Here is a 121,896-nt window from a genome sequence, read left to right as displayed (position 1 = left end):
CATCTTATGGTGGGTAGACCGCCAGGCTCCTCTATCCAAGTTTACCAACAGCAATAATTTTCTCTCCCTTCCATGAGAGAGGAGAGTCTTTGCTATATCCCCATAGTTCAGAAAGTGGCTGGCACAGGTGGGCACTCAATAAATCCTTGGTGAATAAATAAGAAGCTATTAAGAGGATTGAATCAAGACATGTGATGTGTCTATAAAATTACCTGGAAAAAGTTTGAGACCTTAAGAATAATTTATCTGACAATATTGGAATTATACATATATCAAAGTTGTATTAGAAAAAAAGCTCCATTTTCTTAAAGGTAAGTGAACATTTTGATAGTTCGTACAATTAAGTTACCTTTGAAATGCATAAAGATCTTTAAACTGTGTTTGTTTTGGCTGTGCTGGGTCTGCCTTGCTGCGTGGGGACTACTCTCTGCTGCTGTGTGTGGGCTCCCCGTTGTGGTGGCTTTTCTTGCTGCGAAGCACAGGCTCTGGGGCACGTGGGCTTCGGCACTTGGCAGCATGCGGGCCCCGTACCTGTTCCATGCAGACCTAGGGCGTGCGGCTTCGGCACTTGGCAGCATGCGGGCCCAGTACCTGTCCTATGCAGACCTAGGGCGTGCGGCTTCGGCACTTGCAGCATGCGGGCCCAGTGCCTGTCCTATGCAGACCCTAGGGCACGTGGGCTTCGGCACTTGCAGCATGTGGGCCCAGTGCCTGTCCTATGCAGACCCTAGGGCACGTGGGCTTCGGCACTTGGCAGCATGTGGGCCCCGTACCTGTCCTATGCAGACCCTAGGGCACGTGGGCTTCGGCACTTGGCAGCATGCGGGCCCCGTACCTGTCCTATGCAGACCTAGGGCGTGCGGCTTCGGCACTTGCAGCATGCGGGCCCAGTGCCTGTCCTATGCAGACCTAGGGTGTGCGGCTTCGGCACTTGCAGCATTCAGGCCCAGCACTGGTTCTGTGCTGGCTCTGGGGTGTGCGGGCTTCAGTAGCTGTGGTGTTCCGGCTGAGTTGCTCCGTAGCATGTGGTATCTCTCCGAACCAGCCATCGAACCCGCGTCTCCTGAATTGGCAAGCGGATTCCCATCCACTGTATCCCTTGAGAAGTCCTAAACTGATCATTTTCAAAAATAAAGACCAAAAACCAACTTGTCTTATTTTTATCCCCTTCAAGAGAAAAATAACATTCAAATTGCTTTAGAAAAACTATACTTATGTAGACTAATCTTCAAAGACTTTGGTATTTTAATGAAAAAAGTTATATAGCACTAAGTTTTGAAATGGTTAAAATGAGCTCCCTAAACATTTAAATAGATGCCAAAGTGCATATTGAAGCATTAAATTATTTATTTCAAAATGTAACTGTTAGATTTGCATTGAGTGAGAAAAGCATAGCATCTATTGAACTTAGCTAGTCATTCAACAAACATCTTTGAGGTGCCCATTACTATGTACCATGTCCTGGCATTTTGTAAGGTTGAATAATGTGTAAGTCTATTAGGGACACAGAAACATCACAATGTAGCACAATAGGTTTTATAGGAAGAGTCCTTAGAATATTTGCAGACAGGTCTTCGGAGAATTGGAGTTCAAATAAAGTTTACATTTGGCTTGGATCTATACCAGCCAGACAGCAGGCATGGGGGAAGGATGTAAAGACATCACAGGTACAGACCAGCAAGTGCATAGGCACCAAATCCTGGAAGCACAGAGCGAGTACAGACAGTGCTGTGTGCTGGAGTATCTTCTGCTTTCAAAGGTACAAGTTGCACATTTGGTTGAGGTTGTAGGATCTGGGGGCCTTCCTGGTGGCTCAGCTGGTAAAGAATCTGCCTGCAATGCAGGAGACCCGGGTTCAATGACTCGAGTTCACATTTGATTCTGCCACGTACGAGCTGAGCAAACCACAAAGTCTAATTCTCAGTTCTTTCCCCTGTAAGATGGAGATAATAATAATACCAAGCTTGCAGGGTTAGTTAGAAGATTTAAGAGCAGATATAGAACCTAATTCACCTAGAGTAAGACTCAGTAAATGTTAGTCATCATTATATTGGTATATAGATAAATGTCAGTGACTTCTTATTAAAGTAATACCAAGTGATGATTTGCTTAAAGATTGCTGAGAATTATTTATATCGTGGCTTTTGTTTTAGCTTAAAAAGCAGAGTAAGTTCTATGCTAGTGCTAATAATGAGCCACCTTTTCCATATAGAGTCCAAGGGTATCACAGTATCACTTCTTCCTGAACAACAAGAAAAAAAACTGTAAACATGTTACCTCAGATAATATCCATGTTACAAAAAGATTTCTACCCCAGAATCAGTGGTTTATGCAACTGCAAGTAATAGAACTCTATAGCTTTAAAATTCTAAAAGAACATCTTTTGTTGTTCGGTTGCTAAATCCCATCTGACTTCCTGTGACTCCATGGACTGCAGCACACTAGGCTTCCCTGTCCTTCAGTCTCCTGGAGCTTGTTCAAACTCATGTCCATCGAGTCAGTGATGCCATCCAACCATCTCATCCTCTGCCGTCCCCTTCTCCTCCTGCCCTCACTCTTTCCCAGCATCAGGGTCTTTTCCAATGAGTCAGCTCTTTGCATCAGGTGGCCAAAACATTGGAGTTTCAGCTTCAGCATCAGTCCTTCCAATGAATATTCAGGACTGATTTCCTTTAGGATGGACTGGTTGGATCTCCTTGCAGCCCAAGGGGCTCTCAAGAGTCTTCTCCATACCACAGTTCGAAGGCATCAATTCTTTGGCGCTCAGCCTTCTTTATGGCCCGACTCTCACATCTGTACATGACCACTGGAAAACCATAGCATTAACTAAATGGACCTTTGTTGGCAAAGTGGTGTCTCTGCTTTACTATATGCTATGTAGGTTTGTCATAGCTTTTCTTTCAGGGAGCAAGCATCTTTTAATTTCATGGCTATCTATTATATGGTGAATAGCCATAAAGTATAACACGTCTATGAATTCATGCATGTGCGTGTGGATTTACAAGTATTTTAAAATGATGTGCACGACTGTCCCTTGAAAGTGTAAATTGTATTTATGTGTCTATTTCTTTAGGTCTGTGTTTTGCTTGACTTTCTGGGACAGCCAGGTAGAGATGTTCTGCTGATAACCGGAGACAGCTACATGTCAGAAACCATAGAAAGAGATCAAGGAAAGATAAAATTTGAGACTCATCTCATCATATATCTGCTCACTGAAGGCAGTGGATGAGATATCCCATGGACAGTTTGTGGAATGAGAGGAGGAGAGCCAAAGAAAGACCCCTGCAGGCCCCCAATATCCAGGGGCAGGGAATTAAAAGATGAAAGAGGAAACACATCACGGAGAAACAGAGACGCAAGAAAGCAGATGTTGATTAAAACAATATCTCACTTTACACTTTGCTTTTGTTTGGGGTTACGTTTAAATGGCCTGAGTGATTTCAATTTAACATTTAAGAACATTTAATCTTTCACATTTAAAGTTACACTGACTTCGGTATCTGATTAAACTGAATTAACCTAAAGAGATATCCAGTTGCTAGAGAGCAAAAAATAAGGATCCCTGAACTGAGATCTAGCTCTTATTGTGAAATTGACCTTTCAAAAGAGATTAAGTTTTTTCTCCAGATTTATGTCCAGGAATGGGGTCGCAGGATCATATGGGAGCTCTATTTTTAGTTTTTAAAGGAACCTCCACCTGGGTTCTATCCCCGGGTTGGGAAGATCCCCTGGAGAAGGGAAAGGATACCCACTCCAGTATTCTGGTCTGGAGAACTCCATGGACTATACAGTCCATGGGGTTGCAAAGAGTCGGACACGACTGAGTGACTTTCACTTTTACACTGTTCTCCATAATGACTGTGTCAATTTACATTCCTGCCAACAGAATAGGAGGGGAGTCCCTTCTTCCACACCCTTTCCAGCATTTGTTGTGGATTTTTGATGTCTAAAATAGTCAGTCAAAATGACTGGTGTGAGGTGATATCTCATTGTGGTTTTGACTTGCAGTTGTCTAATAATTAGCAATGTTGAACATCTTTTCATGTGCCTCTTGGCCATCGGTATGGTTTTCTTGGAGAAATGTCTATTTAGGTCCTCTGGCCATTTTTTGATTGGGTTGTTTTGTTTTGATGATACTAAGCTGCACGAGCTATTTGTTAATTTTGGAGACCAATCCCTTGTCAGTGAAATTATTTGCAAATATTTTCTCCCATTCTGTGGGTTGTCTTTTCATTTTGTTTACGGTTTCTTTGCTGTGCAAAAGCTTTTGAGTTTAATTAGGTTCCATTTGTTTTTATTTCCCCTTCTCTGGGAGCCTGATGGAAAAAGATATTGCTGTGATTTATGTCAGAGAGAGTTCTGCCAAAGTTCCCCTCTGAGAATTTTATAGTGTCCAGCCTCACATTTAGGTCTCTTTAACCTGTTTGAGTTTATTTTTGTGTGGTCCAAAAGGATACATGTACCTCAATGTTCAGTGCAGCACTTATTACAATAGCCAAGACATGGAAGCAACCCAAACGTCCATAGACAGAGGAATGGATAAAGGAGATGTGGTACATACATACAATGGAATATTACCCAGCCATTAAAAAGAATGAAATAATGCCATTTACATCAATATGGATGGACCTAAAATGAGAGTAAGAGGATGAGATGGTTGGATGGCATCATTGACTCAACAGACATGAGTTTGAGCAAACTCCAGCAGATAGTGAAGGACAAGGAAGTCTGGTGTGCTGCAGTCCATGGGGTTGCAAACAGTCTGATGTGACTGAGTAATTGAACAACAACTGAAATCTGAATAAATTGTGGAATTAATAGTAATATTACAATGTAGGTTCCTTCTTTGTGTCACATGAGCCATCGATTCAGTTTAGTTGCTCAATTGTGACTGACTCTTTGTGACCCCATGGACTGCAGCATGCCAGGCTTCCCTGTCCTTCAGTCTCCTGGAGCTTTCTCAAACTCATGTCCACTGAGTCAGTGATGCCATCCAACCATCTCATCCTCTGTCGTCCCCTTTTCCTCCTGCCCTCAATCTTTCCCAGCATCAGGGTCTTTTCCAATGAGTCAGTTCTTCAAATCAGGTGGCCAAAGTATTGGAGTTTCAGCTTCAGCGTCAGTCCTTCCAATGAATATTCAGAACTGATTTCTTTTAGGATTGACTGGTTTGATCTTGCAATCCAAGGGATCTAGTTTCCCCACCAGCTATTGAACCAGGGTGCCCTGCATTAGGAGTACAGAGTCTTAGCCACTGGACTGCCAAGGAAGTTCCCATATGAGGCGTAGTAATGTCGTTAACAGCAGGGGAAACTGAGTGAAGAGGATACAGGAACTCTCTGTATTACCTTTGTAACTTTTCCCTGAATCTGAATATATCCTAAGGAAAGACTGAAGGCGGGAAGAGAAGGAGATGACACCATGAGATGGTTGGATGGCATCATTGACTCAAAGGACATGAGTTTGAGTAAACTCCGGGAGTTGGTGATGGACAGGAAGGCCTGGTGTGCAGCAGTCCATGGGGTTGCAAAGAATCAGACACGACTGAGTGACTGAACTGAACTGAGTGTTTAGAAAATCTGTCTAATATGGAACAGGGGTTGAGAATCAGTTATATAGATAACACTTACATTGCACCAGAAAAAAAAAAAAAGTGCCCCGTGAAATATTGAGTCCAACTGCCAATTCCAGCATGCACAGTCCTAAAAACCTGAACCCTAGAAGCAACGGGCTGCTGCTTTGGAACAGGTTACATTTCTAGAGGCACTTCCAGGGGAACAAAAATGGACTAATTGCAATAAACATAACTGGAATAATCACAGTTCTGATAATTGCCTCTAGGATACAGAAATTCAAGAAAGACTGTTTAGTAAAGGAGAAAAAAACTACTCACAACCCATTTCTGAGTTTAGAAAGGTATCATTTTGATATATATGAAAGGTATATATATCTGGATTCAGTTTAATGTCATTGTGGTACCCTCGTGATATGAGAAAACTATGATTTATCTTTGCTAAAAGCTGCTGTCAGTTTGCTTTTGATCTCTAAAGGAGATTTAGACCTGATCAGAAAGTTCTTCAATATTGAGTTACCATTTCTTCTTCTGCCTCACCCACTGTGGCAGGAAGAAGGCAAGGAAAAAACATCCCCTGGCCCTCCATAATGAAGTTAACCTGAGTTTAGTTTGGTCCCACGTCTTTTGCTAATCATTAAACATATTTATCATCTGTGTAAATCTCTAGAGGCAAGTTAGAAGTGTATAATGAAATCACTGTGCACAAGTAAACATTTGACAAAAAAGTGCTTGGAGATGGCGTTTCTAAAACCTCCTTTAAAAATTTTTTTTGCATAATTATTTTGTTTAGTAAAAATATCCCTGATTTATAAATCCAGAAGCCCAAGGCATGGTCAAATTAACAAATGGTATTAGCAGTTTGTGATGATCCAGATAACAATCCAGCTCCTTAACTCCATGTGACACCACGTTAATAATTCCTCTGAGCCCATTTCAGTTTCTCATCTGTAAAATGAACGATTTGAGAATACACTGAGAATAATTTGATAATACATTGAGAAAACGCAATTCTCAATGTACGTTTTCATTGGGACACAGAGACTCGGCGAGAAGGACTTAGAGAAACAGACTGGAGTGTTTGCGGATTTAGGGCTTGGAGTTCTGGTGGGCGGGATGGTGCTGAAGAAAGGTCCCCTGTGTTTCTGAAGTCGGAGGGGTAAGGGACAGGGGTATAGGAATGTCTGAAGTGGAAGAGCAGGACGGCTACAGCTGGAGGATCAAGCTCCCGGGACTTTTCTGGCCTGGGCGGAGGACGCGCGTTCAGTTGCTAGGCAGCAGGGGGTCCTCAGGGAGGGTGGAGGACCCCAGTAGAGGTGTCTCAGTCAGTGCCTGCCCGTTTGGGCGCGGTACCGGCCTCGAAACTAACGAAGTAGCTCGCCTTTTCAAAGGTGCAAAGTTTCTGGAGCCAAGGCTCGGCGAGACCCAGAGCCGAGCTCCGCCCGCGGCGCGTATCCCTGTCCCCGTCCTCGGGCGCGAGGCGGGGCGCCGCTCGGGCGAGGCCCCCGCCGCCGAGCGTTGCTGGGCGGGACCGGACGCCGCCGCCCGCGCCCCCAGCCCCCCTGTCCCGCCCCCGCGCCCGCCGGCCCGAGCCCTGCGCCCCCCGGCTGCTAACCCCGTGCCCCGCACCCGCCCTGGCCCCTGGCTCCGGCCCCGCGCCCCAGCCCGCGGGCGCGCCGGGCTCGGACATGGAGCCGCTGTTCCTGGCCTGGAGCTACTTCAGGCGCAGGAGGTTCCAGCTCTGCGCCGACCTGTGCACGCAGATACTGGAGAAGTCCCCTTGTGACCAGGTACCGGCCGGACCCCGCCGGGCCTGCGGGTCTTGGCAAGAGGGCCCCGCCGGGCCCCGCCCCCCCCCCCCCCCCCCCCCGGAGGGGGCTGCAGGGAGGAGGGCGCAGGGCGAGGGTGACCCTGTGGTCAGCACGGACGCGTGGAGCCCAGACCCTCTGGCACCGCGGCCGCTGGGTCCTGACTGTGTGGTCACCGCCCCCTCCGCTAACTTCAGCCGCTGGAAGATGCTGAAAGACAGCAGCTAGGAGACCACCCTCAGGTGTCGCGGAAAAGATGATGAACTCTGTTAGGTCCTGTATTCTTGCGTATCAGTTCAGTCCAGTCGCTCAGTCGTGTCCGACTCTTTGCGACCCCATGGACTGCAGCACGGCAGGCCTCCCTGTCCATCACTAACTCCGGGAGTTTACCCAAACTCATGTCCATCGAGTCGGTGATGCGTATATTCTTGCGTAGAGGTGGGCTCTTAAGCTCGCTGCCTGTTACCTTATTAATTTCCAAAACATTTGTGTATAAACTTAAAGACCTGTAACTTCCCATCCCCCCACCCCCCATTGAAATAGCTGCCCCCCCCCCCTTTTTTTTCTTTTCTTTTGGATCAAACGTATAATCCTTCCAGTTCATTTTAAGACGGTTGTCCAAAAGTGGGGAGCTTTGGATTCTGGGCCTTGAGTGGAGCTTGAGGCAAACAATTCAAGTTAGAGGAATGAGAACCTAGGAAGGGAAAGATACATTTATTATTAGGAGGGAGGGGTGAGAAAAATAATCCCCCTAAAAGAAGGAAATGATGGCATTGATTGTAGTAGTTTACTAAAGCTCTCTTAAATAGCGTACAGTGTTAAATAAGTGAGTGAAAACGGTTATACGCTTCTTGTGAGAGGGGCACCACCGCGGTGCCTAGGTAGTTCTGGAGGAGACAAAAAACAGAGAAAGGTGCCTCTAGTAAATGCAAAATGTACTCCTGGAGTTCGAGTTCCCCAGCTTTCCCTCTGGTGGTGTTGCCTTGGGGACGTTAGAGAAAAAGGAAAACTGATGAGAGTTACATTCAGGGAGGTGTGGCAGTTGTTCCTCCGCTCTGCCTTAGCTCCCAGGAAGTGGATAGAGGATAGAGAGCCTGTCAGGGAGAATAGTGTGGCCTTCAGATAGATCGCACATCTCCCTTAGAACAGTCTGCGTTAGTGGGAATGCTGAACTAGGTTCTGTTTGGGTTAGTTCCTGTTGGTTAATTAGACTCTTAATTCCATAGGCAAGCATTTTTCCAAGTGTGTTTCTTAGCACAGTCGTCCCACAAATGCTGCTTAAAAAAAAAGAGAAAGATTTCACCCTCAGATTTGTTTGGGAACCATGACAAAATATGGACCCCTTTATGTTTGTACAACCAGAGTTTGTTACACACCAGTGATGTGCCAGACATTGTTTTTCCGTTGAGTCAGGGTAGTTTCCATTCCACAGAACAACAGTCCCTGGAGGAAGAAAATTTCCTCATTAAATGTGTTTGGGAAATGTATTCCCTACTTAGACATTCATACTAAAGGCTCTGAGAATTTCTGCAGAAAAAAACTTAACTTTGCCTGATTTTGATGAATACAATAGTTACGAAACTTTAATTGACCACCGATTCCTTTCGTGGCTTTGGGGAGGGTCAGATCACCCTAGAGAGATGTCACATTGGGAAATGTATTGTAGGCAAAGCAGCAGTGTTTTCTATTAATAGTTAAGACATTGTAATCTTTATAAAAACCATTTTTGTGTTAGTTTCAGGTGTTACAGCGAAGTGATTCAGTTATACACATATATATATTTTTCAGCTTCTTTCCTATTATATAGGTTGTTACAAGATATTGAATATAGTTCCCTGTGCTATATAGAAGGTCTCTGTTGGTTATTTATATATAGCAGTGGTATATGTTACTCCCCAAGTCCTAGCTTATCCATCCCCCAGCACACTTTCCCCTTTGGTAAACCACAGTTTGTTTTCTGTGTCTGTCGTCTTAATGACAGTCTCGGTGACATTCGTTATTGCAGTGCACGTTTAGTTTGTGCTGGGCCCTGTGATTAGGTCTTCACAGTGTTCAGTGACCTTTTTATAGAGTGCTTACTACTTGCCGGGGATAAATTCTATAAATTATGTGTATTTCTTTGCTGAGAATAGCCTTGCAAAATAGGTAACAAATCGCTAACATTTATTGAGTGTTTACTCTGTCAGGCTTGATTCAGAGGGTTTTCTGTTATCTCATTTAATCCTCAGCTAGTTTAGGAAATTGGCGCTGTTTCCACCACTTGCAGGTTGAGCCCAGTGAAGCACCAGGTGAAACAATTGTCCAAGGTTACAGAGCCGGTAAGCCCGCTCCCTTTGTCTATACGATGTGGCTTCTTGGGCGCCTGTGGAGCCTCATTTTTCAAAAATCTGTCTCCAAACTTTTCCTAGTACATTTTCTCATCTACTGTTCCTTTTTCAAGATTTCGGCTAGATGGTAAGGAAATGACATACCTGTGTGCTTGGGTTAAAGGCTCTGAGAAGTCTGGAAGGAAGGTAAGCTGCCCAGTTTTGAGTAAGGCAGCATTTGAAAACTTACTTGACTGTCACCTGGTTTATAGTTTGGGGGATAGGGACAAATTCTTCCCAGGGAGGAGGTGTCACTTCGGGAATGCATAGGCAAAATATTGGCGTGGCTGCTACTGGTTAAGACTGGGCTGTAGAGGAGACTGCGCCTCCTTTCCTTGTACCTGGGGAGAACAGGATGAGCAAATTAAGAACTTCATTTAAAATCTCCTGAATTAAGAGCTAAACCAGGTAATAACTTGAATCTCTTTACTTGGTCTCTTACGTGGGTCCCTTTAGGCCTTGCTGGCCCTCTTGGAAAATATAAGACTCGTTACGAGGAATGTTTCCTGGTTCTAATTTTGATAATGGCAATGAAGAACAGAAGACACAGCCTCATCCTGGGACATATGGTGGTGTCGTCGGTTAACCGTCTGACGTGGTTTACATCATTATGGCAGGAGGTCTTGTTACTTCTTGCCACTGTTCTGTTTGTTGTAGATTTGAAATAATGCTTTGAAATGTGATGTAAGTGGAAGCGTTAGTCACTCAGTCGTGTCCGACTCTTTGGGACCCATGGCCTGTAGCCCCCCAGTCTCCTCTCCCATGGGATTTCCCAGGCAAGAATACTGGAGTGGGTTGCCATGCCCTTCTCCAGGGGATCATCCCAACAAACCAGATCTCCTGCATTGCTGGCAGATTGTTTACCATCTGAGCCACCGAGAGAGCTTGGTGATACTTAATTTTAATATCCTAGAAATGTTTTTTTTTTTTTTAATGTGATTCTTTGCTCCTGTTTTTTTTTTTTTTTTTTTGTTATGAGCAGGGGTTGATATGTTCAGCTCCTATGAGTGTCAGAGGTGGCCTGGGAGAATCAGTACCAGATTTAGAAGAAATTGAGGACAAGCTTTTCCTCTCGAATCCTTTGGTTATTGCCGAGGTGGTTTATTTATTTATTTATATTTATTTATGTTGTCAGAACGGTGAGCAGCTCTTTGCCGGGCACAGAAGCTTTAAGATGGTGTTACCTTCCCAAACCGGCCTTCGGGTGCCCGGCTTGGGCTCCCTCCTGCTGGTTACCCTCTGACCCAGCCTTTCAATGCTGCGCTTTTTCTCTGCGTGCTTTCCTTAGCCCCAATTTGCGCATGTTGTATCCAGTTGTCATTTCTTTTTGGAAATATCTTCCAGTATGATTTTCCCCACGCTTAAAGAAATCGTGCTTTTTCCCCTTAATTAATTAAAAAGAATTTAAATGTTTATGTCAGAGTGCTGATGGAATTAATGAAGAGCTACTGGAAGCTTAAGGAGGTTTGCCTAGGATTAAAAGCCCCCAAATTCTTTCTTCCTCTTTGCATATGAGTCCAGGATGGCAGGTCTGTGTGGAATGGCAAGGAATCTGGCACCCGGGTGCCCTCATTACGTATTAACACTTGCTGAATGAGTGCAGCGGTCATATTCATACGTGCACTTGGAGGGTGTTACTGATGTGTGCCAGCTTCCGCTGTTTACCAAGATCAGCCTCGTTGCCTGATGGCCTCTGCCTCTCCCTGCCCCCCATCTTAATTCTCAGCACCATAGGTTCTTTATTATTTTTTTTCTTAATACTTATTTTTACTTATTTAATTATTTGGCTGCACCGAGTCTCAGTTGAGGCATGTGGGATCCAGTTCCCCGACCAGGGATCGAACTGAGGCCCCCTCCATCGGGAGCTTGGAGCCTTAGCCACTGGACCACCAGGGAAGTCCCACTGTAGTTTCTTAAATGGATTCACCTTTTCAAATAAATGTGATCGCATTAGGGACATCATTACTTCATTTCTTGTTTCAAGGATGAATTGTTTTTTTTAAACCAGTTGAGCAGTTTCTTCCTGGATCCTTCCAGGAGAGTATTTCTGATAGTACTTATCATCACTGGTATTTCTTAGGACGCTCTTGTTGTTCCACTGGAGGAAGTTCAGAGACTGGCAGTCAGAGAGAGCCAACAGAAATATATGATCAGAACAGAAGCATATGTCCTCAGCCCGCAGTTAGCTGGTTTATCTTCACATGTCCCTTTAGCCTCACAAGTTTTTTTTTGTTTGTTTGTTTTTTGAGGCTTCTATCTTTTAGAGTATTTTTCCTCTGCAGCTCCTTGAAGTACTATTTCTATGCCACCCGTCTGATTTTAGTACAAACGAGTGACTCTGAAGCAGTGCCTGGACCCATGGAAGAGAAAGGAAATTACAATATTTCTCCTGAGTGCCAAATGGATTCATTTTTGCTCTTGCTTTTTTTTCTTCTCCCAGAACAAAAATAGCTTTTGTTTTTTATGTTAATTTTCACTTTTTAGCTTTACTTACTTTTCTCCCAGATGAGGAAAACCTCTCTAAAGTGATTTGCTCTTTGTTAATCTTTTTATAAGCTGGTCCAGGGAGCTTCACGAAGATAACATTTCAGTTGTGATACATTATTAAGCTTTGGAGATGAAGCCCACCTTTAAGACTATTTCTTCTACTTTTCGTTCTCCTTTAAGAGATAACATTTTGGTGTCATATCAAAAATAATGAGTACTTTATACTTTTTATTAGGGCTTTCCACTTTATACTTTTTATTAGGGCTTTCCAGGGACTCATTGGTAAAGATTCCACCTGCCGATGCAGGAGACGTGGGTTCCATCCCTGCTTCAGGAAGGTCCCCTGGAGGAGGAAATGGCAACACACTCCAGTATCCTTGCCTGGGAAATCCCATGGACAGAGGAGCCTGGAGGGCTACAGTCCATGGGGTCACAATGAGTTGGACATAGCTGAGCGGCTGAGTACGCACACTTGGATGTGTGGATTTTATTTAGTTTTGATTCTTGCCAATGTCAGAGTAGTCAGGTTGGCTGAAGAGGTATGACCAGTTAAGAATAAAGAAGGATAACCGATGAATTCATCAGAGTTTTCCCATTTGACAAAAGACAGTAAGAACAATCAGTTCATAGAGAAGTGTTGTCTTTTTTCAGAGTTTTCTCTGTTTTCTCTAGGATATTTTAGTATCCTAGCTGGGAAGGTGGTTAAAAGTTATAAGATACAGAAAAGAGAAATGCAAAACGGCCTTCCATGCAGCAATATGACCTAGAGGGAATGCTTGCTTTTACAGTTCATGTCGGTCATCCTGATTAGTTGCTTAATCTGATTACTGTTCTTTGTGTTCCATATGTCAGATTCATGGCTTTAAAAAAAAGCAGCCCTGATTTTAGCTCCAGTGTGATTCAACAGTTCATGAAACATAGAGGTTTTTCAGGTAGTGTTTTTTTTTTTTTTTAAAAAGATAATATACTTTTCTTAATGAGGTAGATTTCCCATAAATTTTTAAAGCATTAGAATCAGTGATTCTGGGAGTGGGAGGGTTAGCTGTGTATCAGAATGGGGGTAATTCACATTTTCTTCCCCCACCACCAATCTCTACTCATAACGAGAGATGTTGCAGCAGAGAGTTATGACTGTAAATGGTCTGAACGTGGAGAAAAGGCCGAAAGCCGCTGGCTTAGATGAACGGTAGGGAAGCAGGGGTCCCCAGTGAGACGTATGTTAGTAGTTGGTTGAGACAAGGATCTGGTGCTCCAAGCCAAGTAAACATCTTTCTCTGTGATTACCTAATTTATTTCCTCACTGGGGCCATGGAGACTTACAGCCAGACAGTCTTTTGATTCTAGACACTGCAAGGCAGTTCACTTTGGTGAATTTTACAGATTACATTCCCACTTGGCTCCTTGGTCACTAAATCTCGCTAAACCTTCTGAAATCCGTTCATTTCTCTCTTACATTCTTTCCCTTCCTTTTATTGCTACATTCTGAATGGTGACCCCATAGTTCCTGAGCAGAGCTGGTTAGACTCATTAGCCAGAGTAAGTATTGATGGCAATTAGGAAGCCACATTCAGAATTAGCTGGAGATTTTAATTCCCTAAAGTAATAGCAACAGCCTAGGGAAAGCTGTGCCCTTGGGAGGAAGGCAGGAAGCCTGCTGCTGTGAACTGAGGTTTATGCCCAGGAGTTTGTGCTGGTTCTAGGCAGGGCCCCTCTGTTCTCTGTCTTCTTACTCACTCACTTTGAAGGAGATTCAAGGGGAGGTTTAATTTGATGTGCCATGAACTGGGAGTCGGTTCTGAGTTCTGAAGAAGGAAGTAATAGAGAGCTGGGTGCATTCCTGCTCATTAGATACATGTTTTTATAAAGAAATTCTGTGTGGCTGATACTTGTTGAAAGTGCTACCACCTTATACCTCATGAACTAAGATAGTATATGTAAAAGAACTCTGAAAACTATGAAATGGTCTTTAAGATGCCAGGTTTTATTTTTAAAGCTCTCCTATAAAGTGGGCACTAGGGCTCTTGAGTTGAGAGGGGGACAGGGTCATGGAGGTTGCCTGGCTTGTTCAAGGTCATGCAGCTGAGCGGCTCCCTGGGGATCAAGCCCGGGTCTTCTGACGCTACTGCTGCAGCTTTCTACTCATCTGCACTGATGCTCCTGGAAATCATCTGTTAGACCAAGTGAGCCTAACGTGTGGTTCCTTATGTGGGTGGGTTAATTTAAATCATAAAACTATAATTGAGAGAGACCCAAAGGTCAAGGTCTCAGTGATTTAAAAAGAGTTTTGCCCTATCTCTAAATTAAAGTATCCTGACTCTTTTCCTGCATTGTTCTGCCATTCCTGATGGATCTCCAGACCAGCCTTGGTCTTCCACACCCTACAGTAGTCTGCTTTCCAGCCTTGCTATGATCTCAATACAAAGCTAAGTGCATGCTCTTGACTGAGAGTGTCTAGGCTCAAATATTGCCTGTACACTTTGACCTCTGAGTTTTCTCATCCATCAAATGGCCGTGTTAATATGCCTGTCTCAAAGGACTGTTGGGTGGGCTAAGTTCATCAACGCGTGTGAGTGAGCTCTTATTGTCTCCATATAGCTGGAGATAGGGAGAAGGAAATGGCAACCCACTCCAGTACTCTTGCCTAGAGACTTCCGTGGACAGAGGAGCCTGGTGGGCTGCAGTCCATGGGGTCGCAAAGAGTTGGACGCGACTGAGCGACTTCACTTTCACTGTTCACTTTCATGCATTGGAGAAGGAAATGGCAACCCACTCCAGTGTTCTTGCCTGGAGAATCCCAGGGATGGGGGAGCCTGGTGGGCTGCTGCCTGTGGGGTCTCACGGAGTCGGACACGACTGAAGCGACTTAGCAGCAGCAGCAGCAGCAGCTAGAGATATTTGCAGGGAGGATTCTGCCATTTGTATTTTTCTTAAAGGATTGTTGGTAATCTGGAAAACATCTGTAAGGAAAGTGTTGAGTGAAATGGTGATAAAATGATGAATATAGTTCATAGATCATTGGCGCTCAGTAAACTTGCAGAATCATCTCTCTCTCCTCTGATCTCCTTGTCTGCTTTTCTCTCATCCCTCTAAGTCATCAATAATTGGTTCAGGCTTTAGTATAGCATTTAACACATTTGTACTGTAATCTATTTAATTATGTGCCTTCCCCCATAGGAAGTTTTCTGTGCCTGTCCAGGGAAGCCAGGAGAATGTGGTGGAGTTAACGCTTTCTCTGCCTCCCTTGTGGTTAAACCTCGCCTCCATCTTCAGCCACATCACCTGGATCAGCTCTGTGCCTTTCCAACTTCTAGGCCTCTGAGTTTCTTCTCCTTTTGTGTTGTTTCCCTAGTGCCCCTTACTCGCATAGGAAATCGTCCTTGTGATCCCCAGAGACAGAGAGAGCGTGGAGGCCTTCATCAGCGAGCAGAGCGCTCAGGCTGGGCTGCTGGCGTCTGTTTGGGCCACTGGAGGAGTCTTCGTGCCCTTGGCCGAATAGCAGGCATCCCGCATCAACTTACTCTCCGTGGCCCTTTTTCCTTTGACTTTTCTTTTCCTGGTCAGACGTTGTCTGCAATCACCTCTAGTGAACATTTTTACCCCCTTCTATATGGAACTTATCTCGTGCGTCTCCTTCACTTTACCTTTCAATCCTGCCTTGTTATATCCAGCTCATTTTTTATCTCCCAGGCGGACTGGCAAGAATGAGCTCTGGCTTCTTTGTGAGACCTTGAGCAAATTACACGACATCTCTGAATTTGTTTCCTTATCTGTAAAATGGATAATGACGCTTACCTGCCTCCCTGAGATGGTTGTTGTGGGACTCAAATGAGATAATGGGTCATTTAGACATGTACACCAATAAATAAAAGGAAGAATAGAGGGGTTATTTCTTCTGTCATCTCATTGCCTGTATTGGTATCTTTCTCTAAATATGACTGTGAGATCTAGGAAATTTGTTCTTTCTCCAGCTCTTTCTTATGCACACTGGCCTTCAGTTCATCGCTCAGTCGTGTCTGACTCTTTGCGACCCCGTGGACTGCAGCACGCCAGGCTTCCCTGTCCTTCACTGTCTCCCGGTGTCTGCTCAAACTCATGTCCATCGAGTCGGTGATGCCATCCAACCACCTCATTCTCTGTCGTCCCCTCGCCTCCTGCCTTCAGTCTTCCGCAGCGTCAGGGTCTTTTCCAGTGAGTCAGTTCTTCGCATCAGGTGGCCAAAGTGTTGGAGTGTGAAACAGCATGAAAGGCACTGGCACTGAAAAACTGCAGTTGCTGTGTCTTAGTTGCTGTTTTGTGTTTGGCTCAGCTCATTGCCAGTGTCAGTCGCTCAGTCGTGCCCGACTCTGCGACCCCATGGACTGTAGCCCACCAGGCTCCTCTGTCCTTGGAATTCTCCAGGCAAGAATACTGGAGTCGGTTGTCATTTCCTTCTCCAGGGGATCTTCCCTACCCAGGGATCGAACCCAGGTCTCCTTCGTTGCAAGTAGACTCTTTACCGTCTGAACCACCAGGGCCGCACTGGACTCTCCCTTTCTGGCCTAGCTTAGCCTTGTCCTCTCACGTTGCTATGGCGTGTCATGCTAAAGAAATTGCTTATCCTTGCCTGGTGACCAGATGGTTTACACACTGCTTCCACACATATTCTTAAACAAATATTTTAGGGTATTCTTTTTGGATTTTAGAACTGTAGAAAGCAAGGATCTTTTTTTTTTTTTCTTTCTTTCCTTTTTCTGTTTCTTAGTAACTTTCCTAGTAAAGCATGCTGCAGATTGAGTGTTCAGAGGTTGCTGACTATAAACATGTGAGTGTAGATCTTTTATAAATAAATTGGTTATGAATCTTTTTTTTTTTTTTTAAACCAGTGGACTTCTATTTAATTTGGGATACAAAAAAACCCGTTTTTCAGCACCCGGCACCAATATGTATTACATAGTCTATTTACAAACATTTCTCAGAGGACATTACAGTCAGAATTAATTTCTTACCTTCAGCCACTAATCCCATTATGTTTATGCAGAGCAGAAGGGTTTATAGTGTGTGGATTTTCCTCCTCCCCAGGTGATTAAAGTCTGAATGTTTTAACCACCATGAACTTATTTTTGAATATAAAATATTTCCTTGGTTTAGTTGTAAAATTATTTTGAATTCCTGAGATACTGTGACTTCATTAAATACATTGATATCTTCTCTGTGCTCTAAGTGAGGTTAGAGTAATTAGAATTTTCTAATAATAGAAAATTTAGCACCCTTCCCTGGATATTAGTTTTACAGAACTCCTGAGTGCACTTTGGGGGCAAGATTAGAGTTAATGTTTGGGTTTTTATTGAATGATTTTTAGTCTACCTACAAATACTCGGTTAATCATTAAAGCTTTTTATTTTAGAAACTGTATTATCCTAAAGATGTTTACTACCTTCTTAATGCTTTCCAGGAACCAGATCCTGCATTGCCAGTGTCTCAGGTAAAGGTTTAGCTGCAATCTTTAGTTTAGAGACTAGTTTAGTTACTACTACTTAGTTGTTGCTATAGATTAGTATGTTTGCTGTGTATCTACTGTGCTGTTATAAAATTAGCTGAATCTACCAGGCATTCTGTACCTATGTACGTAAATATAAACTATTATATTTCCAATACTTTGAGTCTACAGGTGTAACACTAGGGCACTCTACTCATGAAGACTTGGAGCTTAAATAGAAATGACCAGTACTGACCCAGAGGATGAGATACAAAAGAGGAGGCAAGGGGATCCGGGGGCTTAGAAAGGGAGCCAGAACATCCGCAGAGCCAGGAGTGTCCGGAAAGACTGTGATGGATGGGATGGTCGGTCCTGAGCAAGGAGAAAGGTCTTGTCTTTAGAGAGAGGTGCCTGCCACCATGAGGAGGAAAGGAAGATGTGGCCAGACAGCCACATCTCCCGAATCAGCTTTGTTAGAAATGGAGAGGCAGCCAGAAAGAGCTGCCGACTGGGTGAGACGGTGGATGAATCAGAAGGGAACCCAGGAGGAGGAGGTCTGGGTCGGGGGGCTCCTGACCAGTGAAGTTTTTAGCCCAGGAGGGTTTCTAGTAAGTCTGGGAAGAAGGAGAGGGGATGAGAGAGCTGTAAATCAGAGAACTTAAATCTTACCAGGTGTTTGCCCTGCCAAGCGAGAGAAAACTGTCTTTTAGGTAAATAAACAGTTTGAATCTCATGGGGTTCAAATGTGTAGTCATCAGACCTTTTAGAAGAAAGCGGTATACAAAATACTCTGAAGGAGGCCTGTGTGGTATCAAACAAAGATGCTGAATAGGTTAAAATGTACTACTCTCTTCTTTAAAAGGGTGACATTTGTCGTTAGAATATTCATTGTAGTTCCTGTATTGATAGATGTGCAGAACTATTTTTTTTTGCATGATATATGTACAAGTCATAAGGAGGACCTGAAGTATAAGCAGAGTAAGTAACATGCCTTTTGTTTTCAGTAATTTTGCAAGATTTTGATTAAAATTAAGATTGAATTAAAACATCAACCACTTGCATTGTTGGTCTGGTTTTAAAACTACATGGGATTTGAAAGTTTCAAAACCAGCGCAAGGACTTCGTGAAGGACCTGCATTTGGTATCTGCTGTCCTGCTACTGCTGACTTAACTGGACTGTGATCTAGAAGAATCGGAAGGGAGCAGGGCTGACTGGATCCTTCTGAGCTCACTGTTTCCATCTTGTGCCTTTGTGCTGTCTCGGGTTTTTAACCACTTCAAAGTCAATGAGGCTTTACAATAACAACTCAACATCTTGTGCCTGAGTTTTCATTCTCATGGAGTAGGCAGAGTGTCAGATGTTACTGATTCTCATGATGTCTAAGTGAGGTTAGACCATTCTTTTGGTGGCTTTATTCTAAGAATAACTTAGGAGAATTGTTTCTTGCCAGCCTTAGGCCTTACATGGCTTTGCGTTCTGTGTTAAGAGGAACAGAACAATTTAAACATGTTTTACTCAGTAGAGTTTTAACCTTTTCATTTGTCTATTTTTATCACTAAAATTGGGTTAACCTCCCAGAAGGTAGTACAAGTAAGTCAATATTTCCCTGATGTTAGCAGGCAGATATATGCCTCTAATGTCCTATAGAGTAACGCAGTAGGTGAATGAGTTGAAATTATGTTTCACAGATAAAAAAGGAAATAATTGATGTGATAATGACTCATTTATCAAGGAGAATCTCTGTTTTTCTATGAAAAAACTCCTAAGCATCTATTATTTTTTATCAATTTCACAGTACTTCCAGTTCATTGGTATTCAAATTTATTTGGATAAACCACACGACCCTGTCATTTATTAACAAGTTAAGTGTATCTGATAGAAACAATTTGCAATTTTATTTAGATTCTAGCGGCAGTGTAGAATTACCAGTTTGCTTTGTTATGCATTTTATTTCACCAGTTAGTTTTGAACTTAAAAATTTAAATAGGCAGAAGAATTTAGGGTTGTAAAACGTACGTGGCTTTCCTCCAAAATAAGATGTTTTCATTAAAATTCCAAGAATTGTTCCTGTTGCCCAGAGCAGTTCCTTGAATACAATCTGATGTTTAATCAAGCAGTGATATATATCATTTTCAAGGGCATTTTTTGTTGGGATAGAAGGAAAGTTAGGAATATTAATATTGTCAAATACTGATAAAATTTAAAATTAAATAATGGTGTAGATTTTATTGCAGATATTTAAATATCAGGAATTCACATGATTATCTCTACTTCTTAAGAGTGAGATTTTAGAAATTGGAACAAATATACTTTTTTGACAAAAGGAATTCTTATGGAATAAAATTTTAAGAAATAAATCTTCCTATTTGGCTTCTGAAGCATATATTCATTTGGTGAGGGAACAGTGGATTTACTTTCCTATCCTGATATAAAAAAAGCTGCCCTTCGTTAACATTTGAGACTTTACTAGGAGGCTGGAAGTCAAGAAGCCTGATGGATTGGACTCTGAGGTGACAGTATGGGTATGAAAATGGTCTTACAAAGTATGTGCACTGATAATGAATTAATATCCAAGTGTCTAAATGAAACCATACTAATAAAAACGTGACTTCTAGAGAGCTCATTTAACGAGGGCTCCCAATCATATGCAAGTCCCCTACACGCGAGCCTCCAGCTTCTGCACCCGCAGAGATGCCGTCGGGCGTGCGCGTGTCGGGTGGCGTCCGCGTGAGGGACGCCGCGCCGCCCCGGCTCCCGCCGCCGACGGCCTTCAGCCCCGCCGTCTCCCACCTGTCTGCCTCCTCCGGGCGGTGACTCTGCTGGCGTGTCCACTGGATGCCAGCCCCTGAGTGCCAGCTGCTGTCCTACCGCCCTTTTCAAGGTCCTGAGAAGGCGATGGCACCCACTCCAGTGCTCTTGTCTGGAGAATCCCAGGGACGGAGGAGCCTGGTGGGCTGCGGTCCATGGGGTCGCGAAGAGTCAGACACGACTGAGTGACTTCACTCTCACTTTCCACTTTCATGCACTGGAGAAGGAAACGGCAACCCACTCCAGTGTTCTTGCCTGGAGAATCCCAGGGACGGGGGAGCCTGGTGGGCTGCCGTCTCTGGGGTCGCACAGAGTCGGAGACGGCTGAAGCGACTTAGCAGCAGCAGCACTGTAAGATTAAAACCGTTTTGTTGTGTGTGTGTGTGTGTGTGTGTGTTTACGTGTTTGTGTGAAAAGCATCACAAACCGACGTCACAGTACAGTACTCTGTAGCCGGTTGTGTCACCTGGGTCCCTAGGCTAACTTTGTTGGACGTAGGAACAAGTTGGACCTCTGTGCTCTTGAGACTGAACTCGTTCGTGTGCAGGGGACTTCTTGTCCTGAAAGTTTACTAGCTCCTCCTCCTCAGGGGGGAAGGCCACATCCCTCTCTGGGGCAGACAGGGTCCCGCGTTTGCCCCCGACTTTTCCTCCAGCTTCTTCCCAAGCCCCTTCTCCTCAGCCAAGCCCCGCCCTTTAGTTTCTCCAAATCGGCTCCGAAGCGGGGCTGCCTCCTCCTACTCGCGTCATCTGGCAATCGCTCTCCCGTCTTGGCCGCAGGCGGAACTCTTCTTCTTCACCTTTCCCTCCACCCCAAGGCATCCGGTCCCATCACTTCATGGCAAATAGATGGGGAAACAGTGGAAACAGTGACAGACTATTTTTTAGGCTCCAAAATCTCTGCAGATGGTGATTGCAGCCATGAAATTAAAAGTCACTTGCTCCTTGGAAGAAAAGCTATGACCAACCTAGACAGCTTATTAAAAAGCAGAGACATTACTTTGGCAACAAAGGTCCATCTAGTCAAAGCTATGGTTTTTCCAGTAGTCATGTATGGATGTGAGAGTTAGACTATAAAGAAAGCTGAGCACTAAAGAATTAATGCTTTTGAACTGTGGTGTTGGAGAAGACTCTTGAGAGTCCCTTGGACTGCAAGGAGACCCAACCAGTCCATCCTAAAGCAGATCACTCCTGAGTATTCATTGGAAGGACTGATGCTGAAGCTGAAACTCCAATATTTTGGCCACCTGATGTGAAGAATTGACTCACTGGAAAAGACCCTGATGTTGGGGAAGATTGAAGGCAGGAGGAGAAGGGGACAACAGAGGATGAGATGGTTGGATGGCATCACCGACTCAATGGACCTGAGTTTGAGTAAACTCCGGGAGCTGGTGATGGACAGGGAGGCCTGACATGCTTCAGTCCATGGGGTCGCAAAGAGTAGGACATGACTGAGCGACTGAACTGAACTGACAAGGCAGTTGGCTGCCTTTCTCTGCCATGTTCCGGATTTTTGTTTTTATTCTTTCCCTGTAACACTGAAATTCTTACGAGCTAGATCCTGGGCTGTGGCTTACGCAGCCCTGTTCTCAGGACCTGGGATGCAGTGTGTGCCCCCTGGGAATGTGAGGAGGAAGCAGTGAGGCCCGTGTCTCACTTTCCTGTGTGAACAGAAAGTGCCGCAGTCCTTCCTGTCCGCCAGGGTGTGCTGAGCAAAGAATACCCTTTTGAAAAATGAAAGCCTTCTGATACTTGCAGGGCAGCATAAACTGTGAAGACTTAGAGATAAATCAGGATTACTTACATTCATCCTCAAAGTTAAACTATAAGTCCAAGCCATTGACAACTTCTGTGACCCCTGAGGACTGTTGTATAGATCTGGCAGCTTTCCTAATCTTTTTTGTGAGTGAAAATCTCAGAAGGTTTCTACATGTTGGTGGCTCTCACAGTTAGATGCAGTTCTACCTGAAGTTGACTTTTTTGTTTTTTAACAAACAAATCAGTTCTTTGGGCCCATATTCTGCCCATTCAATTGTGCTGAATTTACACATAACATTTGAAATATTTTATTCTAAGTTTTCTGATAAGAATCCAGTAAACTTCAGCCAGAAAAGTACAAGCCCCAAATCCAGTAATCTAGTCAAGTGTAATTTCACTCGAGGACCCTAAATATGTTGTGAAGTCATCCTTCTTTGTTCCCATTGAAACGAAAGCCTGAGGACTTTCTTTTATTCTTTTCTTTAATAATTTTTTAAAAACAGACATTCCAGTTACTTCAGCCCACAAGAGGAGCTCTCCTTTCTAATTCTGGTCAAGCTGTTGTCCTTGTCGCTCATTCGTCATGTGTCATGCACTCCTTGGCCCTGCCGTTTAATCCAGCAGGTGATGACGTTCAGGGAAATTAGGATCCACATTTTCTTCTCAGAACCTGTCGTGCGATGCTATGTAACGAGGTGCTCCGTCAGCACACGCTGATGACTGAGCACATCTCGAGACCTTGATGAGGGCCCTTTGGACCTCTGTCACCTCCGTCGGTTCCTCTCTCTGTCCCTTTGTCCGCCTGCAGCTTGCTTCACAGCCCAGCTCCTAGGGCGATGAGGCCTAACCACTGTCCTTGCTGCTTGCTCCTCTCCACTTCAGAGTCGGTCGGGTACTGCAGCTTCAAGGGTGCCCTCCTCCCACAGCTGCCACAGGGCACCAACCTCTCCTGCTCTCTGCTTCTACTGAGGCAGAAAGGCAGACTTTTCTGTTGAAGCAGTTTTAAATGTTTAATAAATGTTTGGGCCTCCCTGGTGGCTCAGACGGTGAAGAATCTACTCGCAATGCAGGAGACCCGGGCTTGATCCCTGGGTCGGGAAGATCCCCTGGAGGAGGGCATGGCAGCTCACTCCAGTGTTCTTGCCTGGAGAATCCCATGAACAGAGGAGCCTGGTGGGCTACAGTCCATGCGGGTCCCAAAGAGCTGGACACGACTGAGCGACTTTCACTTTTCTATTGAGGCAGAAAGGTAGACTTTTCTGTTCAAGCAGTTTTAAATTTTTAATAAGGTATTCAGTTGTGCACAGCTTTACATCTGATTTCTCAAGGTAAAGCAAAGCTGGTAAGATACTTTCTAGACTCTTTAATTATCTTTTCCATTTTTTTTTCTTCCACTTTTCTACCAGGGTTTCTACTGACTAGATCATAAAACACCTGAGATTGTGTTGATTAGTTACTAAAAAGTGGCAAAAATTGATCTTAGTTCGAGTCAACAGTTTTGAAATACCTATTGTGTACAAAAACCATAGGTGTTATGGAAAATTCAAAGTGAACAAGGTAAAAAAGCTTGTGTTCTGGGGGATGGGAGGGAATTACAGTGTTTGTCAAATATGGTACATACATAATAATACAGGTATGAAGAGACTGCTTTATGAGAAAGATAAGAGGGAAGTAGGTTTAGAGTTCAACCATCAGGAAAGTTTTCATGAAGGACTTGGCTCTGAAGGAGGAAGACAGAACACTGTGGTTGCAGCTTTATTCCTTTGTTTTCAAATTACTAGTAAAATTTTCTATAAAGATCTTCTTTCACGTATAAAAAGATGTGTCAGAAGAGTGCTAGGTAATGACCACACTGTTGTTTGCTAGGTGATTGATACATAGAGGTTGTTTCTTGGTTAATAATGACACTGTCTTCTTGCATTAGTTTCTAGACATAGCCCTTTAAATCAGTATTACGCATTGTGTGGTAAATATGCTTGATAAAAATTAGATAATAATAAAGGATGGTTAGCTTCTGCAGGCTTTGCACTACTTCCAGTGCGAGTTAAGACATGCTTTATCTTATCCATGCTTTTTAGGCGGCCTGGATTTTGAAAGCGCGCGCGCTGACTGAAATGGTGTACGTAGATGAAATTGACGTAGATCAGAACGGAATCGCAGAAATGATGCTGGATGAGAATGCTATTGCTCAAGTTCCCCGTAAGTATTGATTATTTTCAGTTAAGTAAATGAAATGCCATTAGGAGGCGGAATATGCTCTCTATATACTTCTTTTTTTGTTGTAATAAAAATAAGACATTATATACATGAAAGATGTCTATATGTGAAAAAATATTACGTCAAGTAAATGGCCTCTATTCTGCCTAAATAGTACAAAAACACAATTCAATTATATTATCTCAAAGTATGAGATTGATGTGTAACTATTTTTCAATAGAAATTATATTACAAGTTTTAAAATGTTTCATAAAAATGCATTCAGTCTGATCTGGTACAACAAAAGATTGTTTATCCAAGAGTCTGTAAACACAGGGAGCATCCGAACAACAGAAATGTTCTAAAAGGGTTTTTGAAAAACTGACCATTTGAAAGCATCACTCCCTTGAAGTAACTGAAGATGCTTTGCTGTGATGCGTGATGTGAGGTGGGGGAGCGAGTGCTTGGCTTGGCAGAGAATGCCCATCACGACGGTCACAGCGGCCCAGTCCCGGCTTGCAGCTGTGCTGCTGTGAATGGCGCTGGATGATTACCATGACATGCGGTGGTCTTGCTGGTAATTTCTTAGTTGCGACAGTGGTCAGTCATTTATATGTGTTTGGAAGGTAATAGCTGTTTTAAAGTGTCTCTTTTCTCTGTCATTTGGTCTTTTGGAGTTAAAATATCTAAACTCTAGATATTGGGGGTAAATGATCTTTTCTTGGGAGAAGAAGTTTGTATGAAAAATAAACTATGAGTATGCTGCTGCTAAGTCGCTTCAGTCGTGTCCGGCTCCGCGCGACCCTGTGGACTGCAGCCCGCTAGGCTTCTCTATCCACGGGTTTCTCCAGGCAAGAATACTGGAGTGGGTTGCTGTTTCCTTCTCCAGGGGATCTTCCTAACCCAGGGATCGAAGCTGGGTCTCTTACGTCTTACCTGCATTGGCAGGTGGGATCTTTACCACGAGCACTGCCTGGGAGTATAGAACTCTCGTTTTGATGAGTCAGAGCTTTGGAGCCTGTCTTGTTTTGAGTGTGAATGCTGGCAAGTTGACCTGTTTACCTAAGTCTCTAAGCCTTGGCTAAATGGGTTAGTACTACCTACCTTATAGAATTAGTGTGAAGATTAAATGTGATAACAAAAGTAACATTGGTACTCAATAAATACTAATCAAACACATGTTACTAGGTGCAGTTCTTGTTATTAAGGTCTTTTTCATCAGGCCAGCACACTTGTGAAAATTGCGTTAGTGGACAGTTTTTACAGATTAATAAATAATATATGAATTGAACTTGTCATCTGATCTCCTAGGTCCTGGAACATCTCTGAAACTCCCTGGAACTAATCAGACAGGAGGGCCTAGCCCCACGGTCAGGTATGTTCACTACACTCCTGTTTCATCCCGCTAAATACCGACCAGACTGTATGAGAACCTTCCTTTCTCGATCTTCGTGGTATTTTAACGATTTACGATCCTCACAGGCCGATCACTCAGGCTGGAAGACCCATTACAGGTTGTCTGAGGTCCGGCACGCAGAGCGGAAGGCCAGGCACTTTGGAGCAGGCCATCAGGATGCCGAGGACCGCCTACACTGCCCGCCCCATTGCCAGCTCATCTGGGAGGTTTGTCAGGCTGGGAACGGTAAGTTCTGGTGGCTGCACCTTAGCCTTGGATGACCAAAGTAATTTATGTAATGTGACATCATTATTCTCCACTCTTTTTATAGTAGGGAATTATATGGAAGATTTTTGAAGGTGATTCTTTTTTACCTGTGTTGGCTTTATAATTTTATGCACGTTAAATTCAATTTTTGTTTCAAGAGAAAGTTTCAGTTTTTCTTGTTCTGTTACTTCTCCCCACAGGCTTCCATGCTTACAAGTCCTGATGGACCTTTTATAAATTTATCTAGACTGAATTTAACAAAATATGCCCAGAAACCTAAATTGGCAAAGGTATGTTCTTAAAGTTATTTTATGTTATGAAGTGATGCTCAAAGTGAAAGTGAAAGTCGCTTCACTCAGTTGTGTCCGACTCTTTGCGACCCCATGGACTATACAGTCCATGGAGTTTTCCAGGCCAGAATACTGGAGTGGGTAACCCTTCCCTTCTCCAGGGGATCTTCCCAACCCAGAGTTTGAGCCCAAGTCCCCTGCATTGCAGGCGGATTCTTTACCAGCAGAGCCACAAGGGAAGCCCAAGAGTGGGTATAGCCTATTCCTTCTCCAGCGGATCTTCCTGGCCCAGGAATCGAACCAGGGTCTCCTGCATTGCACGTGGATTCTTTACCAACTGAGCTATGAGGGACTTATAATAGCATTGCAGGAAATGGATAAAAATTTGTGAAGAAAAAAGACTTTACCTTGATTGAAATGGAAATGTTTAATTAATAAACTCAATCAGAAATAAAGCATATATACTATCATAATAAGAAGTTTGTTTTCTCCTAATAAAGAATAGCAATTCATAACAAAGAAAGCAGATACACAGCACTGTCTTTGGGTAATGACGTTTAGGGGGTCATCTGTGTGTGTGTGTATTTTTCTTTTTTAGCTTGGACTATTCTCAGAAAAATAATTTTCTATCCTCATAGGAATTTAGAACTATCAAAAAGAAGATAGAAAAATGTTTTCTTTCTAATTAGTAATTAATCCAGTATCTCAATGAAGATTACTTAAGCCAGACAATGGCAAGCCAACTACATTAGTAATTCTAACTATTAAATTCTTTTCTAAATTAAAGAGAAAGAAGGATAGAGAGAGAGAAGGGAGAGGGGGAGGAATAGGAAGAAGGATGTTCATGACCTTTCCAGTAGAAAAAAATTTGAAGGTGAGCATAGAATAATTCAGAGCCAGGAGCAGTTAGCTTCCAGAAACTGGTATAAGCCTAGCTCAGGTTTTTAGCTGTAATCTCCGTGAATTCTGTGCATGAGTGCTGATTTCACTCCTATTATCAGTTCTTCTGGCGTTTAACATATTTACTAAATGTTAAACATTTTAGGGACTTTCCTTGTGGCTCAGCCGGTAAAGAATCCGCCTGCAAAGCAGGAGACCTGGGTTTGATCCCTGGGTTGGGAAGATCCCCTGGAGAAGGGAAAGGCTCCCCACTCCAGTATTCTGGCCTAGAGAATCCCATGGACTGTATAGTCCATGGAGTCAAAAACAGTCGGACACGACTGAGCGACAAACATTCTAGGGAAGGCGAAAAAGAACTCTAGCCATACAGATTGAAACTTAAGTCAGAAAAAGGAATGCTAGCTGGTAAAAAGGAAATCAGACTGTCACAATGCCAATGATACTTTTCTTCGTTCCTTATTTGATAGTGGTCTAAACAACTTGATTTAGCAGAGTCATAAAGTTTTACTTATTTCTCTTACCTTTATGAGGAATATCTGATTGCTTATCTTTTCAGGCCATTTATTAGAGGTGACTCATTGGCTACTTGATACCATTGCTGTTTACTAACCAGGGATTGTAGTCAGTGGAGGCATTTCCCCTCAGTTAAGTTAGGATACTTCCAGGACAGACCTGGTTTATGTTATGAAATTCAAACCAAACTAGATTTTGCACTTATTTAATGTGTTGTGGAAATAATGCCAAGTTTCTCTATCTTTGGTCTCCAGCTTGCCTTGACTTAACTTATCAGGACACGAGCTGTACTCATAACTTTTTAAAAAATGACTGAACAAATGGAGAATTAGGAATAGATTTTTCAAAGAGGGCCTTATCTTGATTTATTTTTTCTTGTTTTTGGTTACTTCTAAGTCATCTCTGTTAATAACCTTGATATATTCCAGGGGTAGAAGTGTACACTTTGCAAGTATAAAATAATGGTATTTATGGATAAGTATAGTATCACCAAGAGGTAGTCCGGTAGATGCTTATTTATCCAGATGAATTGGGGGCAATATTAGAATAATGGTTCTCAGCCTTGCTGCACATAGAGACATCTGCATGTTAGGAAAAACATCTTACTTTGCAGTTAAACTCCACTTTGTTTCAGAAAGAGCTTCCAGATTTTCCCATGTCTGAGGTGTCATTATTAACATCACAATCACTGTATAATACCTGCAGTTTTATGACAGTCCTAAGATTGGTCTTTTCATTTGTCTCTTTCTGATAAAATAGAATGTGTAATATGAAAAAAACTGTTGAGCTTTCCAGTTCGTATTCTTGAACTTTCCAGTTCATATTTTTAAAAACAGGCATCAGTTATAAGTAGCCTTGTTTTTAAATGAGTGATTGTAACAAATGTATGGATATACCCTTTACTTATAAATTCCAGGCACTTTAGAAGACTTTGTTATTTTGGTTCAATCCAGCTGCTATCGAAATAGCCTTTGGGTTTTGCTATAACAATACAGGACCTTCGTTAAAATAAAATATAATGTATTTTTTGTATTTTTTCTTCACAGGCTCTGTTTGAGTATATCTTTCATCATGAAAATGATGTTAAGACTGTAAGTTTTGAATTTGTACTATTTTTTAAATGTAATTTTTCTGATTTGGGGGATTTAGATTTGGAAATGTCCTATTTATTACCTTATTTTTTTTAAAATTTATTACCTTATAAACAGCTGGAATTATTAAAGATTGAAGAATTACTCATACTTTCAAATCCACTGTTAGTTTTAGTAGGAAAATTTGTATAACTATGGAAGTAGTATGGAGAAGGAGATGGCAACCCATTCCAGTACTCTTGCCTGGAGAATCCCATGGACCAGAGCAGCCTGGTGGGCTACAGTCCACGGGGTCGCAAAGAGTCAGACATGACTGAGCGACCCACACACACACAGAAGTAGTAAGACTTGTGCCTGATCCGTAGGGTCACAGATCTCCATTAAAGGGCAAGGTGTGGGTAACTGGGAATGCTGCATGATATGTTTTCATTAAACTTTATTTTTTATACTAATAGCATGGTGGGTCAATTTTCTTCTTTGGTTTATATAGTGATTATAGGTTTACTGACACCTGTATTGGACTTCCCTGGTGGCGTAGTGGTAAAGAATCTGCCCATTAATGCTGTATTTCTTTTTTTTTTGGTAATGTTCCTATCTCTCCCCTTCAACATTTTGTGATAGAAAATTTCAAACATGTGCAGGTAGACTATATAACGAGAGTGTAATGAACCTGCGTCAATCATCACCCAAATTCAGCAGTAATCAATAATCAAGCATTTTGGTAGCCTTTTAACAGAGAATTTTAAGGTTATATGCATATGACTTCTCCATTTGTGGTAATTTTCACATGCTAGTATGCAAATGAGCAGTACCTTCACAAATTTTGTCAGATCAAATGTAGTTAATTCTACAGTGTCTAATGACAGTATTTTCTGTCATTCTTTTATTCACAGAAACAGCTTTATACCTATGTATTAAGTATGCAGGGAGACAAAAGCATTTTTCTCAGTTGTGTTTTCTATGTGTCAACCATTATGCTATTTAAAAATACATTTTTTCCTGCCTCTGTAAGCCATGTAATCTAGCTGAGGAAATAAAATTGACATGATGAAACAGTTAGAAAGGTAATTGCCAGGTTGTGATGTTATTACCAGATATCAAGGGGAAAAATCAGGGGATGATATTAGTAAAAATCCAGTAAGATTTTTTTGGAAAGGGAGGGAGAAAATGTAAAAGAAGGGTAAAAACATGACGAGAGTATGGAATGAGAAAGAAATAAGCCACATCCTCAATAGTGGGAGCGTTCTGAGGCATTGTCAGAAAGAAGTGACAGAATGTGATGCTGGATTTGGTGTGGTGGACAAAGGAGAGCGCTGGGTCACAACTGCCTCCTGAAGATGCTGTGAGCGATTGTTTTACTGACAGACATGGGGTTCTTAGGGAAGGAGGTTAGACTGTAAAGAGCTGAATAACTCACCGGAAGGCATCTTCAGTCTGAACTTGTGAAAGCCGATCCAGGTGGAGATGCCACTGCACGTATCAGAAGCTGTGCCCCTAAAATGTAGGTGAGAGCCCGGGCCAGATGCGCTGAGTATGGTAGTTAATCCTAAGAAAGTGGTGGTGGATGTGGTCACATAGAGAAAAGAGAAACTAAGGTTGGAGCGACTGAGAAACCAGGCACATTGCTGTGGATAAAAGTAAGTACGGTCCACGCCATTTTCCCTTCATATAAAGCTGGTCAGAGCATTATAGGGTGATATATGAAACCATATAGTTATATTGTCATTAAAAAGAAACATTCAGATACCATCCCCTTTTAGAAATGAGTAAATGTTTAATTACTAGATGATAGATTTCTTGACTTGTTGAAGATTGATTCATTTATTGCAGAGATGTTTATTCTTTCTTCCTACACATTCTGACCCGCTGCAGTGTGCCAGGTACGGTCCCAGGCCCTGAAACTACAGGGTGAAGCAAACAGACAAAATCTCTGCTCTTTTGGAGAGTACGTTCTGGTTGGGCAAGGAATGGAGACAGTTAGCAAATTTAAAAAAATATATAAAATGTCATGGGATAAGTAGTATAAAAATAAAGCAGGGAAACCAGGGAAGGGAATAGATAATGGCAGGGAGGATGATACTATTTTAGATGAGGTAGAAGGTGGTTGCTTTCCTGGTGGTTCAGATGGTAAAGAATCTGCCTGCAATGCAGGAGACCCGGGTTCGATCCCTGGGTTGGGAAGATCCCCTGGAGAAGGAAATGGCAGTCCACTCCAGTATTCTTGCCTGGAGAATCCCATGGGCGGAGGAGCCTGGTGGGCTACACTTCTTCGGGTCGCAAGGAGTCGGACACGACTGAGTGACTTTACTTGCACTTAGAAGGCTGTTGGTAAAGTTCACTCCAAAAAGACATTTAAACAGAGGCCTGAAGGAAGGAAGATGAACCAGATGGTTCGGTGGAGGAAGGGCATGTGAGTCGGAAAGACTGACTGCAGAGGCCTGGGTGTTATCATTCTTGGATTGTTTAAGGAACGACGAGGAGGCCGGTGTGGCTGGAGTGAAGTCTGAGAATGGGGAGAGTTGTAGGCGATGGGTTCAGAAAGCTGATAGATCAAACACCGACTAAGGGTCATGGTGATGATGTTCTTATTAATAGCTTCATCTTGAAGATGTTCTACATCTTGGCATTCACATAATGTTAGTGAGGAATAGGAACTACATTGAAAAAGAGAATTTGTTTTATGGAAAACTATTTCTGCTTTTGGGTTCTTAATAACGCTCTTCCTTTGTGGGGCAGTGTTGGCAATGTCGACAAAACTGAGGTGGCATGTGGATTGGTGATTCTGGGGTCTTTATTTCCACATGCTCTTTAATTTCATAATGCTGACGTTGTCACAGCTCTCACAATAGCGAATGAAAGACTTTTTTTAAACTTTGGTACTTGGGAGCACTGTTTCCAACTATTACTTAGGAGAGTCCCTGGAACACCTAGCTGGATGTATTCACAAGCGTTTTGTTGTAGAGATCTGCCAAGGCTCCCTGTTCCTAGGGACTTTTATAAACTTATGCCTTTTATTTATAACCTTGTAGGTCTTTATTAATAGCTAGATATTAGATTGATTAGATTATTCAAAGATCCTGAAATAGAAGTATATAGTCATTTATTTTAAAAAGCTGGCAAAGACTTTAAAGAAATATAGCTCTTCTATCACCTCCTTAAAATTAAAAAATGTTAATAGCTTTTAATTATGCATCTTATTACTATGACAGTTTTGTTTGATTCCTGAGCTATTTTCAGCATAAATCAGAGGTAAAGAATAAAATTAATGCTTGAGGGTCTCAACAGCACGTCACCATTCGAGAACAACAAAGATGTGTAAGAAGTGGGTGCCTGTTCTCAGGGAACGTAGGGTCCATTTGAAATCATAATGGTGGTTTTGTGTAGTGTAGCCTCAGTCATCAAATGAAGAGTGATCATTAATATGTAATTTTTACCATTTTTATTCTATGTCTGTAATTCATAATAATTTCCCTGATTGGCTTAGACAAATATGTGGGCATGTGAGTCCTATATGGGAACTATATCTGAAAGCAAAATCAGCAGCCTGTAGTCAGCACTAAATCTAATCTTGGAAAATTAGAATATGTAAAAAAACTCAGAATGACATATTTTTATGAAAAATAGAATGTTATATTAAATCTGAAAGTGAATCTGATTTGTTTGCTGTAACAGGTCTAAAAGATTAAGTTAAAATGAATATTATTCAGATATTTACAATGCACTCCTGAACTGAGCTGATTGAAATATGGTTTTCTGGTATTTCTAGAGATAATGATAATTGAAATAATGCCTTTTTCTCCCCTCATTTTTCACTTCCACTTTTATCTCTAGCTTCTTTTTAATTTCCATAGCTTTCAAGTAGAGATGTTGGTTTTTCAAGTCCATTAGAACCTCAGCATGTGACACCATTCCTTTATAAATAGTTTTCATATTTAGAAGTCTCCCCTGGAGTGAGGGAAGATGGGGAACACAAGGAAAGTTATTAATTTTGCAGCCGAAGCTTCAAGGAACTCTTTTGACGTTCATTTCAGATAAGAGTTAATATGAAGAAATGAACAATAATATGGGATACATTCTGAGATTATGGGCTTCCCTGGTAGCTCAGATGGTAAAGTATCTGCCTGCCATGTGGGAAACCTGGGTTCAGTCCCTGAGTTGGGATGATCCCCTGGAGAAGGGAACAGCTACCCACTCCAGTATTCTGGCCTGGAGAATTCCATGGACAGAGGAGCCTGGCAGGCTATAGTCCATGGTGTCACACAGAGTCGGATATGACTGAGGGACTTTCATTTCACTTCTGAGATTATAGAACTGAAAATCTAAGAGTTACTTTAACTGAGCTATTGGATATTGTGAAGATGTTAACACTGACTAAAGAATAAAAGGTTTTCAACCTTAATAGAAAGGATAGTAAGTATTATATAAAAAATCAGAATTCTTTTTAAACTAATTACCAAATCTTTACATGAGCTTCAGATTCCTGTGAACTTTACATTTGTATAAAGATTGATTTGCTTCCTCTTTGTCCAAATGGTTTCTGCTTTTTGGGTATAGAATCCTAATTCTTAATTAGGTATTTTTGTCTGATCTTGAATAATCACGAGAAGGGACAAACTAGAAGACATTAGAGAGAAAGGCATAAGCACACATAGAATGCAAAAGCAGTTAGCTCTTTTTCAGTCCATCACAAGCAAAGTCTGACCTTCAGGATTACTTGACATCTGTCTTTAAAGTGGGTCCTGCGCTTGGGCCTACCTTACACAGTAATGGCTTGATGGCCGCTAAGTTTGAAAGTGTTTTGGTGGGGATAAAAACGTACAGATTTTTTAATACCAGTTTTGTACCTTGTATGTTAAAGCTGTATTCAGATAGACTGTACATCTGCTTCCCTTTGATCAGTGTTTCCTTCTCATCTGCTGTCAGCCCTCTGGTCTGGAACTGATTATTTAGGGAAAATTGGTGGGGCCATCTGGAGACATGAGCAACTCGAGTTTCTGTCTGATGCTAATGCATGTTTTGATTGATGCTAATTATATGGTTTATTTCATTATTTATTGTTTCTGCTTATTGTCAGAAGAGAAAATCCTAATTGAAAATGAATTGTTTTTCAAAGGCTTTGGATTTGGCTGCCCTTTCCACGGAGCATTCTCAGTACAAGGACTGGTGGTGGAAAGTGCAGCTTGGAAAATGTTACCACAGGTAAAATTCAGATTCTTTGTAAAAGGCTGAAGCAGCAACATATTTTGGAGTCTCAAACCCAGTAACCTTTTCTCGGGGATGGATTTCCTCATGAAGAAGTGAGCAAGGTGTCTCTGGCTTCCTTGAGAGAGCATTTGCTTAGCAATCACGTGATGGCTTCCAGCGAGTGGTAAAGAATCCGCCTGCCAGTATAGGAGACTCAAGAGACACGTGTTCAATCCCTGGGTTGGGAAGATGCCCTGGAGTAGGAAATGGCAGCTCATTCCAGTATTCTTGCCTGGAAAATTCCACAGACAGAGGAGCCTTGTGTGCTGCAGTCCATGGGGCCTCAGAGAGTTGGGCACGACTGAGTGACTGACCACACACATACATGATGGCACTAAGAACTGACACCTTTAGAGGAGTGAAATTTTAGATCTGGGAAGGGGGCGCTTTGAGACCCTCACACCCTTTTCAGATGAAGAAGCTGAGGCCAGAGAAACTGATTTGTATCAGGAACCAGTTAGTAACAGACCTGGGATTAGAATCGAGTCTTGGTTCTCTACTCCTCTTGACTCTCACATCTTCATTTCTTCTTCTGCCTCACATCTGTAAAGTGCTTTACGGTTGAGAGAGAACTGGTCCACACATCACCTTATCTCACTCAAATCTTATGGCATTTTGGAGGTAGCTGCTGTTAGTAGCCCTTTGTCCAGATGAGAAGACGTGAGCCTCAGAAGGATAAAGTGACTTTCCCAGCTTCATGCAGCCTGTCAGCAGCAGAACTAGAATTTGAGCTCAGCTTTCTGATGCCAGTTCTTTTACTGTTTGCACAGTCTCATGGTGTTTCTCTAGGATCTGAACATTCTCACACTAGTTCACTTAACCTTTAAACACATTTTTAAGCCAATTGAGAAATCAAAAAAAGTTATAATGAATATTATGAATATTATACAGGAACTGGTAAATAGGATCTGAAATCATTGCTTAATACCAAAATACACTTGGAGCATTTGAAAAATCAAATGAATAGTTATATTTTACAAAGATAAATGTATTTTATTATTCAAAAACAAGGTAGACTAGTCACTGTGAGCATCATTCTTTAGTTACTAACTTAAGTTATTAAACACTGAGAAAAAGGAAATATATAAATAGAATAAAAAGGATGCTTATTTTTCTAGTTGAAATTAAGACTGTTTTCCATTTAGATATTTCACATAGAACTCTAAAGTATTTTTTCCTACTGTTAGATTGAGGAAGCATTTTCTGCTAAAAGGTAATTTTGGATCATTATAACATTAAGCTTTTATGAATATAATTTCTGAAGACAAGCTTGAAATCTTGAGCTTCTAAGCAAAACTCTCAGAAATCTATAATAATGAAAGAAAAACATAACTTGTTTCCTTTCCTCCATGTAAGATGGTATTTAAATGAGTGTATTTTGTCATATTAATTATTATTCTCCTCTGTTTCCTTGAACGCTTCTCATCTTTCTGTATTGAGCACTCATTCATTTGTTTGTTCACTCACAGTAAAATGTTTAATGAGAAGCTCCTTTAAACGGTTTACAACTGAATGGAGGAGAGAGAACAGGAATCAGTTGCAAACGTGGTTCGCGTTCTGATAGAAGCAAGTGCAGGGTGCAGGGGGAGCCCAGACGAAGGGCCCCTTCCTCTCAGTGGCGAGGTCAGGGGTGGGTACCAGAGGGCGCACCTAGGGCGGCTTCCCTCTCTCTGCTCCTGACCCCTGAGTCCTCCTGGTTCTTCCTGGGCAATGGCTTTTGCAGTTGCTCCCTTACTAGCCAGTCCCACTCCAGTGCCCTGATCCTGGCTTTTAGTGTCATTTGTGTGAATTGCTACATTAGTTTCTTATCTAGGTTTTCTTCCTCCATTTTCTTGTCCACTCAAGGCTTCCTATGTACTGTCAGTGACTGTTGCAAATATTCTTTGATTGATCTCCATTACCTCTGAAATGAAATCTGTATTTTACGTGTGGCATCTGTGAGTTTGTCCAAGTCTATAGCTTTGCCCATGTTTCTCACTTCTCCCATTCTGTCTTGTGTTTTCCTTTTTGGTTAAACCTAATAACTCAGCATTCCCCTAACATGATGTGGACGTTCCTTCCTGTGGGCTTGTGCCGAGAGTTTGCGTCCATCAGAGATGTCCCCTCACCCCCACCCCACCCTACCTCGCTGTCGAAATCTTGCCCATTCCTTCCTTGCTGAAACTTGGTTTGTTCCTCCTTTGTGCTCTCAAAGTACTTTTTGTTTTCTCATTGGCCTTAATACAATTAGATTTATTTTAAAATATGTTTTGTTTCGATCTTAATTGGTGCCTTCAGTACAAGGTTGTTACCGTCATTTTTGCAGTTCCTTAACATCATTAAATGTGCATGCAGTTGGTCCTTGACAATGTTTATTGAATTAAAGTGGAGAGAAAAACTTGACAGTTGGTGGAGAATATCTCTGGACTCTGACTCTTTGATATTGTTCATTGTTTATGAACTTGACTGATGTTTTCATTATTCCTAGATGTTCTCTATACATGGCGTCCACTCCATTTCCTTTGCACAAGAACCCATGTGGTGAATTCCTTTTTGATAGAATTAGAGGAAATGATCTCACAAGGGTATAGTAATAAAGCACTATGATTCATCCTTCTTTCCTTTCTCTGGTTTCCAGGCACTTCAGTAGCTCTGATTGCGTGTTTGTTTTCTAATTTCTTTATTCTTCATTGTTTTTTCTAAAATCTAGTTTGTTTTCATATTCTTTTTTATATGTATCTTTTTATTGTAATCCCTGTAAAATTAATTTTTGCAAGAGACAACTTATTAGTTAAAAATATGCAAACTAAATAGGTGTTCATGGAATTCAGTGATTCAACTTCAGCCATATGTTTAAAACTTAAATGTTCAGTTGAAACTCTGGGTATAAATATGCTGTTCTTCAGAACTTCAGAGTTCTCTGATAACATTTTATGAACACTCCTTGTAAAAGTTGCAGAGCTTTTGAAGCAGTAGGAGCTTCCACCACATCATACATCTGCTAACTTTAGGCCAGATTTTCGGATCACTTTAACCTCTTTGTCCCACATTGTCCAACATCTCTTTGGGTATAGTTATATCAGTGCTTGAGGTTTAGATTAGGAAAAAAGAACACAGCTATTCTTTCAAGCCTTTAAATGAAGTAACATAATGGACCATATTGTATACTGTTTTGTCTTTATTTCATAAATAAAAGCATTATCATAAAGTGCCTAAGTAGCTCTCAGATGCCTGGGATGAGTAGTTATGAGAAAGCCCAACAGATCTATTAACGACAGGCTGAAGTGTGCTTTAGCGATTGATTTCATGGTAATATAATGTTCCCTGGGCAGAAGTGGGTGTTGACATCAGGACAGCTGTATTTAAGCAAGGAACAAATCTCAGATTCATAGACTAGGACAATCAGTATCAGATACAAGAAAAGGGGAAAGAAAATGTTGTGGAATAATAAAATGGTATAGCTATATTACTCAAGTGGCAGTTAACTATTTACCTCAAAATTGTTTAGAGTTTAAAAATGGGCTTATGCAGAGTCAAAAAAGGTAACTTGAGACAGGTGAAAATTGGAATTACAACACATCAAAACTTACGGAATGCATCAAAAGCTGCACCTTAAGAGAGAAGTTCTGAGCAATAAATGCCTACCCAAGAAAATTCTCAAATAAACAACCTAACTTTACACCTCAAGTAACTAGAAAGGGAAGAACAAATGAAGCTCAAAGTTAGTAGAAGGAAGGAAATAACAAAGATCAGGATAGAAATAAATGAAATAGGAGCATGAAAAGGATCATAGCTATGAGTAAGTGGGATTTATTCCAGGTATGTAAGGATGGTTCAGTATATGCAAATCATTGTAATATATCGCATTAACAAAATGAAGTATAAAAATCATATGAGTATCTCAATAGATGCAGAGAGAGCATTTGACGAAGTCCAACATCCATTTATGATAAAAACTTCTAACAAAGTGGGTATAGAAGGAATGTACCTCAACATAGTAAAGGCCGTGAATGACAAGCCTGCAGCTGAAGTCACGCTCACTGCTGTTGAAAGCTTTTGCTCCCTAAATGAAGGGTGAGATAAGGATGCCTGCTGGCACTGTTTTTACTCAACATACTATTGGAAGTCCTAGCCAGAGAATTTAGGCAAGAAGAAGAAATAAAAGGCATCCACATCAGAAAAGAAGAAGTAGAACTGTCTCTGTTTATAGCAGATGTGATACTATATATAGAATATCCTAAAGACTCCACCAGAAAGCTGTTGGAAATAATAAGTGAATTCAGTAAACTTGCAGGATTCAAAATCTGTTGCTTTCTATACATTAATAACAAAGAAATTAAGAAAACAGGCCCATTTACAATTCCATCAAATAATAAAACACCTAGGAATAAATTTAACCAAAGAGACGAAAATACCTGTACACCAAGAACCGTAAGATATTAGTGAAAGAAACTGATGAAGGCACAAGTAAATTGAAAGATATTTCACATTCTTGGATTAGAAGAATTATTATTATTAAAATGTCCATAGTGCATGAAGCAATCTACAGATTCAGTGCAATCACTATCAAAATTATAGTGGCATTTTCCACAGAAGTAGAGCAAGCAGTTCTAAAACTTGTATTGGAACCACAGCAGACCCCGAAGAGCCAAAACAATCTTGATAAAGAAAAAGAGAGCTGGAGGCATTACATTCCCTGATTTCAAACCAAATTACCAGAGCTATAGGGACCAAAGCATCACTACGAACAAAGTTAGTGGAGGTGATGGAATTCCAGTTGAGCTGTTTCAGATCCTAAAAGATGATGCTGTGAAAGTGCTTCACTCAATATACCACCAAATTTGGAAAACTCAGCAGTGGCCACAGGACTGGAAAATGTCCGTTTTCATTCCAATCCCTAAGAAGTGCTGTAAGTGTTAGTTGCCCAGTCGTGCCTGACTCTTTGTGACCCCATGGACTGCAGCCCACCAGGCTCCTCTGTCCACGAGATTTTCCAGGTGAGGATACTGGAGTGGGTTGCCATTTCCTTCTCCAATCTCAAAGAAAGGCAATGCCAAAGAATGTTCAAACAACTGCAAAATTGCACTCATCTCACACGCTAGCAAAGTAATGCTCAGAATTCTCCAAGACAGACTTCAACAGTACATGAACCGTGAACTTCCAGATGTTCAAGCTGGATTTAGAAAAGGCAGAGGAACCAGAGATCAAATTGCCAACATCTGTTGGATCATTGAAAAAGCAAGAAAGTTCCAGAAAAGCACCTATTTCTGCCTTATTGACTGTGCCAAAGCCTTTGACTGTGTGGATCACAATAAACCTTGGAAAATTCTTCAAGAGATGGGAATACCAGACCACCTGACCTGCCTCTTGAGAAACCTGTATGCAGGTCAGGAAGCAACAGTTAGAACTGGACGTGGAACAACAGACTGGTTGGTTCCAAATAGGAAAAGGAGTACGTCAAGGCTGCATATTGTCACCCTGCTTATTTAACTTATATGCAGAGTACATCATGAGAAACGCTGTGCTGGATGAAGCACAAGCGGGAATCAAGATTGCCGGGAGAAATATCAATAACCTCAGATATGCAGGTGACACCACCCTTATGGCAGAAAGTGAAGAACTAAAGAGCCTCTTGATAAAAGTGAAAGAGGAGAGTAAAAAAGTTGGCTTAAAGCTCAGCATTCAGAAAACTAAGATCATGGCATCTGGTCCCATCACTTCATGGCAAATAGATGGGGAAACAGTGGAAACTGTGTCAGACTTTATTTTTCTGGGCTCCAAAATCACTGCAGATGGTGATTGCAGCCATGAAATTAAAAGACGCTTACTCCTTGGAAGGAAAGTTATGACCAACCTAGACAGCATATTAAAAAGCAGAGACATTACTTTGCCAACAAAGGTCTGTCTAGTCAAGGCTATGGTTTATCCAGTGGTCATATATGGATGTGAGAGTTGGACTGTAAAGAAAGCTGAGTGCGAAAGACTTGATGCTTTTGAACTGTGGTGTTGGAGAAGACTCCTGAGAGTCCCTTGGACTGCAAGGAGATCCAACCAGTCCATCCTAAAGGAGATCAGTCCTGGGTGTTCATTGGAAGGACTGATGCTGAAGCTGAAACTCCAATACTTTGGCCACCTGATGCGAAGAGCCAGGTCATTTGAAAAAACTCCATGGCTGATTCATGTCAATGTATGACAAAACCCACTACAATATTGTAAAGTAATTAGCCTCCAACTAATAAAAATAAATGAAAAAATAAATAAATAAAATAAATAAATAAAAAAAAAGAAAAGAAAAGACCCTGATGCTGGGAAAGCTTGAAGGCAGGAGGAGAAGGGGACGACAGAGGATGAGATGGTTGGATGGCATCACCGACTCGATGGACATGGGTTTGGGTAAACTCTGGGAGCTGGTGATGGACAGGGAGGCCTGGCGTGCTGCAGTCCATGGGGTCGCAAAGAGTTGGACACAACTGAGCGACTGAGCTGAACTGAACAGTTAGATGAGGAATCTAAAAAAAAAAAAAGTTCGTAGATAGAACAGATTGCTAGTTGCCTGAGGCTGAGAGTAGAGGAGGGCAGGTTGTTATAGGGAGTCACAAGGCACAGATATCAGTTATAAAATAAGTGAGTTGCGGGAATGTCACACACAGCATGGCAGCGATAGTTAATAATGCTGTATTGTGTGTGTGAAATTTTCTGGCAAAGTGAAACTTATAAGTTCTTATCACAAGAAAAAAATTCTGTAACTGTGTATGGTGATGGATGTTAATTAGACTTATTGTGGTGAACATCTTGCAAGGTATACAAATATCAGATTATTATGTTATATGCCTGAAATTAACATACTGTTGTATGGCAATTATATTGAGTTGGCCAAAAAGTTCCTTCTGTTTTTTTAAATTAAAAATGAAAGACACATTTTTCATTTTCACCAAGAACTTTATTGAACAGTGTATTCACCATTCTGTTCCACTACCTCCTGCCAGTTTTTAGGCAACTTCATAATTCCATCTTCCTAAAACTTTGTTTTTTTGAGCAAAGAACTGTTTCAGGTGTCTTTTACAGTCTCCCAGGGAATTGAAATCTTTTTCCATTAAGAGAACTTTGTAAAACCCAAAATAAATGGAAATCCAAAGGTGGAATGTCCGGTGAATATGGTGGAGGAATCAGAACTACTCAGCCAGGCTGTAACAGTTTTTGCCTGGTCATCAAACAAAGAAGTGCATCAGAAATCCAGTCAAGAAGATTTTTTTCTGCTCAACTTATGTGGAACCCAGACATCAAAATGATTAACATACCACACTGATATAACTGATTTTCAGCACTTGGTTTAGATAGTTTGAGCATGTTGGCTATCTCCTGCATGGGATAACATAGATTGTTCTCAATGGATGTGTCAGTTTGATTGCTGTCAACTTCAACAGGTGTACGTGACCACGGAACACCGTCCAGTGAGAAATCTCCAGGATGGAACTTCAGAAACCAGCTTTGATTCATTTGAACAGTCACAGTACCTTCTCCATATGCTGCTTTTTTATTTTTATTTTTTTTGCATTTCAGTTGCATTTTTTTATCTTTCTTGAAATAATAAAGCATAATAATCTGAAAATGTTGGTTTTTTCTTCTATCTTCAGTATTAAAATGACTACACAAAAATTCACCAGTTTTGATGTTTTTGTTTTTTTTTTAAAACTCACACTGACATGACAGCTGTCAACAATACAGCCTAACAAAATTATTTTGAATGAAGTTAAAGACAATTATGCACTACTAGAGCCATCTTACGAAAAAGACTGAATGAACCTTTTGGCCAACCCAGTACCTCAGTTTTTAAAAATGGGCTTTTATCTCAGAAGATGTTTTCAAAGAAATGTCATCTTCAGTTCTTCCAATAAAATGGAGGCTCTGAGCATTTCCTGAGGTCACGTGACATGTCAGCTGACACAGGCAATCTGGGTGTTGACTCACCAGCATCCTGCTGTGATTAGGCTTCAGACAGACTCTGCAGCCCGTTTAAGCGTCCAGACAGTGAATATGGGAATGCCGGCATCTCTTTTTCTAACCTGTGTAAACATGCGTGTGTGCATGTAACATCACCTTCTTGGTACATGCTCACTCTTAACAGATGTAATTTGTCTCTAATTTGTATCGTCAGGGTATGAATGGATGCTGGTCCTATTTGTTTTAAATCGAATGTCTAATTTTTTAAAATGGTTGTTCTTAGGTTAAGATTGTATCGTGAAGCAGAGAAACAATTTAAATCAGCCCTGAAGGAGCAGGAAATGGTAGATACATTTCTCTACTTGGCAAAAGTAAGTACTCTGAAATTGAGTGGAATTTGTCTTCTCTGGATAAATGTTTAAATTCTGACCAGCGTATGGGGAGAGTTGCCAGTTTCTTTAAGGACAGTTGACAAGTTAATGTGTTCAGACTTAACTTTTTTCTTTTAATGGTAAGGGGAAAGGTGAGCGCATACGGAGGTTAACCATCTCAGGAAAAATCAGTTGCCATGAAAAGTAAGACAGCCCCTTTGAAGTATTGCCCATTAGATCAGAAGAATGCTACAGGCTTATTATCCCCAGGGGTCACAAGCCCCAGAGAGGTGTTTTTCTACAACACATTTATTTCCCATGTCAGCAGACTATAGAGAACAGGATTGTTTTTATGTAGGTTTTATGTTTTCACTTTTTGGCTCTGCCATTATAATAAAAACAGTATTTCCCCTTTATTGAGCACCTACTCGGTGTAAGGTATTTTATCAAGTCTGTTTCACATGGAATTTAATTAAACTTTCTTAGCAACACCGCAGAGTGGATTTCCTTTGTACTGTTAAGGGAAAGGATACTTAGGAGGATACGTGAAGATTTGCAGTCTCACTTGCCTTTTGAGAGCCAGCATTCAAACCCAGGGGGCTTCACTGGTGGCTCCGCAGCAAAGAGTCTGCCTGTCGTTGCCGGAGACTCAGGAGACGGGGGTTCAATCCCTGAGTCAGGAAGATCCCCTCCAGATGGAAATGGCAACCCACTCCAGCATTCTTGCCAGGAAAGTCCCATGGACAGAGGAGCCCAGCGGGCTACAGTCCCTGGAGTCAGAGAAGAGTCTGACATAGCTGAGCGACTAAACCCCAGCAGTTGACACCCAGGGCCTTCTGACTCTAGAGCGCCTGAGCGCCCCCCACCGCCACAGCGGAGGTGGAGGGCCACCTGCAATGTCCACTGCTGGAATCCGTGACTTCTCTGCCCTCACCAAGGCTACTTTCAAAGAAGCGTTTGATGAAGTGGTGCTTAGGACGTCACCTTTACTAATATATCTTTAAGAATTTCTTAAACTTAAAAAGGGTTGTCAAGGAGGTTGAAAAGAAGATGAGACAGAGAAGGAAATGCGTCTGCTGCTGCTGCTGCTAAGTCGCGTCAGTCGTGTCTGACTCTGTGCGACCCCACAGACGGCAGCCCACCAGGCTCCCCGTCCCTGGGATTCTCCAGGCAAGAACACTGGAGTGGGTTGCCAGTGCCTTCTCCAGAAGGAAGTGCTACTACCTTCTGAATAGGTATTAATGTTAACATACTAACAGAATCAAATGGAAGTTCTGCCATATAAACTTACTGTGCTAACTCAGTATGTTTATAGTGGTTTTTTAAAAAAATGTCTGAAACTCTAAGTGTCTTTATACATTATATGTTAAGTTCTAAAAAGGTTTCTATACATCACAGTAAAGTTTTCTGACAGCTTGAAATTATAATTCAGGTTACAGTATATGACTATTATCTTCTTAATTGATAATTACTTGCCATGTGGTTAAAAATGTACTTTTTAACTATTGTTAAATACATTGTTTCATTATTTTTTCATCAGTTGATTTGCTTAACTCTTTTGTTGCCTATGTGACTATATAGGGTTACAATTTATTTGTTTTTTTTAATATGTGAAGGAATTATTGCTAAGTAATAGAGACCAAGCAGATTTTAGGAACGTTATTTCTTATGATTTAAGCTTGTTAATTTAAGAATTATTAAATATTTTATATTCATATATGGAATTACATTATTTATTATATTTATTATATTTTAAAAAGCAATTCAGAATCATGTAAGGTAAAAATTGAAAAGTTTTTATCCATGCCCTTTCCTCTAGTCTCATTCTTTATCAATAAACACTCTAGGCAGTTTTGTGTGTCTCCATTTGGGCTTCTTCAAAGCACAGTCTAAACATTTAGAAGGAAACGGAGGATCCAAGAACATGAAGAAAAAAAAGTGTCATAATCTTATGTTTCTATAGGTAAAGCTATAATTCTCATTTTAGAAACTCCTAGTAAGTTATGGTTTATCCACGCTGAATTTTCTAATTTCTAATTCAGTGGTGGAAACTGTTAAATGGGAGTATCGAGTGCTAACCCTCCCAACTCCCTGACCCTCTGCCCTACACATGTGTTTCCTGTCTACTTCTCAGGGTTCTTCTCCCAAACCACCCTCTCCAGAGGCTTCCCCGGCTGCTCCTTCTTAGACTTTCCCACAGGGCATGCCCTCTTTCTCCAGCGTCTTCACAGTCAGCCTCACAATTAGTCCTTCATGCCCGCCTATAGACACACTTACGTCTGTTCCATCCTCAAAAAGATTTTCCCTTGATCCTCTCTTTTTTTTAAATTAATTTATCTTAATTGGAGGATAATTGCTTTACAGTATGTGAGAGTTTTTGCCGTACATCTGCATCCTTTTCTGGTTACTGTCTAGTCTGTGTGACAGTAGTAAGACCACAACAAGTGTTTGCTGGAGGAATAAATGAGGGAATGTGTCACATACAGCATGAGGAGATAAAACTGTAACGTCATTGTTGGAAATTGATCCTACACATTTCTGAAAAATGTTTACTGTAGTATCTAGGAGATAATTTGTTACTAATCTATAATTTTAAATTTGTCATAATGAATACTGTTATTTTAAGAAGCAGTACTTCTGTTGAAGTGTATCTTGGTTTTAGGTTTACATCTCATTGGATCAACCCGTGACTGCTATAAATCTTTTCAAACAAGGCTTAAACAAGTTTCCAGGAGAGGTAACCTTACTTTACGGAATTGCCAGGATCTATGAGGTAAGGTTCCTATCTTTCAAAAAGTTGATATAAAATTGAGGTTATATGCTACTTAAGTAAGTTCATAGTCCCTTGGGGTCTTGTAAAGTGTAACAGGTTGTATAATTATGATTGTTGGCCAGTGATTTACCAACAGAATAAGAGATTTTAGTGTACGCATTAAACAAACTTAAGTTTTTAAGATGAAGTATTTCAGACATACAGAAGGGTATAGAGAATGGTGTGAGAGAGGAATTTAAATTAGCTCTTCCCTATGTATTGTCTCTATGTATTGTTCCTTATGGTTGTCCCAGCATTAACTGAACCTTCTCTCCGGACTGTAATGTCAAGCATCGGGTTTTTTTCTATGTATATGGTAGATATATTCTGGGGTTTTCTCTTCTGTTCTATTGGTCTGCTTGTCTATCCTTGTACCGATATTATATCATGTTAACTCCTGTAGCTTTATTATACATACTCTTTGGTAGGGCGCTTTGTTCATCTTCATTAGGAATGTCTTGGCTATTTTGGACTTTTGCTTATTCTAATAAATTTTAGAGCCATTTTTGGCAAATTTCATGAAAAGCTCCATTGAGTTCTTCTCCCTGCTGCCTAATTAAGATAGCTTCATAATAATTCTTGATATCAGGTTGGGAAAATTCTGCCACCTGTTCTTCACAATTGGTTATTCTTGGCCCTTTGCTCTTCCATAGTAAGAAACCCTGTTGGCATGTGGATTGGAATTGCATTGAATATGAGAATGAGGGGGGTGCCTTTCTTCCCACTGGGGTTCATGATATAACTGTCCATTTACTTAGGTCTTTTTCTTTTTTGTCCTTCAATGAATATTTTGTAATTAACTTCATAAATGTTATGTTGAGAGTCCCCAAAACACTGTGAGGTTCAGTGATTTATTAGGTCTCAGGACTTGGCACACAGTTGTGCTCATAGCCATGATTTTTTGTAGCAAAAGGGTACAAGGCAAAACCAGTAAAGGGAAAAGGCATGTGGGGCAAAGTTCAGAGGAAACCAGACACTGGCTTTCAAGAGTTCCCCTCCGCCGACTCCTGACCCCTGGTGGAGCCACAGAGGACACATTGGATTCTTCCTGCAAGTTGTGGGAACATGTATGAAGCACTGTCTGCCAGGAAAGTTCACTAGAGACCTGGTGTCCATCACATAAAGAAGGCTGAGCCCTGAAGAACTGATGCTTTCGAGCTGCGGTGCTGGAGAAGACTTGAGAGTCCCTTGGACCGCAAGGAGATCAAACCAGTCAATCTTAAAGGAGATCAGCCCTGGATATTCACTGGAAGGGCTGATGCTGAAGCTCCACCTGATGCAAGGACCCGACTCATTGGAAAAGACCCCGACGCTGGGGAAGATTGAAGGCAGGAGGAGAAGGGGACGACAGAGGATGAGAAGGTTGGATGGCATCGCCACCTCAGTGGACATGAGTTTGAGCAAACTCCGGGAGACAGTGAAGAACAGGGAAGCCTAGTGTGCTGCAGTTCTTGGGGTTTCAAAGAGTTGGACGTGACTTAGCAACGGAACAACAGTCTGTTACCAGGGCTGTCCATAGAGGCACCATCTGCCTGTCAGGTACCAGGACCCCAGGCTCCCAGAAGGGAAGCAGGCGTTCATGCACCACATGCCCTGCACTTTGCACAGTTCAGGTGTACAGAGCCACGCTGTCATTTGGGGAAAGTTTTGTATCAGCACAGGACACTAGCTGGGCTTCCCAGTGGCTCCAGAGGTAAAGAACCCGTGTGCCAATGCCGGAGATGTAAGAGATGTGGGTTCGATCCCTGGGTCGGGAAGATCCCGTGGAGGAGGGCATGATGACCCAGTCCAGCGTTCTTGCCTGGAGGACCCCATGGACTGAGGAGCCTGGTGGGCTGTAGTCCGTAGGGTCACAGAGAGTCAGACGCGATTGAAGCGACTTAGCCCACACGTACGCACACACACAGGGCCCTAGCCAAGGTCTAAGTCACTCACCAAGGGCCAGCTCTCAAGCAGGCCTTTCTAAGAGGAGCAGTCCCGGCCTACTGTGTTAACTCTTTTCTGCATAGATGCATTTGTAGGTAAAATTGTGAATGAACTGCTTTTTTTTTTCCTCTTGTGTTTTCTATGGTCATTTCTGGTGAATGGGAATGTATTAATTTAAGTTGATTTGACACTAAAACTTGGCTAAATAGTCTTTTTAATAACTTATCATAGATTGTCTTAGATTTTCTAAGTAAAACAACCATCATGTGTAAATGTGGACAGTTTTATCTCTTAATTTCAATTATTTTACTTAAAAAAAAACCTGACTGTTTAGGACCTTCCACTACAGTATTGAACAGAAGCATCTTTGTTCTCTTGTAAATTCCTTGAAATGCTGGGTATGATCTTTTAAAATTATTTTGTTAGAAAAAAGAACGGAAAGTGTTAGTAGTCGCCATACCTGGGTAGTAGTGTGTGAACGGTTTGTGTTTTATTTTCCAGATTTTCTGTAATCAACATGTGTTACTTGTAACATGAAAACAACAGATATTATCCTTAAATTGTTTAGAAATAGCTCCTCCTTGTGAAATGTAATTTTGATAAGCATGTAAATAGAAACCTTTGACCGTTCTATAAAAAAGCATTATCAGTATCTCTGTATCTTTAGTTGTGTGACCAAGAAGCTTAGGAAGGAAATAGAATCAGTTTGAAAGCTGTGGAGTTCATAGTGCTGACTGTCTCGATGAGGTTGGAATTGTTTGTGCCTCTTGTTCCTTCTGCCCTTCTCAGGTGGGAGCTGCTGTTAGAAGGAACTGGCGGGAAGGATTCTTTCTAGGCTCCCATCACAGTGATCGTTGCTATGGCTGGGACAGGGAGCGGGTCTGGAGTGGATTCTTTCATCAGCCTCCTCCTTCCTTCCCCTGCTCTGGGTCTGGCCAGGACTTGGAGGAGCACATTCTTTTGTCAGGGTGACAGGGGAAGGCTTTGTGAGAAAAAGTAGAATCTGAATTTTTACTCAAAGAAAGAAATGAAGAGAGAGCACCCTAGTTTTGAGGATGACATCATGTACAAATAGGGTGTTCGAGGGCTGAGCACAGACTTGGAACAGCGGGATGCAGCATTTCCGCTTGAATTTACATGGTTAATTTCACTTATGGCAAAGTTTCCCTTACAAAGATTTCCATTGTGTTCCTTTTCTCTTTATGTGACAGTGGATTGAGGGTTAATTAGTAGAGTTTGGTTCTTAGCCTTGGAGCTTACACAGCATAATGCCTTTAGGGATTTTTGTATATATATCATACTTTTCTCTGGAGGGATTCTTTTCCTTTATGTTCTTTTTTTTTTTTTTATCACTTTCATTTTGATCTTGTTTCTTTTAAATGAACATGTTGTGCTGCCTATTATTTGTTGCTTGTTCTATACAGAAGGTTGTTTAAAATGATTTATCCTTGCTAAATTTATTTGGTTGTGGTTTTACTTTTTCTTGGAGCCTTTTGTTTATTCATTTGAAAGGCAGGCCTTTATTTGAACTATTCTGTGGTAAAAGGTTCAAATAAAGGCCTTTCTTGCTTCCGTGGTGGCTCAGATGGTAAAGAATCTGCCTGCAATGCGGGAGACCTGGGTTCGATCCTGGGTTGGGAAGATCCCCTGGAGAAGGGAAAGCTACCCACTCCAGTATTCTGGCCTGGAGAATTTAATGGACAGAGGAGCCTGGCGGGTTACAGTTCAAGGAGTTGCAAAGAGTTGGACACGACTGAGTGGCTAAGCACTGCACGCTGCAAATGTTAAAAGGTGTTTGAAACTGAATAATTACCCTAGGAACTATTGCTCTCATGAACAATATTGTGTTCAATATTGAACATTACTGTGTATAGAAATGACTTTGGGAGTGTTTGAGAGTGAGGCCCGTCTTCCTCCTCCTGACTCACATGTCCTGGAAAGTGGGATACAGGCTTTTTGTCTGCTGAGCAAGCTCACTAGGTGATTCTGATGTATAACAGAGTTTGAGAATCATAGCAAAATTCACTTCCCTAAGTTATTTACAGTTTTGTTTTAAATAACTAAAACTCTAATCTGTGTTAAATTAATTCTGTGGATTAGTTAAAAAAATAACCACTAATAACTACTATAAAAATCACTTAAATGATATCAGTGTTGTTTATATACTTGAAGTGACATTTGTATGTTTGAAGATATTATTTTAAATCTACATTAATAAAATTTATTCTCGAGCTACTATAAACAATTCTGATGCTGGAATAGATCAAAGAAAGGACAGAATTAGAACCTGTGTGTATTCATACATATGAAAATTTATGTGATAAAGACTGTCTATTAAACCAGCTGGTTTACTGGATTGTTTAATAGCTTCAAAATAGAGCTGGCTGAGTAATGATTCCTTATACTGAAAGAACACATTGCTGGGACTTGCCTGGTGGTCCAGTGGCTAAGACTCCACGCTCCCAAGGCAAGGGGCCTGTGTTTGATCCCTGGTCAGGGAACTAGATCCCACATGCCTCAACTAAAGAGTTCAGATGCTGCAACTAAAGGTTCTGCATGCTACAATGAAGATCTATGGCAGCCTAATAAATAAATACTAAAAAAATAGAAGAGGAACCTATTGCTACCAGGTGACTCAAAGATTTAAAATCGTGAATGTTCCAGAAGAAAATACAGATGAATTATTTATATAAACCCATTGCTACCAGGTGACTCGAAGATTTAAAACCGTGAATGTCCCAGAAGAAAAAAGAGATGAATTATTTATATAAACTTGGGCTGGGGAAGACCTTTCTAAACATGATACTAATTCAGAAAGTCACAATAGAAAAAACTGATCAGTATGAGAACATAAAGGTTAAATTTTCTATACTGAAAAACGAAAATACAAATAAAAGCAAACCCTAACAAAACACGTAAATATCAAACAGGGAACATATTTGCCATACCTGGGACAGGGGAAAAAGGCTGCTTTTACTGTCTTCAGTTTATATGTTGCTCAGCAATTGCTGGGTTTCAGACGGGTTACAGATTGATGGGAGAATTACACACTGACACATAAATGTGCACATCCACGCTTATAACTCCTCATTTTGGTCAAGAACATAAACATGGAAACTGCGACAGGTATTTCCTCAGAGCACTGGTGGGGGTAAAAGCAAGGAATGGCCCTTGTCCTTGCAGCCTACGCGGTGACCTGTGGCCGCTCTCCACGCAAGTCTCCAGTGCAGAGCTGAGACAGCAGCCAGACTCGAGCGGCAGTCCGGCGGCACCCCCGCCCTTTCATCCTGCTGCTGCTTAGCACACATCTGGAAGGACTCAAGCAAACCACCTGTGCTTTCCCTCTGCAGGGAATGTTCACAAACACGTGGCCCTCCTGGGTTGTGAGCGGAAGTCCGCATCAGCGCGCGTTCTTTGTGTTGGAGAGGAGAGAGCAGGCAGCGCCCAGCGACCCTGCAGCCACAGCTGTGTCTCCAGCTCTCCTCAGCCCAGAGGGCGGGTTCCCCACCCAAGCCCCTCACACACACAAACCAAGGATAAGAGAACAAGAGATGGGATAGCAACACTGACAAAAGGCACGGATCTGCAGTTTGCGGAAAAAGAAATGTGTAGTGTGTTGAGTGTCTAACCTCAGTGATAATTAAGGAAATAAAAATTAAAACAACAGTGTCACTTTTTACTTAATCAGGTTAACAAAGATGAGTAAGTTTCATGGCATTTAAGATTGTCAAGGGTGTAGAGGAACAATGGTCACGTGAACATCATTGCTGGGAGCGTACACTGGTACAACCCATTTGGAGGCTGTTTATAGCTACTTATGAGATTTTTAAATGTACATTTAAGTATGTTTAATATCAACACATATTTTATATTAACAATTTTGAAATACTTCATATAAGGTTGTCAAAGACACATTGTGTGTGTATTTCATCGCTAAATCGTGCCTAGCACTTTTGCGACCCCATCTAATGTAGCCCACCAGGCTCCTCTGTCCGTGGGATTCTCCAGGCAAGAGTACTGGAGTGGGTTGCCATGTCCTCTAGGAGATCTTCCTGACCCAGGGATCAAACCCTCATCCCCTGCATTGGCAGGCAGATATTCTTCACCACTGAACCGGTGGGGAAGCCCCCTAAAACATGTTAGTTTCAGCCTAAAATTCCTAGAGATTACATAAATTAAGTCCATGACCATCAATCAAGTATGCAAAGATTCTAAGGCATGTTAAAAAATTGAAGTATAATTGTTTACAATACTGTCTTAATTTCAGGTATGTAAAGTGGAAACAGACTTACAGACATAGACAAGCTTAGTGGTTACAAAAGGGAAGGGGGAGTGTTGTGGGGGACAAGCTAGGAGTATGAGGTTAACAGATGCAAACTTCTAAGGCAATTTTATAGAGCCAAAAGCCTTGAAACAACTGACCGCTCGGGCTGGAGTCTTTGAATTGGGTATTAGCACCGTGGCAGACTGAATTTTCTGCCTCCCCACCCCGGCCCATTCTTACCTTGAAGCCCCAACCCCCTGTGTGAGGGTGTCTAGAAACGGCCTTGGGGAGATAATTAGAGTTAGATGAGCTCATGCGGGTGGGCTCTCGTGATGGGATTGAAAGTGGAAGTGAAAGTGAAGTCGCTCAGTCCTGTCCGACCCCACAGACTGTAGCCTACCAGGTTCCTCTGTCCATGGGATTCTCCAGGCAAGAATACTGGAGTGGGTTGCCATTTCCTTCTCCAGGGGAATCTTCCCGACCCAGGGATTGAACCCAGGTCTCACGCATTGGGGGCAGACGCTTTAACCTCTGAGCCACCAGGGAAGACAGGTGCCTCTATAAGGCAAGACACCATTCCTTCCCTGCAGGCAGGATCATGAGTACCATTTTTCTGGATTCCATATGTATGCATTAATACATGAGATTTGTTTTTCTCTTTCTGACTTACTTCACTCTGTATAACAGGCTCTAGGTTTATCTGCCTCACTAGAAGTGACTCAAACTTGTTCTTTTTTATGCCTAGTAATATTCCATTGTGTGTATATATATACACACACACACACCACAGATGTAGGGGATGGACTTGTGGGCACAGTGGGAAGGGAGAGAGTGGGATTTACACCCTGCCACGTGTGAGATGGGTAGCTGGTGAGAGCTTGTGTATGACTCGGGAAGCCCAGCTTGAGGCTCTGTGCCGACCCAGAGGGCTGGAGTGAGGGGAGCGGCAGAAGGTTCGGGAGGGAGGGGGTAGATTTTTTATAATTATGGCTGATTTGTGTGGTTGTATGGCAGAAACCAACACAACACTGTAAAAATACTTTTAAAAAGACACTGGAAAGCACTTGAGCGCTTTGACGCTGGCTGTCCTCTCTCTCTCTCTCATGCAAGGATGCAGTGAGAAGGTGACCCTCTCTAGCCAGGAGGAAGGTCCTCACTGAAACTCTGTGATGTCAGCTCTGTGACTTTGCGTGTCTGGCCTCTGGAACTGGGAGAACATAAGTTTCTGTTGGTCAAGCCACTCAGTCTATGGTATTTTGTCACGGCAGCCCGAGTAGATGAATACGCCACGTTTGGCACCTGTAGCGCTGAGTGAAGCCTCACACTCTGGAGTGCTGGCGCTGTCTGAGTGTCCTTTTTGGAAAGACACCTACTCGGGCCTTCTCTCCATTTTTTAATTGGGCTACTTAGTTTTTGATATTGCATTGTATGAACTGTTTGTATATTTTGGATATGAGCCACTTATCAGTCATAATTTGCATACATTTTCACCCATTCATTAAGTGGTTTTCATTCTGTCAATGGTTTTCTTTGCTGGGCAAAAGTTTTTAAGGCTATTTAGGTCCCATTTGGTTATTTTTGTTTTTTTTCCTTTGCTCTAGGAGACAGATCCAGAAAAAAGTAGCGCTGTGCTGTGTGTCAGAGCGGGTCCTGCCTGTGCTTTCTTGTGGGAGTTTTATGGTTTCTGCTCTTCCATCTTGGTCTTTAGTCCGTTTTGAGCTGCAGCCAGCAGGGGCTGCCTGTCATCACCATGCACAGGCTTCTCTTGTTGTGGGGCACAGGCTCCAGCATGTGGGCTCGGTAGCCATGGCACACAGGCTTAGTTGCCCTGAAGCATATGAAATCTTCCCAGACCAGGGATCGAACCCCTGTCCTCTGTATAAGTCGGTAGATTCTTAACTGCTGGACCACCAGTGGTTAAGTCCTTGACTTTATTTTTGAATATATGTGTGTGTGTGAGAAAATTTTCCAACTTCATTCTTTTACATGTAGTGCACCAGTTATTGAAGACACTGTCTTTTCTCCATTGTATATTCTTCCCTCCTTTGTGGTAGCTTAATTGACCATAATAAGTATGTGGTTTTTATTTCTGGGCTCTCTGTTCCATTGATCTATTGTTATATGTCTCTTTTTGTGCCAGCACAACACTGTTTTGATTATTGTAGCTTTGTAGTGCAGTAACAAGTCAGTAAGCATGATTCCTCCAGCTCCTTATTCTTTCTTCAGATTGTTTTGACTATGCAGGATCTTTCTTGTCTCCGTACGAATTTTAAAATTATTTGTTCCAGTCCTGTGAAAAATGCCATTGCTATTTTGATAGAGATGGAATTGAATCTGTAGATTGCCTTGGGTGGTATAGTCATTTTAACTGTATTGATTCTTCGAGTCTAAGAACACGCTGTATCTTTCCATCTGTTTGTGTTGTCTTCAGTTTCTTTCATTAGTGTCATAAAGTTTTCCAAGTATAGGTCTTTTACCTCCTTAGGTAAGTTTATTCCTAGTATTTTGTTGTTTTTTATGCAATGGTAAATGGGATGTTTCCTTAATTTCTCTGATAGTTTGTTGTTAGTGCATAGAAATGCAACAGATTTCTACATATACTTTTGTATCCTGAAGTGTTACCAACTTCATTGGTGAGCTCCAGGAGTTTTCTCGTGGTCTCTTTAGGAATTTCTATGTATATCATGTCATCTATAAACAGTGATCGTTTACTTCTTCCTTTCCAGTTTGGATTCCTTTCATTTCTTTCCCTTGTCTGGTTGCTGTGGCTAGGACTTCCAATACTAAGTTGAATAAAAGTGGTGAGAGTGGGCCTCCTTGTCTCATTCCTGATCTTAGAGAAAATGCAAAAATCCTCAACAAAATAGTAACTAACTGAATCCAACAATACATTAAGAGGATCATATACCATCATCAAGTGGGATTTACCTCAGGGATGCAAGGATTTTTCAGTATTTGCAAATCAATCAATGTAATATCTGCATTTACAAATTGAAGAATAAAAACCATATCTCAATAGATGCCGGAAAAGGCTTTTGAGAAAATCCAACATCCACTTATGATAAGAATTCTCCAGAAAGTGGTCATAGAGGGAACCTACCTGAACATAATGAAGTCCGTGTATGACAGACCCACAGCTAACATCAGACTTAATGATGAAAAGCTGAAAGGCCTTCCTCTAAGATAGGAAGTGTTCAGGTGCTTGTCTTCCTACCAGATGTAACCTCCTCAAGGATAGTGTAGCTGTCTTTCTGTGTCCAAGGTGGATTGGTCCCAGGATACCCTTGGGTTGTCAAGATCTGTGGGCACTGAAGTCCCTTATATAATGTGGCAGAGCATTTACATATAACCTGTCCACATCTATCTTACACTTTATTTATTTAAAAATTTTTATCTGTCTGTGTTGGGTGTTAGTTGCTTCATGTGAGATCTTTCATTGTGGTGCGTGGGTTCTCTTGTTGCAGCACGTGGGCGTTGTTGCTCCACAGCCTGTGGGGTCTTAGTTCCCCAATCAGGAATTGAACCTGCACTCCCTGAGTTGCAAGGAGGATTGGTAACCCCTGGACCTTTGGGAAGTCCCCATGTTTATACTTTAAGTCACCTCTAGATGGCTTATAATGCCTAATGCAATACAAATGCTATGTAAATAGCTGGAGATACAAAGTAAATGGCATATAAATAATTTCCAGTGCAGCAAACTCAAGTTTTGCTTTTTTGGAACTTTCTGGAATTTTTTTCTAAATATTTTTGATCTATGGCTCACCGAACTCATGAGTACGGAACTACAGATGGAAGGTGGTGACTGTAATTTTATCTTTTTGTTCACATTGTGTCCCCAGGGCCCAGAACAGAGTCTGGCTGTGGCAGGCTCTTAATAAATAATTGAATTGGAAAAAATACTGAGTTGAATAAAACAATGTAAACCAGTCATCATCATAACAATTTCTTGTTGAGTATTAATACAGTATTGCTCTTCCCTTTTGATGGAGAATAGAAGATGAACAACACGTCGTCAGCCGCTGAATACTACAAAGAGGTTTTGAAACAAGACAATACCCACGTGGGAGCCATTGTATTCATTGGGATTGACCACTTCTACGCTGAGCAGCCAGAAGTAGCGCTCCGGTTTTTCAGGTGCACTTTACCTTCAGTTTGTAGAACTGCTTTCCTGTGAAATGTGATTCGAAAAGTGATAAAGACAGAGTGAAGATGCAGGGAATTAATGTGTGGGCCATGTCTATATGAGACTTAAAATTCAAGCACCCAGATGTTTTATGACTATTCAAGCTATTTTTAAATAACTTGGAAATGCAGAAGTATTTAGCATCTTGCAGAAACACACCTGGATACATGCCTATTTTTAACACCATGTCAGTGTATATGAATCGGCTGTTTTGTCATCAATAACAGCTTAACAGTTACTAGAAGTTTCCACATCACTGCCTCCATTAATACCACTGTACATAGTGTCAAGACCTGAAAGGTAAAATAATAATGTGATTTGTAAAGAGCAGTGGGCCGTAGGCTCTAAAGTTCTGATGAGCACCTTAAAACAGAATCCCAGCTTTGTGAAGTATTGTTAACTCTCGTTCAAATATGTTTGCAAAATCTAAATAAGTTATTTTCACTGGTTCTTTGAGCACATACCTTCTTTATCCTATAGATGGTTTCTGAGATTAACTTTTAAATTAGGATTTCCTCTTTAGCCCTTGGGTGATATACAGGGAGATAACTGGCAGCTGACAGGAGTCCTTTCTAAGTATATGTTGGAGCGCAAAAGATGATAATGTGAATGCCAGCCTGTGCACACACAACTGTCTCTACTCCCCTACCCCCAGAGCAGATCATGGCTTCCTCAGGGCGGCTGGGGTGATTTTCACATGCTTGTCTGAACTCTCTCATCCTTTGGGATTAATGATGCATAGAAGCAAAATGGGGTTCTTGAGCTGCAGCGTGAAAGCTAAATGGGGAACATCGGGATCTCCCGACAGTCTTGTCTTCCCGAGGAGAAGCTCACTGGCGGTCACTGGATGCGGCTGAACCACACAAAACAAGGAACCAAAACCAGAATCCAACTCAGCCGAAAACTCGGGAGGCTAAACAAAGGCCTCGAACTTGGTCAGAAGGTCTTAGAAGTTTCCCTTCTGAGCCCCAAAGTTGCATGAGGCCAAAGTGTATAGGGGTTTTACTTTATGTGACTATTTATTTATTATTTTGATATTCTAGCAAAGCTTTTCAGGGTGGGGGGGAAATAGTTACACAAATCATTTCTGACTTTGCCTCTGGATACATTTCTCATGACTGGTACCATTACAAAAGACATGCTTTTGAATTCTCTTTCTCACTTACTATAATACTTTCTGTTCTTTGGAGGTTATTAAAAATGGATAAAATGAATTCATTTCTAACTTTGTAAAAAATATGTCAATGTCTGTAAAGTTGATCTGACACCAGAGTGGGTGTGTTCTTTTCAAAAAGGCGAGTCCTCCAGATGGGTGTTTACAACTGCCCGCTTTTTAACAACCTGGGGCTGTGTTGCTTCTACGCCCAGCAGTACGATATGACTCTGACCTCGTTTGAACGTGCCCTTTCTCTGGCTGAAGATGAAGAGGAGGTCGCTGCCGTCTGGTACAACTTGGGACATATTGCTGTGGTATGTTGTTTCCCTGATACCGTTTCTGTTCTAGGAAAGGTAGCCACATGTTAGTCTTGAAGAAGTTTTCACGTACTGGAAATCCAGGTTTGGTTCCAGTCCTTGTACCAATTTAGAGATTGCTGAGAGTCACCCAAACTTGTTTTACATCCCCAGGTTAATCCCCTTACATAGAGGTCACACCCGACTCCTTGTTGGGGCGTGTCGTTTTCTCTGCGGTGGCAGGAGAGGTGTGTGTGGGGCGAGGAGGTTGGAGGCGGCAGGAGGAAGTGGCCGGATTTGTGTGTGCAGTTTGTGCTCTTCTCTTACAGGGGGTAGGGGACATGAACCTGGCCCACCAGTGCTTCCGGCTGGCTCTCGTGAGCGACAACAGCTTCGCGGAGGCCTACAACAACCTGGCCGTGCTGGAGATGCGGAGGGGCCACGTGGAGCAGGTCTGCCAGCCCTGCGGGCCACGGACAGCCTGCTCGCTTCCCAGAGCAGCTGCTGTGTGCAGCCGTTTTCACACATGACAGTTTCAAAGCGAGCTCTGGGGTCTGACTGCTGGGGTTTGAGTCCCAGTATTGGCAGCGTGACCTTGGACAAGTCACTTAACCTTTCAGTGTCCAAAACAGAACGCTCGAGTTTATTAGGGCAAAACTGCACCTCCCCAGTCTATCCTATCATGGTGAATCATTCCACCGTTCACAGCCCTCCCCCACCGTCTGCCACCCTGCTGCTCAGGCCTGCATCCTAGGACCACCTGCCCTACACATCCTAGGACCCCCTCCCACCCCCCCCACCCCCCCGCCGAGACTTCTTTTTTCCAAGTGCCCCTTCCCCGCCACCCCGTGCCTCTAGTGAACCCCCTCAGTGCCACGCACACATCCTCAGCTCTCTCCCCCTCGCCCGCTCCTCCAGGCCGCTGTCGTCTCCCGCCTGGATGAGTACAAGAGTCTCCTGGGTATGGTCTTTGTCTCCACTCCCATCAGCAAGGAAGTGCACCCTGTAATGTATGTTCCTCAGCTCAGCCTTAAGGGTATGCTTTAAACAACAAGGTTATTTCTTCACTGCTTTGCTTAGCATCCTCCAAAGGCTCCTCCCTGCCCTCGGAATATGTGAATAGTTCGAACTTCAAACCTTAGCCTTCCGGGCCCCACATTGTCTGGCCTCTGGGACCCCTTGAGACCACGCTCTGCCACCAGGCTGCTGGCTGCTGGGCGGGCCCGTTCCTACTGTGGGGCCTTCAGGATAGACTCCTTTCAGATCCCACAGGGACCCTTTTCTTTTTACCATTCAGGTCTTCGCTTAATTACCACCTCTTCAGAAAGACCTGCTTGACCGTCAGTCTAAAGGAGCCCTCGGTATCATCCCCTAGTACTTTCTCCTTCACTACTTGTCATTTTATCAGATGTTTCCAGTCTCTGCGTGTGGGATGCAGAATGCTGGCTGTGTGAAAGCAGGGACCTTCTCTGTCTTCTAACTGCTGTATTTTCAACATCAGAACCTCTGCTTGGCACTAGGGAGGTGCTTAGTGTGGGTAGAATGAGCAGATGATAAATAAAATAGTCATCACAGCAGCTGACCTGAAGGGGTTCTGGGGAAGGTGAGCCTCTTGTGCATGTAAAGCGCTTGGAATAGTAAAGTCACACGACAGATGCTTAATAAGTTATATTTTGTTATCATTTACCTAATGGGAAGTTTAAAATGCTAAATACACTCATACCGTGTTAATGGCGTTCAAGATAAACAGCTGCTCCTTCCCTGTGTCAGAGATGATGAAACAGGCTAGAGAGGGTGAGTAACTGACCGAGGTCACAGGCCCGGCGCGCAGCACGCCGGGATGGTGACCTCCAGCCTGGTCTCCGAAGCGTGTTGCTAAGCCTGAGAAAACAGGCAGAGAGACCTCAGTGGACGCTGCCGTCCTTGCACAAACCTTTCCCAAAGTAAATAGAATGGCTGTGTATTCTGTAAACAAAAGCTGACTGCTCTCAAGTGGGAACTTGTTCTCTCGTGGGACTTTGTATCCATCTGAAGCAAGTGCTTTTTATGATCTTCTCTGTTTCCTTGTTGGTGATTTTCTTTCCCTCCTACTTATTGTAGTTTCTATGGTATGCAATTGATTTGAAATGTTTCGGTGAAAGGTTTCACTATTATTAAAAATTATACTTTAGTTCCTCTGGAGAAAGAAGGACATGGCAACCCACTCCAGTATTCTTGCCTGGAAAATTCCATGGACAGAGGAGCCTGGTCGGCTGTGGTCCATGGTGTCTCAAAGAGTCGGACACGATTGAGCACATACACACATACTTCAATTAAAAGAAACTAGCAAATCATAAAATTAATATCTGCCATCTTATATAAACTATTATTTTCCTTTAAAAAAAAAGATTGAAGGATTTGTCCTCAGGGTCATGCATAGAAGTTTAGCTACAAGTCAGAAGGCTGTTTTGGCAGCTTAGGAACGCCGGGTTTGTGGTCCTAACAGCGAGCGTACAGGCTCCTCACGTCGCTCAGTGGTCTCTACAATGAGGGAGCCTTTGAGCCTGTAGGTGACAAAACATGCTGTGAGTTTTGTCTTTTGAGTGCTTTAGAGTACGGAAGGCTTGTCATTTTCAGTTGCCTTCAGCTGTCATTTTCAGGTCAGCAGTATAATAAATGCTTGCTCATTGTCATCCAGCACAGAACGTGGCAATCTGAATTTGCAGTGGTTTTTTAACAGCTTTGGTTGTTGCATTAGAGGAGGTAATTGAAAGCCTACTAAATCAGTCAACAGCAACAAAAGCTAGATTGACAAAGACTTTTTTTTTTAGCATTGAGAGGACCATATTTTTGAGTTGTACATCATATTGAAATGTAAATTATAAGAACAGTGGTTCTCACATAACTTGTCAATTCTATTCTTTTCTCCATATTTTGAAGCATTTTATTTGTAACATAACTTTGACAAGATATAAGGAGTTAACTGTATATCTGTAAATTGTATTTCACAGAAATTCATCCATATTTATCACAGAATCATGTTTTTTAAAGTCCTTTCCTGGGTAAAGTTTTCTTCTACCGAAAAAAAATCACCAATATAGTGCTAATATATGCTCATATGCCTTTGGTCTCTCTTTCCTTTTTTTCTTTTCTAAACAGGCAAAAGCACTGTTACAAACTGCATCATCTTTAATACCCAATTTGTACGAGCCACATTTTAACTTTGCAACAATTTCTGATCAGGTATTCTCTTTATCAATTTATCATCTGACCTATTTGTTTTCTTCTTTTGTGTGTGTGTTTGTTTTCTTCCTTGGTTTTAAAAATTGTACAGATAAATAAGGACATTCTAACCGTAACTTCCTAAGAGAAATGATTTTCTAAACACTTGATTATTATGTACACATATGTCTTCATTTTAAGGGAATGTTTAATACACTTTAAGTATATTTATCACTGAATATTAGTTAAGCTTAATACCACTATGGATTGCAGAAGAATTATTTTATATTTTAAAAGATGACATTTAATCATTGAAAAACTGCTCATTAACTCCTGGTTTGGGGAGGATTTAGTAATTAGTGTTTATTACAGGGAAATCCTGTGTACCATTTGTAGGTCATATAGTCACCAAGTCTAGCATGGTGCTATAAAATTAGGGATATTAGTGAAAGCTCTTTCAGCAACGAACAATATAGGAGAGAAGCAACTGCTGATACTGTTATAAGTCAGTTAACATCTAAGAGCTAAAAGAAACCATGTGTCCTTTTACGATAAGAAGAAAGAAAGAAAAGTCATCTAATAACTTTTATTTGTAAGCCTTCCTTTAACATGGAAGATGAATTTTGAGGATAAGGAAATGGCTAAAAATGCTTGCTGATGTGAAGACTCTTTATAGACCCAAAAAGTTATAAAAATCATTTTTCATCACATGATGTGAGCTCATTCACTCTGTTTTCTGTTTTGAAGATAAAATATGCTGTTTTTCATAAACTGTCATTTTTGACTGCTTGTTAAGTGCCGGTCACTGTTCCAGGTACTCTCCACACCTCTAATTCTCTCAACAACCCTGCAATGTAGGTAACCCTTGCCTTCCCTACGCATTCTTTCATACCACTGATGTTCCATTTGTTGAACTTGTATGAACAACTGCTACATACCAGGTGCTGTTGTAGGCACAGAAGATAGCAGTGAATAAATCAGGCAGAAACTTCCGCGTCATGCAGCTTACATTCTAATGGAAGCCAAGGCTTTGGAACTTAAAAAAAGACTTCTCTGGAGCTCCATGGCAGGGGCAGACTCAGGATTCACACCCAGCTCCCACATGTTTCCCAATGCACTGTGCTTCCACTTGGGCTTCTGTGGTGGCTCAGACGGCACAGAATCAGCCTGCGATGCAGGAGACCCGGGTTCAGTCCCTGGGTTGGGAAGATCCCCTGGAGGAGGGAATGGCTACCCACTCCAGTATTCTTGCCTGGAGAATCCCATGGACAGAGGAGCCTGGCAGGCTACAGTCCATGGGGCCGCAAAGAGTCAGACACGACTGAGCAGCTAAGCATGCACACACATGCTGCCCGTTAGTTAAACCACAAAGAAGCCGTGATTACTTTCAGGAGTGTTATTAAATTTTAATGATATTTAATGCAAATGGAATATTTCTGTCAGCAAAAGTCTACACTTCCATAAGAGAACCTACTATGTTAAAAAGAAATGCTATGATTTAAAAAAGAAAAGATAACTTTTTAGTTCATATGTGTGTTACCAAAAAACTAGCAGAAGTGAATGATCTGTATCTTTTTTGTTTGTGTGTGCACACACTGCAAAGCTCTCTCTTTATAGAAGTGTATACATGAATCAAGACGCATCCAGATGGACTCAGATACAGTATGTGTTTTTCTTTGGGACTGGATTTTACCAAAAAGTTTATTGAAAATCAGAGATACCCTTTATGAATTTTAAAAACTGGATATCTTCCCAACATTACTATGCTGCTGCTGCTGCTGCTAAGTCGCTTCAGTCGTGTCCAACTCTGTGCAACCCCATAGACAGCAGCCCACCAGGCTCCCCCGTCCCTGGGATTCTCCAGGCAAGAACACTGGAGTGGGTTGCCATTTCCTTCTCCAATGCATGGAAGTGAAAAGTGAAAGTAAAGTCGCTCAGTCATGTCCGACTCCTAGCGACCCCATGGACTGCAGCCCACCAGGCTCCTCTGTCCTGGGGATTTTCCAGGCAAGAGTACTGGAGTGGGTGCCATTGCCTTCTGCCATTATGCTAGCAACCTTTTAAAAGCTCTCAGAGCATGTTATTATATCTTAAATACAATAGTTTTTACTCAAGTTTTCTGTCTTAAGAGAGATTAATCTAACCAAAACATATTGTCTGTGGTAAATTTGGCTGTTTTAGCATGCAGATGTCAATTTATTTTTATGAGACTATCAGTGACAGGAAAAGAAAACAGGTTTATGAGTTCATAACTAGACTGTAATGGAGCAGAAATTATTTACATGATTGGTTATTTTTTTCATACTTTTTCAAGGCTGAATTGTAATCTAGGTGAAAAAATTTTTATATCAAAGTAATGCAATCAAGCAATTTACCTTGGGTTTTTATATTTTGCAGATACTATTTTTTTTTTTTTAATTCATTTCTTGTTTTTTCTGGTTCTCATTCTGTGGTCTTATTCTGATCTTCTATTCCTTACAGATTGGAGATCTACAGAGGAGTTATGTTGCTGCTCAGAAGTCTGCGGCAGCATTTCCAGCTCACATGGACACGCAACGCTTAATTGAGCAGTTAAAGCAGCATTTTGCTACGCTCTGATTTTTCCTCAGCTAAATATATTCGTATATATGTATTTAGGGAAAAAGTAGTATATTTGTAATACAAACCTGTGCTTGATATTAGTGAAGGTGACGTAAGGGGATTTAAACCAGAATGTTTAAAACTGTACAATAATAACTTAATAAGATAACGTCATTTTTAAAAGACAAGATTTAATTGTTTGTAAGCAGATCGTGACCTCCTACAGTATATGGTACATGTTTGTTTACAATATTTACAAAACATTTTCATGAATTTCTTCAAATTGTTAAAAATACACATTGTTAATGTCCTTCAGTTGGCCATTAGCTACCATGTAGCTTAAGAGGTGTGAAATCTGCCTTTAAAGTTGCACTTTTATGGCTAAAAATTATATACTTACCCTTGGTACAGACTTTAGAAATTAAAGGTTGTATTTAAAGCTGTTTTTTATGAAATGCTTTGTGAGACATTCAACATTTTCTTATATATTATGCTTTAAATAAATGTATATAAAACACCATCCTTCTGTTACTTTTTATGAGTTTTTGTTTCAGTCATCTCAGATGAAACACGTTTTCCAGAAGTCCAGAAATGAAGTCTTAGAAATCAAGTCATTATCCTAATTTTATTTTAAATAATGTATCGTCAACTTTGCTTTTTCCTGAGAAGCAATTTATGGGATATCATGTTGTCAGTCTAAGAATATCAGGACTAGGAGCGGAGTCATAAGCCACAAGTCCCGCGTGGTCAGCCCCGAGAAGGTTAGGGGGGATCCAGTACCGTGAGTGGTAACACCCTAGGAAGACTCTGCTCTCCACTGTTGGTGGAACTCTCACTGACGGCCTCTCACAAGGAAGTGCGTTCAAGGGGTGGGGCCGCTCACGGTCCTGCTTTGGCCTGTGGGATCTGTCCATGGTACTTCTCATTTTTAAACTTTGTGAAAACCATTTCACGGGTATTTGTTTCTGATGATATAAATTGTACTGCTTAGCTGATGGAACACAGAGGTGTGAATGCAGAGCATAAGATTGTTAGAGGCTGGAAGTAACTTCAGAGAATATGTCGATGAATCTCACCTTGGGGAGGAGGCCAGGCCCCGAGTCACACCTGCCCCGGCCCTGCAGGCTGGAACCTCTGTCGGTTGTGTCCATGAGAGGCTACCGCTTGTTTGGCTTGCAAGAAATTCCTCAAGCACTGTCAAATTTCCTAACTCAATTCAGTATTTAAGTTCGAATTTTATATTATGAATTGTTTTCTTAGTTAATTTAAAATAAGAACTAGTAACAGTGGCTAGCATTTACCGAGGATGTTGTGTGTACTGAGCACTGCTCAAGCCCTGGGTAAGGAGTGACATTTCATCCCCATTGCAGTCCTGTGAAACGCTGTTATTCCCATTTTTCTTGTGAGAAAAATGAAGCGCAGAGCAATCAAATAGCTTGCCCAAGTTGTCAGGCTCAGTAAGTGGCAGAACTGGGATTCCAAAGCACGTTTACTCTAGTGGTTAAGAACACATATGTGGGAGCCAGGTGCACATTATTTATAAAGAAATGGTATAAGGTAGACCGCAGACTTCTGTGTGCACTCTGATTCTGTGTTTTTAACTACTGTGTCAAATCTCTTAGTGTCTCTTCTGTAAATAAAGCTATCATTTAAAATGACTGTTATATGCATTAGTAAAACTGAATAATAAGGGGATATTAACCACTGTGATGAACAGTATTTCATAGGAACCTGGAATGTTAGGTCCATGAGTCAAGGTAAATTGGAAGTCATCAAGCAGGAGATGGTGAGAATAAGCATTGACATCTTAGGAATCAGTGAACTAAAATGGACAGGAATGGGCGAATTTAACTCAGATGACCACTATACCTACTACTGTGGGCAGGAATCCCAGAGAAGAGATGGAGTAGCCCTCATAATCAGCAGAAGAGTCTGAAATGCAGTAGTTGGGGGCAACCTCAAGGATGACAGAATGATCTCAGTTCGTTTCCAAGGCAAGTCATTCAGCATCACAGTAACCCAAGTCTATGTCCCTACCACCGATGCCGAAGAAACTAGAGTTGATCAATTCTGTGAAGACCTGGAAGACCTCCTGGAACTAACACCAAAAATAGATGTTCTATTCATCATTGGGGACTGGAATGCAAAAGTAGGAAGTCAAGAGATACCTGGAGTAACAAGCAAGTTTGGCCTTGAGAGGAAAATGAAGCAGAGCAAAGGCTAGCTGAATCTGCCAAGAGAATGCATTGGTCATAGAAAATACCCTTTTTAAACAACACAAGAGAAGACTTTACACACGGACATCACCAAATGGCCAATACTGAAATCAATTTGTTTACATTCTTCATAGCCGAAGATGGAGAGGTTGTTTACAGTCAGCAGAAACAAGATCTGGAACTGACTATGACTAAGATCATCAGCCTCTCATAGCAAAACTAAGGCTTAAACTAAAGAAAGTGGGGGAAACCACTATGCCAGCCAGGTACAGTTTAAATCTATGACTATGCAGTGAAGGTAATGAATAGATTCAAGGAATTAGAACTTGTAAACAGTGTGCCTGAAGATCTATGGAGGGAGGTCTGTAGTATTGTACAGGAGGCAGCGAACAAAACCATCCCAAAGAAAAAAGAAAAGCAAGAAGGTAATGTGTTATCTGAGGAGGCCTTACAAACAGCCAAAGAAAGAAGAGAACCAAAAAGCAAGGGAGAAAGGGAAAGATATATCCAACCAAACGCAGATTTCCAAAGGACGGCAGGGAGATACAAGAAGGCCTTCTTCAATGACCAGCGTGTAAATCTAGAAGAAGAAAACAGAGGGGGAAATACTAGAGCTCTCTGCAGGAAAACTGGAGACACCAAGGCCACATTTTGCCTGAAGATGGGCACAATGGAGGACATAAAAGGTAGAGACCTAGTAGACACTGATGAGATCAAGAAGAGATGGAAAGAATACATGTAAGAACTGTATGAAAACATCCAGATGAACCGATGACTATGAGGATGTGGTCAGCCACCCAGAGCCAGACATTCTGGAGAGTGACGTTAAGTGGGCCTTAGGAAGCCCTACTGTTAGTAAAGCTAGTGGATGCAGTGGAATTCCAGTAGAACTATTCAGAATCTTAAAGGATGATGCCATCAAGGTGTTGCATTCAATATGTGAGCAAATTTGGAAGATCCAGTAGTGGCCTCAGGACTGGAAAAGGTTAATCCTCATCCCGGTTCCCAAGAATGGTGGTACTAAAGAATGTGCTAACCATTGGACAGTTGCACTCATCTCCTATGCTAGTAAGGTCACATTTAAAATCTTGCATGCTAGACTTTAGCGTTATGTGAACTGAGAACTTCCAGATGTCCAAGCTGGAGTTAGAAAAGGAAGAGGAACCAGAGATCAAATTGCCAACATTCACTGGATCATAGAGAAAGCTAGGGAATTCCAGAAAAGCATCTACTTCTGTTTCATCGACTACGTCAAGGCCTTTGAGTGTGTGGATCATAATAAACTGTGGAAAGCTGTTAAAGAGATGGGAATACCAGACCATCTACATGTCTCTTGAGAAACCATATGCAGGTCAAGAAGCAACAGTTGGAACCCTGTATAGAACAACTGATTGGTTCAAGATTGAGAAAGGAGTCCGACAGGGCTGTCTGCTGTCACCCTGTTTGTTTAACCTATACACAGAGCACGTCATGAGAAGTGCCGGGCTGGATGAGTTACAAGTTGGAATCAAGACTGCTGGGAGAAACATCAACAACCTCAGATATGCGGATGATACCACTCTAATGGCAGAGAGTGAAGAGGAACTAAAGAGTCTCTTGATGAGGGTGAAGGAGAAGCGTGAAAGAGTGGGCTTAAAACTAAGTATTAAAAAACCTAAGATCATGGCATCCAGCACCATTACTGCATGGCAAACAGAGGGGGGAAATGCGGAAGTAGTGACAGATTTCCTCTTCTCGAGCTCCAAAATCACTGCAGATGCTGACTACAGCCCTGAAATCGAAGACGACTGCTTCTTGGCAGGAAAGCTATGGCAAACCTAGACAATGTGTTGAAAAGCAGAGACATTACTCCAGTGGCAAACGTCTGTATAGTCAAGGCACGGTCTTCCCAGTGGTCACGTACAGTTGTGAGAGCTGGACCGTAAAGAAGGCAGAGCACCAAAGAATTGATGCCTTTGAACTGTGGTGCTGGAGAAGACTCCTGAGAATCCCTTGGACTGCAAGGAGATCCAACCAGTCAATCTTAAGGGAAATCAACCCTGAATACTCATTGGAAGGACTGGTGCTGAAGCTGAAACTCCAGTATTTTGGTTTTTGGATGCAAACAGCTGACTCATTGGAAAAGTCCCTGATGCTGGGAAAAACTGAGGATAGAAGGAGAAGGCGTCAGAGGATGAGATGGCTGGATGGCATCACCGATGCAATGGACATGAACTTGGGCAAACTTTGGGAGACAGTGACGGACAGAGAGGCCTGGTGTGCTGCAGTCCATGGGGTCACAAAGAGACACTCCTGGGTGACTGAACAACAAATTAACACAGCAAAAAAAATGAGTGTGTCAGTATTCCTGAAGTGATACAGAGAGATTTTTTTGTCTTGAATTTATGTTAATTCAACGTGAACACCAGTGCAAAGAATGACTCAGGATGGCTTAGGGCAGAATGATGACATAACACTGCATCAGGGGTTACATACATCTTTGTAACAAAATTACCTCTGGGCTGCATAACTTCTGGCTTCTGTGCCAACACTGCTATATCAGGAAGGTTAACAACTGTCCTCTACCATGATGAAAAACGTGTCCAATCCATATATAAACTGTTCAGCCAAAATTAACATTATTGAGCTTCCAGCTGATGAAAATGAGATATGGCAAGAAGACTGCCTGTCCTGCATGACTGCTGAAGTTAAACGTCCTTCCTTCCCAAGGGGGTCACATCTGAGCCAGTCCCTGCAGTACTGCTGTTCTGTTATATTTCTAAATGGTGTTCTGCAGGATCAGAGCACCCATCAGGATATAATTTATGGCCCAGAGATAGGAAGATTAATAAAGATCACACATTACTTTTGATGTACCACCAACTCTTTATTAAAATGAGGGATTTCTATTAAGAGCATTCAACTGGGATTGATTTTAAGCATTCAGAAAAACAGCAAAGATTTTAGAACTAGTGCAAGAGGACTCAACCTTGGAAAAAAATGAATGCAGAAATTAGGGAAAATGCCACTATTGGATAGTTTCAAATTCTAGGGAACAGGTGAATTGAAATGGTCCATGGAGATGTTCCAGAGTCCCAGAATGGTTGCCTAGGCTCAGATATTAGGGGGAAAGTTTATCAATTTGAAAATAACTGCAGTTTTCATCCTTCTGTGTTGACAGCATTAATCCTATTTTTGGCTGACTAAAAATTTAATGTTTTTGAGAGATGCTGCCATTTCCCTTCCTTGATATTAAAGCCCAACTCTTGAGATTAAAGAATAAGGACTAAAGATGAAATTATAATCCTTAAGGACTCAGTTGATAATCTGCCTGCAATGCAGGAGACCTTGGTTCAATTCCTGGGTAGGGAAGATCCACTGGAAAGGGATAGGCTACCCACTCCAGTATTCTTGGGTTTCCCTGGTGACTTATCTGGACTCTATTTCTTACAGTGTGGACTATATTTCTTACAATGTGATAAAATGTGAATAAAGGACTATATTTCTTATAACGTGATCCTTTCCCTTACCTGAGTCCTGACTGATAAGCAGGAATTGATTGGTATAATGTAAATAGCACTATTGACAAAGAACCTGCCCGCCAGTGCAGGAGAAAGAAGAGACTCGGGTTTGATGCCCGAGTCAGAAAGATCCCCTGGAGGAGGGCATGGCAACCCACTCCAGTATTCTCGCCTGGAGAACCCCATGGACAGAGGCGCCTGGTGGGCTACAGTCCAGGGGGTCATAAACAGCTGGACACGACTGAGTGACTTAGTACAGCACACAGCACAGATGACAGGAACGACCGTGTTATCTTAGTGAAGAAAAGTCACGCTTAGATATTGGGAAGAACGATCTTTCCTGTTTTAAATCAGAGAAGATAGACCCTCTTCTAGTGTTTGAAACTCAAATTTCAAATGATGCTGGGCACCAGCATTTTCTTTCTGCTGAAATGTTTCTCTCATTCCCTGTTAAAAAAAAAAAAAACCCAGTGCCTTTAAACCCGTCTCTTTACAGTACTACCTTCCTTCCTTTGTCAGAACATCTTCAAAGGGCAGAGGATGCTTGTTGCCTGCTTCCTCCTCGTCCCTGTGTTTCCTGACCCTCTTCAGTCTGGCTTCAACTCCCACCCCTACTAAGCAGCTCTCACTGAGGGCACTAATGACTCTGATTAGCAAATCCAGTTTTTTTTTTTTTTTTTTTTACAGTTATTTATTTTTTATTAGAATGTAATTGCTTTACAATGTCCTGTCCATTTCTGCTCTGCAACATGAATCAGCTGCATGGATACATATATCCCCTTCCTCCTGCATCTCCCTCCCACCTCACCACCTCCATCCCCCCCACCTAAGTCATCACAGAGCAACTAGCTGAGCTCCCCACTAGCTTTGTATCTTATACAGTGTTGCTGCTGTTGTTTAGTCACTTAAGTCGTGTCTGAATCTCTGAGACCCCATGGACTGCAGCACGCCAGGCTTCCTTGTCCTTCACTATCTCCCTGAGTTTACTCAAATTGATGTCCATTCAGTCGGTGATGCTAACCATCTCATCCTCTGCCACCCTCATCTCTCTTTGCCTTCAATCTTTCCCAGCATCAGGGTCTTTTCCAATGAGTCAGCTCTTCGCATCAGGCGGCCAAAGTATTGGTACTTCAGCTTCCGCAACAGTCCTTCCAATGGATATTTTGGGTTGATTTACTTTAGGATGGACTGGTTGGATCTCCTTGGGGATTCTTGTGGCTTGTATAGTTGCTCAGTCATCTCCGACTCTTTGTAACCCATGGACTGTAGCCCCACCAGGCTCCTCCATCCATGGAATTTTCCAGGCAAGAGTACTGGAGTGGGTTGCCATTTCCTTCTCCGGAGGATCTTCCCGACCCAGGGATCGAACCTGGGTGTCCCGCATTGCAGGCAGACGCTTTACCGTCTGAGCCACCAGGGAAGCTTCGGGGACTCTGATGTCCCCTAAATTTTGACTGGCTTCATCTCATTTTACACGTGGGGGTGTATGTATGTCAGTCCTAGACAAGGACTGAGAGCGTATGGAAGAAATCCCTGCATGAAGGGTCAGTAGGACTTTGACAGCCAGAGGGAGAGAGAGGCTGTGGTGAGGCATCCCAGGCAGGGCCTTGGGGGCCGTGAGAACGTGAGCTTGGCTGGATGGGGGTTGGGCAGTAGCAGCAGGAGTAGGCTGGTCATGAGAGCTGGGTTTGGAGGCTCAGGAAGGACCGGCATGCAGAAGGCTTTGAATCGCAAGTTAAGGAGTTGAAGTTTCACCTGAGGGCTGCCAAGTAAGCAGATATTTTATAGGGACTGATCTGGAGACAATGTTGAGGATCAATTGGAGAATATAGAGTTGGATGTAGATTTTATTTATTTATTTTGGATATAGATTTAAAATCAAGTCTTCTAGGAAGAGTGTGAAAATGAATATATTTACACTAGATGATAGATACAACTTTCTCAGCTGCACCACATACGCAACCGATCAGACCGTTCACGCCACACTTCTGCTTGGTCTCACCCTTTTCTCTTTCCCATCTGTGCCCCAAAGCAGAAAAAAGGGCCTTGTCACAGCTCGTGAAAAGAATGCTGAATGCCACAGATGGTGCTTCATTAATTACACATTTCAACAAATAGTTTTCTTAACAAGATTTCTGTCTTTTCACCAAAGTGGGTCTATGAGTTAAGTGACATTTTTATATTTCATGAAATAAGAATTTGGAGGAAAGAAAAATATTAATACCGAGTACAATTTTCCCCACTATAATCTTTGTTTCTACTAGTGTCTGTGGCCAGGCTGTGGGGATTCTGATGTCCCCTAAATTTTGAGAACCACGTTGCTACATGGTTTATAACAGTATTTGCACCACTAAATTCCTCAAAAGATGCAAACTGTGGAAGAGCCCTCAAGAGGAAATGTGTGTGTCACTCACTCAGTCATACCTGATCTTTGTGACCCTATAAACGGTAGCCCGCCAGGCTCCTCTGTCCATGGGGTTCTCCAAGCCAGAATACTGGAGTGGGTTGCCATGCCCTCCTTGAGATCTTCCCAAACCAGGGATCGAACCCACATGTCTCTTGCATTGCAGGCAGATTCTTTACCACTGAGCCACTATGGAAGCCCTCAAGATGAAATAGATAACCTGAATAGCCCTATATCTGTGAAAGAATCTACCTGTTAATACAACTTGAATACAGTGCCAAAGGGAGGTGTCCCAGATTCCTTGAGAGAGGGCTTTAAATGGAAGGATTTAGGCCGTCTTTTGAGACCCTCATGAAATACTTGTGAACGGAGGTGGAAAGAAAGGACATCCAAATGATAAGTAATTATTTTATTATTATTACATCTTAAGTGCCTGGTGCTTGCAATCTCTGCAGGTCTGCACTATTATGATTCCCATTTTCCTGGTGATAACCTCAGAAAGGTTACATCACTGCCCAAGGTTACTAGATAGTAAAAAGCATAGCTGGGAATCACAGTGTCTGGACATGCTATCTTCCTTCAACCAGCTAAGAGTAGGCAAGCTAGCAAAAGTAGAAGATGAAGTGGTAGCTCTTGACGAGTTTGAGAAATTAGATGCGATGGGAACACACGGGTCACAAATAATGAGGTATCGCCTATCAGAATGGGTCCTGACATTCCCACAGGTTCTATGGGTCATGATCTTCTCTGATCCTTTCAGCAACCCTATGGGGCTAGTGACCCAGCAGTTTGTATCCCCATCCTCTAAATGAGAAAAACAAAATTCCGAGAGAGAAACTGACCCATCTACGGTCACACAGCCGGTAAGAGACACATTAGGGACTTAACAACAGGTCTTCTAATCCATTCTACAGCATATATTTCCACTTTCCCAAACATGAAGCCTTTGAATAGCAGAGAGATGAACTGAAAGGCAAAATTGCATGCATTAAACTCTCCAGGCAAAGGAGAACTGTGTTTAGAAACAGTTAGCTTAAATAGTTCTGAGCACATCTTTAGATACGTTACACTGAGTAAGCATGGATGATGTCCACCACTTCTGAAAGAAGCAGCAGAAGATTCCAGACGGCTCTGACAGAAGTGGGTTGTGTTCCAAGCCCCGCATTCAGACCTGTGCAAGCTTACAGCAGGCTTACTGTGGTTTCCCTGCTAGGGTTTCGATCAGAAAAAAATGTCTGAAGAGCTTCGATTGAAAAGCACCTGTGTTGTTAGCACTCTGATCCTGATTTCCCATCACAAGGCTTCTTGGTTTCCTCTCCGTGAAGCTCAGCGGCAAGCAGCTTTTCCAGGTACTATAGTTCTCTCAGTTAGGAGGGGCGGTGACCGAGCTGAGAAAATCTGAGTCCAGGTCATCGTCCAGGAGGCCCACCGCAAGCAGGACATTTGCAACTGGGGCCTCCCTTTGAAACAGTGGACGAGGAGATGATCATCCTAAGTGAAGTTAATCAGACAAAGACAGATACTGTATGACATCACTTATACGTGGAATCTAAAATGAAGATACAGATGACCTTCTTTACAAAACAGAAACGGACTCACAAAGGCAGAAGACAAATGCAGTTCCCGAAGGAAAAGTGGAAGGGAAGAGATGAGTTAGGAGTCTGGGATGAGTAGATACACACTACCACACACAAAATAGACAAACGGTCTGAGACGCCAGCAGCGAGGCTGTCTGTGGAACCCAGCAGGTGATTCCAGGGAACGTGGCCCAGCACGTATTATATACTGCAAATGATCACGTCTGTGCCCTGGGAACCATTTTTCAAGGGTGGGGACCGGAGTTTGAATGGTGTCTGTTGGAAGACACTCCCCAACTTACCATCAACAAGTGTCATATCCTCAGCGCTTCCCACCTTCAGGTTCCAGTTTGGATTGTTGCGCTGTGTATAAAAGGGAAAGGATGCTGAGGATGAGGGAGGCAGCGTGCATGCGGGTCAGGAGGAATAAGCGAAGTCTCTGTACCACCTTTCTCTCAATTTGCTGCAAACATAAAACTGCTTTAAAAAACCAAGTCGTGAAAAAATAAACAGGGACCTCCTGCATATTCAGTATCTTGTCATAACCTATAATGTAAAAGGAGTTGAAGAAATAGATATTTATAGATACAGGTGTAGCTTATATCTGGGCTTCCCTGGTGGCTCAGACGGTAAAGAATCCGCCTGCAATGCGGGACACCTAGGTTCGATCCCTAGGTTGGGAAGATCCCCTGGAGGAGGGCGTGGCAACCCACTCCAGTATTCTTGCCTGGAGAATCCCCATGGACAGAGGAACCCGACAGGCTACAGTCATGGGGTCACAAACAGCCGGACACGACCGGGTGACTAAATACAGCACAGCACAGCTTATATCTATACATCCACACTTGCGTATATAGGTAAATAACTGAACCACTTTGCTATACACCTGAGACATTGTAAATCAACCATATTTCAATAAAAAAAAATAGTCACCTGGATTTTGCCATTAACCCTATAGCAAATCTGTATTTGTTTTAAGATAAAAATAATACATTCCTTACTTCTTCACATAAAGCAGCTGTTCCAGGGCCAAGGTCTATAATTTAGCCCGCATTCTCCCCAGCAGTTGCTGTTGTTACTTTATCCTTCTATTTCTAGTTCTGTGTAGAACGACCAAGCGTGTGAAGTCTTCCTTGTTTAACGCCTTCCCCACCTTGCCCTCTGGCTCACCCAGCCTCCTCCCCCCATTCTCAGGGCTCAGGGTTCTGTCCTGTCCTGCTCAGCAGTGTCTCCTGTTCTGGACCGTTATGTCCCTTCACCCAAATTTGCCCAGTTCTATGTTGCCAACAAAGCTCTGTCTAGTCAAGGCTATGGTTTTTCCAGTGGTCATGTATGGATGTGAGAGCTGGACCATAAAGAAAGCTGGGTGCCAAAGAATTGATGCTTTTGAACTGTGGTGTTGGAGAAGACTCTTGAGAGTCCCTTGGACTGCAAAGAGATCCAACCAGTCCATCCTAAAGGAAATCAGTCCTGAATATTTATTGGAAGGACTGATGTTGAAGCTGAAACTCCAACACTTTGGCCACCTGATGGGAAGAGCTGACTCATTTGAAAAGACCCTGATGCTGGGAAAGATTGAAGGCAGGAGGAGAAGGGGACGACAAAGGATGAGATGGTTGGATGGCATCACTGACTCAATGGACGTGGGTTTGAGCAAACTTCAGGAGTTGGTGATGGACAGGGAGGCCTGGAGTGCTGCGATCCATGGGGTCACAAAGAGTCGGACATGACTGAGCGACTGAACTGAACTGAACTGATGTTGCTGTCTAACTTGGACACGTCTATGTATTTCTCCCTTCTAAGGAAAATACTGTGGTTTCCCATGGGATTTCAGGCATCATGGCCAAGAAGAACTCCATGGCATCCCTCAGCTCACATGCTGAAAGTAGCTGTAACAGTGAAGAGCAAATCTGACTCCATATTGGATGGTTCTTTTACTTTAACCTTTGTATTCTGTTGCTTTTGCTACAAGTTCATCACTAAAAGGATGTTGCCTGTAGCTTAAGGTACTTGCAATGGCCCAACTCTGGGAACGCTGCCTCCCACGCCTGAGAGTTAAGCTAAAATATCTTTGTTTAGCTCACTAGAAAATCCTGACCAGGGTGTTTGAATGGCTGTGAAGAGCTGCAGAAAGGAAGTAACTAACACATCCCCTCTGGAGTCCAGCCAGAACCAGGAAGTATTTGCAATAGCTTTCATCTGTTTTAGTTACCTCCTCACCTTGCCTTCTTTGCTCTAGAACAGAAGCTAGCATCCCAACCTGGGCAAGATGTTTCTTTGGGACACTAGCCCACCATCTTCTCCATCTGCTTGCTATTCCTTGCCCCAGCAACTCGTCTCCCATTCGGCGAGCAGAGCAGGCCTGGATAACTCAGCACAGCCCACTCTGCGGGACACTGCTCTTCTAAATCCCAAAGCCGTGAGAAGCTGGTGAAGTTAGAGCAGAAAGCCAGAAAGCATTAGAGCCTAGGCATTTACATAGACTTCTGGGGTTTCGCCACGGTATTGCTTAGAGCTATCCTCCGTGGGGTTTAATTTTCAAATCCGACGGAGGGGTATGACAACAGGGACAGCAGGAGTCAGAGGACCAGCCCGCACCACGCTGGTGTCCAGCGTCCCAGGAAAACAGGAAGCGGTGTCTGCACTCGGTCTATCCTTCGGGTAAACCACGGCTCACTGAGGCCGGAACCTGTTTCTAGCATGTCCTGTTGAAATGCTCAGGACCTACTCTCCCTTGAGTAAAAGTGTTAATTACAGTTTCAAAGCTGTAAACGCAGTGCAGTGTTTTTGGAAAGCAGTGGGAGGGTGACTCAGTGTTTGGAGACACTTTCTGGGCCGGCTTCACTCACACATCCATTTCTGCCCACGTGGTGCCACACAGATTATACCTTTGGGGCGGTGTGGGGTGGTTCCTCTGTGCATTCATGTGCGTGCGTGCGTGCATGTGTGTGTGTGTGTGTGTGTGTGTGTGTGTGTGTGTAGGTGTATATAGTGGAGGACATCATATTCTTTTTTTTCTTATTGCAAGTTAATCTCATCCTGTGAGTTATGCTGTAGGTGCCATTTGGGAAATCAGAATTTTCTGTTTGCTTTCAATACAGAGACAATCTTTGCAGTCATGGGGCCTCACATTAGTGGCATCAGTCAGCCACACGAAAGAGGCACGTCTGTTCTGTATCCAAAGACACTATTTAAACAGCATGACCTTGTCCCCACCCCCCACTGCTTCAACAAGAGGGACCAGGAGTAGCACATTCGCTGGCTGGCTCTCTCCAACGGTGGTGTGAACTGAAAAGGCAAAGAAGAGTTAGGGCTGCCCTTGAGGAGAGTCAGAGAATATTCCCTTTAGCTTCTCTCTGCTGGTCTGGAAGTCTCAGAATCTCTTTCTGGGTCTTTAGTCGTTATTCTTAATATTGAGACATACTCAAGTTAAGTCTATTTTAAACTTAATATTTCCACCCTTCCCATGCATGATTCAAAATCCTTTAATCGTACATGGCAACATATTACTAGTATTGGTTTGGTCAACAAGCTCACTGGGATTTCCCGAAGCTGTAATGGAAAAACCCGAGTGAACTTTTTGGCCACGTACACCCTCCACCCCCAAATTTGAATCTCACTTTGTATCTCTATCTCTTAAAAGAGTCATTTGTTCCTACTGTTGTTAATGCTTGTCCAGATATACCTATGTGATGATCAGTTTCTTTGTTCACAGTTCTTGTGATTTGTGGCATATAAATTTTCAGGGAGACTTACCTTATAGGTGGTATATGTTCCATGAACAGAAAAACATCAGTTCTCTAGATAAGAGATAATCAGATTTTTTCTCTTTCTCTAATATACAAATCACTTTTTCTATTAAACATTCATCTTATTTTATTATTCAATGTATCTGTGTTCTCACTGACTTTTTTATCTATTAAATTTGTCAGACTGTTTTTAAAAAAATTATCTTAATTGGAAGATAATTACTTTACAATGCTATGATGGTCTTTGCCATCCACCAACATGAATCCGGGTGTACATGTGTCCCCCCATCCTGAACCCCTCTGCCCTGCCCCTCCCCGCCCCATCCCTCTGGGTTGTCCCAGAGCACTGGCTTTGGGTGCCCTGCCTCATGCATCAAGCTTGCACTGGTCATCTGTTCTACCTGTGGTAATGTGCATGCTTCACTGCTAGTCTCTCAAATCATCCCACCCTCGCCTTCTCCCACTCAGCCCAAAAGTCTGCTTTTCTCTGACTTCACTCTGTATAATAGGCTCCAGTTTCATTTACCTCATTAGAACTGAATCAAATATGCTCCTTTTTATAGCTGAATAATATTCCATGTGTACATGTACCATAATTTCTGTATCCATTCATCTGCCAATGGACATCTAGGTTGCTTCCATGTCCTAGCTATTGTAAATAGTGTTGCAATGAACATTGAGGTACATGTGTCTCTTTCAGTTCTGGTTTCCTTGGGGTGTTTGCCCAGCAGTAGGTTTCCCTGGTGGCTCAGATGATAAAGCGTCTGCCTGCAATGCAGGAGACCCGAGTTTGATCCCTGAGTTGGGAAGATCCCCTTGGGGGGGAAATGGCAACTCACTCCAGTATTCTTGCCTGGAGAATCCCCATGGACAGAGGAGTCTGGTAGGCTATGGCTCATGGGGTTGCAAAGAGTCAGACACAACTGAGCGACTTCCCTTTTCTATGCCCAGCAGTGGGATTGCCGGGTCATATGGCAGTTCTATCCCCAGATTTTTAAGGAATCTCCACACTGTTCTCCACAGTGGCGGTACTAGTTTGCATTCCCACCAACAGTCTAAGAGGGTTCCCTATTCTCCACACCCTCTCCAGCATTTATTGTTTGTAGACTTTTTGATGATGGCCATTCTGACCGGTGTGAGATGATACCTCCTTGTGGTTTTTATTTGCATTTCTCTCATAATGAGTGATGTTGAGCATCTTTCCATGTGTTTATTATTTGTCAGATTCTTGAAAGCATAGTATCTGATAGGCTGTCTCACAGGGTTTAGATCTGGGTCTTCAATAAGATTATTTACATCCCAGGTATCTAGCTCAGTGCTTGCTCTTGAGCCAGTGTGGGCCTGATCTCTTTCCTTCTCTTTCTTCTCCTTTCACAGTGATCTAAGATTCTAATGGCCTATGGTATCATGTGCAAGATGCAGAACAATATTGTCTCACCTTAATATAATTTTATTTGGGGAATCCCACAGCGCTGGAGGTGAGAAATCCAAAATCAAGTTCTCAGCAGGACAATGCTCTCTCTGATGGCCTCTTCCTGGGTTGTTAGCTGTTCTTGGCATTCCTTGGCTCGTGCCTGCATCATCCTAGTCTTGCCTTTATCATCACACAGCCTCCTTCCCTGGGTGTCTATATGTGCTCTCTCCTCTTACAAGGACATCTATTATTGGATTTAGGGCCTACACTAATACAATATGACCTTATCTTAACTTATTTCACCTGTAAAGACTCTATTTCCAAATTTCTGAGGTTCTGGATGGACATAAATATTTGGAGGACCCTGTTTAACCCATCAGAAGGAAGGTCTTCTGAACCTCAAGAACTGTGAGAAATAAATGTCTGCTCTTTATGTCACCCAGTGTATGGTATTTTATTACAGCAGAACAAGATGACTAAGACAGGCTTGTAAGCTTAATCGCTTAATCATGTCCAACCCTTTGCAACCCCATGGACTGTAGTCTGCCAGGCTCCTCTGTCCATGAGATTCTCCAGGCAAGAATACTGGAATGGGTAGCTGTTCCCATCCAGGGGATCTTCCCAACCCAGGGGTCGAGCCCAGGTCTCCCACATTGCAGGCAGATTCTTTACCATCTGAACCACCAGGGAAGCCTAAGACAGCCTTCTTATCCCTTAAAAAAAAAAAAATATATATATATATATATATATATATATAATTTTTTCGGCCAGACTTTTGTTATAAGCTTGTTTTTCTATTGTTTCAAACAACTTTCTTCATTTCACTCCATTCTCTAAGGCAAAACAAAAGGAAAAAAAAATGGAATTTGAAAAATAAAAGTCAAGTTCAAATACCAAAAAGCAAAGAAATGACCAACAAATAAAATCTGAATGACAAAGATATTTGAACCCTAGTGAACCTGTTTCATTATAATTGGCATAGTAAAGCGCTGATAAGTTTAAGGTGGGTGGTTCTGAACATCTGTGGATGTATACAACAGGAACAGATGCTCTCTTAGATCTTTTCAACTGCAAGTTTCATGATTTTTAAATTAATTTTGGGATGACAATCGCTTACAGTGCCGTCTTGGTCTCTGCTGGGCAGCAGCACGTGTCAGCCGTAAGTGTAGACATATCCCCTCACGTTTGAGCCTTCTTCCCGCCCCGTCCCATCCCCCTGGGTCATCTCAGAGCCCCAAGCTGAGCTCTCGGCACTATATACAACTCCACATTAGCTATTAATTTCACACATGGAAATGCGTGTATGTCTATGCTCGTGGACCCAACCCTGCTCTTCCCCCCCGCCACGTCCACCTGTCTGTTCCCTACACCTGCATCTCTATTCCTGCCCGGCAAATAGCTTCATCAGTACCATTAAAATTCCACGATTCTTTTTTTTTTTTTTTTTGCTGTTTGAAATCCTTAATTTTATCTATAAGTTACAACTGACCCATAGGGTTATTCTCTTTCAAGGGATAATTAGCCACAGATTTAGTTCCATTCCAACAATTAATTCAACTCCATCCATTTCTCTGTAGCCCAATATAACCATACATGTAAAGATTTTACATCTTCCACAGAAAAATGTATAGGCGTATCCCCTTAAGGCAAAGCAGCAAAAGTTTTCATAAAATCTATATTACTTCTTATTACAGCTGCCCTGGAGACTTGGAGATATAAAAACCCATTTCTTATGCAATCTCAACATCAAGTCAGGAGATTGAACTTTCAAATGAGAATGCATGTCTTTGCCCAAAAATCATTATTGCAAGGTTTCTGAAAAAATAATATCTATTTTCACATGAACCAGACTAGAATTAACTTTTTTTTTTGCCTGCTTGTGCATATGTTTGATATTCAGGGGTTAGTGGTTTGGTATTAGTTATTTGTATTCTAACCATCCCTGCATAAAGAAAGTATACATGAGGAAACTGAGGTTCTGTAACTAATCCAAGGGCACATCCTTAAATAGCAGACCCGACTGCAGCCACGGGCTTCCCTGGTGGCTCAGGGGTAAAGAATCTGCCTGCCAAGCAGGAGATGTGAGTTCTATCCCTGGGTGGGGAAGATCCCTTGGAGAAGGGAATGGCAACCCACTCCAGTGTTCTTGCCTGGAGAATCCCATGGACAGAGGAGACTGTCAGGCTACAGTCCACGAAGTCACAAAGAGCTGGACACGAGTTAGTGACGAACATCAATGACTGTTGCAGGCACCTCTTCTACCCTCAGATCAGCTGGCACTCACCGGCATGTCACCTGTACTGACGGAGGCTAACCCTCCTCAAAGGGGCAGCTTTGGAAGTACTGTGCCTCTCCCAGAGTGCCGCGAAGACCACAGGAAAGAAAACCTGTTTGGGGAGAGGGTGCTTTTTAAAAATGCAAATTCCTAGGCCCGATATCCACCTTTCCTGAATCAGATTCTGGGGAATAAACAGTCCCAGGAATAAACACTTTAGACATGCTCTGTAGCTGATGCTTAGACTGACGAAGTGGTAGGACTGTTTTTAGAAGGGACATTGACTCACAGCTGAGTTATCACCGTTAGTTATCACCACAGCAACCGAAGAACCCATCACCTGAACCATATTCCACACGCTTTCGTGTTTACTGTCTTCTACTCTAAATGATAGATCAGAGAGAAAGGAAGGCACCAAGATCTGGTCAGCAAGTCATCATTTATTCATTAACACAACTCCAAGTCCAGAAAGCTGCCTGACATGACAACTTCTCTCTCTTGGTTATGGTCCCCTCCAGACAGCAGAGTGACAGGGTCATGGATCCCCTTCAACAGAGTGAGATGTGCTCGCCCCAGGGCGCCCCCTTCAGAGACACCCCGTCACTCTGCCAGTCTTGCCAACGTGTGACATGGGCGGTCACCCCCAAGGAAACTGCTTTGCGCTAATTCTATCCCAATCCCTCACCTCACAAGCACCCGTGAATCAGACGGCACGTCAGAGAGAGAAATCAAAGGCACTCAGAATAGTTTAGGAGGAGAAGGGATGGGCCACTTTTAGAACTCCAGAACCAAACATGAGAAGGGAGGCGAAGAGAAAGAGAGAGAATATGAATTTTCCATCTTGCATTTTCTGAGGTTGTCTGCAGCTCACTCCTGAGAAAGCAGCCTGGAATAGAGCTCAGGTGCTGGGCCTCTGGTTGCCATGGCAATTCCTCAGCTGCGTGCAGCGCCTGATGCGTGGCTGACTTCCCTGCAGAAGCGCACACGAGGTCAGCAGAGGACGACGTGGAGTGCCCGCCCCAGACTCCTGGGGACAGAGTTGGTCTCTGCCTGTCACGTGATCCCAATGTCTTTAAAATTCACTCCCTGCCTTAAAATATTAGTGCTTGCTTTGACGTGAAGTAAAACGAGGCAGTCTGGAGCTTTGGCATGTAGAAATAGAGTTTTATTTTGACATAACTCAACTTAGTTATGATTATCCTTTATCCCAGTGGGGTGGTGGGAAAATTTTATGTCTTCTGGGACCTCGTCACTTTCTTAGGGTTGTATGGAGGTTAGGGGTGGGGGGCTTGGTTCCCTGTTGTCAAGTGTGGGGAGGGGGAGTCTGGGCACGCAGGTGGTCACTGAGACCGGGTCCCTTCCTGTCCACGTGGCCATCTTTGGTCCTGTGCCTCTCTCTGCTGACTCTTGAGTGGCTGACTCTCTGCGAGGCTGTTCGTGGTCCTTTCTGCATGGATGCAGCACCCGGGCATCCCGCTCAGGGGCCCATAAAAGCCAAGACACAGACTTCACTCTCCGGAGCTGACCGGACTCTTCGCTCTCACCACTTTCAGTCCCCGTAAATATTTTTCTAGTTCGTGGGCAGGAGATCGCCTTCTCCCTTTCAAGTCTTTTCCAGACATTTTGTTTACACCCTACCCTTTCTATTGCCAAAGGCTTAGAGGAAATTCAGGAAGACTTTCTCTACTTTTTGCCCATCTGTGTTTCTCCCTTGAGACATTTATTCATTTGTTGAGCATCTCTTGTGCTTCTGCTTAGTTGTTAATTTGTGTCCAACTCTGTGTGACCCCATGGGTTGTAGCCCGCCAGGCTCCTCTGTCCATGGGCTTCTCCAGGCAAGGATACTGCAGTGGGTTGCCGTTTCCTCCTCCAGGGGATCTTCCCGACCCAGGGGTGGAACCCTCGTCTCCTGCATTGGCAGGCAGATTCTCTACCACTGAGCCACCTAAGAGCATCCACTACTCTACATGAAATACTGTTCTAGGCTATGAGGATATAGTAGTGGAAAAAATATGCAAAATACTTGTGAGTGGGGGCCTTACTCTATTCAAGAAGGGGAGACAGACAATAATAAATAAATGTGGACTTCCCTGGTGGTCCAGTGGTAGAGAATCTGCCTGCCAACACAGAGGACACCAGTTCCATCCCTGGTCCGGGAAGGTCCCATATGCCTCGGGGCGACTAAGCCCGTGCCCCAGAGCTGCTGAGCCTGCGCAGTCTAGAGCCGGTGCTCGGCAGCAGGAGAAGTCGGCGCTCCGCAACTGGAGAGGAGTCCCCGCTCACTGCACCTAGGGCATGCCCCCGTGCAGCCGTGAAGACCCCAACACAGCCAAAACCGAGTTAAAAAAAGACAAATGACCTGCCTTAGGTTTAAAAAGAATCTTTCTGGCTGCTGTGAGGAGAAGAGACCATAGAGGATAAGACTGCAAACAAGGGGGTGTTAGAAAACCGTTGCAGGACCCACGGTGTGAGATGGACCAGGTCACGAGAAATGGTCAGAAATGGGCTCTGACCTCTCACCTCCACCTTCACCTGCTCTTTTGTCGTGTCCACTAAATTCCTGCTTTCCCCCCACTGCTAGAGGCAGCCGTCAAACCCGTGTTTTATGTACAACATGTGATGGGTTTTCCGGGAGCTCCTCCTCCCGACAAGCAGCACCCCCTTCAGGGATAGCGCGGGCCAGCGTCTGTGCCACCGCCCCTCCTGGGAACGTGAGTCGTCGTGAAAAACACCATCTGGGAACTTGATGTGGCACATGGCCTCACACCTTGCTTCACATAAAGTTTTTTAAATCCTGAAAGAATGTTTACCAAGTAAGTCCCCTCAACCTGCCAAAAAAAAAAAAAAGGAATTCAATCTCTATGTTCTGTAGCAATTCATGTCTTCTAACAGCTATGTGACAGCCCAGCTTTTAATCTCTGGGGGCCTTCTATGACTTTAAAAACAATTTTATTCTATTTATTACTTCTGGCTGCCCTGGGTCTTCGCTGCTTGCGCGGGTTCCCCCTCTAGCTGCAGGCTCCTTGCGCCGGTGGCGGCTCTCGCTGTGGAGCATGCGCTCTTGACCACGGGCGCAATAGTTACGATGGGCAGGCTCAGTTGTCCCCCGGCATGTGGGATCTTGCCAGACCGTGGATTGATCATTGTCCCCTGAGTTGGCAGGCAGATTCTTAACCACTGGGTCACCCGGAAGTCCCGCCTACGACCTCTGAGTTACATCTCAGCTATTTCTTGTGTGTCTATCAGTATCTCTTGCTCACAACTATTAATACTGGGATATTATTGCTCTGGTTTAACCTATAGGAATACAGGCAGTATTGGAACAGGATGGGCTGGCATCTGACTACCAGTTCAGGGGCTGCTTTTTGTTAACATTCATTCTGAATATAGGAACACCTGTTCAGGAGCCTTTTAAAGCATAGTTGCAAATCATATATCCTTGGAAGAAAGCTTACCTGCTTACTGTCACTGCTTCGAGTTCTTCAGGTAACAGTCAAATATCTTGGGTTTAGTTTTGTTTGTTTTTTTGTCTCATTTTGTGGATCTCTTTATTAGGTGCTAGAACAGTCAGGATTCCTGGCTGCGTGTAATTGAAATGGTGGTTTGGTCGCTAAGTCCTGTCCAACTCTTTGTGACCCTGTGGACTGTGGCCTACCAGGCTCCTCTGTCCATGGGATTCTCCTGGGAATATAATTGAAATAATGCAGGTTAACTTGAGTGGACAGCGAATGGATCAGAAGGAGGTGAGGTAGATCACAGAAATGGAGAGCTGGCTGGAGAACCAGGCTCCAAGGGCAGGCGGGAGCCTGGCGGGAAAGGGGAGGGTGAAGGCCAGTGTGACGGACGGAAAGTTTGTGTCCTCCCCCGGATTCATACATTGAACTCTGATCCCAGTGTGGTGGTATTTGGAGGTGGGGTCTTTGGGGGTAATTCATTCACGAGAATGGAGCCCTCCTGGATCTGATTAGCTCTCCTGTGAAAGAGGCCCCAGAGAGCTCTTCAGCCCATTCTGCCATGGAAGGTTGCAACCAGCAGTCAGCGGTCTGCAGTCTGGAAGAAGGTCTCACCAGAATCCAACCATTTTTTAAAAATTCCAACAGCCAGTCTGTCACCAAATCCTTTGTTGTTGTTTAGTCGCTCAGCCCTGTCTGACTCTTTGCAACCCCATGGACCGCAGCACGCCAGGCTTCCCTGTCCATCACCATCTCCAGGAGTTTACTCAAACTCGTGTCCACTGAGTTGATGATGCCGTCCAACCATCTCATCCTCTGTTGCCCACTTCTCCTCCTGCCCTCAATCTTTCCCAGCATCAGGGTCTTTTCGAATGAGTCGGCTCTTCACATCAGGTAGCCAGCATATTGGAGTTTCAGCTTCAGCACCAGTCCTTCCAATGAATATTTAGTGTTGATTTCCTTTAGGATGGACTGGTTCGATCTCCTTGCAGTCCAGGGGGCTCTCAAGAGTCTTCTCAGCACCACAGTTTAAAATCATCAATTATTTGGTGCTCAGTCTTCTTTATGGTCTAACTGTCACATCTGTACATGATTACTGGAAAAACCATAGCTTTGACTATACACACCTTTGTTGGCAAAGTGATGTCTCTGCTTTTTAATATGCTGTCTAGGTTTTAAGATGTCTCTTGGAATATATTGATGCATATATGTGGAATCTAGAAAAATGGTATAGATGAACCTATTTGCAGGGCAGGAATAGAGATACAGACGTAAAGGACATGTGGCCACAAGGTTGAGGCGGGCTACAGTCCATGGGGCTACATGACTGGAGTGACCGAGCACACACACACAGGCACAGCAGAAGCTAGCAAAACATTTTAAGGCAACTATGACACTCCAGTTAAAAAAAAAAAAAAGATTAACATGGTAAAAAAAAATCTCTGGTTCCTTATTTCTCCTCCTGAATGACACTGTCTTGGTTTAGACCCTAAGGATATATTGTCTGGGATTTGTTCGGCTCCTAATTCATCTCCTTGACTCTAGCTTCTCCTGCTCAAACTCATATAGTGACACAGCTTTTTAAGAGTGCTTCTGACACATCTAGTCCAAGGTCTCCAGTCTGATGGCAAGTCCCCTCTGCTTCTATTGTCTTTATCTCCGTGGGTTAGTCCCGTTTCAGAAGGCCGCCTTCTCCTTCAGTCAGAACCCAGCGATCGCGCCTCGCTCCCGGCAGGACTCAGCTCCCGCTCCTGCGCACGGCCCACGGACCCCCTCGACCTCTGCCCGCCTGCATTCGGCCTCTCGCGCAGTGTCAAACTGTTTCATTCCTCAGTGCTCGTCACGTTCGCCCTTCTAGTCTCTTAAGCTAGAATACCTGTCCCTGGTTTCCTTCTTTGCAAACTTTTACTGACCTTTAAGATTGAACTCATTCATTCAGCCCATAACTATTAAGCGCCTAAGGTGTGCACCCGGTGTCCTGGGAGCTGGTCAGACAAGATTCCTGCTGGTGTTCCAGAGGCAGAAGACCAACAGTTACTTGGAAACAAACATGTGAATCACTGCCAATAACAGCAAGTACTCTCAAAGAAATGGAGCAGAGGGAGGGGGTGGCCCTTTACCCTGGGGTGCAGAGCAGGCTCTCTTGGAGGAAGTGCCTTGTGATCTGAGATCTAAAGAGAGAGAAGAAACTAGCCATGCAGAGGTCTGGGGAGAAGGTCACTGCGGGCAGGGGGAATAGCAAGTGCCAAGGCCCTGAGGCAGGGAAAGTCAGTGCGTTAGTGGAGCAGAGAGATGCTGGGAGGGGCGGGAGGAAGGTCAATGAAGCGGAGAAGCCTGGATCATACTATTTCTTACAAACTGTAGAAAGGAGTTTAGGTTTTTTTGCTTCCCATATTGAAACCTCCCTGGCTTTCTGTCACTACTTTTTTTTTTTTTTTAATGTTTTCTTACTTATTACTTGGCTGCATTGGGCCTTTGCTGTCTCATGCAGGAGCTTTTGTTGCAACACACAGACTCTTTAGTTGTGGTGTGGGGCTGTCGCTAGTTGCAGAATGTGGACTTGGCTGTTCTGCGGCTTGTGTGATCTTCGTTCCCCGACCAGGGATCGAACCCACGTCCCCTGCGTGGCACGGCAGATGCTTGACCACTGGACCGCCGGGGAAGTCCCCACTGAGTCTTTCAGCACTGCGACTTGGTCTCCAGTGACTGTAACGCTGAGTGGCTCAGCTTGTCACCGGGCGCTGTCGTCTCAGCGTCTTTGTGGCCCTTTGGTCATTGTTTCCTGTATGCTTAGAAAATGAAACAAACCCGGTTTCTTTGCTTAAAATGGCAGCAGATTAAGGTGAAAATATAAATGAAAAGTCAGTGAGGAGCTGCCCAGGAAACCTGTGGTTCTCACTGAACACAGTATTCATATTTCCAAATATGGGAAAGTCAAAGATCTGCAGATACTGTCTTCCCAACTGTCCAAGGCCTGCTCTGCTGTGACTTACCATCCTTAGTGTCATCGATTGGCTATTTTTTCAGCTAAGTAATTAGCTCCTTTGGGCTTCCCAGGAGGCTCAGTGGTAAAGAATCCACCTGCCAATGCAGGAGCCCCAGGAGATGGGGGTTTGATCCTTGGGTCGGGAAGATCCCCTGGAGGAGTAAATGGTAACCCACTCCAGTGTTCTTGCTGGGATAATCCCCTGGACACAGGAACCTGGCGTGCTGCAGTCCATGGGGTCGCCAAGAGTCAGACACGACTGAATGGCCGAGCATGCCTGCAGGGCTATTAGGTCCTTCAGAGGTAAATTCTGTGTATGAAACTGATTTTCTACACAAATAAACTTCCACACAGTACCAAACACATTTTTGGTTTCATGAAATGGTGGGTGCTTGTGAGGTCTCTAGTTAAGTCTGCTTTGAAGGCTTTTGTTTACACTGACAGAGGGATTGTGTAAAGAAGGTGTGTAATAGCCAATTACCAGGATTTATGACCATCCACAGGCTTCCCTGGTGGCTCAGACAGTAAAGAATCCACCTGCGGTGCAGAAGACCCAGGTTCGATCCCTGGGTCAGGAAGATCCCCTGGAGGAGGTCATGGTAACCCACTCCAGTATTCTTGCCTGGAGAATCCCACGGACAGAGGAGCCTGGTGGGCTACAGTCCACGGGGTCACAAAGAGTCGGACATGACTGAGTTACTAACACACACACACACACACACACTTGACCATCCACATTGTGGGAGGAATATCTCATGATATAAATCCCTCCCCACCAATTTACATGGAAGCCAGCCTGTCTTTCTCAGCCTCCCTTGAATCTTGGGTACAGCCTGTGGTCCTGACTTCTACAATCATTCACCCACATAACACTTGAAATTGGAAGAAAGCAATGTGAGTAATCAGTTGCTTCCCAGAATCCAGTTTTCAGAGAACAAGGGAGTGAGGTGTCCACCTATTTAAAGCAGAGGGAGACGGACGTCCCTGGTGGTCCAGTGGTTAAGACGCAACGCTTTCACTACAGGGGTTTGATCTCTAGTCAGGAAATAAGATCCTGCATGCTATGGGGTATGGCCATAAAATAAAATTAAAAACGAAAAGCAAAACAGCCAGAGGCAGAGGGTTGGCACCCAGAACCTGGGCTCAGCGGAGGACCGCGGATCTGTATCCACTGACCATCTTTGCCAGAGCTGCCCTCCAGGGCGACTCACACGTTCGTGAACTTTCGGTCTGAGTCTGGCCCTCCAGGAACTTCTGTAAGTGACCTCCTATCCTTTAATGCATTCCTTTTTCTATGTAAACTGATAGAATGCCTTCTGTTTTTCTCAACTGAGAACTTTGACTGATGCAGGCAGGGTAGAGGAAGCAGGGACATGTTCAATGACGTGTTAGGGTTGCAAATGAATCAGGAATTAAAAAACAAAACCTCTGTAAGTTATGATTTAAGTCAATGGGGGGATGATGGCTGATTTATCAAAATCCAATTTGCTCACACACTCTTGGAGAGCAGAGCTATCGAAATAAATTGCGGTGAAGCAGAAAGCAGGTATTTGGCAACTGGAAGCTTGTAAAGACATTCGGGCTGTAAAATACGCCAGTAGGATGCTGCGAATGCATGTAAATAAAGCTCTTAATGCTTTTCACTTACACGGATAGTGGCACACTGCTTGATGGTATTCTATTCTGTCCCAGTATTAGCTGTTTCCTTTTCACCTTCAGACCCCAAGCGTGTGTAAGGCCACGGGAGTGTTTCTGCATGGAGTTCCTGGCAACGGAAGGGGAGGTTTTGAAACACTTGGCAGAAATGGTATTCTTGTACAGTAGATCTCCTACATATGAGTGAGTTCTGTTCTGAGAGTGTGTTCATAAGTCCTAAAACACACAAACTTCACCATTCTTTGGAAAACAGCAAAATCTAGACACAACAACATCACATGCACAAAGCTTAGCATCCAATTAAAATTAGTCAATGATATCATAGGACATCACTTATATGTGGAATCTAAAAAGAAACGATACAAATGAACTTACTTACAAAACAGAGAGTCACCCACTTAGAAAATGAAGTAAAGGTTGCCGAGGGGTGGGATAGTTCGGGAGTCTGGGAAGGTCATGTACACACTGCTGTATTCAAAATGGGTAACCAACAAGGGCCTACTGTGTAGCACGTGGAACTCTGCTCAATGTTATGTGCCGGCCTGGATGGGAGGGGGGTTTGGAGGAGAACGGGTACCTGTATGTGTATGGCTGAGTCCCTTCGCTAGTCACTGAAACTATCACAATATTGAGAATCAGCTATACCCTAATACAAAATTAAAAGGTTAAAGTTAAAAAAAAAAAAAGCTGGTCAACACATTAACAACAAGGAAAAGGTGAGCCATACCCAGGAGAAAAATCAATCAGGTGGAACAGACCCAGATGTGACAAAGGTAATAGAATTAGCAGATAATCACTTTACAAAAGAGCAGTTATCAATACAGCAAGTCCCCTACATATAAATGAGTTCCGTTCTGAGCTCATTTGTAAGTCCGATTTTGTTTGTGAAATCCAACAAAGTGAGCCAACACAATCGGCTATAGAGTACTGGACTATAATGGGTTAATACTTTTCACCTTTTAAAAAGTTTAACATGCTTTTATGTTGTTTCACATAAAAAGACAAGCTCAAAAATAAACACTTTAAACCTTGCAGTAGAGAACCGTGAAAAGTCCAGTAGCTCAGTAAAGCAGCTGGCACACGGGGGCTGGCATCGAGTGAACAGGAAGGAGGAGTCCCTGATTGACAGAGTGGGGAGGAGACGGCAGGGCTGAAGGGTGGTCCGTGGGCGACGCAGGTACTGGCTCCTTGCTGGATTCAGTTCTGTCTATCCTCTTGAAAAAGATGATCCGGTGATGTCTGTCTGGGTAGTGACCCTGTTTTGCTTGTCATAGATGACATGGCAGGACTCAGTCGCATTCTAAGCTGCTGCTACAGTCTTCGTTACCATTCTACCTTTGGGTTCTGGGCCTCAAAGGCTCTCATTGGCTCCTCAAACAAAGAAAATCCCCTTGGAAACAGTTTCAGAAGGCTAGGTGTTAGCGCTTCTCCAAATGTTTCATAGAATTCACCTTTGAAGCCAACTGAGCTGGGCTTTTGTTTGCTGGGAGTTTTTAAACCTCAGTTTCCAGTTTAGTACTTACGATGGGTCTGTTCATATTTTCTATTTCTTCCTGGTTCAGAGTTGGGAGAATGTACCTTTCTAAGAATTTGTCCATCTCTTTCAGGTTGTCTGTTTTATTGGCATAGAGTTGCTTGTAGCAGTCTTTTATGATCCTTTGTATTTCTGTGGTGTCAGTTGTAACTTCTCCTTTTTCATTTCTAATTTTATTGATTTAAGCCCTCTCCCTTTCTTTCTTGATGATTCTGGCTAAAGGGCTATCAATTTTGTTTATCTTTTCAGAGAACCAGCTTTTAGTTTCATTGATTTTTCTGTTGCTTCTTTAGACTCTGTTCCATTTATTTCTGCTCTGATCTTTGTGATTTCTTTCCTTCTATCAACTTCTGGCTTTGCCTTTTCTTCTTTCCCTAGTTGTGTTAGGTGTGAGGTTATGTTGTTTATTTCAGATTTTTCTTGTTTGTAAGATTGTCACAATGATCCCTGCCTTGTCAACCTTATTGAACTGTAATAGGATTTAAACAAGATAATTAAAAGATTTTAAAAACCAAAAACCATTAAAGAAATGGATGACACATTTTTTAACACTGTGTAGTTTTATTTTTAAAACTTTAACTTATTTTGATTGGAGGATAATTACTTTACAATATAGTGATCGTTTTCACCATACATCGACCTGAATCAGCCACGGGTGCACATGTGTCCTACCATCCTGGAATGGATGATACATATTTTTACCAGTCAGGGTTATCAGTCAGAAGATAGAAACCCCTCTAGGTCTTTAGATGGAGAGAAATTTTACATAGGAATTAGGTCACAGGTGTTTGGGAGGGCTAGGGGAGCAGAAAGCAGTAAGCAAGATGCTCTCTTGAGTCCAAAAAATGCAGAAATCTGCTGCTGCTCCGGAAGGGGTCCCCGTATTCCTGGCGTTTCCGCTGGGTAACCACTAGCAGGACCGCCAAAGGAATGGCGGCTACCTCCCCCTCTCCTCCTCACCTTGGTGAGTCCTTCTTGCCAGTGGAAACGAAAGGAATTTTTCCTCTTTGCTGAGGAGCGCTTACAAAGGTGGTTAAGGACCACAGATGGTGCGTTTTTGCTTTAAATTGATTTTTATTGGAGTGTCGTTGCTTTACGATGTCGCGCTAGCTTCTGCTGTACCGCAGAGGGGATCAGCAGCGAGCATGCGTCTACCCCCGTTCGTGGATTTCCTTCCGCGTTAGGTCACCGCAGAGCCCTGAGCAGGGTTCTGTGAGCTACACGGTAGGATCTCGTTAGTTACCTGTCTCATACATCGTAGCGCATATGCCAATCCCAGTCTCCCAGTTCATCCCACCCCCGCCGTTTCCCTCTTGATGTCCATGCCTTTGTTCTCTGCGTTGCCCACAGTTGATGTTTAATCCAAGTTTCCTCCTCTGTACCAGGGCCCCATTACAGAAACAGTGTCTCTCTGGCTCCTGCTCCTTCCATAGTTACGGGTCTTCTACTCGCTCTGAAGTATCTTCCTGGGTCTTCTGGAGTATTTCCGAGTGTGGCTAAATATCATCTTTTCAGCCGCGGGGGGGGGGGGGAGGCGGTCTTCTCTGCGGCTCTGCTTCGCAGTATCTGCCCTGGGGGGCTCTGAGGCTGGTTCTCCCGTGGCCATCCTCTTGGCTCTGCTGCTGAAGGGTCCTGGCACCCTTGAAAGCTCACGGGCCGCCGTGCAAGGCTGAGCCTGCCGCTCAGGCTGCTGGCGCCATCCACCGCAGGAGCTCCGGGTTCCACCGGGATGGCCAGCTGCAGGGGACAGCATCAGCTGTGGAAGCTCCGCCCTAGCAAGGTGCCACCGCCACCGTCTGCCGAAGATGGTGCCACATCACCACCCGACGCTGCCGGCCACCGGTTCCATCGTCCACACACGCTGTGGACGTCCCGGAAGCAACCTCCGACCCACACCACACTCGGCTTCTTTATTCTGCAGGTAGCTGTGTTTGTTGCCCCCAACTTACTGCCACATGTGGCCCTGTTCCCATATGACACAGAATTTTTTGTTCGAATAAAGCACTCCTTTAGTATTCTGGGTTTTTCAAATTAAATACAGTCTCTCTTTTTATCAAAGTAGTACATGAATACAGGTCTATTTATTTATTCATTTTATTTCCTGGTTGAGCAGCAGGGCATGTGGGACCTTAGTTCCCCAACAAGGGATCAAATTCACACCCCCTCCAGTGGAGGGGCAGAGTCTTAACCACTGAACCGCCAGGGAAGTCCCGTATTCTTTGTTTTTGAAGTTCACTACTCACCTTTCCCTAAGGACTAGACCACGGCACAGAACATGATGCCCATTCACTCGCTCATTCCTTTGGACAGCAAATATTTATTGAGGCCTGACATTGCCAGCCCCATTCTAGGCTCTAGAGATAAAACCACAAGCAAGACAAACAATTTTGGCCCTTGTGGAACTTATAGTCAGGTTGGAGGTTGACAATAAAGGCAGACCTCAAACAATAACTTAGTAATGTTATCAGGGGTGATGATTGTCATATCAGAATAGGGAAGATAATGATCTCTACATGTGTGAGTGTGTGTGTGTGTGTGTGTGTGATATTTCAGCAGTTGTTAGGGAAGACCTCCACATAAGATGACTTTTGAGCTCTGCCTTTGCTATGGACTGACTATCTGTGCCCCCTACCCCCACCCAATTCATATGTTGAAGCCCTATGCCCCAGTGAGATGGTATTTGGAGGTGGGACTTTTGGGAAGTGGTTAGATCATGAGGATGGAGCCCTCATGAGTGGGATTAGTGCTCCTATAAAGGCGATACCAGAGAAATACTCTCTCTCTTTCAGGCATATATTGTCATCCAGTCGCTGTCATGTCTGACTCTTTGTGACCCCATGGACTGCAGCATGCCAGTTTTCCCTGTCCTTCACTGTCTCCTGGAGTTTGCTCAAACTCATTTCCATTGAGTCGGTGATGCCATCCAACCATCTTATCCTCTGTCATCCCCTTCTCCTACTGCCCTTAATCTTTCCCAGCATCAGGGTCTTTTCCAATGAGTCAGCTCTTCAAATCAGGTGGCCAAAATACTGGAGCTTCAGCTTCAGCATCAGTCCTTCCAATGAATATTCAGTGTTGATTTCCTTTGGGATGGACTGCTTGGATCTCCTTGCAGTCAAAGGGACTCTCAGGAATCTTCTCCAACATCACAGTTCAAAAGCAGCAATTCTTTGGTGCTCAGCTTTCTTTATGGTTCAACTCTCACATCTGCACGTGACTACTGGAAAAGCCACAGCTTTGACTAGATGGACCTTTGTTGGCAAAGTAATGACTCTGCTTTTTAATACATCCTCAACACAGCAAAAATGGCAGTCATCCACAAACCAGGAAGGGCTTACATCAGACACTGAATCTTGATCTTGGACTTCACAGACTCTGGAATTGTGAGAAATGAATGTTAGCTATTTAAGCCACCCAGTCCATGGTAGTTTTATCACAGCTGCCTGAGCTGCCTGAGACAGCTGTCAACTGACTGTTGCCATCAATGCTGTTTCTGTCCACATGGAATCATCTCAGTGACCCTCCGGCAGCCAGTCCTTGGGATGCTGCAGACACAGTACCCCGTTGGTCAAACAGAATATTAGGCATCACAACCACCACAACCACAGCTCCAATAATTAGCATACTCTGATCATCTCCTATGTGCCAGACACTGTTCTCTGCTTTGTACACATGATCTAATTCAATCCTTATCTTAGTTCTCTGTGGAAAGTACTATTATTTCTCTTTCATGATAGGAAAATGGAGACAGAGACGGAGTTCCTAGTTGACATGCTATGTCTGGATCAACTTTAAGTGGGCCACCTTATAAAGACGTTTTCCCCTCTGTAGCACTAATACCTCCTTACAAGCACGCTGATTCACCTGAGTTGGCTGTCTTAGTTAATTAGGCTATTAGAAGCCAAACTGCACTGCGAAAAAGTGCAGCCTCCATTTAGGTGCCAACTCATTGAAAAATTGGCCCTTCTAGACTGTAATCACGAGAGAAAGAGCCCACAATTGATCCAAACGGAATAAAGAAGCAGAAGAAGGAGTTGAGGGCCAAGGGGCCCGGGAGGTGTCATCCATGGATCAGACCCTTTTCAGAGGGGCTTCTTATTTTTTAGTTCTCTTGTACCCTTTTAATTTGCTTATTTATTTTTTTCTGTGCTGGGTTTCTGTTCCTGTGAACGGGCTTTCTCTAGTTGCGGCAAGCTGGGGGTACTCTTTGCTGTGGTGCACAGGCTTTTCAGAGGTGGTTTATTCCCTTATCTCCTAACATCTCAGCCAGGGGTGGTCTCCAGTCGTCAGGACCAGCCTTGTGGTCCCTTCACTGAAGCCCTGGAGTCAGGGGGTTAGGGGAGAACTCACATCCGGCGCTGGTGTGAGTGGGTGAGCCTGGGGCCCTGCTGAAACTGTAGGATGAACCACAGTGGGCGTTTCCCCACTCTCCATCTCCGCATCCAGGACTTTGAGCCAAAGCAGAGGAGGCTGCCCTGAATGTCAAGGTCAGCCTTCAGAGGAAACAGCGAAGTGTAGAACAACAGGAGCGGAAGCAGCAGTCTCTTACGAGGCGTTGCCCTCTGCAATCCTGTGGAGCTGGCTCTAAGCTCAGTCCCCGATGTACTTCTCTCTAAAAGAAAGGAAATACAGCCGAAGCGAAGCTGGCCAGGTGCTGTGGCATCCAGAGCTTCCGTCGAGGCCCCCAAACGACTTTCACACTGTGCTCAATTCCCCACCCCACCCCCAGTTCCGAGCAGAGGTGCCTGTCACCTAGTTCTTGGTGCTCCCCTCTTCCAGCGTGTTCCGTGATGGTTATGGCCCACTGAGGACAGCTGTAAGACCCAAAAAGGAAGCCCAGCTTTCCTTTGTCATCTCTGCCCATTTTTGGTTTTCAGTTTAAGATTCAAAGAAGAAAGGAATTCACCCGGCTTGATCATCAGACACAAAGAACACTTGCAGGCAGATGAGTGTCCAGTACCCCCTCTCTGTAGGCGTGGGGTGCGTGGGGGCGCTGGGTCACGCCTCACTGTCTCCCTGGTGTCCTTCCAGACTGGGACCACTCTGTCTTACACCAGGAAACGGTGTCTTTGAACCTGTTGGTGTCATCTGAACCAAGCCGTCTTTGGCTGCTTCTCCTATATGTTGTCAGGGGAGGGGCTCCCTCAGAGATGTGAGGCCAGCTTCCCAGGTCAGATTCCACAGCAGGAAACAGAGAGAAGCATCTGGGGCTTCAAAATAAGTCTTCCAAAAAGTTCTAAATTATATTGGGAACCAGGCGATCTCCCCACAATGTCCACACCCAGCCGTGAGCCTGGACATGTTTAACAACTGGCTCTCTTGGGGCAGGGAGCCCTGATTTATTGCCTGTGTCAACTGCTGTGATGGAGATAGTCCACTGCAGGCAGATGCAAGCTTTCCAATGTAAGGTCACTGAGTGCAAAGTTAAGAAGAGATGGTTGTTATCGGCTCCTGTGAGTCACTGTGACCTCAGCACATCATCAGTGTTCCATTGTCAACGACGGGAGGGCAGGCGGATTTCAACTCTCAACTCTAATCAAAGCCGTGGTGAGACCCAGCTGGTCTCTGGGTATAGTGGTACAAGTGGTTTAGGGACACACACCTTGAGGAGCTGGGCAGAGATCAGTTTCTCTGCATGGGAAAAAAAAACCAAGAAAAGAAATATTGGGAAAGGTCTCTGTAGTAGGTGGCTAGGAAGAGAAAAGACTTGAGAAGAAGTATATGGGATATTTGGGCAGTGTTAGGGGTGGGAGGCAGATAAAATCCTATTTGCCATTTATGACTTGAATAATTGAAAAGTGAAAAAGAAAATTAATATTAAAAGTGCTCTTTGCTGTGTAACATAAGCATCCCTTTACCATCCTTTAAGAAACCTTCAGTAAAATCTTCAGATTAACTCTTCACTTATGGTTATCCGAGTGGTTGTGCTTTTGTGAAGACAGAATGAAGTGCTGGGCTCCTCTGTGATGCCGCCATAGAACAGATTGCCTATTTATGGGACAATAGCCGTGTCTACGTCCATCTGATAAGGATCTCTTAACATTTTTTTCAAATCAGTAATCACTGGATGGTAAGTTCCATAAGAGCAAGAATTCGGTCAGTTTTGCTCCCCTGGGCATCACTGTCTGGCCCGTGGAGCGTGCTCACTGTATGCGGAGTGTCGTGAACAGCTCTCTGGCATCTCTGTGATGCTCTAACACAGCAAAATGCGTTAGGGCTCTCGGCAGTGACGGAAATGTCCTCTGTGCTGTTCAATATGGGAGCCACCAGCCATGGATGGCTACTGAACACTTGAAATATTGCTACTGCAATTAACTGGATTTGAAATTAATTTAAATTTAAGTCTAAATGGCCACACATGGCCAGTGGCTATCATAATGGGCCGCAGAGCAAACAGCCTGTGACTCAAGTTGCAGTCTAAGGACCAGCAGCTTTGGCGTGACTGGGGAGCTTGTGGGAAATTCAGAATCTCAGGCTCCGCCCCTGAACTACAGAATCAGAATCTGTTTTCCATTCCCATGGATGTGTGCGTGCGTGCTAAGTCGTTTCAATCGTGTCCGACTCTGTGTGACCCTATGGCCTGTAGCCCTCCAGGCTCCTCTGTCCATGGGATTCTCCAGGCAAGAATACTGGAGTGGGTAGCCATGCCCTCCTTCAGGGGATCTTCCCAACCCAGGGACCCAACTTGCGTCTCTTAGGTCTCCTGCACTGGCAGGCAGGTTCTTTACCACTAGCACCAGCCGAGAAGCCCTGTCTGTGTACATGCATCCATGTCTGAGAAAGTGAAAGTCACTCAGTCACGTCTGACTCTTTGAGATCCCATGGACCATACAGTCCATGGAATTCTCTAGGCCAGAATACGGAAGTGAGTAGCCTTTCCTTTCTCCACGAAGCTCTGCTCTCAATATGAGCATTTTCACAAGACTTGACTTCATTTGATTCTCACAGAAAGTCTGGATTGTGGTTACCACTCGCCGTGTTTTATAGATGACACATTCAAGCCTCTGAAAGCTTATGTGATTTGCTCAAAACCACAAAATGGAAAGGAGCGACTGGGTTCCAAGCCCAGCATTTCTTCCCTTTTGTTCTCTGTACTGCTGGGATGGAAGCAGCAAGTGAGTTCCAGGCAATCTCAGGACCGCTGTTTCTTCCAGTACCATTCCCAAGTGGCCTGTGATTGCAGCGCTTTACTGCGGGAACATGAGCTCAACAGTAGGTGATAGTGGAGAGGGGCTGCGGGATGACATGGACTCGGAGGGGAGGCGGGGGAATTAGCTATCAGCTTCTGTCTCCTCCTCAAGCCGGCTGAGTGAGGAGGAGCTAAGGCATGGTGAGGAGCAATGCCAGGCTGGCTTTTAACCAGAAAAAGTAGTCCTTCTGTTGTTCAGGATTTATTTCTATACACAAAGTCAGCTGCAACTGTTTTTCTTTTGTTTGTTATTTCATCATGTTGAAATAGGTTGGAGAGATTTTTTTTTTTTAACAATGTGCAGATTAAGTTTTGATTGGTTTGTTTAAATTTCCCAAAGGAAATCTTTAAGAAGGGCAAGGGGACTCTCTCCAGGATGGCTGAAGGTGAGATAAAAAGATGGAGAGAAATTAGCAGTGGTTTCAAATACGAACCCCGAATCAAAAGAAGTTCACAAGGAGTGAGATCCTAAATAATGACTTGTTTCGTTGCCTAGCAGGCACTCATGGAAGCTTCAGGTTCATATTAAATAAAATGAACATCTCATGTTATTAGAGGTGATACCTGAGTGTCTGCAGTGAAGTTAAGAAGTCTGGTCTGCAGTCTGTCTGTGCCGGCCAGTCACTCAATTGTCGGTGTGGTCACTTTCCTCTTCAGATCAACTCAGTCCCCATCCTACATTATTTCATTGGCCTTATCTCTGTAGACCTCACCGCCTCAAGTGAAGGGCCATGTTACAAAAAGTGGCTAAAATTAGATGTATGTATTCCTGGCTGGCAAGCCAGTAGTGAGAGAGAATAGGAAAAGGAACAAATAAGTAAACAAATGAACAAAAGTGAAATAATAATGATTGAGGTTTGGCAACCATGCCTTGCAATGACAAGCACCACCTCCTCCCGGCCCACCCTCCCCATGACCTGATTCGTCTCTGTTTCCTGGGTTGGAGAATGGTTACTCCTTCACACAGACTCCTGAGTCAGGAGCCCTGCCATCACTGTGGATTTCTCTCTGAAGGCATTCTTGACTCATCTCTCTCTCTCACCCTTCACATGCAACTGATCATCAGTTCTCATGAACTCTAGCTTTTAAGTAACTCCATGATATCATTTCTATTCTGAGTCACGGTTCACATCTTATGTTACCTGGAATTCTGCCTCCTAACCACCCTGTCCCAACTCTGCCTTTAGAATGGCTACCCACTCCAGTATTCTTGCCTGGTGAATTCCATGGCCAGAGGAGCCTGGTGGGCTACAGACCACGGGGTTGCAAGGAGTCAGACACCATTGAGTGACTAGCACTTTCACTCATCAATCTACTATTTCTGCAGAAAGAGAAAGCGCATTCCCAAGGATAATTCAACAATAATCTCTATTTCCACCATCCAGAACTGTCAAATGTGCATCAAGTCTTTTCTAAAATTATGTCGCGGTTCCAGATAACATTCCCTTTATTCACTAACTCCTTTTTGCATTCTTCCTTTCTGCTCGTCCAGAGGCAGTCACCCTAGTAAGTTTGGTGTATATAGTAGATTGTATTATTTTTTCCATAATAATTTGCTGCCGCCTCATCTTGTGTTCCTTTTGGAGGTAGGACACAACCTGTCACAGGCCCGCAGAGCCTGGCGGAGCTGAGCAGAGCCGTGGCCAACCTGCCGCCCTCGTGTAATGTGAGTGAAGGCAAACACTCATTATTGTAACCCACTGAGATACTGGGGTTATTCGTTATGCAGCAAAAATATGACTAATTCAAAATACTTATGCCCGTGAAAGCTTACCTATCTTGCTATACATACATATGTATCCACAAGCCGTAGAAAGCTCTGTTTCGTATGTGTTCCAAGTTTACACAGATGGTTGCATTCTAGATATATTTTTCTATATCTTGTTTTTTACACTCAAGATCTGTTTTGGATAGTTCTCCATGTGGGCGCGTGCTGATCGAGGTTATTCGCTTTAACAACTGTCAGAGAAATGTTTCTAAACCACAGATATGGTGCTGCCACGTCTTCGCCTTGAAGGGCGGACGGCTGACATAGTCACCATAGCACGGGGAGCAGGTGGACCGCAAACCCTCACCAAAGGCAGCCAGGTGATGCATCGCAGCGACTGCCCCGTGCAGCGGGGTCTGCACGTCAGCGCCTTCTGAAGCTCAGGGGGCCTCTTTTCAGACAGAAGCTTAGAGAGGAAGGTGAGGAAGGCAAGCCAGAGCCCCTGCTCTTGCATCTGGTCTTAGAGCCACGACTGGCATTCATCATCTGTCTGCCATCCACTCCAGCTTCCTCTCGCCCTCAGAGAGTGCCTCTGCTGCTCTGACGGTTTGTCTAGCGCTTTGACTCAGACTTGCATCCCCGAGGGTCTGTGTCCCTGGTCGCCTGGCCCTGTGTAGGTTGGGCTTGTTGCATTCATGCCTTTACTGTCCAAACGGTAGAGGTGGCTAGGGCTGCTCCAGTGGGTCACCTTGGCCCCAAACCCTTTCCTCCTGGTCCCCGTGGCATGGCAGCAACCCAAGCTGGTTTTGCACTGAAAAAGGAAGTGAAACCCGGGAGGCTAATTCTAAACCATTTCCTGACCCCACCCTCAGATGACTAGCCCATTAATTTGATTTCCTTTCCGTTGATCAAACTAGGCTTATTTAAAAATTCTGATTATGATCCCATTATAAGTGTATAAAAATATATGTGTTTACATGCATATGTGTATGTGCATCTATACATATCAGGGGCTATAGAAAAAAAGAATACCACAAAAATCACCCAGAAAACCACCATCCAGAGGGAAATACTTCTATCTTTTGATATCTTTCTTTGTAGTTTCTTTTTCTATATATTTCTGTGATGTTTCTAAAATGAAAACTACATGTATGTATATATAAATTATTATCCTGCCTCTTTAAAAAATCTAATAGTATATCGTGACTACTTCCCAACCCTTCTGTCTTTACACTGTATTCAAAAAAGGTCAAAAGAATCAGACTGATTGTGATTACTTCTCAATAGCATTCTCAAAGTAATTTTTATGATAAGAACTGGCTGACTTTGAAGAATTAGAACAAAACATTTTCTCTTTCGAAGGCTAAAAACAGCATGCATAGTATACGGCATATATAAATAGTGACTACCAAGATAATAAATGTGTTATATTAGTTAACTTAACAGTCATATTATGACTCAGTATATATTTTTAAGGATTTTTTTTTTTTAATGTGGACCGTTTTTTAAGTCATTGAATTTGTTACACGGTTGTTCCTGTTTTCTGTTTTGGGGGCTTGGTCCCGAGGCCTGTGGGATCTCAGCTCCCTGACCAGGCATCAGACCCGAGCCCCCTGCTTTGGGGGGCAAAGTCTTAACCCCCGGGCCACCGGCGAAGTCCTTGCGCTCAGTGAGTATCAGGTCACACACCTAGAACCCGAACCAAAGTTCAAATCTAGACATCCTGCCCTCAAACCCCACACTCACATCTACGAAAAGTGGTTCAGACAAGTTTGTGGGGGTAACAAAAGCCCAGGAGACAGGAGGAAGTCCAGCCGAGCAGGGGAATCGTGAAGATGGGGTCGGGCCAGAGCGTCCATCGGGCTGGGCGGCTGCCTCCAGAGGGCTCCCCTGAGGTCCCGGGACCTCTGACCTGCAGGTGAGTGGGAGAGGATGTGCAGCACCTCAGCCTGGGACCCGAATCCCCAGGGAAACTCAGGGAGGCAGCCCCGGCTAGGGGGGCAGAGAGCCCCAGGTACAGGAGACCGGGAGGAAGGAGGTGGCTGGGGAAGGAGAGAGGCGGGGCTAGAAGTCAGGCAGTGGGGACCCCTTTCCTTCTCCCCCGCCTGCCTCCCACTCTGGGTTACCCTGCCTCGTTGTAACAAGGGGCAGGAGGCTTGTTTAAAAAAAAAAAAAAAGAGGAGATTAAACAGCCGTACACAACAGGAGCGATTAAACACGCTCCCCAGAAGACATGTGCCAGAAAGTTCCTAGCAGTCCTGTTCAAACAACGCCAAACCGGAAACTATAAATGTCCATGCAGCAGGAGGCGTGAATAAACTGTGGTCTAATCACGTTGTGGAATACGACACAGCAGTGAGAATGAGCAAACCAGACTGCACACAGCAATCAGGCGGCCGAACCTGCAAACCCGATGTCGAGGGAAAAAAGACACAGGACCATACATTCCGTAAGATTCCAATCATGCAAATTATCAAAGCAGTCCAAGCTCTTCTGTGCCCCCAGAAGTAAGGGGGGGGGGGTAGTGACTAGCAGAGTCACGACAGGGCTTCTCATCTATATATTTTAAATTTGGGGTGTACGTTGTGTTTGTGCATTCTAATTATTTCATCTAAAACTCAAACATGGGCTTATTAGATTTAAAAAATAAGAAAAGAAGTAGGAGGAAAAAATGACCAAGAGCAGCAATGGCAATAGGCTAACCCAAATCATTATGATGAAAACATTTAATTTCACACAACTTCCATCTATAGGTAGAAATAGTACACTTTTGGCATGTGTTTCTATACAGTTACCCCCCCACCCCACCCCCACCCCCAAAGCCTCCTAGCCCAGTGATCATAAGAGAATCAGCAAAGAAGTTTCAGGCTCTCAAATAATTCATGATTGTTCCAACCCACTTTGGAAGATTCACAGCTCTGGGCTGCAGGGCATGGTTCCAACGAGCTTTGAAGTCCTATTGCATTATTTCTATGTAATGCAAATTGACAAGGTCTCTAAATTAGGCAACTAACTAGAAAATGAGGTCTGAAAGCCTGCTTTATTAGCAGCCAGGGACCTGGTCTGAAAGATTTATCTGTTTGCGGTCAGGGCAGGGGTGGAGAGGACGTTTTCTACACAGGGACTCAGGGCGACCGGAGGAGTGGGGGGGAGCAAATGGAGAAGCCAGGGAATAGATCTGGAGGATGCCCATTTTTCTGGGCTCTATTTGGCAAATATTTATAGAGCCCTTTCTTTGCGCCAAGCACTCAGTACGCACTCTGTGAACAAAGACTCGTTTCAACCTCACAACAAGCGTGTGAGGTGGGTGCTCTCGGCACCATCCTGGTTTTTAAGTTGAGGACGCCGAGGAACAGGGAGGTTAAATGGTAATGGGAAGAGCACACAGCTGCCCGGTGGCAGAGCCGGAGTCCAGATCCAGTTAGTTGGGGTCCCCTGTCCAGGCTCTCATCAGGCAGCCAAGCTGCTTGTTCCAACAGTGGCGGCACGGCTTGAGGGTGACGAGTTTGCTTTTCCTCGCCGGCGTCCCCGTTGGCAGACCTGCTGCTGGACCTGCTGCCTGCGTGCTGTGCTTCCAAGATTGCTCAGAAGGCACACCCTCTCTTCACCCCCCACTCCAGCGCGCCTTTCAGGTGCTGTTCTGTCGATGCCTGACGTCCACCGTTGGCATTTATCCTTCTGGGTACGTGCTCTGTAAGCTGGGCTTCCCTGGTGGCTCAGATGGTAAGAAATCTGCCTGCAGTGCAGGAGACCCGGGTTCAATCCCTGGGTCCGGAAGATCCCCTGGAGAAGGGGATGGCAACCCACTCCAGTATCCTTACCTTGGATTTCAAGGACAGTGGAGCCTGGCGGGCTACAGACCACAGGGTCTCAGAGAGTCGGACACGACAGAGCAACGTTCACTTTCTGTTTCCCCCGCGCTCCTTACAAAACTGCAGATGCCCCTGCGAGGTGTCTGTGAACCAGGACCTGACTGCAGCTGCCCCCAGTTTTCTGAGAAGGGCGAGCTGAGAACACGGAGGGAGAGCGGGGTGCGGAGATTCCCAAACCAGGCGGGCTCTGAGCGCCAGACTCACTGCCCTCACTGCTCCGTCTCAGCACAGCCGGTCTGCGGCTGTCCAGGGCACATCTCTTTACCCATCCATTCATTTCCCACGCTTGATCCTTAATAGACACGAACCTCGTTCTAAGGGGCGTGCGGGGTATAACGGCTTTATAATTCTCAGTATCCCTGTAGGTGTTATTCATGTTTTAACTCACAAAACTCTTCTCAACTGACCCTCTAGGGTCCACTATTATTATCCCCAAGTACCATTGAAGAAAGCTGGGTTCAGGAAGTTTCCGTGAGCTTCCCAGAGTCATTGGGTTTATGTTTAGCAGGAATCAGGACCAGACCTTCAATTCACCCCAGTGGAGTAGCTGAGGAAAAAAAGGGGGACTTACTCAACAAGTGCTTTTTTTGTTTATTTATTTGTTTTTATTGTGATAAAGTATGTATAACATACCCAACAACTGGTATCTCAGGTGGTAAAGAATCCGCCTGCAGTGCAGAAGACCTGGGTTCAGTCTCTGGGTTGGGAAGATCCCCTGGAGGAGGGAATGGCAACCGACTCCAGGATTCTGGCCTGTGAATTCCACGGACAGAGGAGCCTGGTGGGCTACAGTCCATGAGGTCACAGAGTTGGACACAACTGAGAGACTAACACACACACACATATAAAATTTACCATCTTAATAATTTCTTAAAAACACATACTGTTTATTCTCTGTTTTATATTTTATTTTATGTATTTATTTTTTGGCCACACCTCATAGCACGTGGAACTTTCTCGACCAGGGATTGAACTTGTACCACCCCCCGCCCTTATCCCCCTGTCTCCTGCAGTGGAAGCTGGAGTCTTAACCACTGGACTGCCAGGGAAGTGCCTTAGTCGTTTCTGAGTGTCCAGTTCAGTACTGTTAGGCACCTTGACACTGTTGTGCAACCCAACTCCAGGTTCTTCATAGCATGAAAAATGGAAATTCTGTCTCCACTAAGCAGCAACGCCCCATTCTCTTCCTCCCCATCCCCTGAAAGCCCCACGCCACTTTCTGTATCTGGATTTGGTGCCTCTAGGACTTCATGTAAGTGGATTGATACAGAGTTTGTGTCTCCATCGCTGCTTTCTTTCACTCAGCGCAAAATCCGTCCTCAGGGTTCATCCGTGCTGTAGCGTGGGGCAGGATGTCTTTCCTTTTTAAGGCTGAATGGTGCTCTGTTGTATGTATGGGTCATATTTTGCTTCTCCTTCTGTTTGTTGGTGAGCACTTGGGTTGCTTTACCTGCTGACAATTTCAAGTAGCATTGCTATGAACATGGGTGTAGAAATATCTGAGTGCCTGCTCTCTATTCTTTTGGATCAACAAGTGTTTTTAAAATCAAGTAGGGACATGAAGATTATTAAGTCTGCCATGAGACCTTAGAGAAAGTGTTGTGAAAGCTGAGGTCTGGTGATAAGAGTGTGAGCGAGCATTTGGGGATCAGGCTATGAGACCCAGGGGGGTGTGGTCAGAGCAAGGCTCCTTCCTTCTGTCTGTGCTGGTGACCCCCCCTCCCCCAACAGGGCTAGCAGGGGGACGTTCTCCTCCAGGACTGGCCAGTGCCTCTCTCACAGTTCAGAGCCCTCTGCTACGAGCGACTCGTCCATCTGAAGATCGGCTCAGGACCCCAGATGCCGCCCCGGACATCTTGGCTGCGGTCTAGTCCAGAGACCAATCCTCGATCATCTGTTTTGAGTCCCAATTGGCTCATCCATCGCCTCCAGCCTGGCCCCAGCCATGGTCCACTGTTGGGAGTGACGTTTACTGAGGTGGCAGTCCCTCAAAGCTCAGGGTCCAGATTAGTGGTACCCAAGGGTCACCATCCAAGCGAGCATTGTGGTAGGACAGAACGTTGGAACGTCCTAGCCCTTAAATGGCAAGAGGAAGAGAAAGAAAATAATGCTTTCACCTGAGCCTGTATTACCTGTAACGGGCATGCTTTAAGACTCCCGTTAGGCCCATCTGATCTCAAACACAAACTGTCTCATGGTGTAAACGAGCCAGCATCACATTTCCCATTTCTCTCTTGGCCACTTAGCCTGGCAGGGAGAACTTCGCCTTATTCCCCATCACAGACTTAATAGAGAGGCATGGAGTCAAGGAGTAGGCTGGCGCGGTGGGGAGGGAGAGGACTGAGCGTGGACGGCTCCCCAGCATGTGCAGAAAACCCCAAGTGGCCATCCTCCCAAGGGCCAGGGATGCTGGGACTTCATAAACCCTCTACTCATTCGCCTGGACACACGAATGTGGTCTCATTTGGGTGTGGGCTTGTCAAAGGCAGGAATCACAGCCACTTGTCCTTTTCATCTTGGGCAGACTTTTTCATCTTGTCTCATGAAAAGACCCAAGCTTTGTGGCATCTCTGTAGCATCTCAGCCTGGCAAATAGCCCCAGAAAGGATGGTCTCTAGGGGGTGTCTCTTTTGGTTCAGAAGTCCCAAGCGGTCAGTTTTGGTGGGTGTTTTGATCAAGGGCTGGTCTTTGATGTACAAGGGCTGCAGAATTGAGGCTGACGTTCGACACTTCCTTCCCCACCAGCTCTCCTAACGCCTCAAAAGTGAATCATCAAGACCTCCCCTCTGCAAGCAAAGCAGAGCCTGTGTGGAGGACAGGAACCCAGGAGGGAGAATTGTCTGGTTACGGATCAAAGGAGTGAAGGTCCAAGGCTCCATCCGTCATCAGAGGATCGGGCTTTGGGTCCTCAGCCCATCTCTTTGTCTGACTGTTCTTTTATGTAGTGGAAATACAGTTCTCTGGAAGCCGCAGATGTAATAACAGGCTGGAGAAATGCTGCTCCAAGTGGAATCTGTGCCATGGGAACGTGACCGTGACCGCCCCTCCATGAAACCACTGGGGTTGTTTTACAGGTTTCCCCCCCGCCCCACCCCAGTGCCTGTAAGTCTCATTAGTCTTCAGATGTTAAGACTTGGAGATGGTTGATTTGTCATGTCCCGAATGCGTGTTTATCACCATCTCTTCTTGAGCAAAACAAAGAATAACACTCAGGTCAAAGGGAGACAGAACCTCTGCAGAAAGTGAGATTTAAATAAAAATCGGAAATAGATACTTTGAGAAAGGGCACTTTATTTTTAGGAAAGAAAAGGAATTAGGAGAAGATAATGGTTGCCATGGCGATGGCAGAGCACTGCATATATTCTATAGGCCTGGCTTTAGACATGATGTGGGGAACAAAACAGATTCCCTGGTGACTTTCTGAGAAAAATACGGACAGAAATAAAAAGGCTGCCCAGAAACAGTGTCTTACATTAGTTCAACTGCCATTGCACTGCAATTTAATAGGCTCTTTACTCCAAAGCCCTGTATTAACGTCAAAACCCATTTTTAATGTTTGGCACAAAATCCATGTTAAAGGAGAGTCTTCATTTCATTTTCCTTCCCCATTTCTAATTGTGCCGTAAAAATTGAGCTGAGAGGAGCAGACCCAGGAGCATGGCTTGGAAACCCAGGATTCCTAATTTAAACAAGGAGGTGATGTTGGCAGCACTTGCAAGCCTTGGCACTCAACCTGGAAGGACAAAGCAAATTGATTGCTAATGTTTCACGTCTGGAGGATGCACATAAAAATTAAATGTTCTGTCTTCTCTTACAAACTTCAACAAACTGACCCTCCTGGATCTTCTTTTTCACATGGTAAAAACCACCCACGGTTCTCTAGTGTCTCCACCATGTTCCCTTCCCCCAATACCTTTTCTATTACTGCCTTGTCTCCCTGGACTTTGGGTGTGGAATCCCCACCTAGTCACAGCCAAAGTCTTTCCTCTACATCAGTGCTTCTCAAGCTGTAATGCACTCAGAATTGCCTGGAGGACTTGCTGAAATGCAAGCTGCTGGATCCTAGCCCCAGGGTTTCTGCTTCCAAGGGTTTGAAGTGGGCCAAGAATCTGCATTTCTGATAAGTTCCCAGGTGATGGTCTTGCTCCCAGTCTAGGAACCACAGTTTGAGAACCACTGCCCTAGACGAACAGTTCCTACATTTTTGTTAACCAAAACCCCTTTTCTTTTCTTTCTTTTTATTTAAAAATTGAAGTGTAGTTCATTTACAATGTTGTATTAGTTTCAGGTGTATAGCGAAGTGACTCAATTTTGTATACACATATAAATGTATTCTTTTCCATTATAGGTTATCACGTGACATTGAATATAGTGCTCTGCGCTATATAGGAGGTAATTTTTGTTTATTTACTTTATATATAGTACTGTGTATCTGTTAATCCTGAACTAATTTATCCCTCCCCCCCATTCCCCTTTGGTAATCACAAGATTGTTTTCTATGTTTATAAGTCTATTTCTATTTTGTAAATGTTACATTGCTTTAGATTCCACAAATAAAGGATATCATATGTTTATCTGACTTACTTCACTAGGTATGACAGTTCTAGGGCCGCACTTGTTGCTACAAATGGCATTATTTCATTCTTTTTATGGCTGGGTAATAGTCCACTGTATGTAAGTACCATATCTTCTTTTTTAAAAAATGTTTTTTTCTGTCTTTATTTTTTTTTTAATTGGGGTATAGGGCTTCTTTGGTGGCTCAGACGGCAAAGAATCTGCCTGCAGTGCAGGAGACCCAGGTTCAGTCCCCGGCTTGAGAAGATCCCCTGAAGAAGAAAACAGTAACCCACTCCAGTGTTCTTGACTGGAGAATCCCCATGGAGAGAAGAGCCTGGCGGGCTACAGTCCGTGGGGTCACAAAGAGTCGGACACAACTGAGCGGCTCACACGTCCACGTTCTTTCTTAGCTTACCAGGTTGGGTTGGTTTCTGCTGAATGTGACGTGAGCCAGCTATGTGTGTACGCGTATCCCCTCTGTTTTGGATTTCCTTCCCATTTAGGTCCCCACAGAGCTCTAAGCAGAGTTCCTTGTGCCGTGAAGCAGGTTCTCATTAGTAATCTATTTTATAAATATTCAGCTCAGTTCAGTTCAGTCGCTCAGTCGTGTCTGACTCTCTGTGACCCCATGGACTGCAGCATGCCAGGCCTCCCTGTCCGTCACCAACTCCCGGAGGTTACGCAAACTCATGTCCATTGAGTCAGTGATGCCATCCAACCATCTCACCCTCCATCATCCCCTTCTCCTCCCACCTTCAATCTTTCCCAGCATCAGGGTCTTTTCAAATGAGTCATCTCTTCACATCAGGTGGCCAAAGTATTGGAGTTTCAGCTTCAGCATTAGTCCTTGCAATGAATATTGATCTCCTTTAGGATGGACTGGTTGGATCTCCTTGCAGTCCAAAGGGCTCTCAAGAGTCTTCTCCAACACCATAGTTCAAAAGCATCAATTCTTCTGCGCTCAGCTTTCTTTATAGTACAACTCTCACATCCATACATGACTACTGGGAAAACCATAGCTTTGACTAGATGAACCTTTGTTGGTAAAGTAATGTCTCTGCTTTTTGATATGCTGTCTAGGTTGGGCATAGCTTTTCTTCAAAGAAACAAGTGTCTTTTAATGTCATGGCTGCAGTCACCATCTGCAGTGATTTTGGAGCCCCCCAAAAATAAAGTCTGTCACTGTTTTCACTGTTTCCCCATCTATTTCCCATGAAGTAATGGGACCAGATACCATGATCTTAGTTTTCTGAATGTTGAGCTTTAAGCCAACTTTTTTACTCTTCTCTTTCACTTTCATCAAGTGGCTCTTTAGTTCTTCTTCACATTCTGCCATAAGGGTGGTGTCATCCACCCTTATATTTGGGGGAAGAAAGAAACAGTGCTCTGACTACAAAGGACGTGGCTAGACTTCTTGGCTGAGACCAGGTGAAGAATGAGAAAGGAATGAAGCAAAGAGGGAGACAGAAAAGAGCAGGGACTTTGGTGTGAAGTCAGTAGGAGGCGGGGTCCCTGCCCATGACACCCATCCCTGTGATCCCCAAACCTTAGTGAAGTCAACTGAGCCCACAATATGCATGGTGTGAGTGGACAGGGTGTGTGTGGGTATGTGTGTATGTAAATGGCAACACAGCCTCAGAATGCAGTGGAGTTAAAGAGGAGGCAGTGTGGGAAACAGAGGGTGTGGTCACCATGGAAATCAAAGCCCCAGAGGTCTGCAGATACCTCAGCAAAGGCTTTGGACTTTCTCACACTGTGGACTTGGGAGACCTGAGCTGGGTTTCCCCTAATCTCGGAGGAGGAGGGAGGCCCCAGCTGACCTCTGGCTGTCATAAATGTGAAAAATGTTACCTGTGCCGTGGCCAGAATGTTTGTATACCCCCAAAATGCTTATGCTGAAATCCTATCCCCTGAGGTGATGATTCAAAATTGAGAAAGGAGTATGTCAAGGCTCTATATTGTCACCCTGCTTATTTAACTTACATGCAGAGTACATCATGAGAAACACTGGGCTGGAAGAAGCACAAGCTGGAATCAAGATTGCCGGAGAAATATTAATAACCTCAGATATGCAGATGACACCACCTTATGGCAGAAAGTGAAGAAGAACTAAAGAGCCTCTTGATGAAAGTGAAAGAGGAGAGTGAAAAACCTGGCTTGAAACTCAACATTCAAAAAACTAAAATCATGGCATCATGATCACTTCATGGCAAATAGATGGGGAAACAATGGAAACAGTGAGAGGCTTTAGTTTTCTGGGCTTCAAAATCACTTCAGATAGTGACTGCATTCATGAAATTAAAAGACGCTAGCTCTTTGGAAGAAAAGTTATGACCAACCTAGACAGCATATTAAAAAGCAGAGACATTACTTTGCTGACAGAGTTGTGTCTAGTCAAAGCTCTGATTTTCCCAGTAGTCATGTATGGATATGAGAGTTGTACTATAAAGAAAGCTGAGCACAGAAGAATTGATGCTTTTGAACTGTGGTGTTGAAGAAGACTCTTGAGAGTCCCTTGGACTACAAGGAGATCAAACCAGTAACTCCTAAAGGAAATCAGTCTTGAATATTCATTGGAAGGACTGATGCTGAAGCTGGAGCTCCAATACTTTGGCCACCTGATGCGAAGAACTGATTCATTGGAAAAGACCCTGTTGCTGGGAAAGATTGAAGGCAGGAGGAGAAGGGGACAACAGGATGAGATGGTTGGATGGCATCACCGACTCGGTGGATATGAGTTTAAGCAAACTCTGGGAGTTGGTGATGGACAGGGAACTCTGGTGTGCTGCGGTCCATGTGTCTGCAGTCCATGCTGGGGTCGCGAAGAGTCAGACATGAATTAGTGACTGAACAACAGCAATGTGATGGTTTGAGAAGACGGGGCCTTTGGGAGGTGATGAGGTCATGAAGGCAGAGCCCTCCTGAATGGAATTAACACTCTCACAAAAGAGCCCCAGGGAGATTGCTTGGCTGTTCATGTGAAATTACAGGGAAAATGATAGCTGTCTAGGGAGCAGGCTCTCACCAGATGCAGACATCTGTCCACACTGTGATCTTAGATGTCCCAGCCTTCAGAACTTGAGACATACCAAGCCACCCAGTCTATGTTATGGCACCTGAACGTACAAAGACACTCTGAGTAAAAATGTATAATTCATTTTGCCTATTTTTAAAAATTTATTTATTTTTAATTGGAGGATAATTGCTTACAATATCGTGTTGATTTCTGCCGTGCATTGACATGAATCAGCCACAGGTACAGGTGTCCCCTCCCTCTCCGACCTCCCTCCCGCCCCCCACCCCACCCCATCCCTCCAGGTTGTTACAGAGCCCGGCTTGAGTCCCCTGAGCCATAGAGCAAATTCCCGTTCATTTTCCCTATTTTTAATCCTCAAAGACATGAATGTATCTGGCAAAGAATCTGAGGTCCTGTTCAGCATGAGTTAACACCTAGGCTGACTTAATTCCAGACAAAAGCAACAGCTCTTGACCTTTTCGATCGTCTGTGCAGGTTTTTACAGGGCCAACTCATTGTTGGTCTTTTTTTGAAATACCAACGATAGCTCCTGGGACCTCATTATTTCCTTTGAAGGCCTTTGGAGATCTGGGGACTCCTGCAAATGCCTCTGGGCTGGTGTGAGGTCTTACACGGAAGGGGGCACTGTGACGATGGGTCCTGGGAGCCCCGGGTCGGAGACCTGGTGGAGGAACAGTCAAAATGACCATTTTACTCAATGGTTCTAGTAAGTTTTGTTGTTATTGAGTGCACACAATTACACATATGAAAGCATTATGCGAGATGGTAAAATGTTCTTTAAATATCTTTTCAATGGGCACCTACTAATGTGTCCATGCTTATGGGCACTTTTTAGTTGAGTATTTTCAGCAACTCTGAAAGATAAGCATTTTATCCCTATTTTACAGAAAGACACCAGGCTCAGAAAGATTTAATACATTTCCAAAGATCATTCAGTTGATAAATGGTAGAGCTAGGATTTGAAACCGGATTGGTCATACTTCAAATTCCCTGTTGTTTTCTTATAATACAAAAATTAACTAATTAATTAGGCTGCATTGGGTCCCATGGCAGGGTGTAGACTCTTGTGGACTCCAGAGCGTGCAGGCTTAGTTGCTTGGATCTTACTTACCCACCAGGGACCGAATCCCCACCCCGCACCTTGGAAGGTGGATTGCTAACCACTGGACTTCCAAGGAAGTCCCCTGCCGTTTTCTTATAACCAACCCCCTGCTTCCTGCTTCTCAGACAAATGGGGATGTCTTTCTTATTTCTACACCATCTGAATGTGACAAGCAATATTCTAATCCACTTATATTGTTCAGTGTTTGAAACCTGCTTCTCACCACCAGCCCCCCAAAGAATCACAGAGAAAGAATTTGTGCTACAACTCCTTTAATGGTACACAACATTCCCGAGCTTAACCTCTAAAAGAGGTCTTCTCTGAAATGCTGGTATTTGAAAATGGCTCTTTGCCCCAGGCCTCTGTAATTTTTTTCGGCAATCAGTTCCAACATCACTTTGAAAGTAAGAAAGCTCCACTTGGCTCCCGGTGAATTTAATCTCTCCATTTCCCTCCGGTTGTTTGGACACGCTAGAATGAAATTCGGATGAGATGCTAGGATAGTACCCTCCTTCCGCGTGCCTTGCTCACAGCTGGGCTTCATTTATGTGCCCATAAACCAGCTCCTCTTGGGCCCATGGAAGTGACTAGGAATTGGGAAACCAAGCTAAACCAAAAATAGCAGCCAAACCCTCCCGGTTCTGCTGGGCTCTGCTCCGGTTTCTCTGATGCTAGGAAAGCTTGAAGGCAAAAGGAGAAATGGGCGGCAGGGGACAAGATGGTTAGAGAGCATCACCAACTCCATGCACAAGAATATAAGGAAATTCCAGGAGACAGTGGAGGACAGAGGAGCCTTTGGCCAGGGGGTCATAAAGAGTCAGACATGACAAAGTGGCTGAAAACAACAACTAGTGTATAGATGCTTAGACCTTGATCATGAGGAATATTTGGAAATATTCCAATGAGCACTCACCTGGCTCCTTGCCAACAGCCTCTCCCCACCCCACTCTCCACTTCAAGGTCGTGCTCCACGGTCGCCAAAGGGATCTTTCTAGAATACGCATCTGAGTGAGTCACGATAACAGCTTTAAGGACCATATCCCTGCTGATTTTCCCATTTGGGCACCAACAGGTCTTCCTGCCTCCACATGTTTCAGAGAGGCTGCATTGGGTCCTGTCTCCCCCCTGCTTAGATTCTGCACCCCTGTGCATGCAGGCAGAAATCCCAGCTCCTCACGTTGGTTGGTCCTGGAGAGTCTCTGTGACTTGCCCATTGCTGTTGTCAAATGTCATCCCTCTCTCTTCTCTCTGTCCCTCAGTCGACCAGCCAGCCTGGCTTCTGCGCTGCTCCAAGCCCACCTCAGGGCCTTTGCACTTCCTGTTCCCTGGACCTGGAGTACTCTTTGCCCGGATATCTACCTGGCTCCTTCCTTCAGCCCTTCAGGCGATGGGCCCAATGTCAGAAAGGCCTTCCCAGACCTCGATTCAGAAAATAACAATTTTGGCACTCTTACCTTTAAAATCCCATGGACGGAGGAGCCTGGTAGGCTACAGTGCATGGAGTGGCAAAGAGTCAGATACAACCGAGTGACTTCACTTTCACACCTTTTTACTTGATTTTGTGATTTTTTTTCATTACACCTGAAATCATACATATTTGTTGCTTCTTTTTTCTCATCGCTGTCTCCTGCACAAAAATGCAGAGTCCTTGAGGGCAGAATCCCTTGGTTGTAGACCGCTAGTGCCCCAGAGTAGGCACCACGCCTACCAAGTGTAAAACGAACCAATCTCTCCCATACTGCCCTCAGCATCATGCATTCTAGCAAGTCCAGAGCACTTATGACCCCCTAATTTGTCAGGAGATTTCACACCACTGGACTTAAAAATGCTTTTTAGGGCATTCCCTGGTGGTCCCGTGGTTAGGACTCAGTACTGTCACTACCAACTCGTCTAGTTGCTAAGTTGTGTCCGACTCTGCAACCCCCTGGGCTGTAGCCCACCAGGCTCCTCTGGCCATGGAATTTCCCAGGCAAGAAAGAGTACTGGAGTGGGTTGCCATTTCCTTCTCCAGCGGATCTTTCCAACCCAGGGGTCGAACCTGATTCTCTTGCGTCTCCTGCATTGGCAGGCAGATTCTTTACCACTATAGCCACCTGGGAAGCCTTGTCTTTCTCTATCTGACTTATTTCCTTTAGCCTAGTGCCCTCAAGGTCCGTCTGTTGCTGAAAATGTTTCTATTTATAGCTGAATAATGTTTCATTGTGTATATATATATATGCACACACACACACATATATGCAACGTTTTCTTTATCCATTGATGCGTACTTAAGTTTTTTCCATATTGTGGCTGTTGTAAATAATGCTGCAGTGAACACGAGGGTGTAGATATCTCTTCCATGTAGTGACTTAGTATCCTTTGGATATAGACTATTCGTTAGCTCTTCCTTCTATCAGAGTCATCCTTATCCTTAACAGCTCCGAGTCACTGGATAGAACTTGGTAATTTATTCCTTTGGTGTCATTCTGCATCTAAGTTGACTGGTTGCTAAATATCTAACCACCCCAGCCTTTAATCACTTTTTTCTTGGCCTTAATATCATTAGAACACATCTCTAAGGGTTTTAACTAAATTATACGGTGGCTGACCTCTGAAATAAAAATATTTCCCTAGTGGTAAACTGGTCATTGTTTCTACTAAATTAGATGGTGTTTTATCCTGGAAGAAAATTGTTTTCTTTTCAAGGCTAGGCCATCAAGGTAGTAACAGCAATTGCTGTGGAAGTTCTCATCTGCCCCCTGGGGCACCGTGAAGGAAGACGCTGCAAATGAAGGGAGCTTTAATGCAATTTTGTTTAGCACTTGCCTACACCCAGCATTTTCAGAAGTATGGGACTCTGCCTTCCCTCTCATTTTCTTGAATAACCTTATCACATCTCTGAAGAACACATATAAATCAATTACTTTCCAAGTGTCCCACTTCTGCAGAGATGGGTCATATTTATGAAAACAGTTTTCATAGATAAAAGGCTTTCTCTATGCTGTGCCCGGAAATAATGCCACAATACATTGCCAGGAGAGGCTTCCAGAAGCCAACAGCACCTGAGTCCCATTAAAAGTCTTTGAGTCCAAGAATGAGGTTGGCACTTACACTTGGCCACTGTTTAAAGCCCATGTTCTGTATTATTGCTCAACAGGAATTATTTTGGTAATCTGAAACTCCTCAAAGCATCCTGCTTTAGCAAGATTCTCCAGTTGCTTTGGAAGTATGTAAAGTTTGCAAAAACCCAAATTTCATTAGCATTGAGACTTTGCATTGAGAACTTCCCCTATAAATTCCACAATCCCATAAAAATTCCATTGAGTGCTACAGTCTGTATGTAACCCAGAGTCCAGCATTACATGAAGGCTTTAAGAAGAATAGACAGTCCAGAGAAGCAGCTCATGAAGACGGTGAGTAAATGGCAGTAGACAGCCTCTCCAAGAGCCATAGCCCTCCTTCCCCCTGCCTTGTGGTTTAGGCCCCTCCATACAGGCAGAGGGTGGGCCTTGGTTCGATGAGGCCTGTCATATAATTCCATCCTCTCCACCAGTATTTGGCTTAGGGACAAACATGTCACTACTCAGTTGCAGCCACTAAAATATGAGAAGGTTTCTCTTGACACTAAAAAAGGAAGAGGCATTCTCCCTCATCCCTGGATATTGTTGTGTGAGGAGCAGCTTGGAGCTGCTGTGGATGCTCTGTGGCCACGAAGAGACAAAGATGAAGATTAAAAATCATTATGCTGAGGATGCCCTCCTTGGCAGAACAGAAAGACAGAATGTATCCAGCTCCTTAAAAAAAATTTTTTTTTAAATTTATTTATTTGTCTGCACTGGGTCTTTGTTGAAGCACATGAGATTTTGTGAAATTGGTTAATTAATGATTTACTTTGGGGGACACTAGGTCTCTGCTGCTGTGCACAGGTTTTCCGTAATTATGGCGTGTGGGGGCCGACTCTCTCATTGTGGTCCATGGGCTTCTCATTGTGGTGGCTGCTCTCACTGTTGAAGCCACAGGCTCTAGGCTCTTGGGTTTCAGTAGCTGAAGGTGTGCAGACTCTGTAGTTGTGGCTCATGGGCTCTAGAACACGGGCTCAGTAGCTGGGAAACACCAGGTTAGTTGCTCTGTGGCATGTGGAATCTTCCCAGACCAGGGATCAAACCTGTGTCTCCTGCATTGGCAGATGGATTATTATCCACCGCTCCACCAGGGAAATCCAGCACCTGGGTTTTTTGACCTTTGTCACAGCATACAAGATCTTTAGTTACAGCAAGCAAATTCTCAGTTGCAGTATGTGGGATCTAGTTCTCTGATCAGGGATTGAATCCAGGCCCCCTCCATTGGGAGCATCGAGTCTTAGCCACTGGATCACCAGGGAAGTCCCTATATTGTTTCTTGATGAGCTTTGTTAACTCAATTCCTCGTATTGTCTTTCCTCTAGACCTCTGATTATGTGAGCTAATAAATCCGTTGGAAGGAAAGTTATGACCGACCTAGACAGCATATTAAAAAGCAGAGACATAACTTTGTCAACAAAGGTCTGTCTAGTCAAGGCTATGGTTTTTCCAGATGCTTTTGAACTGTGGTGTTGGAGGAGATTCTTGAGAGTTCCTTGGACTGCAAGGAGATCCAACCAGTCCATTCTAAAGGACATCAATATTCATTGGAAGGACTGATGCTGAAGCTGAAACTCCAAACCTTGGCCACCTGATGTGAAGAGATGACTCATTTGAAAAGACCCTGATGCTGGGAAAGATTGAAGGCAGGAGGAGAAGGGGATGACAGAGGATGAGATGGTTGAATGGCATCACCAACTCATTGGACATGGGCTTGGGTAGACTCCGGCAGTTGGTGATGGACAGGGAGGCCTGGCGTGCTGTGGTTCATGGGCTCGCACAGAGTTGGACACGACTGAATGACTGAATTGAACTGAACTGAATCTACGTTACTCATTGTCTATTGACTTAAATGTTAATTTATCTAAAAGAAAAATCTTCACAGAAACTTTTAGAGTAATGTCTGACTAAGTATCTGGCCCCAGCATAGTTGACACATAAAACTAACCTTCACACTTCCCTCTCTTTTCATCACCTGGAGTCACCTGCATTGAGGTCTGACTGATCTCCCAGACCACCTGCTGGATCCCTTCCCATTCTCCCTGATCGGATTCATTAGGATAAGTGTTCTAATGAATTTCTTACACAGCTGACCCTGTTTTCGCATCTACTTCTCAAAACACGTTCATTACTCTATCCCCAGTGCCTGGCCTATAGTACATGCTCAATAAATGTTTGCTAAATGAATGAATGAATCCCACGAATGTGAGAGCAATTTGGCTGGGACATATGACACTCCATGACCACTGAGGTTGACTCATCTGATAAGGGCCGGAGGGGCCTGTCCCCTTCCTCCCTCTCATTTCTGTCACGTCTCTTTCAAAGTCTTAAGAAGAAAGAAAATGATCTACCTAGATGGAAGAGACCCATACTTCAGTCAAGAATATAGGAATGACTATGCTTTTTACCCCTAAGTTCTCTAAGCTTTCAAAGACTCTTTTTTTCCTTTGAAATCCCAGTATAAGAATATGAACCAGGTGATTTATCGGTTGACCACCTGGCCATGGCCTGGGTCTGCTTGCATCCTTGACTCCTGGGCAGAGAGAGGGGATGTTTAACACCCAGTTAGAAACTGTCCGTGCCTCCCAGGGCAGCACCATGTCCAGGGAACCATCAGGCCATGGCTAGGTGATCAACTGACGAAGCACCCAGTTCATATTCTTACACTTGTATTTCAAAGAAAAAAAGAGTCTTTGAAAGTTTAGTTGTTGTTCAGTCACTAAGTTGTGTCCAACTGTTTGTGACCTCATGGGCTGCAGCACGCCAGGCTTCCCTGTCCATCACTATCAATCGGAGTTTGCTAAACTCATGTCCATTGTGTCAATGACACCATCCAACCATCTCATCCTCTGTTGCCCCCTTCTCTTCCTGCCCTCAATCTTTCCCAGCATCAGGGTCTGGAAAAGAGTCAGCTCTTCTCATCAGGTGGCCAAAGTATTGGAATTTCAGCTTCAGCATCAGTCCTTTCCAGTGAATTTTCAGGGTTGATTTCCTTTAGGATGGACTGGTTTGATCTCCTTGCAGTCAAGGAGTCTTCTCCAGCACCACAATCTGAAAGCATCAGTCATTTGGTGTTCGATCTTCTCTGAAAGCTTAGAGATCTAGGCAAAAAAAAGCATAGTCATTCTGTGAATGTGTGGCTGTGTCCCTCTCATCCAAGACCTCAGCAATGGCTTAATTCATAGAGAAAGCTGATGAGATAGTAGAATCCTAGAAAATGTTACATATACACTTTACACATTTTAGTTCAGACAAAAACAAAGATGTGTATTCATTCACCAGTCTTTTGTATTGAGCCCAGGGTTTTTCTTTGAGACTGTGCTGGCTAGCTCAACATAAATCACGCCCATGATGTGTCATCTACATCTCTAGTTTCTGTGTCTTTAAAGTGAGGTGAGAACTTAAAAGACACAGCCAAGCAATCCTGGTGCAAAATGCTCATAATTTTTCCACTCATGTATAGTGCTCTCACCCACATCTCATTCCACAACCATTGTTTAGGAACTATGATTTATGAAGTGTTTCCTAGGCTTTAAAGGTAGTGTTACTGAAACTCAGGTCTGGCTGCTCACTGCTTGAAAGCCAACACTTGGGAGTCAGGTTGGTGGAAAGGAAAGTGTGCTTTATTCTGGAGGCTAGCGGCCAGGGGAGAGGGTGAACTCTTGTTCAAATGCCAACTCCCCCCTGCCAATTAGTGACCAAGAGCTTTGAAAGGGTAATTTCAGGGATGTATGGGGGAGGGAGTGGGCTGTATGCAGAACAGCACTGTGAGCTCTGACAGTCATTTTGAAATCGGTCTTGTGGTGGTCTGATAGCATAGCTTGATTGATTTAAGTACAGTTAATCTGTGGTTCCAGAGTCAGTTTGTTACTCATTTCTTTGAGGCCAGTTCTTGGAATTACCACAACCTGTGCATGGCTACAGTCTGGTCAGTTCAGTTCAGTCGCTCAGTCGTGTCTGACTCTTTGCGACCCCATGGACTGCAGCATGTCAGGCCTCCCTGTCCATCTCCATCTCCCAGAGTTTACTCAGACTCATGTCTATTGAGTCAATGATGCCATCCAACCACCTCATCCTCTGTTGTCCCTTCTCCTCCTGCCCTCATTCTTTCCCAGCATCAGGGTCTTTTCAAATGAGTCAGCTCTTTGCATCAGGTGGGCAAAGTATTGGAGTTTCAGCTTCAGCATCAGTCCTTCCAATGAATATTGATGTCCTTTAGGATGGACTGGTTGGATCTCCTTGCAGTCCAAGGGACTCTCAAGAATCTTCTCCAACACCACAGTTCAAAAGCATCATTTCTTCAGTGCTCAGCTTTCTTTATATACAGTCTGGTCATCCTATAGTTAGCTTCTTCCCCCTCTTGGAGGTTTCAGTATCTATAAAACTGCTTAGAGATGAATATTATTTGAGGAGGAACTAAATGTTCTTGACTTTATTTAATGACTAAACTATTATTATTTGATCTTGTTTGACTGTTTTTCTTTGCTTTTTCATTGTCTCACTTCTCTAATTAAATTTATTCTTTGACTAATGTTTCTCTACAGACAAAAGGCAGGCAAAAAACATGGAGTTGGGGGAAAGGCTGCTGTCCTGGGAAGGCACCATGGGGTCAGGCTCTGTTTAACTAGTTTTGATAGAAATGAAGTTTTCCCCTTTACACTTATATTGGATCAGTTTGCATAATATTTGAGTATATTTTGGAATGAAAATAGCATGTACCACTGCCATAACCCACTCTGGACAATCCCAGAGGCTCCCTCACCTGTGGGCGTGGGGATTGAATGCACTCATCTGCAGAATCCACTGGCCCTCCAGAGGGACCACAGCCTTAGAGAGCAGGGGTTTTTAAAAACACTTCTACTCATTTGTTTATCTTATGTTTGGCTGCACTGAAGCTTTGTGGCTCTGTTCAGGCTTTCTGCAGTTGCGACAAGCAGAGGCTCCTCTCCAGTTGTGGCATGCGGTCCATTCATCACAGTGGCTTCTCCAGGTGTGGGGCGGGGGCTCAGGAGTTGTGGTCCATGGGCTTAGCTGCTCTGCTGCATGTGGAAACTTCCCGGACCAGGGGTTGAACCCAGGTCCCGTGCATTGAGAAGCAGATTCTTAATCACTGGACCATCAGGGGAGTCCTAGTCAGTGGGTTTTATGGAGGAAGACGGTCAATTCAGTTAGGTCGGTTAAGAGAGTTTTCACCTTCCCAAGACTGATCCAGTCCTGTGACTGGTCAGTGTGGTAGCTTCCTACTGTATTTTTCTATTACAAACCACAGTCCAAGGAACATTCCTGTTCCTAACTCTTTGATTTAGTATCTAGTACAGATGGACTATTGAAGGTAAAGGTGTAGAAGTAGAGGTACCAGGTCCAACAGTCTGCGGGGTTTAAAGCTGGTGATAGGATTTGCTGAACTGTCCCATGCATTAAGACCACCAGCTGTAGATGTGAGTGTTTTCCTGCCCCCTTCTGGGTAGCATGGGAGAGTTACATCATATGCATATTTAACTTTGGGGAATTCAGCTGTGTGTGCTCAGCCAACCCTCCCCAAATTAAAAAAGAAACAAGGAAGCAAACAATCCTATTTAGTACCAGCCAGTACTTCAGCTGAAACTCCCGCTCCGTTGGAAGGCAATCTCTGCAGCTTTACTGGGAGGAGCTACGGTGACCCATCTGTGCAGGCTGTCACCAAGGTGCCCCTGTTGCTGTGCACAGAGGTGTTTTGGGTCTGGGGTTCTCCCACTACGTTGGGGGCACGGTCAGGCGCCTGTCCAGACTTAGGAGTCAGGTGTCTCCTCTCTGGGGTCTTCTGTCTCCGGCAGGAAGCGGGCTGCAGTGGCCCCTGTTTAGGAGTCTACCGGCCCCTGGACCCTTGTCTCTCCGCCTCCATTTCCCCTCCACCACAGTCTATGAACACTTGCTTAGTCTTCAGAGGAAACCTTCTTTCTGCCAAAATTTGGCTGAGTCCTTGTCTGTATTGTCTCAAGCTGCTACAACAAAAATACCATAGACCGGGTGGCTTACAAGCAACATAAATTTATTTCTCATAGTTCTGGAGGTTGGAAGTCCAAGGTCAGGTGCCATGATGGTTGGGTCCTGGTGATGATCCTCTCCTGAGTTGCAGGCTGCAGACTTCCATTGTCTCTGCGTCAGCCAAAGAGCAGAGGGGAGAGGCAAGCTGTCTCCCAACTCTTATAAGGGCGCTAATCCCACCATGAGGGCCCCACCCTCATGACCTCATCTAACCCTGTTTACCTCCCAAAGGTCCTCCCTCTGCCTGCCGTCACACTGGGGCACGTGGTTTCAATACATGTGAATTTGGGAGTGTGCGGGATGGAAGGACATAAATTTTCAGTTCATGACGGTTCTCTTCAACCACCCCCGAGCTAGCGCCTCAGGCTTTTGGAAACCAAAGCCGGGAGGAGGCTCCTGGGTGGTTTTTCACAACCCTCTTGGGATCTTGGGATGAGAAGGGCAGTGAAAGAAAATATCAGCATCAAGAGAGTCATTATTAAAACAAAATTACCCTGCCCCACATCTCTGGACTCACAGCAAGCTGTAAATTTACTGCGCTCCTTTAGGGCACTCAGCCTTTTCATGGGAGGTCATAGTGTTAACTCTGTTATCACTTGGAAGCTATTATTTGAGTGACCTAAAACAAATTTAGGATATTAAGCAAAGCAGTCTTTCATTCAGATAATAATTATACCAAGTTATAGCATCTACAGGCTTTACTGCTTTGAGCTTGTGATGAAATTGACAGAATTTGAATTCTTACTGGTTTTCAGCATTGAAAAGGGATAGTGAATAGGGCTCAGTTTTTTTTTTTTTTTGAACATCAACTTATTTGTTGATTTTAATTTTAAAATATCCAATTTTATTTAAATTAAATTTGATTTAAAATGTTTAAGCATGAAGATTCAGTGTTGGAGAAAGTGTGTTGTGTTAACTGTGTGTTTATACACTTTGCTTTTTTTTCTCCCTGTTTTATTGAGATATAATTGACAAACAGAACTGTTTAAAGTGTATAACATAATGATTTGACTTACATATATCACAAAAGGTTTACCACAATAAGTTTAATGAACAACCATCATCTCATACAGATACAAAATAAAAGGAAAAAAAAATTTTTTTTCCTTTGTGATGAGAACTTTTAGGATTTACTCTCAAGAACTTTCATATACAAAATAGAGCAGTGTTAATTATATTGATCGTGTTTTACATTATATGCTTAGTACTTGTTTCTCTTGTACCTGGAAGCTTGTGCATTTTGACCACATTTATTCAATTCTCCCTCCTTCCACTCCCCACCTCTGGTAACCACAAATCTGATTGCTTTTTCTGTGAGTTTACTTGTTTTTGAAGCATCATTGACCCACAACGCTATGTCAGTTTCTGGTGCACAGTATACTGATTCAGTATTTCTATGCAGTACACAATGAACACCACGGTGTCTAGTTACCGTCTGTCACCGTACAAAGATATTACGTTATTATTGACTATTTCTCCCACGCTGTACATTTCATTCCTGTGACTCATTTATTTTATGACTGGAAGTTTGTCCCTCTTCATCCTCCTCATCTGTTTCACTCATCCCTATGCCCACCTCTGGTCTAGCAATGACGTGTTTGTTTCCGGTATCTCAGATTCAGTTTCATTGTGTTTATTTATTCACTTTGGCTTTTAGTTTATACATGCAAGTGAAATTATATGATT

The 121,896-nt window shown here is 43.6% G+C and overlaps 1 protein-coding gene across 1 annotated transcript; it reads left to right on the top strand.

Annotated features, from left to right (window-relative positions):
• The first annotated feature begins 516 nt into the window (after positions 1 to 516).
• On the top strand, positions 517 to 63,380 carry TTC8 (tetratricopeptide repeat domain 8). Its single transcript, XM_043920208.1, has 17 exons — positions 517 to 1,028; positions 3,074 to 3,107; positions 6,964 to 7,362; positions 17,665 to 17,694; positions 24,333 to 24,453; positions 25,762 to 25,825; positions 25,933 to 26,092; positions 26,314 to 26,403; positions 28,863 to 28,907; positions 34,021 to 34,106; positions 42,355 to 42,442; positions 45,105 to 45,215; positions 55,439 to 55,578; positions 56,923 to 57,097; positions 57,409 to 57,531; positions 60,218 to 60,301; positions 62,762 to 63,380. The coding sequence occupies exons 1-17, from the start codon at positions 517 to 519 to the stop codon at positions 62,876 to 62,878; spliced, it is 2,379 nt and encodes a 792-aa protein (XP_043776143.1). The 3' UTR covers positions 62,879 to 63,380.
• Positions 63,381 to 121,896: the final 58,516 nt, after the last annotated feature.

Source organism: Cervus elaphus, chromosome 12 (genome assembly GCF_910594005.1).
Source record: "Cervus elaphus chromosome 12, mCerEla1.1, whole genome shotgun sequence".
NCBI classification, from domain to species: domain Eukaryota; kingdom Metazoa; phylum Chordata; class Mammalia; order Artiodactyla; family Cervidae; genus Cervus; species Cervus elaphus.
The sequence above is the reverse complement of the archived record's forward strand: the minus strand, read 5'-3'. Positions and strand labels throughout refer to the sequence as shown.

Bases quoted from the DNA above. Each gene is read 5' to 3' on its own strand.
- TTC8 (XM_043920208.1), top strand. From the start codon at position 517: ATGCGGGCCCCGTACCTGTTCCATGCAGACCTAGGGCGTGCGGCTTCG. The intron at 1,029-3,073 runs GTATCTCTCCGA...CTATTTCTTTAG, and splicing joins GAGTTGCTCCGTAGCATGTG to GTCTGTGTTTTGCTTGACTT. The intron at 60,302-62,761 runs GTATTCTCTTTA...TATTCCTTACAG, and splicing joins TTGCAACAATTTCTGATCAG to ATTGGAGATCTACAGAGGAG.